At 30.6% G+C, this 144,179-nt stretch overlaps 1 protein-coding gene across 1 annotated transcript; it reads left to right on the forward strand.

Moving 5' to 3' along the window:
* The first annotated feature begins 4,511 nt into the window (after positions 1–4,511).
* LOC131846689 (uncharacterized) lies at positions 4,512–77,081 on the forward strand. The gene is made up of 13 exons (XM_059196043.1): positions 4,512–4,898; positions 42,878–43,270; positions 59,109–59,245; positions 60,806–61,006; positions 63,797–64,033; positions 65,280–65,386; positions 66,788–67,007; positions 68,082–68,231; positions 68,877–69,023; positions 71,177–71,338; positions 74,491–74,705; positions 74,786–75,706; positions 75,791–77,081. Exons 2-13 carry the CDS (start codon positions 42,961–42,963, stop codon positions 76,335–76,337), a joined length of 3,354 nt encoding a protein of 1,117 aa, XP_059052026.1. The 5' UTR covers positions 4,512–4,898; positions 42,878–42,960; the 3' UTR covers positions 76,338–77,081.
* Positions 77,082–144,179: the final 67,098 nt, after the last annotated feature.

Below are 144,179 nucleotides of genomic sequence, written 5' to 3' on the forward strand. Positions count from 1 at the left end.
ATAAGCACAGTAAGCGCTATTATCTATATTTACTAATAATGATACTTAGATATTGCTGAGCTATCTTGTATTAGAATATTCTGCATTATATATAAGAATATAACATATAAACTATGTATATTTTACTGCCTACGCTATAATCTCCGTAAGTCGATTGATAATTCAGAATTAGACAGAATTAATATAATATGCAAGTTAGTAGTTCAATCGTATTGAAACTACAATCGTACTAGAATTACATCCATTTCAATTAAATGTGTATGGAAATTATAGTTGAAATGTATCATTATTACAATTTATATATATTATATTTAAACATTTAAAATATATCTCTATAAAATATAGTAACGGTATAGTTTCTTTGGATTTTTGAAAATTTAATTGGAATGGCAAACAAGCAGAAGGCTCACCGAATGGCCAGTAGTAACCAACGCTATTTGACAGTGATCATTTGACAGCCTCGGTAGTCTAGCAGTTTAGAACTGTTTTATTTCCGATGGTCGCGGGTTACATTCCTCGCAAGATGCAAATATTTGTATTCATGAGTATGTAACATAACACAAATAAGTAAGTATATAACATAAGCTCTGCTTTTCGTAGGCCACGCCGTTACCGGTATATGGCGCCGGGTTAATTGTCCAAGGTTATTTATTTATTTATCGCCTATTTATATGAACGTCACGGACATCGTTCTCACGTGATACCCGTGATACCACTCATATGATGATATTACAGAGGACTAAGATGTCATGCGTCTTATCCTATAATTTCACTGCCTAATCACAACCTATAACCTTAAAAAAGCTACTCGAGGGATCATGTAGGTATGACTGATGTAATCATGCAGATGAATTTTTATAGTCTATATCTGGTAAATGTGTAGATTTAACGGAAAAATTGATCCACTGAGTAGATAGAAATATAACAATAATTCTGTGACAGAATTTAATGATATCCGTGATACGTTTTATTTTCATTTTGTTCTTATAATATGGGTTAAAAGTTGCGACAAACACATTATCTGTTTTCTGTATTTACCAGGCGTTTGCATTGAGAAACTCAAATGGCAGTACGCAGAGCCTTAATGAAAAAACTTTTGTATATTTCAATTAGGGCCCCTTCAAAGGCTGTAATTTTCCGACGTTAACGAGCTAAATTTTATCGAAAATTAATTGCGACATCTTCATTGAAAACTTTTCACTCAACTTTGATACCTACCTAAATTTTCTTTAACAGAACTTTGACAATGCAATGTGTCTGCCGTGAGAGAATGAGACAAGAAACAGAGCGGCCACTGTCTAAAATAAGCTTCATCTTCCCTTTTATTCTGCCCAAAATAATTATTTAATGTATAAATAAAGGATAAAAATAAATGTTTCCAGGTGAATTGCATTGTGGGTTCTACGCAGAAAAATAAATACGCTCTTAAAACACCCGTGAGATTCTGGAGCATAATTAGAAGTTGACTTCGGACAATGAGTGTTGTATATATGTATAAAAAGTGCGTTTAGTTTATATGCAGTCTCGAAATTTAGTACGTATATTTTGGTGATTTGAGTATTATTAAATTTTGGTATTATCTGCGTCTAAACGTGTAATCGTATTAGGTGGTTATGTCAGGTGGCTTCACTATCCGTTTATTCATTTATAAGGAATGTATACACGTCGCTAATTCAAAAATTAATACATAAATGTGCAAGTTGAAATGTAAACTAAAATTCATGTTTCACCTAATTTTAATATACTGTCATCGTGTAGGTAAACGATTTACCTGCGATACGAAATCAGGGGCAATATCAGAGCATTACAGTGAAGAATCTTGGATAGCTTCCTAGAAAGCCTCATGTACAGCGAAACCGGGACTGATTTCTTATAGTGTATCCACCTAGTCGATTTTACCTCCAATGCAGCGTATATTGCCTCTGATAGTACCGTGTGTAGGCTGTTTTTATTCTTTTCAAAGGTAGGAATAAGTTAAATATAAAGGAAATTGACTGTCTGATTTGAAAGAACTGTCCGTTCTAAATATTATTTATAGTCTTAATAGCCGTGCTAGCAGTTTCACCCACGTGAAATATAAAGCCTTTAGTTTATTCTGATGTATAAGCTATATTACTGTAAGGTTTCATCAAAATTAGCTCAGTAATTTTTGTTTGAAAGAGTAACAAACATCCATCCATACTCACAAACTTTCGAGTTTATAATATTAATAATATTGGTTTGTAAATATTTTTACAGTGTCAGTCAGTCATTGTTGAGGTAGTTATTATATTTATATATAAAACATTTTTCTCTGCACCTGTTCCCGCTATTATTCTTTGTTGAGATTCATTTAGCTAGTCAGGTTATCATTATAGTTGTATACTGGTAAATCTGGAAACGACTCTACGAGAATATAAATAAGGCGTAGTTTCGTGCTTATCATGTAGGTGTATATGTTATAAATTTTAGTATCTCCATTCATCCATAATGTAATCCGCACTTACTCTTTTTAATATAAGAAGAGTAAGTGCGGATTTCATTATGAGGAAAGAAGACTCTGTAACTGCTTCATAGATTTTAGATATTCTTTGATTCTTTGAAAGGTTTAGAAAAGTTTGGAGTACCCATGGAATTTGACGAAGCTGGGGCTGGTTACTAGTCTATTAATGTATTGAAAATATGACACTAAACTATTATGAGTAAGTAGCTAGCAGTGGACAAGTTTTTTCTACAATGTCATGGTAGAGTATACCATTATTAAATTATACCCAAGATATTACTGAGTGAATACGAACTACTGCCAAATTGTCATCATGTAAGAAAGTACTTCATAATAAAATTATGTATTTGTTTAAATAACTACGTCGACTAAATTAAACATGGTACAAAAGGCGGGCTTAATGCTAGAATTATTCTCTATCTCTCGACCTATGAAATGAACAGATTCAAGAATTACTTAATTAAATAAGTGTAGACAATATATAAGTTATAAAAAAACACAACTAATCACAAAAAAGCTATAAAAACTTATATACAATTAATTATAATACATATTAATCTAGCCTTTGATTACCAGTTGATGGTTACGTAGATGGAATTACGAAAACGATATTAAGAAAGTTCCATGACTCGTTTTGAGCCAACTTTAATTACAACAAATCGATTAAGTTAGAGATTTGTGTAACGCTATTTGCTCTCGTCGTGAGCAAAGGACAATGTAATTAAGTTTCGCGATACTTATGAAGTGAATGCGGAATGTTGGATTTCGTATTCTGAATTGTATTAATAATAACGCGTTTGCGGTTAGGGAGATATTAATAACAGATGATATTGGAGATAATATACAGAATAATCTATCGCATATCAAGTTACTCATTAGTAGTCACATTCGAGAATACATTCATTATATTTTCAGTTTATACAACACAACTTTCAATATATCTAATAAAAGACAATATTCCAAATGGAAACAATAAAACGAAATTATTTATTTCTAAGAAACGATAGACTTGGATTCAAGTTTCACTTTGAAGATGAAACTGTAATACAAATTCTAATTTATAAAGTAGCAATAAAAAATTGGTAAATAGAATGTATTATAATTATAAGAGTACGTCTATTATTTTATTCATTCAAACATTAATAAAACTAAAATACAATTTCAAGTTTGTTGAATCATTTTATGGGAAATTTATTGTTAAAAAAATTATTAATAAATTTCCGTATGTGGGTACATACCGAAATTTATTAATAACATTTTTTCGGATAATTTTCTCAGCTTTCATTAGCCTATATGTTGATTTAATTAATTCAAATTTTAATATTGAAACATTTCATCTTAATTCTTCCAGCCACTTTTACTCAAAAACACAAAAACTGTTGAACTAACAGCTTTCGTCTCAATATAATTTTATGATAAACTTATATAATTTAACATTTTAGCCACAGTATTAAACTATCGCATTGTACCTTATAAAATGTAAGAGGTTATTTTATCGGAATATAACATCTTAAATTGTAATGTTTTATGTGTAGGTATCTGGAAATAGGTAAGTACTGATCGCTTTCAGAGAGTCAACTTTATGGCATCGGCCAGTCTCTTTACAGTATCATCAACATTAGTACGGTTACTGCGGCCTTTTATTGGCGGACTGTCAATGGTCAGTTCTATAAAATGTACAGTATTTTATTAATATTAAATCTATTGAAGCGTAATTTTGGATAAACTAAATCCCTTAAATTCAAATCATCGTTAGGGATTACAAGTTTAAATCGCTTCAATGTGTATGGGCATGAAAGAACTTGTGCGTCGGCGGGCTGACGGCTGTGTGAGTAAATCACCATTAGTCTCTACATCATTTACAAACCCAAAAATCTTACTCTCTCGCTTACTCTTGCGGGTATGCTGTAAGGGATGTGCGCGCATGTGTGCGATGGCGTATAAGTACAGGTCCGCGAGCCATTTGTGTATGTGTAGGTGAACGATCCAGGCCCGCGTAGCCCCCGCCAGTGTTGAAACGGTCGTAGCATCAGCACCATGTCTACGGCGTAGCGACGTCTTATAGGACAATAGCGACGCGCCGGAAAATTGTGACGTTTTGTTATTTTTTGTTTGATGTGAATAAAAGCGACTCTTTGTGACACTCACTGATAAAGAACACGGTACAATGAGGACGCTTATTGTAAAAGAACTTGGCTGTATTTGGAACATTGAGTAAGAATTTGGACAATTTAGTGTACTGAGGATGTAAACGAACAAGGAAACGTTGCGTTGTAAACCTCAATTATTTTGGATTATTTTGTCAATGTGACATTAGTGTCTGTGAATATAGAATAGTATAATACAAACTTTCTTTTGCGAGGCAATATTCCCATGGAGTACCCTAAATCGATCATTGTTGAGTTGCTGAATTGAGGTAAAGAATTTATAAAATTTAATACTTAAGAAAATATAGGTATCTTTAAGTATTTAAAATTAAATACATATATAACAAATATCATCATTATATTTTCTATTAATATTTTATTCTGAATTAAGGTCGATGTTGAGCTTGTTTTGTTTAATATTTAGTTTGACAGATTGGTAGAATATGTATTTTTAAGCGAATTCTGTAGGTAATTGTAAATTCATTAATAGATTTTTTAAATTTAATAAATGTATTTTTGTTTTTATTTTATTATATTTATCTTTATATATATAGCAATATATTACACATAGCATACATTTTAGCTCTATTGAGATTTGTGCAATTTAATTGCAAATAAAAATATGTGTATGGCTTTTTTTTATTTTATTTAGCCTTTCATCTTCCTTAAAAAGAGCATTGTTAAAATATATGTAGAGAGAATTTTTATATTTTAAGTAAGAAAATTGTTAATATTGTGTAATTTTTCGTAAATTTAATCATTTTGTATGTTTAATCATAAAGTACAGAAATATTGAAATTAACGACAAATGAAGATATGACCTAGCATTAGTAGCAAACTTTCCAAACATCAGAGAATGGAAAATGAATGAATGTAATTATAAATATTTAAGAACTCAATTTTAATCCATTATTTAGTATTCTAATCTGCAAGGTCAATTTTACGTCCATAATTTCTATAAATTCCATCTATACCCATTATATATAAACTTTTTCATTGTGAATAATATGGTTGGGGAGGGGGGGAGGCGAGCTTTGGAGTGAACTATGGAGAGGGCTGCCTTAAACCAATTTCATCCGCAAATGGCCAAAGTGATCCAGAGTGTAATGAGAGACCATAGAACTGGTAAGATGAGGTAGAGATATAGCCGTCTCACCTTGTGAGTTCTTCCACAGCCTATATGTATGGTGATGCATAAGTTACGCCATATACAGATGCAAGTATACCTATTGTATAGAGTACATACAAACGAAACTGCATTTGTATGTGCAGTATGAGATCAATACAAATACAAAATTGAAGAGCAACACAAACATAACAAAATTAATAATGATAACTGCTGTACCAAAAGATAATGCTGTTAAGATGGTTGGGATGTATTTATTATTTTGTTATACTATTATTTTGTTAGCACCATTACAGCGAATCAAAACGTTTTTACAATAAATATATTATACAGTTCAGTAGCATTATTAAATATGACTCAAAAAATATTAATAAGATCCTAATCCAATTTATATAGGAATATATATAGAACCACCATCTTTCAAATAAACTAAAATATGAATTGAATTGAGAATCTTCTTATTTTGAAGTCAATTGATTAATATACGGTGTATGTGTGCAAAAATACACAGTGTCATTGTTTCCTCCAATTTCATACAATTAATATTAATATGTGTTTGAAATAATAACTCTTGAAACTCTTACATAATAGACAGATAGTTCCTTAGAAATGGACGCACAAGAAATTATTGAATTATAATATTATAGATAGTGGGTGTTCGATTCACAGGTTGATTGAAAATCCTTTTGTTCTCCTCATTTCAGAAATTCATAACTGATCGACAAGTTTGATAGCAAAACTTGGGCATTAGATACAATGGACCCAAAACCTTAAAGTGTACTGTACACTTGCAACAATTGAGCCGTTGTTGCGTTGTTTGCAGAAGCAGCGATACTGCGATACCGCGATTGACTGGCTCCATTGTTTGGAACACCGTATAACTCTATTGTGGATGGAAAATGTCATGGCACTATTGCGGATCGTATACGTGTTACGTGCCAGTTGTTACGTTGTTACTGATAGCTCAGAGTTATGTACACATAAAGCTATATTTATAAAAAAATTTATGTGCAGCTTACAAAAACTTAAAAAACTTGTCTAATAAATTTTATAACTTAGTAACATTTGACGGCCTCGGTGGTCTAGCGGTTTAGCGCACCGCTTTACTTCCGATGGTCGCGTGTTCAATTCCTCGCACGGTACATACAGGAGTATGAATGTTTGTATCTGTCTGGGTGTTTTCTATGTATATTAAGTATGTATTTACAAAAAATATCTATATCCCATAACAGCAAGCTCTTCTTACTGACTACGTGGCGCAATATCAATTGTCCAGAGTTATTTATTTCTAAAATACGACATTGCATTGCAATATCCTTCGCGTATAGATTTGAAGATACTGCCTATAGACGATAATGAAATTGATTAATTATTAATTATTTTTATTACAAGATATGTTTCATTTAATAAATATTAAATAATTACTAAATTATACCTTTGCTTGTTATTTCTATAAGATATCTATAGCCTATATATTGATTTAATTGAATTGTTAAAAGATAACAAACAGACGAACACATTTTCATACTTATAATACTACATTATTCACGCGACGTCATCCTTTTTTTATATATAAAATATGTATGTAATTTATTTTCATTCTCTTGTTATATTCTGTCTTTTGGGATCCATTTGGCAGTTTATTTGTAAAATAAAAAAAGGATAGACTAATAGACACACTTTTGCATTTGTAATATTAATATGGAAGGATATATTTTTATATATTTTAATTGTACTGGCTAGTTGTAGTCAGCTAAGCAATGAATGAATTACATAGTAAACAAAAGTAGAGAGAACTTGTTTTCTATAAATTACAAAGGTAGTATTTTTTATTGTTCTTCATTAAAATATATGCTTTATCAGAGAAGATAGAAGGTATATTTTTTGTTAACCTTTTTCAATAAGTCAATATTCCAATTATATTTTATTACGTTGCTCTGTATATTTGCTGCAACTGAAACGTCCGGATCCGAAGTGGCCCATTTCACCCTGCACCGGAAGCTTCACTGTCCCCGTTAAATCAATGGACTTTTAGCTATATTTATAAAAACAGTTTTTTATAGCAAAAATAAATAAAGCTAAATCCTCGTGAATGCACTTTTATAAAACTGAAATATTATTGAAAAATAAAACAATATTTTTTATATCAAGGAAAAAATTGACCTATCAATTATACAACACTTTGTTGGTAGAGTTGTTAGACAAAGATTTAACAACTCGTAACCGCTGTTAGTGTAGTGCTACTAAATATATTTAAAATAAATTACTAACCAGTGGGCCATTGATACCATAATTTACATTTATTATTATTTATTTATTTATTTATTCTTTTGCACACAAAATTGTATACATGGCGGACTTAATGCCTGATTATATATATGGACTGCTTTGACAATCATAATATTTATAGTATTTATAAGTAATGTTGACGTATTTCGACTTTAAAATATCTCAAGTATTCACAGTTATTCAAAATTTTACCCCTAGACACTCGCCATTTCAACTTTTGAGGTATTCGCAATAAACATTAATGTAGCTTTTGTTACCGTCTATCAAATTGCAGGTGAAAATGTTAGAAACGGCTTCCATGACATTTTCATGAGCTTGTACTTTTAGAATTGACAAGTGGAAGAGTAGTACTTACGTCTTAGAACTTTAGAGTGAAATTTGAGTGTCGATTTGTTTATGAGAATCTCCGGAACCAATGTCGTGGTCAGGTAGTACGCTTAACGCTTGAGAGAGTGCTATCATTGTCGACAGAAAATGTTAGCTCGTACTGCCACCGGCCGCTTAGAAAATTGAATTGAATCTCAAGAACTTTGCTTTCGGAATGTCGCTGAACATATTTTTGCACGGAAACTGAATTCACGTTTCTGGATAGTTTTTATTTGAAATACAAATATTTTTCAAACAACGACGACAAAGAACTGTGGTTCTCAATTGATCTGTATTTTATAAATATTATGCAGTATTTTCATAAAATCTGACGTTATTTTAAGAAATTATGTGGCAATCGCTTGTGTTTCCTCTTCTATGTATACTTTATTAATCACAAATTAAATAAAAATATTGATTTTATGAATTATTTTGTTTTGTCTATTTTATATTTTGTATTTTTAAATTTCCATTTATGTATATTACATTTTTGTTCTTATGACAATATAACATTTTTTATGTAGCATGTTTTTTATGTATCACTATAAAAGTATAAATACTACAGCGGGTTGTAATGACCCTCAGGAATGAGGAAACGACTTGAGGAGACGGAAAAATTTTTATTATAACACTAATGAAACTAACTTTTATAGTTCGTTTCTTCATTAAGAATTTTTCGATAAAAAGGTGGCTTTAATTTGCCTTATTTAACTTTTATATAATTATATAGCAAAATGGCATTTCCGCTGTTCTATGCTTAATATATTTATATACTCGAGAGAAATACTTACTCTGTAAGAATCTATGTAAATCCAGGCGCGATTTAGTGTATTTGATTCATGATATTATAATAAAAAAATTGAAATTGAACATCATGATTGAACATCAATTCGACTTTTAAAAATTAATTATAATATCGGTCAGAAACATGTATGCAATTTAATTCAATTAACCTATAAAATTGGCCAGTTGAGTTTTAAAACAAGGTAGGTCATTGGTATATACAAGTGGAATACATGCTGTTTGATGGATACAATATCTGAATCTGTAATTGATTTATATATTAAAATAATAATAGATCTGATATTGTATGATGATTTTATATTTTAAAAATGGAACAAATTGGTATTCGATTTTTAAAACAATAAAATATCTATATCGTTCAGAAACCTACATGAAACTATTTATGAAAATTAATTCAATTAACCAATAAAACTGGCCAGTTGGCTTAAAGAATATATTGAAAAAGGTCGGTTATTGTGTTAATAAAATTACGCACATAGGAAAACGAGCACAGTTATTAATAAAGATATGATTTCCCTCTGTTATGGGCGCGAATACCCATCCGTTACGCAATTAAATCTCGAAACGGCCTGATGTCCATTGAGATTTGCATACAGATATGTGATTATAGCAAAAATGGCGTTATGTTATGGCTATGAGATGTGTGAGAAAAATATTACAACATAATGTCCATATACGGCTGTAATAAAAGAGGGTCGTGTGTATGTACATGAACTTTTTTATTAAACTTTGTATTACAAATACAAAGTTTAATAAAAAAGTTCATACATAGGCATTAATAGCTCCCACAAGAGAATGTTCTGTGTATGAATGATATACAAGTAAATATTACATTATTTATGAAACCATTACAAGTAATAAAACAATGAATAATGTAATTTTTATTTTTGTGCAAAATTTTTTATTTTTCTCAAATCACTTTTTTATTTTAATATTTCTACTTCCTGTATATGTTATTCGTTATCTGGGATTTTTTTTATTTGTTTAAATAATTAATTCATAAATTATAATATTTTTAGTTACTTATTCATGTAGATTATGTTTTATATAGACCGTACCGTTCAACTGACTGACTTAAGTTGAGGAGTCTGCAAAACTATTAACTAATTATTAATCTATATTTTCAAATATATATGTTCATACATATTATATACATTATACTTACACATAGTGTACACATTTATAACATATCGAAAATTCTGTGTCTGGATATTCTATGTCGTCATTATCGTTTCTAACCACAGGATATCATTAAAGTAAGTTAAGTAAGCAAATACTAACTGAACTCAAAATGTATTTCGTCTTTTGTTTTCTTTGAACTCTTATGAAAGAGGAACCAAGCGTACAGCAAAGTTGATGTGAATAAGTTTATTACGGCAAAAGCGTTGAGGCTACGTCTTGAGTTATATACTCAGCTATATGACATCTTCACACCAGACAGAAACTGGATCATATTTTTATGACTGTCATTTCACACTTTCGTATGTTGGATACTTGTATTATCACATACTATGAGTTGTTATGTTACCGATTTACAACTAGAAAAGGAATTGCGTTTTTATTGGTAGCATTTAGTATTTCCTTTTTCATTCTCATTTAGACTGTAATGTAATATTGGTTTCGAAATATATTACATAATTAATTCCAGGTAAGAAATCAATACATGAATTAAAGTTATCCAAGTAAATTTTAAAGGATTTTAAGGATGAATAATCATAATTTTTATGTGTATATGTAACATGTAATAATGATGTACTAAACTTCCGAAAGGGCAAATATCAACGAACGAAATTCATCACGTTAATACTCAGTGTTTGAATATATTGTAGGTTAAATATGTTGCATTATAGATTGATTAATGTTGATTAAATAAATATGGAGATTTTATTCCAAGAATTGTATATTTCCACATTGTAAATAGTTTTACAAAAACATTCTGATAAATACTAATACATCGTGCTATAAATTTTCGAAATTTTTATGTCTACAATTTAGTATGAAACTATCTAGAAAATAAACATTTTTACGCTAGAATGTTTGCCGTCGTTTAAAGGGAGGCATCTTAAAGCTTAAAGCCAGTATTAAATAAACAAGTTTGCTTAGTGTATTAAGTAACTTGCAACTTCAATAATTGCATAACTTTCGCTGTCTAAACAGCTGTCGTAGGTACTTTAACAATGAGTAGATACAGGATAATGTTTCAATTTAAGCGTATAATGAAATTGAAAACTAACAAAACGTATTAATTAAATTTTACTTCTGTTCGCGTGGAAATGAAGTAACAATATGTCATCACAACTTTACAGCTTTTAGATATTGTCGATACGGTTTCCAAGGTATTTATTTTAATAATGAAGAATGCCTCCAAAAACCTTATACCAATAAAACTCGTAGGTATACTAGTAAGCCAAAGTAAAAAAAAATATATTCATATAGATCCTTTGTGTCTCTTATGAAAATATTTCTTTTTATAACGTCCAGTTCGGCTATATCATTTGAAGATAACTGCCAAACAACTGAATTAGTAACTTTTTACGTAATTTTTTTACTCAGTTTTAATCATCAAAAAATAACATAACGCTCAAGTAATGTGTATGTATAACTTATTTAAAATATCAAAAAACCCTTGTTTCAACATATAACGAGTAATAGTCGGCATACATCTACCTGTCATAGCTACCTTGTTGTGCTTATTCCAGTTATCGAAAATTATATATTATAGAAGAGAATAACAGAAGAGAATAAAGAATATTCTCTTATTATTGAGTATGTTTCTTTTCTTATAGAAAAAGAGTGTAGCCTATCATTATCGTATTATTAAGGCGGTTGTTGAAGTTGAATTCCAAGTTTCCATTCACTGCCATTGTTGTTTTTGTCATGTCTGGAAGGAAAGGAAAGTGACATATTAATGTTTAATTCCGTCACTACACAGAAATAATAGACCCCAACAATTGTACAATACCAACCAACTCAACAATAATAACTACCCCCGTCAAGAATAAATTGGGGACTACCCCAACCTAAAAATAATAACTATATTACTGTTATTTATCGATGTCGTGGTGAAAGCAACAATTGAGATGACTACACTTCGCTTGGTATATTTAAATGTGGCATGGAGACATTCTACCACCGATTATAACATTTATTTTGGTTGTTACCACTGTTACCAGAGTCGGAGAGTTAGTCAGAAAAATTTGTTGACATACATAATTTTTAATTTTATTTCTGTCAGACTTGGAAGCCTGTTCCTTATAAGTTGTTTTGCAAACTACTTCTCCACAATGCCCTCAATAAAATACAATATATCACTATATATTTCATATCTATCAATACTGTTTACTTTATCTATTAGATATGCTGTCGATTAGTTTTTACTCATATTTGATGCAGTTTCAAATGTTATGCCATGGAAAATCATAATTATTTATTCCATCGTAATGTTACACTGTCTAAATATCGAATAATTGAGCGCTAGTTGGTTGGATCCGTAGTACATTATTAAATTCGTAATTATAGAGCAGTGGAATAATAATATGCGAGTGTAATTGGGGTAAATTGACCGCATAAATGGCTAATTGCTAACTTAACTTTTGACACCGCCGTACTAATCGCACACTTTATATTGTAGAAGTATTTGTATAATTAGTAGTGCTCGCGACTTTGTACACATATACATTCGTAGATCATTATTTATTATATGATTAATAAATAAATCAATAAAATTGTGTATCGAAAATTTTCACAAAAGTTATTATTTCGCCCTTTTGAGGATATTTTTCTCAACTTTCTTTAGTATATATGTTTACCAATACCAATATATGTTTACCGTTTTTATCAGAAACCTTATTACTTTAAGATAATAGGACAGTTTACACCTTGTTAAGATTTTACAATTTTATTGTATGCAGATTAATTTTCACATGTGGATACTACTACTTTATATCACATTACAAATAATGTAAAAAGTGACAGAAATTTGGTTAATCAAATTTTCATAACCAAATTCAAATATTTTGCTGTTAATACTAAATAAATTATCACTTATTCAATCCAGTATTACTTTTAGGTATATCATCTTCAATATTAATACTGGCCTGTAATAAGAAATGACTATAGTAATTTGAATTTGGAATTTAAATTGCCTGTTATATATTTTGCCATAACTGATGCGATCCGCTGGCTAATTTATCTTGTTACTGTAAAATGTATTCAACAACACTGGAAGCTTAAATTTCTACGATAAGTTGCTTGCTTGATGAAGTATGGTTGTAATGAGTGACGGCATTTACGCTGAGTTTCCTGAGCCGAGGAATTTACAATACTGTAAGCGTCTTTAAAGAGAAAGTAATATATTTGATGGATATGTGTACGCTATCAACATTAATATGAGGTTGACCAGGCTACTACATAATTGAGTTTTCTTGTGTATCGTCCCTATTTTGTCTTAAATGTTGTTTACCACGCGTTGGATTAAAAACAACAATCATTATGATTATCTCTTCTATAGTAACGAAATGAAAATATTTTTATTATTTTCATTTCGTTACTATAGAAGAGATAATCATAATTATTACAGAAGTCAAAGCACTAAAGGACTGATATATAAATAATTATAAATATATATTTACTGGATTAAGGACCGATTTAGGATGTAGTCGTTCGACACAGCTACTGTGTTGACCTTCTACAAAAAGCAAGTGTGCTTAATAGCGTACTTGATCGAGTATTTTATTGAATTTGGGGATTTCTGTGAGTGTGTTATATATCATTGCTCTATGCTTAGTATATTATTATCGCTATACTATCAGATATAGTATATCTAAATGACCAAATGGCGTAGCTCAACATCTGATTTTTATAACATTTGCTTTTTCTAAAATTGTGTATATGTTGAACTTTTTATTAAACTTTTAATAGTAAAATGTACATTTTTTTGTTAGATTTGTTAACAGTCAAATAATTAATATTATACCTACAAGTATGCTAGTTTCCAATAGTAATTATTAAGATCCTCAAAAATTTAGGTACAGCGTTATTTTATTTTTCGTATTTTTCCGTGTTTATATCTATCGAAACATTTGAAAAACAATATCGTATCTAAATACAAAATTCAATTAAAACCGGTAGAGGCATTATAATATACTTAATGTATAAAATATATACCATCATGAACTGTTATTATAAGGTTATATGCTATTATTACTTATTGTATATGTATGTACTTTCCTAATATTAACCAAGCACTACCAACCGTACCTATGCAGTAAAAGCTTGTTAATGAAATATTTTATCCTGCACTTTACTTCTCAAGACATTTTACGAGTTTAGATTGTACAATATGTCCATATACTGTATGTAGAATAAATGCCAAAAAGTTTACACATAACTAACAGCTTAACAGAAAATGACAAATACATACACAGCCTCTCTATTATAAATTGGGATAGTTAGAGACTATCCCAATTTATAAGAGAGAGGAGAGAGGAGACCACTACAAATGTATGTGTGTTTAATTCGGCCATAGGGACCTCTTACTTAAATATACACTTGAAATGCGGAACAATCCTACGATATTTAATTTCCTCTTGGCACTCTGTTAGCATATTCGGTTAATTTTAAAATGACATTTTTAATTCCATAATTAAAGCATTGGGTTGGTAAAGAAAATTATTTTCCTTATAACATTTTAATACTGTTCTCTATAGAGAAAAAGCAGTCAGTTATCTTAATCCTTCATTATTTTTCGAATATTCTGCTTTATGAATTACGTATAATAAAGATTTTATACTAATGATGAAAATCGTCAGCACAAAATAATACGTTTGTACATATTTCATTGAAATTGGGTAAAAATTTATATAAAACTTGTGTCTTGATAATATAGGCCTGTATGAACATTGATAAACTGTCAAAAGTTAAGGATTTTGACACAGTGATGAATTTTACAAAATTTCAAGTTATATTCAAATTATTCATTGAATTTGAAATTGTCACTTATAGAAATAATTTCTGATGTCCCACGAGCTTAGGCACAGATATGGCACAACATGCTATTATCGATAATGTAAAAGTCATGTTATTCAAGTGAATATATTCTATATACATTAACTGAGATGAAACAAAACAATTCAATTATAATATTTGTGATACAGAGTGATTTTGTTTTCGCATATGTATGTAATATCTGAAATTTAACCATTTATATCGGGAAGAAACACTTGACTGAGGAGGAATTTTTAACTCTCGTAAATTGAATAATTACATTCAATTTTTCATTTTGCATCTTAGAGAAATTCAATTTTATGAATAATATCTCTGAGTGTAGGTTTGATCTTTGACCTTTATAGGTAATTTTATCTGTATAAGAGTTTCGTACCTCTTTGTGGCTTTCTTTGTGGGGTTTTATATTCTACTGGGATGGTAATCAGACAAGATAATACCCTGATAATAATAACCAACTGATCGTATAATTAGTAACAATAAGCTATGTATGGTGCAAAGTTTTATATCTTAATTATTTATCTATTAACCTCTTTATTAGGCACCGTAGGTTTTAGATTTTATGTATTATAATATATAATAATTAGATTGAAGATATAGAGATAAGAATATTGTTTCAGAAACATGACTCAGTATTTTTTATGTTACATTCCAATAACATAAAAAATACTTAGGCAAACTTAGGGTAATCGTCACCATCTCACATCATGCCATCATGTGACGGTCGTGATACCGCTCATGCATTGCAATTTTGAAGTATTAATTGTAAGATATAATTATTATTTTCCAATAAATTGTATAGCTTTACTTCTTTTCCTACTGTAAAACACAGTATTATACTTTAAATCAACGAATCGTCTGTAGGAATCATAACAGTCAAAGCCACGGTCAAAACTTTGCATCTGGACTCTATATTAATAGAACAACTGACCGAACAACCCTCAGCGACATGAAAAGACCGGCCCCTTTATAATCAAAACAGTAATCAAACGCTATGAATTGGGGTGGACGCGACTTTATTTGAATTTTAAATACGCGCCCTCGGATTGGTATGAATGGTAATACGATGCCTACACAATAGCATAAAATATTGATTATTCAAAATATCAAGTAAGATTATATATGTTAATAATGAGTAAATGAGTGCTGATGTTTACCTTGGTAAGATTTTATAAAATCCACTATAAGTATAAAATAATGTATATATACTGGACACTCTTCTTTATATTATTGCATACTGACAGTGTTGTAGTACATAAGATTGAGTCCATTGTTACTTTAAACAGAATAACACTGAAATGATATTTTTAAAACTTTAATATATATTTAGGTATATAAATATTAGTTTTATCTTTTTTATCATAAAAATATATTTTTTCCATATGGTATAAAAAGTCATCCGGTATGATGATGTATGATGTCATTCCGGATTTGAGGAATATTAAAACAATAATAACTGAAATGTCCAAGATGTCACAAGGAATATATCGTATCATTATTAAGTAATTAAGTATTACAATTGTTTAATTAAATTTAAGTATTGTAGTCTAAAATTAATATTTAACATGTAACAATATTAACATGTAACAAAAATTAGAATAATGACAATGCATTATTAAAATTTTTGTTACGATAAATAATTAAAATAATTTTAAATATTTTAATGCCAATAGAATCGACTAGAGGTACATAATTTATGTTTCATTTTTGCCATACTATGAACAAAGTCTTCCGGCATAGAGTGCGGGTTGAATAACCAAATGTATGTGTGTAGTAGTATGTATATATATCTTAATTTTATTTATTCATTTGTTTGGTTTAAATGTGGTACAATATAAATGTAGGCTAGCTTCAAAAACAGTGAAACACGTTTAGAAATCACTATCATGCTGAAGACAAAAATATTAAATAAGGCTTAGAATTAAGAATTTGTTTCATAACATCAAAGATATACTATATCTAAAGAAAGTTGTCATATTACGTGAATGTTGACTTTTATAGTCTGTAAAATTTATCACTTTAATCAAGTGCAATCAAAATTTTATTAGCACTTAAGAGTTAGTTTATTGTTACCATTTCTAAGAGACTTAATTATATTTTAAACTGTATAGTTGTTGAAATTCAATGCTCAATTGTAACAATGTCTCAGTTTCATCTAGCGAGTAGCATGAATAGTTGGAAGAAAAGATGAAATCGTGGACTATCTGCGCTACCGATATTCGTTGTATGAGCATGATGTCAGACTGGCTCTTTTTATGTTAATATAATGTTTTTGCCACTGATTAATCCACACAGCCCATCTAGTCCCAAGTAAGCAGAGCTTGTCTAATTACTATAATATAAACACTTGTACATTTTTTTTGTAAATACGTACAAATTAGTATACACCAATACGAAAAATCGTACTAATTCGAACACACGCCCTTCGGAAGTAAAGAGGTGTGCTAAACCGCTAGACTACCGAGGCCGTCAGATTTGAATTGGAAAGGTAAACAAGCTGCCTGTCTACCTTATGGCAAGTAACTGTCGTCCATGCAGTGCATGCGTCCCTTTGTCATGTTATGCCTATATTTAAATTCCGGAAAACTAAATTTCATATCTTTTATATTTCACTGTTCAACTGATATGCAGTTTACAATGCATGCTCCTTGACAGATGGACTTATACAGTTATTCCATGGAATAGTAACGCGTGACCACAGGGACATGATTGTATTTTGGTGTACGTTATCTATATCTTCTTCTTCTTTGTCGATTCCTCAAGTTTGTGATCAAGAATGCTTCTTCCAACCAATATTCTCCAGACATCTCTATCCAGTGCCAAGTGGATCGCAGTCGCAGAATTAGTCTATCGTGGAGTTTCCCTGTCTCTTCTTCTTCACATGGATACAATATATTATTATATATTATATTGTTATGTAGATGATAGTTACCTTTTTCTATGTGTTATTTAAACTAGAATACAAAAAGTTAGTATAACCGTAGGCTATGCACATTTTCTCTCTACGCTAAATAACAAAACGAGGTATTGGATGACAGAAAATTTAATTTAAATTGTATTATTTTATACCTAATAAAAGTATAAAAAGATTTGAAGAATTGACGTTATAAAATATTATCTATAATAAACTGCCTGCTAAAACATTGCATGTAACTGGAACATTAAGGTTATATCATTTTAATAACATATTTTGTAAGTTATTTCAATTAATTAAGTTATCATTTAATTTTCTACTATTATTCTGCGAAAGATGTATATCTCAGTTGTCAAAAATATACTTCTTATATGTAAATATTTTTTTATAATAGAAAATACAAAAACTAAAGTAAAGTAAATGGTATAAAACATTACCTTATTCCTAGAACACGGTAGGTTTGAATGTAACTTTAGCAATATCTTAAATTTATTTGTCAGTTGGTTCATTTATATGTTACATGACGTAGTCGTGGCGATTAAAACAAATTGAGCCCAAAACTTGGTGCCTCAGGACAGGAATAATGTTTAAAGTTATAATGATGTCATTATTATAAATAATGCATCTTGTTGCTAACATGTAGGAAGGTCATATCATGTGCAAATTGACATATTTATAGAAAGTAATAAATCTATTTAAATAATACTCATGACTACTTAAATGTTACTTGTAGCAGTATCATCTACTTTTACGTAGATTTTAATGTTAATTTAGTACTATCGGGGGTATATTACACCGCCATATTTCCGATGGTCGCGGGGTCGATTCCTTACACAACTAATTATAACATGTGCTGCAAAAGTTTTTTTCATCTGCACATAGAATAATACTTAGACAGGACAGGACACAATAATACTTGTTCAGGATTCGAACCCACGGTCACCAAAATATATTGAATCACTTGATCACCGTGGTCGTCTGGTGAAATAGCAGTCCTTATGCATAATTTAAATATACATAACAATAGAAACTGTTAACACTTTTAAGAAACTTGGCGTGAAGATAAACAATAACAAAATTTCCGAAATAGAGGTCCGGGAAAACCTTGCGATATTTTAAGCTCGTTCCTTATCTGCTCTATTCGCTGGCCAAGCAAATTATCTACGTGAAATAGTGTCCATATTAAAAGCACTTACATTGTAGCAGCTTAAGCCGGATTACGTTAACTGTAAGTAGCCCGTACCGTAATACAGTACGAAATAACCGTATTAGAGTGTAATCACTTCAGTTTTAAACTTAACTGCTATTGAGGCAAGTTCTTTTATGACTGCTTCCTCTATAACAATTTAATAGAAAAACTCGCGTGTATTTTAAAACATCGATATTAATTCTATATGACATGTAAGTAAGTGTCATAAGTCGTAGAATGCGGATAATATTAGCGAGATAGCTTTATTAGATTTTAGCAAATAATATGTATCATCAGAACGTAGTCTCTGTTTGCTACATTTACCAACAGATAACCATATGTTTGCCTGCAATCATTGTTGTATATAAAAAAAAACATAATTCTGCCTCTAGCAGCTTGCTCTGCAAGCTGCTATGTTCTAGTTAAAAGCGTGAATATGGCAGTTAAATTATAATATACATGTGTTAAACTCTATTTTCAGCATTGATTCTATCATCTGGGCCGCTGTATGTATATACGCAGGCATAATAACTCTGTCATCAGAAATAGGATTTGTTTCCGGCATCGATAATCTATAATAAGCGTTTACCATTAGATGGGCCATAACCAGGTTTTTACCATACTGGTTGGTATAAAAAATAGAAAATATGTCTATATTTTTAATTATACTATTAATTATTAATTTTTACTTATACTATTCCTGATGATGTTTATAACTTTCTATCATCTAGTATCATTGTAAGGTTATAATATATATATTTAGTTGGTGTGAAAATGTCAATTATTGCAAAACTTTTATGAGGAAAATTATCAAATACAAACTACAGTGAACCCAACTATTTTATTATTAGTGATTTATTAGTGATTTTCTATTAGTATTGCTATAATGAGATACAAATGTTCTACAATTTTCCTTTCTGAAAATACTTAACACAAATAACAAAGGCGGATAATGTAACTCACTGAAGCCACTATCTAAAAAAGATAAGCATATACGTACATAACATCAGTCGACGCACCAACATTATGGCCTGTCTGTGGGACAAGAAATCTCTCCATAATGTTTCCCACATGGGCCCTTATTATAAGAATACACGCGATATACCAAAATGTTTTCCTAAAATGGCCCACCCGTTTCAGTATTGACACAGGCACATAGCTGGATAATGTACTTGCGCCTGTTTCGTTTCAATCCCGAGGGATACCGATGCTTTCTCAAACAGAGATAAGTTTGAAATTAGTTGCCAGTACCTAGGCAGTGCTGTGAAGTAAATGTAAGATAAAAATGTTGCCCTATTTTATTACATATATATATATATATATATATATATATATATATGTATATGTAAATTTAAGCTATAGATAGAACAAATTAAATTCTTACAATTTCATGATAGCTGCGGCAACATCGTAAGCTGTTTAAGCTCTTGCTGTTTAAGTTTGATTGTTATAAAACTTTATCGGATGTTGATTTACATGAAGTAGAGAAACATTTTAATTTATTTATAAAACACAACAATGGAAGTCAGTCAGGTAAGAAAATTGTTTAAGGCACTACTATAATATGCTACGAAAAACAGAAGTTAAAAATTTCAAATTTTTAAGAGATGGTCGGTTGCTCCTTACCAGAGCATTTCTGTATAATAAATTAAGAAAACTGATAGTACTCATATGTGGTCTTTTATATACTAGTAGGTATTCATCATGCTACTTTTTCATATAAGTCATTACTTTTAAGATAGTGGAATTCTTCTCCTACGAAATTTAAGTAGTATAGAAAATGTCAAATCTTTCAAATCGATTTTCTTCCATAATTTACCTATATTTGTTTCTTCAGATGTAGAAGTTCAAATGTTAAAGTGTATAGATAAACACATCGACTGGGGATTTGTGGCTTTATTGTTAAATTTACAAATAACAGATCAGACTGATCAAATGCAGTCCATCTGGCGCTATATAAACATCAAATTGTGTCTGCTATTCGAAGGCACAACACCATGTGACATTGTAAAAACATACAGGGACTCAGCCCCTTTAATCCAGAACGCGGCCATTTCAAATACCCTTTAGTCATTTACATAAGTCCTGTCCATAGCAAGATGGGTTGTAAACTTTAATAAGACCGAATCTGACGCCCTTTCGTTCAAATTTATTGGGCGTATACGGGATTATAATGATTGAAATATCCCTTTTATGACAAATTATGATGGTATCGTATCGTAAACGATTTATTTTGCATATCAATCCTTTAATAGGGTTTTAAATTTACGAGACTGCATGAATAGTATTTTTAAAATAGCGATAAGACTTTTCAAAAACAAGAAAGTTATAATTATTTATTAATACTGCGTGTATGTTTTAGAATCAATTAACATATTTACGTGTTTACCTTCTTATCCCTTACAACAAATATTTGGTTTTGAGAATAGTTGTTTTAATGGATTGTTTCTTGCTTTATATACAAAAAATAATTTGGATGAAATGCTCAGGACGAAATAAAAATGCGTATTTTATTTTTGTTTACTATTTCATGTCTACATGAATATTTGGTGAATGAGTTCAAATATTACTTCATATCCGATAGTTATAATTTTGATAAATCAAGTGAAGAAGTTAAAATAGCTGTTGTTTGTTCTTTATTGGTTTTAAGTGCAAAATAGCAAAGACAGGAGTAATATCTACGAACTGAACTGAAATTGCCGTTGTCGGTTTTATTACCTCCGATATTTCTGTCTGGAGTACAGTACAGCTATACAAAAATGGCTACAATTGGCTAAAAAGCGACGTCACGCCACAAGTTCATCCAATAAATATTCCTAACTGCTGTTTCGTAAGGAAACAAATGCTCCAAAACACAATGATGGCCGCTGAAAACACAATACTGCTGAGAGTAAGTGAAGCGTGTCCAACATATTCTGTTTTGTTGCGAAAATTGTGGCTCTCATGGTTTTATCGATGTTCTGTTTATTCCTTTTTGAATGTTGTTTGTTTAGTAATCGACGTTACGAGGAAATATATTCATGAGATAAATGGTCGTGACCGGAAAATACTAACAGTTATGTCGTGGTACAAAATAATAAGTTTGCCATTATTATCAAAAATGTCCTGTTTGTACTCATCTAAAGAAAGAAAACGAAGGGACTCCGAAAGAAATCTATGAGTGTACTGTTATTACCGTTTAGAAATATATAGGTATACTGTAAAAAATACCTACAAGTCAAATATGTAACAGACTTTGCGATTTAGTTATTGGATCCGATATTAAGACATTTCACTCATATCCTATTTCATGGCGTATAGCTATACTTCACAAGGTGACTTCTCTATTGTATCAGGTTAATCTATAACCTCAAATACTTTTATATAGCTAAAGGCATCACTAACTACAAACTAATAGTGGCAGTAGGGGTAAAGGCCAAGGGGGGAGGCGTAATGTTTACGATGGGGAATAGTAGGCCTATTACTAGCAATGTTTTGTACATTGCTTAAATATATATATAGTAGCGACACCATAATTATCAAAAAGTAATTAGGATTTCTAGTAAAGAAAAGTATATATAAGTATATGAATATAATAAATTGATGACTACATTTCCTAACTGATGATAGAATTGTTTATTTTTCCGCTTGTGAAAATAAGATGAAGCCGATATATAACGGGGCATTGATAAAGCGATCTTCGGCTATCCATAATTCAGACAAAATTATTCTCGATACAACTTATTTCAAGAATATAAATAAACGAATAAACTTGGAGAGCTCAGAGTTCTCTGCCCACGATTCATAGTAACACAGGCTGCTATTTTATATTACTTCTGAATACTGTTATACTGTAACGCTATTTTGTCACTGTTTTACCACTTTGTCTATTGACACTTAGATCTGTTTGTGTAAATGTGGTAAATCGTCTTTTCAGCTGGATTTTTTATACCCGAAAAATAAGTATAATTATTGTTCTCAATAAATTTTATTTTTATTCACAGGAATATTTTATCGGTTAGTATAATATAACTAAATTGATAAGTAATTAAATAGTACAAGCATCTACTAAGAAGAATGGCCAAAAAGTCTGCTATAGTATTATACATGTATAATATGTATTAATTCGTATGAATATTAGCAATTTCTATAGTAAATATAATTTTTATGATGATTGATTGAGTCGTTAAGTCGGATAATACTCTTTCTCATTATATAACTTTAGTAAAAGTACGTCATGAATGCCATTATATGTTCAAGGGTAAAATATTGATTAATTTATAATTAACTTCGACTTATTACTGCGGGATGTTGTCCTTTGTTCATAATGAAATGCAAGTCAGAGTTTACCTATAGTTATATAAGGCGCATTATTCCCATTAATGAATGTTATAAGAATTATGTAATTGATGTAAGAATGTAATTTTTATACTATTACGAACCTCAATACGGAGAGTAGGGTTATTTTTCTTCGGAAAGTCGTGGTCATTTTGCAAACATTCTGTTGTATAGACAGTGAATGCAACAGAGCAGCGTTACTTTGTACTTTATTGATTTTACTCTAGCATGTCCTCTGTGTCTTTTGTTATTTTTATTCTACGCTCAAAACGGAATGATGGTGAAATTTTTTTTGTAATATAATATTTGTGTGTCGTATTTTCATAGTTTGTTGACAATAAATTCAGATATACATTCAATACATGATTGCAACATATTTCTCATTGTTTGATATTAAAATAAGAGAAAAAAATTGTAATAAAATGTAGAATGTGATGAAAAATGAATAGATCACTGCTATTGTACTCAACTTTTTTCATTTGGCATCAATCTGTATTATTAGGTCTGTACTTATTTCTCATATTAACAAATTGGCCCTTTAACTATATTTTCTGTCATTACTTCCATAATTACATTAGACACGTATGCTTTGTATGTCATTGTTATGAGCGATGAAATGATATCCCATTTCTCTCAACTATTTTGGTCATGGTATTAGTGCATAAAAAGCATAAATATCAACAAAAAATAGATGTATAATGTTATAACTTTGTTGTTAGAGAATATTATTTAATAAATTACTAGTGTAGTTGTTAAAGATGCTATTTAGATTTTACTGAATACGTTATACCTTATTAGAACATACAACCTAGAGAAAATACAATTTATAATATTATTCTGGATATATAAAACTTCCGAGAAATTTAAAGTTGGTAAATTTGTTTACAGATCATTAATTTTATATTCTTGATTGTATAGAAAATTTGAAAACATGTTTTTGCAATTTTCGTCTTTGAAACTTTGAAACTAAAAAGAAATATAAATCATTGTAACTAGCTATTAAGAGTTGGGAAGAATAATATCCATTTTACATTGCTGTGTTTTTATATTGAAATCTAAAAGGAAAGAGTTTTTAATACTCCATAAAATATTGAAATAATAAAAACTTCAATTTTATGAGATAAGTCTATTAATTACAAATAATGAATAAAGAAAGATATCCGTAAAAAATCTACGTAATATTGTTGTCTTGTTCTGTCTCATACATGCGATAGTGCTATTAGTTTTAAGATTGAAAATATTAATGAAATATGAATAAAAAATTAACAGAATGAAATACACCTGTAGAATCTCATACTCATTCATCTATGCTGAATTTAAACTTGTAACGAAGCTGACAAAAAAAATATGTTACGATTTCACCAATTTGCTTTTGCCTACTTTCAACTAAAATCAAATTAGGTATCATGTAGAATAATATTCTAGACCCATAATAGAAATAGAAATAGAAATAGAAATAGAAATAATCTTTATTCAAATAAACTCATTACAAGCACTTTTGAATAGTCATATTTTGATTCTACCACTCATTCGGAATGCAGATTCATCACAAGAAGAATGAGCAAGAAACTTGTGTGTTGCTCTTTTTAATAGATGTTTTTTTTATATAAATAATTACAGTGTAACAAGTAAGAGGCATGCGACAATCAACATAGAAATCGCTACGCACTCATTATTAGTGTAATCAGATAACATTGTCAGTGCTATGTATTTTAAATTTTTCTACAAAAACATTATTATCGTTAACGAATTCTTCAATTTTATAGTAAGCTTTTTTGCCAAGGAAGTGTTTTATTTGACATTTAAATCTTTTTTCTGGTAGATTTATAACAGACTCTGGTATTTTATTGTAAAACCTTACGCAATTGCCATAAAACGAATTACTAACTTTAGCCAAACGACATTTAGGTAAAATCAGTTTCTTATTGTTACGTAAGCTTTTATTAGTGCAATCACTAACTCTTTTGAAACTGTCTATATTCTTCCTGGCATACATGATATTTTCATAAATATATTGAGAAGCAACGGTGAGGATATTTGATTCCTTAAAGCACTCTCGCAAAGACTCCCTGGAACCCATGCTATAAATGGAGCGAATGGCCCTCTTTTGTAAAATAAATATTGTATTTATATCAGCTGCTTTGCCCCATAACAAAATACCATACGACATAATGCTATGGAAATTAAAAATTACAGTGTTTAGCCGTTGCCACGTCTGTTAATTGTTTAATTCTTCTTACCGCATAAGCGGCGGAACTAAGTCGACTCGCTAATTTAGTAATATGAGCGCCCCATTGCAACTTGGAATCTAATGTGATACCTAGAAATACAGTATCATCCACAAAATTAATAGGTTTATTGTCCAACGTGATTTTTGAATCTACCGGCCTTACATTGGGGAGAGTAAATTTGATACATTTAGTTTTATTTGCATTTAGTAACATGTTATTAGCCGTAAACCATTTTAAAACATAAGAAAGAGCACCGTTTACTTCGTCCAAATCATCAATATGTCGATTGACTTTGAATACTAATGAAGTATCATCAGCAAACAGAACTATGTCAGCTATCTTTTCTACCATATAAGGAAGATCATTTATGTAAACTAAAAATAAGAAAGGACCTAAAATAGAGCCCTGAGGAACACCCATTTTAATACTAGTTCCCTCAGACTTTACACCATTTATTTCGACAACTTGCATTCTATTATTTAGATAGGATTTCATCATGCTTTGTGCTTCATATCTAATACCGTAATGTTCAAGTTTGAGCAAAAGTGTTTCATGTTCAACGCAATCAAATGCTTTTGAAAGATCACAAAATACACCGACTGCATCCTGAGACCTCTCCCAAGAATCAAATATATATTTAATGAGAGCTACACCGGCATCAGTAGTTGATTTACCGGCCGTGAAACCAAATTGTCGACTGTGAAGCAGTTTATTTACTTTAAAGTGTTGCAGCATTTGATTGAGCATAATTTTTTCAAACACCTTACTCAATACTGGTAAGATAGATATAGGCCTATAATTACCTACCACAGTTTTTTCTCCTGACTTAAAGAGTGGAGTTATTTTGCTATGTTTCATTAAATTGGGAAAAACACCATCAGAAATACATTTATTGAAAATAATGACTAAATATGGAGCAATAACATCTATAGCGGTGTTAATAACTTTAACAGACATGCCCCAATGGTCTTCAGTATTTTTTAAATTTAATTGTTTAAATGTTTTAGTAATTGTGGCAATGTCAATAAATGTAAATTTAAATGTAACCGGACAAGAAACAACATTGTCAATAAGGAATGATTTAGCTGTACTAGGAGAAGAGTCCAAAGAGAATAATTAAGAGATGTATATGCTTGTTGTTTTGAGACAGTATTTGTGTCGAGATTGGGCTACATTAGGGATTTACTAGTAGATGCAGTAGTTTACTCCCTAGAGAGATGGAGGCATTTAGGAAATTTGCATGCCAATACTATCGGGAGTGAATCTAACTAAGAAAGTTTTGGGACCAGCTATAAAGTGCTGCCTTATGCTTTATATAATTATATAGAGAGGTTTACGGCCCTTTGAGAGGTATTATGTACGGTTTAGGTCATAAATGTGATTAGCAATGTAATTATTATTAATTACTGTGTAATCTGTAGATGTAATTGGTTTTATCCCGGTACTAGTATGAGTAGTTTATATAATTAATGTTCCTTATAATTCTATTAAATTATAGCTCTCCGGAATGGCAACGCATTTGAGGTACCACGAACATCATATGATGATCAAATGTTTTTTGTGCTATTCATTTACAGAGGCGTATTACCACTTACTACGTGGGACGTTGGCTTGTTTAGTATTGGAATCAAAATAAAAAAAAATTATGTAGTTACGTACAATAATATGTATTTCATTAGTTAGTTTTCTTAGTACAGGTATGGTAAATTACATTTTCTTAACACTAATGATTGTAATTATCATGAAATGTATCGCTTCGGGTAATGTTCGTTGGTTATTATCTGTTCTGTTATTGTGTATCATTGCTATTCTTGAATATTATGGTCTGTTAAGATCCTAATGTCTCTGCTATATCTCACCCAAAACTCTAACCAAAACACTGCTTGCAAAGTAAAGTTACCATAAAGTAACCATAATATGAAATTAAAACAATAGAAGATAAATACAGACAAGTAAACTAACATATGTAAATTCAAAAATCATTCGAATGCACTATCAAATCCAATATTAAATCTTTATTTATAAACTACTCAATATGATTTATAGACTGCTACTAAAGTAATTCAATTACGATGATCCCCTTCTAAAATCTGGACCGTAATACCATGAAACAGAATAATTAAAATATTTAAACAACCGACAACTATCATGAAAGTCAAGTTTCCAACTCAACTTTCTTTTAACGAGGCAAGATGAATATAATTCAGGAATGTTTTATGCTCGGGTAGCGGGTCTCATCTGTGGCTGCTGTTGAATAATGGACCACATTAATAAACAGGGTCGGTTTGTTTCACGAACTTGAAGTAAGATCGTATAAGAGGATATAATTAATTTGTGTCGTATATAGGCACGACAAGAACTATTATTTAGTGGAAGCAATTGAAGGTAGACCATTGTTGCTAAGCCTATTGTGACGTCGAATTTCAATTATGATATTTGTCAAATTTGTAACCAATTCGTTGCTAACAAATTTAATACGTAATATATTGCAAATAAAACTTATGTTTAGAATCCGAACATCGAGTCTTATTACTCTTTTATTAGACAGATACACATAGGAACATATAAAAGGAAGTCTATTATTGGGATAACAAACAAAGAATCTATACGAGTACGAAATTACGGACTTAATTAATAAAGACATGTTTTAATTAGAATACAAGATGGCGTCAAACAAGTTGAAAACTGGTAAAAATTGAAATTCTGCCAAAAATTATGTACGGCACCGACGATGTGATTCATTAGTACCATTTGTTGTAGTTGTACATAGAGTAGCTTTAACATTATTAATGTCTAAGGATCTAGATTGATTAATGAATCATGAGAAATTGCTCTCGCCAAACTACAATATATCTCTATGAGAATATGTTTATTAAAATTATTACTTTCTACAGGGACTTTGGTAAAATTATAAAGGTAAGGCGATAAGCCTTAAGCCGATATATGATAACATATTTTTATACTGATTTAAGAGGATATTATCTCTGTACTATGAATTGTAAACAATAATTATTGTTAGCATGCTTTTATCTCATTATTTGGGGTAATGTATATTTACGTACATTATTTAGAATAAAGATAATACTTGAACAATACACATGTATGTATAACCTTTTCAGCTTACAGTGTTTCGTTTTATTTTACAATCATTTTTCGTCATAAAATTCTACGTTTCATAAAATGTTAGGGCCCTTGAATTACGAAACTTATCGCTGGCTGCATTCCACAAGAATATTCTCTGTATGTGTAACGTAAAACATTGATAAAATTTAAAGTATCTCGAGTATTCATCGAACGTACGTGCCAATATAAAATAATAAAGCAAATATTCGATGAAGGCTTTTTGTTTTAATACATACCAACAAGTTTTGAGTCGGTGCCAGAAAAGTTTGCCCATTCCTAGAGTCGGCTCAACCGTGCGGCTCTGATAATTCACACTCCAATTTGCTACTGCAGATGGTTGTATGCTCATTCATTATGACCGCAGCGAAATTAGATTAGAGATATTAGTTAAAAACAATATTAACTTCCCTATATTTTAAACTTAAAATTGGTTTTTATTACGATAATGATCATTGTCTGTAGTCTAGATATTTAACAAAGCTTCGATCTGTACTCAATATAAATATAGACTATATAGTTACCACTATTATTTATTTAAAAAAAAATAGTGCTTATTTGTTGTCTAATACCCATAGTGCCAGTTTTGATTAAATTCTAATTGAAGTATCATTTATTCATGCAGGAGAATTTATTCATTTTCGCCAAAGAGTTCTATATATTTAATGATAATAACAGTGGAACATTCATGCAGCACCATCTAGTCCCATACTAAGCAGAGCTTGTGTTATGGATGCTAAATAACTGATATAAACAATCAGTTCTTTATCTAATTTCTTATACCAGTAGGTATACGGTTTTTCAATATCTATCTAATAATTTGAGACTGTTTATTTAGTATTGTAATAACATTGAATAATACAGATATTTTTACCTTTCATGTTGGACCTTACTTCTAAAGGTTTCTTTTCATGTTAGACTTAGCATTTTATTATTAGTGCAAAATGATACCAAGACCGTTTTCAGATTATTACCATAATTAAATATGTCGTATTTTATTATACAAAACCATGCTACTGCATTATTTAAAGAGGTCATGACATGAAATTCTATAAAGTTTACTATTATAGTTGCATGCAGTAGAACTACTTAATCTCTCCCTAGTTTGGAACAAAAGAAATGTTACGAGTGTAAGCCTAAATATGCACAATGCATTTTTGTTATTTTACTAATTCCTTAGGTAGGTATTAATGTAAAAAAGTAAATTAAACAATAATTATTAGTTCATCTGTAATAATAATTGTGAAAAGAGATTTAAAAAAATATATACTCTTTGTTTAATAAGTTGTTGCAATACATAGTAATGTATTTTATTTTATTATTTCGTACAACTATATCCGTTTTTATATTGTATCTAATATGATACATACCAAATTCAATAGTAATGAAATTAGTACGAAATCAATACGGGAAAAAATCATAACGTTCGTAAAATATAATCATAATTTTTTTGCAGAATTGGCTAAAATAACACAACATTTGAACAAAAGAGTAATTTATCAATGATACAAATGGTTCTTTTTAAAAGTAATCGTTGATGTGACATTTTTAACATGCTTTATGTGCCTGCTGTTAGTTACTTATGTGTATGTATATAATAACGTGTATCTATCGAAGTGAAACATATTGTGATCCCAGCTCACCAGTTACGAGAAAGCTTGTAGGTTAGTAGCCATTATTCACAAAAGTGACACATGAAAGCCTAAAGGCTTGCTCTAGATTCGAAAGACTTATAACGATGTAGGTCAATCCTTGTGAGCACTAGGGATTGTTAAGACTCGTATCAATTTCATGGAGTATTGAATATTGTGATAATACAATGAAAGCGACAACTATAATACGTCTAATACTCGGTTAATAATTATAACGTTACTGTTAGTTAAGTTATTCTACATGGCATATATATATTTTCTACATTTCTTTATTTTTAAATTCCAGCTTGTACTTTGACATAGATCAAGGTCAAGATTTTTCAACTTTTTTCTAAACTTTGTACCATAATTTGACGATCTCGATGGTCTAGCGGTCTAGCACACCGCTTTACGTCCGATGGTCGCGGGTTCGATTCCTCGCACGGCACAAACATTTGTATTCATGAGTACGATTGTTTGTGTCGGTCTGGGTGTTTTCTATGTATATTATGTATGTATTTAGGAAAAAAAATATCTATGTATTATATTTGTATCAGTTATCTAGAACCCATAACAGAAGCTTTAGCTAACTTAACTTGGGTCTAGATAGCGCTGTGTGAATTGAGATTATTATTATTTTTTTCCAAAAATTCTCATCTCCCCTCTTAAGGAGAGGAGATGGCAACATTATTACTTTTTTATATTTCATTGCCATCTGTTTTTCGTAGCTTACACTGTGGATACCAGTGCACCACTGATCTGATCCATATGATTTGCTGTATCCTCGTCATATATCCGGTCCATCGCTACTTGAGTTGTCTTATAATTGGCATTATGTCATTGAGTTTTGGATGTATTCTATGTAAGTTTATGTTATAGTTTTATGTTTAATATACTTCTTGTAATGTTGTCCTGGCAGAGAACTAGTTTGTTTAGAGATTTTTTTTTAGCGACTACTTTCCTTCGAAGCGTTGAATCGACGTAGATCTCGCTAGAATGTAGATAATATCTGTTCTATCAATGTTTCCTATTAGGAATAACAGTCGTATATATGATACATCTATACATAAATCGCTACCAGAAGCTTCTAAGCTATATCCGAGCTCTATTTATTGCCTGATGATGCCTCGTTCAAAGGCGAAACACGTGTCGTAATATGGGTGCAGATTCAATAATGGTCGGAATTTGATAACCAATAGAGAAACTCGTAACGCTTCCAGTAGCGGTGGTTAGGTCCGCATTGCATATTTGTGGTCTAAAACATTGTAATGTTAGTGGAAATATACAAAATAATAGAAATACATTAAGTAATAAAATGGACTTACATAAAATAATACTCGATTTAATAAAATATGCACATTGAACAAGTCCAAATAACTACAGATACACGTATATGTATTACTTAAAAAATATAGAATATAATGTTACTAGAATGTTACAAGGCCAATACAATAAATTATATTCAAACTACTGAAATCAATTGCTACTGATTGGACGTTTCACGCTTTTTTGTACTCCAGAATTTTAAAGTAGCTTGATTCATATCCAAATTACAGTGAAATTTTTAATACTGTATTATTAATTATGTTACAGAAATAAAATTGATTCAAATAAAATATTGGGACTTAAAAGTAGATCCAGTGATTTGATTAGGAAATAGAGATTGAGTATTGTGTTCATTAGGATAATATATATTTACATGATAATTTGAATTATATTTTGTAATTAATTGTATGAGATATTTAGTGAAATAAACAGTGCATAAAGAAGTAACAAATTCAATATTTTTTTGTATATCGTTATACGTTTGTGATTAGTATATATTGTCGGAGTTGTTAGAAAACTTCTAATACACATTCGACACATTATTCTACATCACCATTACTGGCTAATGAGCATTATATCTACAATTCTGTGAATAGTTTATGCAATTGAAATGCTAAACAAGCTGACGGATCACGTGATGGCAATCGATAACTGTCTACTATGTACATGAACAGCACTACCGCCAGGTAACCTTCAGGTTATCCTGTGATACTCGTGATACCACTCATGCATTGGTATTCCAGAGAACTAAGATGTCATGCCCATAATCCTGTAATTTTCTTTCTTTTAGAAATAAATCAAAGAGGTCTATAATATACACACACAGACACAATATTCATATAAATTAGTAATTCTACTTTCTGAATTATTTTTAATGCAAATAGGTACTAAATATTCTGTTTATGAAAGGCAACAGTTTTGAAACTCAGAATATACATCTAGGGTCTTCATTAAAACTAAACTTATCACACTTTACAAAAGCCCGGTCGTATACAAAGTGAATATTCAGTATTGTACAGCGAGTTCGTGTTAAATTAATACAATTACCAAGCCTCTTTTAATTTTCTGTGGTGTTTTAGTGAGCCAACTTTGAGGAACCGAAAGTTTTGCCATCTGTTTATAAGTATGGTGACTTCGTTTTATTAAATTCACTATTGTAGTGGTGTTCATTTTGTTTAGTTTATTAGAAACCAACGGCGTTAAAATATGATTATACATTATATGTGTGGTAATAATACAGCTAATATAGGTTTCACTTAATTAACATATACTACATTATATTGGCTTCCGCTAAAACGAAAAATACTAAATTAGAAATTAATATAACAACTGTAATAAATGTCATCATTGTGTTTTTTTTTAATTTATTCGCATCAAGTACCTTGTGTATTTTTCTGAAAAAGGACATGTAGTATTTGTTCAAAGTGTAAGATTAAAACATATATAAAAATATATACATTCATATAAACATTACATTTTAATAAAAATATATAAGATTAATAAGTACCTACTATCGCTACTAAATCTTAGTTCTTAATGTTTTTAAACATTTTCAAGTCTCTAGATTCGATGTCTAGGTTAGCTATAGTTTTTTCAATTCTCATACTAATCCGAAGAAGGTTCGCAATACATATAAGCTGAAATCGACGATTCAAACAGCTATGATGTCCACTAACACTTTCGTGTCAATTACAAGAGTATTACGTAACTCCTTCCATGAGTTCGGTGTATCCTTTGCTTTTGCTCTTATTAAAGTACGATGAGGTACTACGTAAAGGCTATCTGCAAGCCATAGCTTAGATTAAAGTGTGTCAGTTTGAAGTGTGCATCGCGTAGACTCATCCATTTCTCATATAGCTTTTCCAATAATTAATATTTGAGCAAGAATATTAACAAATTCTATATCAAATTCTACATAAAATATCGGCGTCTCGCAACCAGAATGAAATCGTAAAGATGGCGCCTAAATACTGAACATTCGTTATTTTATATTCTATACTATATTTTAAAGATATTATATAAATTATACCTATTTAAGATACTGTAAGTTTAAGTAAAAGTATTTTTAGATATAACACTCATACGTATTCAACGTACGGTTGTACATATCCAACGTAGCAAAATTGACTGTTTTTAATAACATAACTGTAATGAACACATTTAAATATATTATACATATGTAATTTATTATATACCTTAACGTACAAAGGACTATTAACGATAATGGACATTTATTTCATTCAGATTGGGCTTTAATGTATACGTAGGTAGGTAGTATAAATATTTTCCCTTGTAAATGTAACAGGTATTCCGCAGTGTAATGCTGCATCATGGATAGGATGATAAGCAGAAGTAGAGGAGTAGATAATAAGTGTTCTTTAAGTATATTTTATAATAAATATACTACTTATTTGGGTATTTTCCATGTATTTACAAAAAAAAAATATTGAAACATTTCTATCAGTTGACTAGTACATATAATACAAGTTCTACTTATCTTGGGACTAGATTAAGCTGAGTAATTTGTCTTGCGTTTTATATTACTTAAATGCAAAAGCAATCGTATCCGGATTAGAAATAATTGATATGTCTCTAATTTACACTATTATGAATTTTAGTCTAAAATAATATTAACTTATATAAATAAAAAAATAAATTATTGGTACTTAAATTGTCACAAACAATAATTTCTTTCCTTAATTTTGTTTTTATCATATTCTGTATATCAACAACATTATATTCCTATCTACCTAAGTGAAAGCTGAAATATTTTCTAATATTTTTTTAATTCTAAATTGAAATTACTACGACGATACGTCGTCGTAATTTCAGTATATTGGGCCAAATAATTTTAACATTCTAATTAAATATAAACTATAGAAAGTATTTTATGTTAATAAATTTACATTATTTTGCGTATTTTTTAAAAAGCTACTATCGTAATAGCATAATTTATCTCTAATTTTAAATTCATATTCTAGGCCCTATCGTTTCTCTACAGTCTGAAATATTTGCGGTATCTATATAACTCAGTGCGTGTGGTTGTGATTCAAATATAGGATTCGATTTATATTTGTGTAAAGGGGTTGGCATATTATGTAAAATATTTCAACAAACTATGGAAGGAAATGACAAGCCACAACCACAAGACTGCAAAGCGTTAAGCTCACGGAAATGTATTTTCCTTCACGCTGAGTTACGTCAAAATAGACAATAAATTAGTCTTATACGCTGACTCATTGTTTTATCTATAGCATCTTTTTTAAATAAACTGCATATATGACTAATTAAATGAAAATAAGTACTCGACTTTTACACTATAGGAGCAGTTATTAATGTCGTTTTTTTTAATGGATCTAATTTATTATACTTTTAATGTATGGACTGATGATGCTGAATGTTACACACAAAGAAATCTGTATTTACAATCTCTCTTAACTATGACTGTTTCGTGAGTATATTTAAAATGAAGAATGTACATCAAAATTAGTTCTACATCTAAAATAGGTTTATTGACCGTTTGGCATTGAATTAATAGGACGCTGAATGTGTAACGTATACGTTCGCAGCCGTTGCTTAAAAAAAAAGTCATTAACCCAGGTGGCATTTTATTTCTGCAGTTTCTACAGACATTTAACGTCATTATTTAATAATATTTAGAGGAATTGACTGAAATATAGCTTTTAAATGTTAGCGCGAAACACTACTGTCCTATTATTTAATTTCAATTGTTTAACAGTATAAATTAGTGCTCCTACAAATTAACAAATAATATACTACAAATTTATCTAAGATTTACTGTAACTTATGAGCAGTTTGCTCCATTTATTATATCAAAAATGTTACCACACAGTTCAACACTCTTTAGTTAAAATAAATTTTATGCAAGGATTTAGTTTTTCAGTATAAGGCTTCTAGTGAATTTTATACAATGTTACAACCTTCAAGATACAGCTACTCTTATAATCGCTACGTCACCCATTAGTGTAATTACTATTTCTTTGATAAAAATGCTGGCTCGAGGTTTCCGCACCTGCACGAGAGGTTTAATCTCACATTTCTAGTTTTTCATTACTCTCTATAATTACGAATATTCTGATTGACGTATAAAATATGTTTTTGCTTCAGAATTTGATAAATAATATTTGTAATAGTATATTGAATATACTACCTATATAAAAATATCAAAAGAAGCAAGAAAACGAACATATAGAATAAATAAAATTAGAATGATATATCCGTAGGTTGTATCATAGGTTTCTTATTTACTCTGAATAAAGACTCAGAGATATGTATTGTAATTTACTAACATAGTTTTTAAGTTGTTTACTAACATAATATGGATGGATATCTGAATTAAAGAAATTTAAAAAAAATTGTCGTATAAAATTTAAAATATTGTATTTCTATTATTATTTCTTATTATGATATATTTATTTTGAACTGTAAGAAAACTAAACAGATGATATTATCTTTTTTTTTTCAGAATGTCGTTTTTCATTTAATCGCATTTGCGTGGAGCAAATTTTTCTGTTAATCAGTGCTTTTACTTTGTGGAGCTTTTTTCATATTCTTATATTTTGTAATCCAGCATTAAATTATTTGTTAGTGTTGTTAACATCTAGACTATTTTCTAAAAATCTGCAGAAATACTCAAGTAAGCAAGTAGGAAACTAGTAATTACTTAGTGGCACTGTTTTAACATATTTGAGGAATAGCAAAACCGTTCAGTATTCACGTAACACAACGTGGTGACTTATTACCAAGTTAATGTTTAAGCTTTTAGAGGCTGCTAACTATATTCCAAGGAGTCTTGGTATAAATAGAAAAAGTCCATTTGTTTGGCTTTAGACTCGGTAGGTGGAATTTAAATGGCCCAATTATTTTTTTCCGAGGTCGCCTTCATTTGTCACTGTGCTCGGCGGGCACTGTTTGGAACGTTTTTGCTCCTGATCATTATCAACGCTTATTTACTCATTAATTTATCACTGCCCAGCAAATTACCTTGTTCCCTTCAGGAGGATCGATGACTTAATTTGTATTTTTTACGAGGCCTATCGTATCTTTTTAATTTTATTTTTTTTAAGTTTTCGTTTGATGTCCTTTTATGTTTTCTTTAATGCTATACTTTGAAAGGCCTTTATAAAATATCATATTTATAACTGAATAAATAGTATATAATCGAGAGGGAGTTGGATGTATATTCATATTTCGAGATGTCTATCTAAATACATGATACTTGTTATGAAAGTTATTGAATAATTGAAGTTGTTAAATAGAGACATTCATTTTATGCATCCATTGATAGCGGTGTGTGTACTGTGTCTGCGCCTATGTACCCTATAAGAGATGAGACATGAAGATAGTCTCACAATGAATTAAATCATATGCAAATCTGCAGTATTTATTAGGCGAATGATTCGAGCTACGTATACCGGCTAACCGTTGAACTGTTCTATCGGCTTTACGTTTGGACGCAGTATTATCTGCATCGCTCATATAGAATTGCAAATTTAAACCATTTGTAAGCTCTGTGCATTGGGAAACACAAATTCGCTTTCACAATCATTTGCATGTTGCCATGTCACAATTGTGGTTGCTTCCGAAACGGAATTTAGCTGCAAGTGCGATTTTGTTGTCACTCATTATATGCATAGTGCTATACATTACTCACTTAAAATACCTTTTATGGTTTCTATGAAGAAGGATATTATAAGGATTTATCTCGCCAGTAGATTACAATGGCTCTGAGTTAAACATGGTGACTTATTTGGTCTGAGATAAAATGTGTAAATGTAAAATATAAAGTCAATAAATGAATCTGTGAATAATATAAGTCATTAGGACATAAGTCATGTAGGAATTAGGTCTTTAAGTCGTCTATATATATTATTTATTGATTTTAATATATTTGTAAGTTAAGTGAAACCAGAGATGAAATTTGAAATTTCATCGCTGGTTATATTATCAAATTGTTATTATTCGTTCTTTTAAACGTTGTAGTCAAGGATATTAGATGTGTGAGCGATATGTGCTAAAATGTTGAGAGCCTAGAGGTTCACTTTATTATACACTGGAGGCTAAATTAGGACAGTTAATACTAATGTTTATTAGACACCACTCCTTGTTAATTACAAATAATGGGTATTATAAAACCATATTAATCAACGAACCCATATTGGATTTTTTAATCTATGTCAACAATATATCATCTTTTTCGTAATTGCTATTTATTTATAATTTTATCAGAAGAAAAGAATAGGCAGATATAGTAAGAGATACGTTATCTCTCACTATGTGGAAGTGAATTGAGAGGAGACAATTTTGATACTCTAAAGCTCTCTCGTACTCTTTCTCTACTATCAAACAAATAACAGATCTATGATCAAATCTTATTTATTTGATAATAAATCTAATACTTATGTCATTGACTATGTCTGAGGTATATTATTCTGGATGGATATAAAATGTACTTTGTAGTTGCGACAAGCCGTTACTATTAATTTCAACATGATGATATAGTAACATCTATTTGTATACCGTTACGTCAATGCTTCGTTACAAAATTAATGTTCAAGTAATTGAGGAATAATAACGGGATGTAAAATTATGGTTTTTCAATTCACATTTTAAAATTCTATGAAATTTACGTTTATTATCCTTGAATGAATTCAAAGTAAAATACTTAGAATTTTACGCGAATATCACTACAGAGTGAATCTCGATTTAAATTCTTGATACTGCCAAAGGATTGCAATGAAGGAATTTAGGAAATTTACATTTGAACATCTACAGGCGCGCTATTACAAGCGCTCAAGAAAATTTGTATTTCTGTAGCGGTTGACCTAAATGCGGGACTTTATGATTGCACTATTGACAAAATCTACGATTCATATTTATTATGTGTCTATTTACCTGCTATTTGATTTAGTATAATTATCGTATTAAATAAATATTTTACTGGTCTTTACTGACCTTGCACAATATCGTCTGCATGGGTATCGGTCTTACCTATTTCACTGCTAACCACCTTGCTTTGTAAGAGGTGTTATCACGAGCTGAGAGTTTACTGATAATAACGTTATTAAAACAAATATTTTATTTTTTTATATGTTTGCCTTACCTGTTTGCCTGTACAGGTAAAAATTAAAAAAAATATTCAATTGATTTTAAACATTCCTTCACCTATTGATATTTACATATGGCTATGTTCCACTTAGACAGCGTCATGAGATGTAACTACTGAAATAATGTTGATTTATAATAACGTAATGCAAACCATTACGAAGTATAAGTAGCCGACACGTGAATGGTCTGCCGGTCACGAATGCAGCTCACTATAATGAGAATCCTTATCTACTAAAATACGAGGCTTTGGTTACCGTCTATGATAATACCTACTACACATAATTTACTGTACTTAAATTCAAATGTACAGCCTGTTGTTTATTTAGAACTTACCTATTTTGGTTTGAAATTTTTGAGTAACACGGATTTATATATACCATACTGAAAGTCAGAGACGATTATAAAAAAAATATGTGCATAAGTGACAATAGAAATTTTTATTTACAGTTTTTATTGTATCAAATATTGAAAATAATTAAAACTATATATTTACATTGCTACAAAAGTCGGTCGTATCGCTAAACAATATCTTCTGGCTAACCTTTGGGTAAAAAAAGAAAATGGTTCAAAGGTAGATAACGCACTGAACATAAATAAGTGGAATAATATATGTACTAATATAACTACAAGGACCTATATTTAATAGTACAACATATTTTTAGAAATAATGAAGGAAAAAGGGACCGTGAGACAAAAAAAGACAATTAGAACTTAAAGGTAAATAAAATAGGATTAGATCCATATCCAAAGAATAGGATAAGATTCTTTATATAATAGTTTTTCAACCATATTATGTGAATAGTTGTATCTATATAGACTTGTATATACTGTAGTACCACTATATAGCATGGAAAGTGGTTTTAAATATCAAGCAAGAGGAATAATAGAAACAAAGCCAGGTTAGTAAACTTGATAATAGCAGGCTAAATATTATTCCTTTTCTTATAAGAACATGACAAAAATATAATCTATATAATTTCTTATATTGTAGAAATATTGAAACCATCATTTTCCAGACATAGGTACTTAAGATTATGAATAAATGACAAGCAAGTAGGACGATACACTTAGCCTCTCCTGACATCTGCCAAGAACATAAATTGTATTACGCACCTGTAAGTATGTAGATTACTTAGATAAAGAGATTTAATATACGCTTCCTTCGCGAGAACCTGATTTACGACTGGCTCCGGAATATGCACTTTAGTTTGATTTGTGATGTGGAAAGGAGAGATTGCATTTACTTTTAGAATAGAAAGAACTAAATAGATTTTTATAATAACTTAATTATGCTCACGACTGTAATCTAAGATTAAGAGTTTTTAATCTATTACTTTTTTATTATATTATGATAATAATCTAAGATTAAGAGGTTTTCAATACAATTATATAAGAGAGTTGTTAGAAGTATCAATTTTTTGCCGATGTTGTGGTAAATAAACTCTCAAGAATATTTCAGATAATCGAATTCTTTTAATTTGATCAGGTTATATACAAATTTAATATTTAAGGTTCTAAGAACACTAATTAGATAGCAATGCAGTTTATAATACAATAGAAGTTTTTACTTAATTATTACTTATTATTAATTTGTGTAACTAAAATGAGCCGTAGTTCTACCTGATATGGTAAAGGGTAACCATTGCCTTTATACATGAAGATTATACGGTATTATATCATCGGGTGACGCTTGTGATAATTATCGGTCGCCATGGTGCGACTGACGTACCCACGGAAATAACTATATGTAGAACTATATACAGAGTATGCTCATTCAATGAAATTAAATATTCTATAAAATATTAAAATAAATATTTAAAAATTATAATATTCTACTAGCGTACCATCCACTATTTGTAATAGTCATAAATATCTATTAAAAACCATAGCAAGCAAAACCAAATAACGGTGTCAAATCATAATATTACAACTAGAAAAGGTGCTGAAGGTAATTAAGGTAAATGTTGCGAGTTAATTTTTTTAACATTGACTAGGACTAGACCTACTATTCATAATAAAAATGAATTGTAAACAATAAGGCACTAATACTAATTTTATACAATAATCTCTTGTTTTGTATTTTAAAAAACTTATTATTGCCAACAAATACTGTTTTCCAACTGAAATCAGAACAGACAGTTATTACTGAAGTTTATTATCATCGTTCAAGTTGACATTACACAAAAGTCGCATTAGCCTATAGAACTAAAACTTTTGCCTCCATGTTCAACTTTAATATTCATTATTCAGGAAAAGTTTATTGTATTTTCAAATGTATTATTGGTTTCCTTAAGGTGTATTATTTTATACATTTAAATAGTGTGCAATAATATAATCCAAATAGCAATTTCTAATAAATATATGGGTACTAGTGATTAGAGAATGTGGTGAGTTTTTAAACATACTTTTAGATAGAGAAACAATGTCACAGTAAAAAAATGTTAAGTCTACTGTGAAGGTTTGCTCTAAGTCTAAACCTTAATTTATATATGTAAATGCAGTTTCTTATTTAGTGTGTGATACACAAAGTTTAAAGCTATCAAAAAGAGAACACGAACACATATATTAATAGCTTAGATTTATTGAATACATTTAAAAAGTATATTATAATACGAAATATTGAGATATTTATTAGTAATCAATTTTGTATTTTCATTGTGTTTTTATAAGAACCAATAATAGCTTTAATTTTAATTAGAATTAAAACAAACTCTAAAACAGGACCTGACTGCCAGCCTTCTCAACTAATTGGAGAGGCACTCAAGTCAAGAACGATGATAAATTTATTTTAATTGAAAAGATCGTTTTATGGAAATTACAATTTTTGTTAACGAGATTGTTTATATAATTATTAACGCAGAAATTAACTAGTTATATAAACGACATATTAATGTCAAAGTATGAATTTATTAAATTCTATCTAAGCTTAATTGTTACTAATAACAATGAATAAATATGGAAAAATATATTTGTATTCATAATCTAGGTAACAAAGACGGGGAAACGAAACAACAATACCTCTGATTACACTAATTTGAAGTGCCCACAGTATTGAGGATATTATTTTCTATTTCCTACATTTATTTTCAATCGTATTATCATTTTTGCAGCTACTAGCGATATCATATCCATTAAATATATTACTTATTCTCTTGTCTCTTGTCAGCGGAAAATCATATAAAAGAATATTATATTATAATCGTCATAATCAGTAATACGTACAAAAATAACTATGTATTAAAAATACTTTTGTGTTGCAAGAAATAAGACTCAAAATGGAACGAAATAAAAGTAAGAGTACACTTTTACGAATAACGTAGATGTTATCTCGTATCGATTATGGTATTTTCGTCAGTACAAAACACAATGGAGTTTCGTATATTTTACCATAATTTGTGATTTACCCTTTGTAATTTTGATAACTTTGTTGATTGAATTGTGGATTGTAGATTTGATTCATTTATAACTGTGAGTGTTTTAGCAAATTCTAACTTAGCACAATAATTAAGTATGTTTATTAAAAATAAATGTATTTATAATACAATTTTTTTGTTTCGTTTCGCAAACATGTTTTCATAAGCAAGTAGTATAAAATTATGCCTTGATTAGATGTCTACAGAATATTGATTGACTGAAAATTTAAAAATATATATCTTAGTTACTCGTTTACTTTTTACTTAGTTTAAAAATATATATTTTACTACCATTTCAGCATTACCAATTTCCTTTATCTTCACACAATTCGGCAATGAACTGATACTGAATAAATATTGAATCATCTAATTTTAGATCTCTTTGTTACAGGTACCGGACCCATGGATTAACCTGCCAAAAGAAGATGTTGTGACAAATATATTACCCTGCATAATAATTGAGGGCTTACAAAAATGTGTTCCATAAAAAGCTTCGATAATGTAACTAGTAATAGAATCTTTCTGTTCATTATTGTGCTATTATCCCTTAAATTGTGCAGTCCTCAGGACTTGAACGAAGAATTTGTAAACGAGGACAGTGTTGATTCTATACCGGATGTGGATATGGTTGTGTCAGTGAAAAAAGTGAAAACAAGAGACGTTGTGGGTCCATGTAGACTAAGTGAATTACTTTGTGATACAGGGCAGTGTATTTCATTGGATAAGTATTGTAATGGTGATGATGATTGCGGTGATAAGAGCGATGAACCTATATCATGCACACGTAAGTATCTTATATAACGTAATATATTACACGCAATTCACATATAAATATTTTACACTTACATATTGATACTACAGTCGAAGAGGTGACGCTTCCTGTGATTTGCAAATGTAAGAATTTTTAGCTTTTTAACTTTATATTTTCATCTATTCTGTGGCAGAAAATATTCATACAAACGAACAATACATTATATAGCTGTTTTTATTATTTCATAATTATTGCAAAAGATAAACATTGTAATTATATATTGATGATAATTACGTTATTCAACTGTCAATAATATTGACAACTGATTAACGTAATGATCGACAATGAAGTGTTCGGTTCGTAATTAATTAAGTATGACTAGGAAAAAATTTGGATAGTTATAAAAATTAAGGAATTTTCATGGATCTACACTGAATACGTATATCATTATAAGGATATACTACAGTACGCGGCTTTGTATATATACATTACATATAATACCAATATACATATTTGAGAATGTAGCCACAATACAAAGAGTCGACCGGATATTGTATAAGTACATAATATCCTAGTAATCCCTTTTTAACAAGAAAATGGACAGCTCATTCATGTCCGGGAAAGAGTCGTTTTTAGGTCATTGAAACGCATTTTTAATATGTCTCCCCTTCTCTCGGTTGCCTGACATCTGTCACAAAAGAAAAAGGTACTCAGAGGTTAGGTTTGGTAAGGCCATAAAACGATAGTAATTGGCGCCAATATAATTGAAAAATACTTTTTACATAACATTTCTCCGTTGAAATTCTATTAAGTCAAAAAAACTACAATTAGCACATTTCAAATATATCTTATTTTGTTTTCTAAAAATAAAACAATTTAACAACCAACAATTACTAATTCAGTTGTATAACGAATTCTAAAAGTAATAGTAATATTAAAAATTATCGCATTATTTTTTTAGTTGCGACACTATATAAGCATAGACTAAATATAGTAACGCATAGTTACAGTGAAGCAATAATATCAATAGAACATTATAACAATACAAAGTTGAAAGAACGATTGATTTTCTTAGTCTTTATTCGATCAAAGCGCTATTATTAAGCATTTTATTTATGCATTTGTAAAATTTGATACCAACTTATTACGAATAAAAAAACAATAAATACAAATGTGCATGGCAATAGTTCATACACGATATTTTCACTTAATGTTAGACATAGACACCTACATAAGTAAACAAAGTAAATAAATTGGCTTTTAAAAAAATAAACAGTTAACTTTCTTGCAAGTTCTTCTCAACTGAATTTGTGTACTGTACTGGACTGTAAGGAAAAAACATTAATACTAAAAATTTACGTTCATAAGCGGCTAAAATGTCCTACATGAATAAATTTTATTGTACTTGATTTGAATAACCCCCTTTAATATATATTTTATGAGGATTTATATTATATAATATGTATTAGATCTAGTCCAGTGTTGTAATATACAATTTTTATATTATATAGTTTTATATGTCATAAAACTGAGAATGTCCGCTGGTTTGATGGCTTCACCCTCAAGCGGGGCATGGCGGCCCGAGTAGCTGTGTCAGCGGTGGACATAGTTGGCTTCCTTTGCCTTTTATGTAATATTCATCCCCTGAAGTTATGCCGGGGCTCGCCTAAAACATATTATACTAGATGTTTATGGATTTACGTAATCGAGTAAATACCAACTTGCTAGTGAATTCTGTGGTTACTTGATAGTAGATGGAAATTGCATGTCACAAGCCATGTATGTTAAATATATGTAATATATTTAACCAAAGTTTTTTCTATCAGCCTCGGTTCTCTAGCATTTTAACATGTCACTTTACTTCTGATGGTCGCGGGTTCGGGTATGATGATTTGTATTCGTCTAGGTGTTTTCTATATACATTATGTAGGTATTTACAGAAAAATGTATCTGTGTATTTTATTAGTTATCTAGTAACAATAACATTTTGCTTAGTTTGTAACTGGATGGCGCTGTGTATAGTTTTCTGAGATATATGTAATATTATTAAATTTTACTAGAGATAGATTTTAAAAGGTGTAGATTAGGCAGTGATATTACAAGATGCTGAGTCACGCTCCCTAGTACCACAGATATCACCAACTATCTGGTACTCACAATTCCAGTTACCCAAATAAAGTATCAGAATAAATTAATACTAAATACTTAATAGCATTGTCATAAATCCATCTCAAGTAAATATACAGTAAAATATACCTTAACCACGTTTCCATCAGACTCCCTAACCGCTTTTATTTCTCGTAAATACGTCTTTGCCCAGAAAATGTCCGGAACGATAATTGTCTTATACAAAAGACCTCGAGTATGTCCTCACAAAGGGATTGAAAGAACCAGATTACACTCAGTTTCTACAATTTTTCCTCTCTCGAGTAACAGGGCATTATACGGTGAAGACAGCAAATTTGATGACGTAAGTTGTTTTATTATTAGGTATCTAGTTGTTTATGTGATACTATTCTGACACCGTAACCTCTGAATTTTGTTTGTTACTAGCGACCCAAACCGGTTTCGGTTTATTATTTTAATTAAATTACATAAAACCTTAACGAATTATGCACCAAAACCATCTTCAGAAATCACATCATATAGTGTGGTCAATACCAGGATCAATATCCTTGAAGAACTATTAGTACAAATAGTTATTCTGTGTTTCGATTTATTGTTTTGTGTATCATTTACAGTTCCTATATAAATGTAAGTAACGTTTATAGAAAATAGGGCTCCATTTTTACCGTATATAGTTATTGGTGTGCGTGGTAACTATAATTTATATACATACATATGTACAAAATTGTATAAGTATTTATACAATTTTAATTACATATGTATATATGTATATTTAATTTGTAAAGGTGGACCGAAGATCTGGTTAAGATCGCTGGAAAGCATTGGATGCGAGCAACGCAGCACTGATCGTAGTGGAGATTTTTGAGGGAGGCCTTTGTTCAGGATTGGATGTCTTTTGGGCCGAAATGATATCATATAAATTGTTTTTAGATATTACTTTTTGTATATTAAATGATTATGTGTTTTTTTCCTACTTTATGGTCCGAATTTAAAATGCTTAGAGTTTGATTTCTAATTATTTATTCTTATAAACATTTATTTTACTAACATTATGTTATGGTGTATATAATTAATTATTAGAAATTATTTGTGAAAAAATAAACTCGTATAATTCTATTGAAATTGTTTACTGGAGAAAATCACGTGTCAGGTGGTTTAGACGGAATGGAAATTGCTCATTTGTAAGCCATGAGAGAAGGGGAATTTGCTGAGTGGTGTAATCCACGAACATTTTCTAAGAATCGATTGAATGAAATCGAGACATTCCAGGATTTTATCCATTATGGTAATGAAATAACCCAAATAGTGAGTGTTTATCTGTACTGCAGAGATAGTTTTTGCTATTGACATGTTACGTTTATTACACATAGTTACGTTTATTATTTTGACAGCCTTGGTGATGTAGTGGTTGGCGCATCTCCCAATGCTTGCGGGTTCGGTTTCTATTTAAATGTAATATTTTTTTATCTGCATATTATGTACAGGTGTTATATTACGCTATGTTTTATTTATAAACAGATATATTATTCTAGGTGTTTCTATGTATTATTTCTTACTAATATTATAAACATGAAAGTTTGATGGATGTTTGTTTGAAGAAATGAAGAGACCAGAAAAATGTCTGTATAGAACCTAAAAAAATATTATTATAATAAAAAATGCATTACATATTATTCTATTTATTGCCTAACGGACAAAATGTTCTAGACCTACTCACTAAACTCAAACAATATACCTCTTTAATTATTGCTACAACGAGCCATCTCCTTTATCGTTCCCACGTAGGTGGTCATTAACCCAAAATATAGCTGCAATTAACAAAAAAACCCACGTTCCGTTTAATAAGGTGTTAAGTTTACGCTGTTGGTGTTTACAAAATGGACTAGCATTTGTCACGAAGGCTTTGTCGAGATAGAGAATTCTGTCGGGTATTTTTAACCGTTATACTCGTATATTTTTAACCGATTATAATAAAGGATATTCATATTCCCATTGTGATTTTTTGTATATCATACAATATATGTCTAAACTGAACAGATTATAATTTTTTTTAGATATAGGGTACCTGGTAATATACCACTGGGCTTGTTTATGTTATATATTCGTTGTTGTAGTTGTTTTTAACATGCAATATTTGTGTGTACTGTTGAATAAATAAAATAAATATTTACTCGCGTATAGTAACCCTTAAGGAAGATGTAGCAGTAGAAATACCTAATTACAATTGTATTAATGTGTCTGCAGCGCCGCTACTCTAGTTTGCAGATAATTAGTGCAACACTAGCGACTAGCAAGTCTGTTTCTATATACGACAACAAACAAACTTTCTAATACTCGACATTAGCTGGATACTCGTACATATTAGGTACAAAGAGTATTTCCGATTCAGTTTGTAATTCTAATATTTACTCTATATGCTGCTGTTTATTGTGCTACTGGATACGGCAATTTGCTTTTATTTGAATTTTCTGTAATAGTACTTTATTATTGTTGAAGTACATAAATAAATAAAAAATATCTGTTCCTTATATTAGGGTTTAGTCTATCTACTGATACCATGTCCACATCGCCAACGCCGTAGATTTATTCTCTCTTCTAAAATACGTGCTCTTTTTTATATACTCTTGGACAATTCAAATAGCACTAAGTCAGTCCTAAGTTAAGTAGAGCTTTTGTTATGGCTATTAAACTACTGATATAAATATACATATTTATATGTATAGATACTTTTGTTTTGTAAATACATTCACAATATATATATAAATAGAAATACCCTTTAACCTTGAAGTGTTTACACAGTGTCCAAAAATCGGTGGCGGCAGTCAGGTATGTATCTAATAGTCACTTTTAGGGACTGAAAGTGACTATTAGATAAATAAATACCTACCTACCTATACGTGGCCTTGAATTGTAATTGATTTTGGAGCCGTGTATTTTTTGTATTTATTAATGGAGCAACTATGATTATAGCCACTACGTTCACATTTAATTTTACTTGTAAGTACTTCAGGAATATAGATGTTACTACGGTTTGCTTACATTTATTCAGAAGTATTTTATTAAATTCTTTAATGATATTCATTAATGATATTTAATCAATAAAACAATTAAGTCTTCAGTTGACATATAGTACGTATATGAATGTTAATTCGTTTAAAAATATTAAGTACTACGTCTGGCTTTTTTCACTTAATTGGAATGTTAATGAAATAAGAAAGTTTTACTTTACATATGTAAAGCAAAACTTTATTATTTAGTATAATGATTTTTAAAACTTTTTATACAAGTCATAGTCATGTTTTTTACTCGTAGGAATTAATAGTTTTATATTAGTACAGAGCTGTATAGATATTTGTTATACTAGACAACATCTATTATAAAAATCTATGTATTTTCATCATCTTGAAAGTAACACAGTCCACTAATCCGTTACACAATTTAGTTTTATGTTTTTAGTATGATTGGGGAGAAAAAGCACTAGAAAGTGTAAATTTTCTGCGCACGAATTTCTTGTGGCTGTTATTGTATTTCATTTTAAATTCTAATATATACGAAGCTACTTATAAATAATCTTGAATTCATTCAATAAAGTATACAAAGAATTTTATTATTTTCTTGAATAAACTTTGCTATAAGAATGCATATTTATGGTTTGTCTTTCATTTTATATTTACTTTATGTTGAGTATTATTTTTATTATTCCTCGAGTGGAGAAATAAATTGCTAACAAGATTATTCATATCAATCCATCTATTCCTTCGTCTGTCTTAGGAGTGAGTGATGTATTTTTTAGCCACACTGCAGTGATCGTAGGAAAAGGGAATTAAGGAACTCACCCAAATTGCACAAATTATAATATTGATGATCTGCGTCGGCGACTTGAAGTACTTGATGTTTTCAATTGCAATACACCACACTCGCGACACAAATACAGTTTGTTATAACATTTAAGGAGCTCCTTGATTAATTAAAAATTGATGCATGCGGTGGTTGTTTCACTTGTTAGATGGCGGCGAATAAATTGTCCATATTGTGCCGGGGAAAGGGGGGCGGGAAAAAGCAGTGTGGCGGCTTACCAACCTATTATTATTATTTTTTTTTTTTTATGGATTTAGAAGACGCGCGAACATTCTCCCGGCCTTGAGAATACGTAGTATTTTCAATAAGAGTTAGAGAAATAACGGAATGAAATTAAATGATACTATACTAATATTTATATGTTGTTTATTAACTATGGAATTTTTGTTAAGTTGGGTTATTGAGACGGTAAAGAACAAAGTTTTACAACGGGACGTTTGTACGAACCACTACATGTTTTTACTAGCGCGACACGTACTTTGCCGTCTGATCCAGGATATGTTTCAGTAATAACGCCCAAGGGCCAACGTAACGGAGGTACATCATCTTGATGCACTAATACTACAGTACCGGGTTTTACATTCTCATTATTAACAAGCCACTTCTGTCGCACTTGTAAATTATTAAGATATTCTAAACGCCACCTTTTCCAATAGCTTCTAACCATGTGATCAAGTAGCTGTTTACGTTGTCTAATACTTCGAGTACCTTCGGATACGCGTTCAATTGGCAAGTACGAAAGAGGAGATGCCATAATGAAATGCGCAGGAGTTAGTGGTTCTGGAAATGGCTCCTCAGTGAGTACACAAAGAGGCCTTGAGTTTAAAATTGTCTCAATTTGCGTTAATACTGTTAATAGTTCTTCGTACGTGAGTAATTGAGAACCGATAGTACGAAATAGATGATTCTTTATATTTTTGATATTTGATTCCCACGCACCTCCAAAGTGAGGTGCGCGGGAAGGATCATATGCCATTCGATACGATGGCTAAGTACTAAAGTTTGAAGTTGAGCCTTTGCTCCAACAAAATTTGTTCCATTATCGGAATAAAGATATGAAACAGGTCCGCGTCGAGATATGAAGCGTTTAAAAGCAGAAATAAAGATATCGGACGATAGGTCTGTGGCTAACTCAATGTGTACAGCCTTTGTTACTAGACAAATGAATAAACAAATGTATGCCTTTTGAGATCTTTGGCCGCGACGCCTACATAGAGTTATACTTATAGGTCCAGCGTAATCCACACCGGTATGCACAAAAGCTTTCGTTTCACGCACGCGGTACGAAGGTAAATCTGCCATTTTTGGCGCCTTACTAGATGGAGAAGCTTTAAAGCATTTGTTACAAGAGTGAACTCTTTGTTTAATTACACTTCTAGCTGATAAAATCCAATATTTTTGGCGTAACAATGAAGTTAATAATGACGCACCAGTGTGACAGTGCACGTGGTGATAATAATCTATAATCAAATGAGTAATATGATCGTGTTTAGGTAACAATGCAGGATGCTGAGCTTCAAAGGGTAAGTTACTATTAGATAATCTTCCTCCTACTCTTATAAGTCCATTATCATCAATAAATGGATCCAGTTTACGAAATTGAGAAGAAGGTAAATTGTTTTTCTTTAAATCATAAAAAAGCGATTGAAAATATAACTTTTGCACTTCACGAATAAGATACATTTCTGATACATTAATATGGGAAGACATGACGCGGGGGCTACTTGGTATTAATTTTACAAATTTAAGAATATACGAAATAATACGTAATATTTTATTCCAGGAGGAGAACTTCAGCGCCATTTGGTATATTATAGAAGCGGGAGTAGACGTCGTACAGGTAAGTGTTTTATTTTTTATTTCAGGTAACTGTTCACATGCTACAGATTTGAATGGTGATACTGGCCATTCGGCGACGGGTCGCTGTAACCAAGCGGGGCCATGCCACCATAATGAGTGACATATCAACTGGTCAGGTAATAAACCTCTAGACAGGCAATCACTAGGATTCTCTGTCGTATTTACGTAATAGAAATGACAAGGGTCTAGATTTTCTTGACATTTAGCGATGCGGTTACTTACAAAAATGTTCCATCTGTGTGGTGATGAATTAATCCACGAAAGTGCTATTTTTGAATCGGAAAATGCATACGTATTATTAATATTAATGCGGGTACGATACGTTTCTGACACTAATTTTACCAATTTTGACATTAATACAGCGGCACATAATTCCAGCCTAGCAAGAGTTACAATTTTGATGGGCGCGACTTTAGATTTAGCGCATACTAAAGCAACGTGCACAATGCCTGCAGCATCTGTGACGTGTAGGTACACTACGCAACCGTACGCCTTCATACTGGCGTCCGCGAAAGCGACTATATTAGTACTACAACCATTTTCTACCTTTACATGTCTAGGAATTTTTAAAGAAGAGAGATGAGGTAATTGCTGTTTAAAATTAAGAAAATGGTTTTGTATGTCTATTGGTGGTGAGTCATCCCATCCAATCCGTTGGACCCACAGGTCCTTTATTAAAAGTTTAGCAAAAAGGATAACGGGCGCTGCGAATCCCAGAACGTCCCATAAGCGAGCAATAGCGGAAAGGATAGTACGTTTAGTACATTTGTTGTCCAAGGGACATGTTGAAAAAGTAAATTCGTCTTCTAAGGGAAGCCATTTTAACCCGAGTATTTTTAAATTATTATCATTTACAAAATTAATAGCGGCGCGTTTACATTCAGGTACCGTAGATAGTAGTTCTACAGAGTTACTAGCCCATTTAGTAAGATGGAAACCCCCTTTTTTAAATAAGTCAATGAGTTCACGTGTCAACGCCACCCCCTCCTCGAGCGTCGGAACGGAGGTAGCTAAATCATCAGTATACAGTTCATGAGTAGCTATATCTGCTGCTCGCGGATGCACTCCCTTCTCGTCTTCTGCCAACTGCCTGACAGTACGCATGGCTAGGAACGGGCTGCATCTGAGACCGAATGCGACTCGATTAAATTGAAACTCGCGAATGGGTTCTGTAGAATTAAAACGGTACAATATTTTTTGATATTTTCTATGTTCTTGTTTTACCTCAATTCTTAAATACATTTGTTTAATGTCTGCGGTTAGTGCAATGGGAAATAAGCGAAAATTTAATAAGAGAATGAATATATCTGCCTGTAAATTGGGTCCCGTATGTAATACGTCATTTAAGGATATATTATTATGACATTTAGCGCTTGCGTCGAGAACTACGCGTACTTTCGTGGTAGTTTTATCGTTCCTAATGACGGGGTGATGTGGTATGTAATACCCTTTACCGTATTCGTTACTGGTGGGTGGAACCTCAGACAGGTAATCGTTACGGAGATAATCTTGTATGATTTCATTATAACTGACACGAAGACTTGGATCTTTTAATTTACGTTCCAGTGAGAATAATCGGCGAGTAGCTACAGAACGGGAATCACCCAATATAGCTGGATCCCTAGAAAATGGGAGCGCGGTACAATATTTACCTGAGGAATCACGTGACACTGTGTCACAGTATATCTGTTCACACTCTTTTTCTTCCGGACTCATGAATTTATTTGAAGGAATTTCTTCAAGTTCCCAGAATTTGCATAATGTTTTATCTAAGTAATCATTTTCGTTATCATGTTCGGAATATACAAGAAATGTTGAAGAAGCGGGTTTCGTATTGGAGTCAACGACTGAAGGTGTGTCTCCCATTAAAATGTATCCAAATACGGTTTCCAGAGCGGCTGGCGCGGGAGGTGCAATAATTTTACCACCTAATAGTAAATATGGGAATAATTGAGCCCCAATTACAAGCTCAATCTGTCCAGGCGTATGCCAGAGTGGATCAGCAAGCGGTATATTTAATAAATTATCAATAATCGTCATATCTACTAAACCGGAAGGCATGTTATCCGTTATGACATCGACGACAAGCGCATCAATAGTATATGTATATAAATTATCTCTCGAAGAAATACAGAGCGGAACCCAACCGCGAACGGTTTGCGAAGCGGACCCTATACCTTTAATAGTAGAATGCGTGTTAAGTGCAATTGGTTTTAAATTAAGCCGTTTACAACAAGCAGTTGTCACTATATGATTTTGTGACGCGTTATCAATAAGGCATCTAATATTCGATCTTTGTTTATAGTAATTTAGGACAGTTACTTGCGCCGTGCTAAGCAATATTGTATTGTTGTTATTAATAACATGCGCGCGAGCACACAATGATACCTGACTCGCTGGGGTCAGCTGTGCCGCGACTTGAGCGGTTTGTGCCCTCGCCCCCTCCCCCGCCGCCGGCGGTGGCGGCGGCGTCGGGCAATTGCATGAGGTTAGAGCAGGCACGTCAACAGAATTGACGGTTGACGCGGTGACTAATGCGTGCGAGCAGGACGGCGGCGCGGAGGATTTTCGATTATTATTAAATTTATTGTTTACAATATTATTATTATGTAATAATGTGTGATGTTGTTTATTACACATTTTACAATGCTGCGATGAATTACAACGCGATACAGTATGTGACATGCTCAAGCAATTTATACATGCACGTTTATTTTTAATAAAATCGAAACGTTGTTCGGTTGGAAGCGATTTGAAAAAGGAACATTGATATAATTGCAAGTGATCACCACTATTGCACATTGAACAACATTCATTATTGTCGTGGGATAGCAAAGCTTTCGAGTTGTGGACTGTATTATTACGCGGGCTAGCTACGATAGGAAAAACCGTAGGACGGGTGCTGGTACGATCTAATATTTTTACTTGACTTTTAATAAAATCTACAAACTCCGAATAAGTAGGAATATCTTTATCTCTAATTGACATTTCGAATGCGTGTGCTGTTACAGAATCTATTTTTCTTAAGGCAATCGTTAATAATATGAAATCTTTAAGATCACCAATTTTTAATTGTTCTAAGGCTGACACTGCGGCGTTGAAGGATTCGATAAAGGAATTAAGCGAAACAGAATTATTAATAGCGGGTTTAATATTCAATAAAATGGACATATAATGAGAGCCTAATGCTCGTTGGTCTTGGTACTTATCAACTAAACTTTGCCAAATGCTGGCGTAGTTTTCTCCGGCTGGTACTATCCCAGTCGTTAGTCTTAAAGCGGGGCCTGACAATTTACCTATCAGATAATGTATCTTTTGGGAATCGGATAAACTTTTATTATCGTGGATATTAGCTTTAAAACATTCATAGAAGCTTGGCCAGGAATCCAATCGGCCATCAAATGATTTAAGATCAATAGGTGGAAGGGGTATAGTAGACCTGACATCCTGGGTTTGCATACGAGAATTCTGCGACTGCGATTGCATTAACTGTGAGCGAACTCTCTGAATGCGTGTGTAAATATCTTCAAACGCATTAAGTTGGGAATAGTTGGGTACATACGAAGAATCATCATCAATTTTGTATTGATTTATCATATCTAAATTAGCAATAAATTCATCACGAATTACTGACAATGTCTCCGTATCCGCCATGAACGCCTCCGTAGAACGAAGTTCGGGACTAGAAATATTTATCTTTTTTGCGCAATCATGCAGCCTATTTATACGTTGAAAAGTGCAATTAATTTTAGCAACTAAAACAGTGACCTTAGAACTCATTTTTAAAGATGGCGAATAGCTTTATTTAATTATAAATTAATTGAAGGGCTGTTATACTCAATAACTAAATTACCTATGTAAATAATAGGTACACAGGTGCGGCTTGTTACTATGCAATATAGAACATCGATATCTATTCGTATTACACAAATAACACGTTATTTGAGTTAAATAAGTATAGTTTTAAAAATAATGCGAATGTAGACATGAAATAGGTTTGTAAATAATTAAATTATATTTACGCGGTTGTACGAAGTTTGTGTATTTTAAGCGGTTTGATATTACGATGTTTCGTATTAAGCGATTATACGAATAGCAGTAGAAATGTATTATTATAGCGGTAGCGAATAGAAAAAAATAAAATATCACGATCACGTGCAATTAGCGATAGGTTTCAAAATGGCGAATGCCGTGCGCTAGCGACGACAATTGTTTTGAACGCGTTTGTAGGTTTTTAATGCTAATACAATGCGATGAAGGAATATATATATAGAAAAACGCGTTCTGGATCAGTTTTACAGGAATCCGGTTCGATTGGTACCATAAAATGATGTATTTTTTAGCCACACTGCAGTGATCGTAGGAAAAGGGAATTAAGGAACTCACCCAAATTGCACAAATTATAATATTGATGATCTGCGTCGGCGACTTGAAGTACTTGATGTTTTCAATTGCAATACACCACACTCGCGACACAAATACAGTTTGTTATAACATTTAAGGAGCTCCTTGATTAATTAAAAATTGATGCATGCGGTGGTTGTTTCACTTGTTAGATGGCGGTGCATCATAATTGTCCATATTGTGCCGGGGAAAGGGGGGCGGGAAAAAGCAGTGTGGCGGCTTACCAACCTATTATTATTATTTTTTTTTTTTTATGGATTTAGAAGACGCGCGAACAGTGAGAAAAATATGTATTTTTTTGCTATTATAATATCGTGTAGTATAACGTTACTTATTTTACCCATTCCATAACACAAAACAATATTCATATTCATCAATGTCGATACTAATGCTATATATATAAACATATTATAGGTATATGCCCTAACAATGTTATCGATAATTTAAAAAAATACTAAAAGCTACTTAGTATAAATACAAACACTGCAAGCGATATTTTAACTACAAGTAGCTCTTGCAGGTAGCAGCAACTACTTTCTCGTGTACATAACCAGAAAAATACTATACAAAGTCTACGTGCGTACCTCTGTACCACCTGTTCTGCCCCAAACAATTTGCTTTTCAAACCGTCAGTATAAGATATTACGGGTGTAGTTATATATTATGTAACGATTGGTTAAAAACATTATTTTTTAACAACTAATTCTAATACTTTATTTTTTAATAACTAACTCTCGCAATCGGCAGTATCCCCGCTGGAATCTATAATAAGTGGTCTCGGACAGTGTGGTTACAGAGCAGCTACCTCCCGCGTATACTTAGTTTGTGGAATGAACTCCCTGTCGAGATTTTCTCACAATACTACAGCATGCGGTTTCTCAAGAAGGGTATATTAAGGTTTCTTAAAGATCGGCAACACGAACGTGATACCCTGGTGTTTCAGGCGTCCACTACGCTACGCTAGGCTACGATAACCATTTACCATCAGATGGGACGCTTGATTGCCATCGTAATATAAAAAATCAACAAAATAATAAGCAAATAACTAGTAGGGAGTGATTGTAATTGATGCCCAAGATACTAGCAGCGTGTATGACGAATTTGGCATAAGACCTTTGGTCAAATTTGTTTTCATATTTACTTTATAAATAAGCTATTTAAATATACCAATATTTATTTTATTATTTTACCTACAATATTAAAATATCCAATCTGTTTAGATAGCTTTTTTTATTCATGTAAACGTTATTGTTTAATGTCAAAAAGCACTATTTTTCCAGGTATTTCTATCTATTTCAAACAAACCTTTCACGTAATAATACGGTACATTTCATCTCAGACACCTATTAGCATCACTCAACCAACCTCACCAACTTAGTTTTGAACAATTACGATCACATTCTGAGAAAACTTCAGCGAGTCGTAATGGCGTCCTCACTAAGATGCCTCAATTACGTTCGCTTAAACAAATACTTTTGTTCGTGCCGTTTACTCTCCTCGTTTTCATACTATCTATTTAAATCTACTATTACATCATTCTGTTTTAGTATGAATTTGGGCAAACGTTCTAACTGAATCTGGCACAGTAGAATTACCACATACTCATAGTGTAAATGTTATTTCCAAATAGATTTTTACAGTTTTATATTTAGGTGATTATTATAAAATGAAACAAGCCTTTATTGTTGTATTTATTATTACATATAGTAATTATGAATAAAATTTTATAAATGTTACTAGAGCTATATTTTCAATTTGTGGTCAAATTAGGGCTATATCTATATTGATAAACGAAATAGATACAGCTTAACCTCCCACATAAATCTTCTAAAGATTTCCTTTCTGGCCTATCTTTTGTTTTGCAAGTCCCCACTGGATTGGTCCAGACGATAATTAAGATAATTATGAACTTTAGTATGTTCTAAACATACAAACTTTCATAATTATCTTTGTTTGCTGAATCGCGAAACCGGCTGGATAGATTTGGTTGAAATTTGTTACCAACATTTTTTTATCTATATTTATTAGTCTTTTAACTGAGCCAATTCTAAGAGTATTTGCTTTGAGAAGAAGTTATTATTTTACATATTCAATGTTTCTTTTTTACATATGCTTCCTTTATTTAAACCACAATAATCACATTGTATTCAACAAACACAAAGTAATCAAATCATAAGTATGAGTTTAAAATACAATAATCCGATATAAAAATGTGATATATTTTAACGACGAAACAAAGGCTCACAATTAAAGTAAAGAATAATATTTTACGGTGGATGAACACTTGTCTTATGCTATGTAATACGCTGACAGGACAGACAAAAGGCTTTTTTAAAAAGGTTGTGAAAATATGGCCGCTCTCCATTGTGCCCGCTTTATTCACATCTTTTTCCTTCTCATTTCCTTATTTTTGTGTTGAAAGGATTAACAATAGTACAGGTAGGATGTCGGTATTTATCATGACTTCTGTAATAATGTATACATAAACTTGCGTTTCTATCTTATATCTTTCTATCACTATTCTTTACATTTTGTACACATGGTCAGCATGTATACAAAATGTAAAGAATAGAAAATACCTCCGCTGGGATAACTCTACCTTTATATTGTATTTATAAGCGTTACATAAACTTACTTCATATATTATGTGAAATGTAGTACTTAAGAAATTAGTATTACAGTATTAAACGGATAAGATGGTAGAATTTAATAAGGACATAATTTAAATTCGTTATAAGTATTAGAGAAACAAGCTATTTGATGTAAAAAGTAATATTTTATTGTCTAGCAAACAACCGTTACTAAGTTGTCATAATTATGTCTTCTGAATTATTCCGATAATAAATAAGAGTAACTTGAATTTAGTATACTACACACTATAAATTCTATGTTTATATTAAAATAGAATGAATAACTGAGCATTCTTGGACTCACAGGAAGCAACGTCGCTCTCTTAAGTACATGCTGTAGTATTGAAAAGTAATATATATTTATTTAAATATGTATGTATGTATGTAGTTATATTAATATATATACATACTTTTAAGCTGTACTTCTAATTGTTTTGTCTTTATATTTAAGTCTTAGTTAATACTACACTGAATAAATACATACGAAATATTTGTTATATATCAATTTGACAAATGATAAATAAAGATTACTTTAATAACTGTCTAACTTTACACGAATGTTTTGTTGTAAAAGGTATATCAGTCACACAGATATACATATTCACCACAAAATAAGTAGATGTCTGAAAATAAAATTTGAAATTTGCATACTAAATTGATCACGTTACCGCACAATAGGTAGGAATATATATACTTCCTATTATATCTTCTATTTCCTATTATATATATATATATATAATAGGAAATAGAAGCAATTTTATTTAAATAAACTTAAGAAAAGTCACATTATATTGTTCTACCGCTCATTCAGAATGTAGACTCATCACAAGAAGAATGAGCAAGAAACTTGTGTGTTGCATTTGCGTGAATATTATAAAAATTGTAATGCATATTCGGGAATATTATTGAATTTCATCAGTATTATCATTATTATTTGCGTCGGTATACCTTAATTTACTAGATTTTATTTATAGCTATGGTATTTATTTCAGCATGCAATAGAACGTACATGGGTGACGTGGGTCGCACGTATGAATTGGAAGTGCGTAGACCTCGTGAAGATCACCTCCCCTTCGTGTGCCATCTTAATTTTACGGCCCCTGGAGGAAATTACGGGGATATTATACAAGTATGTCTACCAAAATTTCCAATTAATCTTTTAAATTAATGTTTTTTGTTTTTTACGAGTTTATTCAATTTCTTTCCGAACATGCCTGCAAACGTAATTTCCGTTACTGTGGATTTTGCTTCACATTTAAACATATTTCATTGAACATACTGCTTTATCTTTGCATGATCGCAGGTTTCATATCTTCATAAAATATATTATACATGCATAATATTTTTGTGCATGAGTATTCCTGTACCTATATATAATCTGTTTGTACAATATTATACATATTTATAAAACAAAAAACGTTTGATCATTACCACTGCCGTAGTTTACTACCCCTACATAATTCGGGACTAATAATAGTAAGTGCTAATTATAACTAAGTGCATTATTTTTTATTTTCATTATTGGGTTCTTTAAGTCAACTATTCTAAGACTAAGACTGTTTAAATTATGAAGATAATGAAGCTATTTACTGGAGCGTAGACATGGGGGATGATGTCACAAATAAGACAATGTAGAATGTTCTAAATATTATATACATCAAAGGGGTTAATATAGCATCAAATTATACAAAAATACTTCTGTCTTCATGTGCTTGCTATATTCCATTAGTCAGTGAAGTCCATTTTCTCGTTGTCCAGATACGATACATTTGTTCAACGTGTTTTTTTCCTATTAAGTAATGTGAATATATTTGATGGATTACTTCTACGTATTAGCCGGGGGTACTTTTATCGACAGAAAAAGGTTCTTTCATTATTCATTACAGATACGATATAGAACATTAAAATATATTAATCCATTATTTTTCATTGGAGAAATGATTTTTGAAAGGACATAATTGTAATATCTCTTATTACGTGGTAGTTTGAAAAGATAAAATTTTTCTTTTATAGTTCATTACGTTTCATATAATATTAAAATATCAAAAAGTACAAAGCAAAAGAACAAAAAGAAAATCATCGCACAAACATCTCATTATAAAGTTACGCTTGGATGCACTACCTTTGTTCGAATCAACTATCATAGTGGATCTTTAACTGAGGTGCCTGTAAAGAGCTTTGAATTAAAATAATTATATATTTGTTTCATTGTAGAGAATTCCGGAATCATAATGTACGTATTTCATTGTTATTATTAATCTGTTTGAACGTATCATTGGAAAAAGGTGATTATTGAATATTGGTTTATATTTCCATATGAAACAAATTTCTGATTTCATTTTATCGAAAATAATACTCGTCTAATTTATAAAAACAAAATTCAGGAATGAATTTTCTATTAATATTTTGCGATGTAATTTTAATATGAAATATTAATTACTCTTTTGAGTTTAATCAGTGACTTGTTGTTTTGATTTCAGTAGAAAATATATGTTATATGTAATAAAATTATTAATTATAATTTGATTGATTGGTTGATTTAATTTTTTAAACATTAGAGCTTGCATAACACTAGCTGTTTGTGTACATATATTTAGACTGGACATATTTTTTTACTTTCCAGCTTTAGGTTACATTATGAATGGTAAATTAATATTATTATGTGATAATGTGTATGTTATTGTTTCAGTTGACTTTCGACACGTTTACAGTGGGTAAATTTGTGTCGTTCACGTCAGATGGTTGTCCGGATGGACACATGACTATAGTTGAGAGAAGTCCATCGCCCCCCACTGGGCAATGGTGTGGGTCCGCGTGGGGTTATACTGTATATTTTAGTGAATCCGACTCTATTAATATGACGCTCAGATTAGATAGATTGAGTCAACAGGTGAGTGTTAAATTTTGTTGATATTACAATAACTGTAGTTCGATATTATAAATTTTATCCACCCTTTTTAACGACTCGATTTACTTAAGGATTGTATGATGTATAATAATATTATGTAATAATTTATGTGAAGAGTTTTTTAAGGCTGCTAATTGTAAAATACGTATATTATAAAAGAAACAGTAATAATCGAACAAAGGTAAAAGATTTTTATAATGCATATATTTATATGAAAAAATACAGGATACTTATAAAAAACCGGATTATGCTTAATCTTGTTACATATATTTTAAGTAAAGTTCACATGATGGAGGAATGAATGAATTTCTACCCTGAAGTGATTAACAATTTGCGTATTTATTCGAATATATGAAAATAATAGTTCTGTGTTGAACTCAACAGAATGTAGGGATAATTTTCACTGTGCATTTAATTTCAGTCATCAGCCTTGGCGGCTAGAAACCTTATTAAGGGGGTCTTCCTATGTGACGGCCTGTTTTTTAGGGATATTTTAGGATTTTTTTTCTACGACCAGTAAATATTTAGAGCTTCAAGTTTTTTATCATTTATTAACACATATTTGGACAGTATAAATATAAAATTTCAGCTAAAAATATTCAGTCAAACTAGAGTTACAGCGCTCTGAACACCCCCGCCTCGAAAAAAAGAGCTCCCACTTCCTCCACGATTCCGGCTGATCGGCTTATCTGAAAAAAAAAAAAAAACGGCGTTTTAATTTGTAGGCTTAAAAGCACGGAATGACCTATAATCAAATGAATATAAAAAAAATTGGATTTTTGATAGACATTTGAAATAAAAGTTGCAAATTAGGCGTTTTTTTTTTTTGTTTTTTGCTATAAAAAAATTGAAGTTTTGAAAATTTTCGATTGATAATAGTTCATTCCATGCGTTAACATATATTGAGTGTGCCCTGTAAATTTCAAGTAATTCGGTCCAGCCGTTTCTGAGATACAATGGAGGAATGTTTGAAAAACACAGTTTTGAGAAAAACGCGTTTAAAGTTTCAAGTCCGTTAAAAACTATTAAAATATCAACTTACTCTCAATCGGCGATGCCTGGTCCATAGATTATTCCTTCCTCTTCCTCGTGAAACTCTTTTAAAGCAGATTGTTCAGCTCTTGAGTCAATCCTGGCTTGTTTAACGACATCACTTACGCGCCGCTCAGAGCGTAAGATTCGCTTTTCATCCCGTTTCTCAACATACGCTTGGGCTTCACGACCAACAGGGCATCCCATAATCGACATAACTTTTAAAATACCTTGAAAACCTTCATTAAAGATAATAACTGCTAAGTAGCTAGCAATTTCAACAACTTTGGGACCAGAATGAAGATGTTTAGGAGCGAAAGTCCAAATCAAAGAATTCAAAGATTCGTTATTGTTTTGTGTCTCTGCTCCTAAACAACGAATTAATAATTCGTCTTTCGATAAATCTTCGAAAACCGGTTTGATAGCTTCTTGGACTTGCGGAATTAGAGGTGGTTTATCGTGATGAAATTGGTCCAGTTCATTATTAGCTTCAGCCTTACGCCATTTACACCAACTGTCTTCGCCTTCTGGACAAAATTGATGCTGAGGGTTTTCATCAGAAGAACATTTGTGATAGTACGTTGCCCAAACTTCCTTTCTCATATCTTCAAGCGAATTATGAAAAAAAATAATTTGTAGCTGTTGCTCTCTTCGAAGTTCAACCAAGACTAAAATAACTTCGGTAAAATATTATAACAATAGAAATTTCTGTTTAAGTCTGTAGAAACGTGTCTAAACTTGTATAAACAAATATATTAATAAAAGGGAGGCCAGGTATAAAGCCGACGGTACACAATAGGCCCGGTCTCTAACTGCCAACTCACCGCTCCGAACCGCTCTTTCTTTTACCTGCTGTATCTTTAAAACGACTTCGAATTTTCTAAAATCGCTTTACTACCGTATTCTAGACATGTTAAGGGAGCAATTTATGAAAAAAAAAAAATCGATTTTTTCAACCCATCACATAGGAAGACCCCCTTAACATTGTACTATTCCTTTGTTCTATATAGTTAATTTACCAACGTGTCAGCACAAAATAACGAATCTTAATTTCCCTCATCCGTGACTTGTTAACATCGGAGTCTGACATGTTTAATTAGGAGTTTTTGCACACAGCAAAGTTAATCTGTATAAATGAACAACGATATATTTATCTTCATTAAGAGTCACTTACTAAGCATCCCTTTGTGTTCTGACGTGACGTAACTAACTACATGTTTTCGCCTGTGACTTGACTAATATTTCACATCACCCCGCTTTTAACGGGTCGGTGCCTTTCCTTTATCTTCTGTTAGCAGCCGTATTATGTGCACCAAGGGTTGAACTTTCGATCAATTAATTAAGCGACGATTACGGACACCCTCTTGGGACCCTGGATAAGGTGCAATTACAATAATGGATGTTATTATCGAACGGTTCCATACTTTGACAAAAGGAAATTGTCTTTAGACATTTTACAACTTTTCGATAATTTTATTTTTTTTACTCTGAAGACGAGTATGGCTGTAGCTAAATTAAAATGCAATATTTAATTACTTGTTATTTTGTTGCACTAAGCTGTATTGCGTTATTTAAACAAAATAGCATTGCATATACAATGCAAATAAACGATTATTTCCCTGAATATCTTTAATATCAGAAAAACTTATATTATAATTCACCAGCAGCCATTCATTCATTGCGCATATATTGAAGTGAGATGGAAGTAATATTTTGACTGACAGCCCTATTTTGTTGTAGGGTGTGGGATACAATTTCGACTTCAAGTTGGCTTACAAGTTTCTAAGACGGAGTGAAGCGCGGTTGCGGTATGGAAACGCGACAGTGGGGGCGTGGAGGGGAGAAAGGGTACCAGGGACATACTGCGACCGCATACTGAGTGACTGTGATCTACGCGCGTGTCGAATCCAGTCACCTAACTTCCCTGGTGTCTATCCGAGGAATGCCACATGTACATACCGTATTGAACATACTAAGGTAATAAATTATATTCTTGTTACATATTAAATTTACGACCAGTCTCACCTTTTTAGTTGAAAATTATTGTATAATAACTAATTATATTATACCTTCGTTAGGAATAATTCTGTTGATATATGATAACCGCAAGAAAAACCGTTCAGCATTTATTTACAATATCGCGACCATATGTATGTACATGTAGATAGCGGCGGAGTTTTTATTTCTAATAAGTACATGGATGTAACATACTGTTTTTAGCACACTAACCGCGATATTCTCTATTTATATTCTCCTTCTATAATACCTAGTCCTTGATTAAATTTCATGTATGTAGCAAGCCCATTTAATATGGTCATACAAGGATAAAATATTATATTCTGAGAATTTCCATAAATAATACTACATTATTTAAGGATATTCTCAGAATTAACGTTGAAGTGAGATTGTCAGTGACCCATCTCTATTCACATTTGGTGATCACTGGACTGATGCAATGGACACACAACTAACTACTACATGTATGTCAATTTACATGATAATTGATTGAATCTTGTAGGCGTTCCGAGGTTACAAACTCAACATAGTTACAAGCATCGTGGTTAGGGATTGACCGGACACAGCAGAGGATCTTAACAATTACTATGAACAGTGGTGCACCATCCCATACAACGGATTTTTGCTTGCAACAAACATAATATAGATGACAGTATTGTATGGGGTGGGGTATCTGTATGTAATATTATTCTATCTGTGCTATGAGTAAATAATAGGAACCTACACGTTTTCTCACTCTTTTTTATACTCGCCATCGTTACTAATACCACAAAATACGTAATAGCATCTAGACTTTATTAAATATATCTAGGTACAAGCTAGACGAAAATAGTAACAGTGAATATACTGTTATATAATGTATAAAATAGTAGTACAACCGTATTTATAGTATAGTTATTAATGTATGTCATTCCAATTAATTTGTTTGATTGTAATTTAATCTTTAAATTTGTCATAATGCTGTTACTAGCAAATGACGTAACAATTAATTTTGAAACAGGAGATGTTTGTTTCACGAGATTAATGCGGTTGTCGTGGCTGTTCCAATTCATATTTAATTTGAATTTCACACTAAACTCCACGCTAGATTCGCCTACAATGTAAATAATTCATATACGCAAATGTAGTATGTGTGTTCGTTAGATGGTTAAACGAAAAGCAGTGTAAAGGTTTTGGGATAAGGTTCATTTTATTATATTTTTTGCAGATACCATCCGACAAACATGTTTTACTAATAGTAAGACAGACGAATAGCCACAAAATACATATCAAAGACCAAATAGTGAAGTACGATAGAAGTCAACGTGTATTGAAGTAAGTCTATCTAGATACTTTAGATAAATATCAGCTAGTTTTAAATATATTTATATCGTAGATATATTTTTTATATACTGAAAGTGGCAAACATGCTGATGGCAGACATAATAGTAAGTGGTAACCAGTGTTTATATAGATGAATAGCTCTATGGACATCGCGTTATCATGCGACACCCGTGATACATCACGCATGCATTGCCATTCTGGGGCACGAATGTCTCACCGATGTCATGTCTCATTTTCACTGCACTATCCTTTAACTGAAAACACTGCATACAAATTAAGTAGCTTTCTTAGAATATATCAATAATTATTTAGAAATAAAGAAAATAACATTCATTCTATGTTTTTGGTTTATATTCAAAATGTGGTAAATGCATTTCGAAGTAGAGATATTTATTCGTAAAGTTACAGTAAAATATTTACAATGGAGTGTCGAATAGATAGACGATAAAATAAATATTAGGTGCACATTTTTTCCTGTATTTGTTAACAGGAAAATATACCGGTCGAAAATATTTTTATAAGTTCTCAATAATTACAGTTTCCGATAAAAATAAGTAACATTTTATTTAACGGTTGTTTACGGAAATGCTAATACTGCAATAGATTTATTTTTATTTGAAATGAATGTGTTTAAAAGCTCTATAAAAATGCTGGTGTTATTTTTCTTCAGGAGCAGTTTTTATATTTATATACGGTAAAAGTAATACAGTTTTTTCCGTCATATACAGTACATACATATATAGCACCAATAACATGATGCCAATATAGTGAGGCCCGTGACACTGCTCAGTCATGCCTCCATACCTTGTAATTTCACACTTAATCTACGGTTAGATATACTTACTAATTACATATAATACGGAAAACTCTAGCACCTTTTCCGTAATATATTCTATAAACAGGTAGCCAACTTGTTTTACTATTATTAGTGTATTATAAAAAAAAACCAAATTGATAGTATCTTTATAGTGGGCAATTCACTGCAATTTAATTACATTAAAATACTCGGTAAGTCTGTACAGTAACATGTCCATAGGTACCTTCAAGGCAGTAAGCAGCTTGCATGCTTACTGTGTTCCGGTTTTAATCGTGTGATATAGCAGTAAAATTATTGGGTACTCCAGAATTCTATTTCAGTAGGGTTAATTCAGGTCTTGGTCGGATATGGATTTCCTTGGCCTAATAACACTTGGAGGAATTCTATAGATTTCAGTTGGTAAGAATCAGGTGGTCCCTATGGACTTTAAAGCAATGGGGCATTATGATGAATTTTCTGATAAAAAAAAATATGATACTTACATATATGGACATAAAATGTAAATAATACTGGCCGTTGACAACTTGTGATAAGAGATTTAAGATATTTTTTGTTTATAAGAAAAACTATTTTAGGATATGGGACCAATGCAACGTAGTACAGGATTATTTAACAGTTTGGGACGGTGCTACGCGAGATTCACCGGTATTAGTACGACTCTGTGGTGGAGATGCTGTACCAGATATTATTAGCCGCGGTTCCAATATGCTTTTGGAGTTCCATACGTCACCGTACGACAATCCCTTCCACCCAGTCCCTTTGAGCTACCTCCCTGGTTTTGAACTAGAAGTACAGGTTAGTGTTATAATTATTATACATATAAGTAATTAAATATGACTGCAAACATTTTTAGTTTGAAATTGCCTTTTCGAGCTAATGAGACCAGCGTGATATATTTTCCTTTTACGTATTTTGTTTAATGTGCTGAAATTAAATGGGATTCTCTACTGCCAAATGATAAAGTATTGGGTGTACTTACACCTAGTACTTTTGTAAATAAATGTACGAACACCTCTATTTTATGATGTCTCGTGAATAAACTTGCGGTATTTTTCTTCAAATGCACGCTGAAACAAAAAACGGTAGTTTCCAAATATATTATAGGTTAGTGTTGCTTGTATTATGTTTATGATTTTCTATTCTTCTATTCAAGCCATTAATCGTATATTAGTAATATAATACTAAAGTTTTCCTTGTCAATAATTGTATTGAAGTGATTTATTTACAGAAGCAATGTTGTTGCACAAGAATTGTGTCCTTATTCAGATTTAAAACATTATTCCTATTTAGCCAAATTAAAATATTATATTTTCTGACTAAAGCATACAGGGAGACATCAATATTTTTTTATATTACTTTACTAGCTACACACCTCGATTTCGCACGAGTGTGCATGTATGATATATATATATAAATAAATAATATATATAAACCTTCCTCTTGAATTACTCTATCTATTATAAAAACGCTTCAAAATTCATTGCATAGTTTTAAAGATTTAAGCATACATAAGGACAGACAGCGGCAGCGACTTTGTTTTATACTATGCAATAATAATAATGATAACTCTTACAAATAATGCGTTATTTTAAATACAAGTACAATATTTTATATTATTTATAACACAAAGACTATCTGCTTTATTTTATTGCAAGAATTATCCATGTCTTTTGTATGTAATTTTTTTTTTATTGTATAAAAGTGGTAAAACTTTTAAGTATTATTTGAAAAATATATAGAAAAAGATTGATAAGCAAGCAGAAATTACAGTCACTTACTCCAGTCCTATAATTTGTTTAAAGCAATTCGTGATTCACGGAACCGTTTTACTAGCACGAACTTGTTTTAAGTAAAATACATGTTCTCCAGGTGCTGTATGTAGACAAAGACTCCCATTCGTACGTGCGTCCTGATGGCCGATGTCGTTTTGTTTTGCGCTCCTCTGACAAAACTAGTGGGGTTTTGAGGAATCCACGACACTCATTGCCACCAAACACGTCATGTGTATATTATTTCCAGGTATAGTCATTGCCTCTATAATTTACTTCTCTCTACGTAACAGGAAAGATAAACAATCCTATGTATCGCATATGGGAAGTACAGATCTGAAAATATAAAAAAAATGCACAGATGAATTTTTAATACTATTAGAATATTATATTTAATTATTTGGATGTTTTATTACTTATAGTTCAATTCTTTTTTTATAATAGGCTTACTACCCAAAAATTCGTAATAATAAGTTTTGAAGTTCAGTAATAATTTATATTTATTAATAAGATAAGTTTTATATTGTAAAACTTGGTATTAGATGAAATTTTCAGTGGTAAAAGATTAACAGTTAATTAACCGTTTTTAAGTAATGGTCTAAGATATTTTGATATGCTACTCATAATACTAGATAAGAAAATATTATAGTTCTTAAGAGTCAGGGAGTTGTGGGACTACTAACTAAGAGAGAACACTAAGTTTTCAGACTTGAACTCAGCATAATACAGTTTAAACTGACACTTCAGCTAAAACGAAAGTGTAGACAGTTTTGTTTTCTAAAATACATCGATTCCAAACAATATATTAAAGTTGTCCACCTGCTCTATTGTAAGCAACAAATACAAAGTTAGCAGGTAAATTCGAGCGCCACTATAAATGATTTGTGGTTTGCAGGGTCGTCCAAATGAAATAGTGTGGGTCTCGTTCGTGAAATATCATTCGGCGGGTACGGAACCGGCTGGATTTGATCAGCAGAAGGACTGCTCATCTCAACTCACCATATGGGACGGGGCCGCACCTGACGCGGACCTCGACAGGAAGGTTTGATATTAAATTTTGAGACTTTAGTTTTACGAGCGCTTCGAAGTTTGGTTTATAATCTATACTAATAATATATTTAAAGAGTTAAAGTTTGTAATTTTGTAAGTTCGGTTTAATCTAAGGTAGTTAATTAAGGTCTGATTTAAAAAAATACTTTAGTGTTGGATAGTCTATTTATTGAGGTAGTTTATGGAGTACATAACGTCACGCTACAATCAATAGAAATGTAAAAGAAAAATGGGACGCAGAGTTACGCAGGTCAGTCAGCGTTTTCGCTAATAAAGTAGCAATTATCCAAAAAAATTATTACCAATGCCCAATGCCCAAAGTCCACCAACCCCAATCATCCTGAAGGCGCTGTTTCCTGTGGACGTACCGAATATAGGCGGATCAATATAGCTAAGAAAATATTTCAATTTAAATTCAATTTAGCGAAGCTCTATATAAGTTTGTGAGAATTACGAAATTAAATATATATCTCGAACATTATGAATATTTAAATTATTACGCCGTAGTGTTGTATGTGTTTATATACCAGTTGTATAAATATTTCAAAGTATTAGCATGCAAGTATACAAAAAAAATTAATATTTTCTATATAACTGATCAACTATTTCACGACAATTATATTCAATAGCTTCATTTATATTGACAATATAAATGAAGCTGTTGGCGCATATAAATGTCCATAATATGCATCCTCATTTTGGTTATTACAACAATATCTGAAGATAATGTCATATATAATTATGAGCACTTAAACAACACTATAGACATACAAAGTACCAAATAATATATTAATAATATTGTTGGCACGTGGCAATATACATATACTTAGTGCATCGCGGCACTTAAATTCCATTCAGATTTGAGCTTCTCTCTGAGTCTCAGTCACGTTCAATTTTCATAAAATTCAAAACTGTTACTATTTATTACAAGGCATTGGGGGGCCATTTGCATAAAATTTTACACTGAGCGATTTCAAACGACAAAAATTTCAGCGAGCTTACAGTGTAATGAAATGAGGATTAACTTGCATCAGTGGGGAGTAAAACTTACCCCATTTCAAAGACTGAGGAAGTAAAGTACAACTGTTTGAATCAATGTGTTTCTTTTGTTAACGTATCGAGTATAGCTATTTAAATGACATTTTTTTTATTGTTTACATTAATTAAATTTCACTTACGGAATCAAATATTATTAAATGATAATAATTAATTGAAGTATAATCAAAGTTGTGATTTTTTCATATCTTTTAACATATTTATTTATTTACATTTTTACAGTGCAAACGATATTAATTTTTATGAATATACGTAATGTAAAAAAAAATTCTAATATATGTACTAGGTATTTAAATACAGTAATAATAACATTTTATTCCATAACCCTATGCAATAATAAAATGTACGGGCAAGTTGTTTCCCTTGGATAACAACTAATATGTTTAACCTTATTACAAGATACAAATACAGAAGCGATATAAAATTGGGTGGCATTCTGGGTGCTTTTATTCGTGCCATTTCACTTTGCCAACTACCCGTCTACCTCAACCTCCCACTTGACGGCGGCAGCCAAACATTAATTTTCTTTAATGTGCCTGAGCACTCGGTAAGAGTTTTCGACCGACTGCAGTGCGGTGTTTCGTTTCATTCATTCGGAATTCCTTAGTTTGCATTATGAATAGATGAGCGGTCATGCTATTCTTGGCCTTTTAAATCTAGCCGTATTTGAATAATGTCGTATTTATACAAATTTACTTTATTCTAGGTTTAATTATTCTAATGGTTCGTTACGGTATATAGAATCAAATATCAACTGTCTCTATATAATTATTTGTCCAACTACCAATATACACAGTATATGTGTATATTGTGTATAGTATATACCTAGTATTATGTTAAATTGATGTACGCTTTGGTCTTTAGTATAATGTACGCTAATTATAAAATTAACGTTATATTTATTATCATGTGATTTATTCTTTGTTATCTTTTATAATCTGTGTCACGAATATTGTATAGATTTAAGTACTTGGTAAGTAGTTACTTCTAGTACCTACTGAAAATTCCATTGTCAATTACCAAAACTATCATATTTTATTCAGGGTTATGTGTATATTTCCTTTTTTTCATATATACCTTTTCTTTTAGTTGGATATGAGTGATAAAAAATCACTACTCGGATCATTTTGCCGCGAAGAGTCACCAAGATTATGCGACCACGCTCTATTATCGAATGCAACACGAGCAACCAGACCATGTGCACCATCAGAAAGTTATATCACTACCGGGCCAGCTCTCACTATTTTACAGGTAAGTTAACGCATATATACAAAGAAGTCATTTCATTACGGCTTGAGGAATATTCTGTTAAGTTGAGTGGTCTATATGAGTCTGCAATGGTAAGTGGTAACAGTTGCCTGTATATATATATATATATATATATATATATATATATATATATATATATATATAGCTAATAGCAACGTATGAGAGTTGTTGTACCTTAATATTAATAATTAATTAATACCTCTCATCCTGTACTTTCATTGTCTTTTTTCCTCCGACAACCGAAGTAAAATATACAGAGCAAGATGCTTGGCGCCTAAAGTAGGTGAGACCAGGGTACCTACATAGGCTACTTTTTACAGTCTACCTCTACCTCAGAATATTTTTAAGGTAAATAAATATACGAGGTAATTTTATATTTGTATGAAAATACAATACAAAAGATTATAAAGCTAGGAATTTATGTGTATTGTATATTAATTAAAATGTCTGTGACTGGGTAAAGTCCTCTAGCTTGTGAGTTTAACTTATTTATTAACAGTAATTGTTGTTATAATAACTCTTAAAGACAAGAGTCATTAAGTTTATTACTTATTGTCATTTATTAATTATTATTATTAATATTTCAAATAGTGCCCTCTCTCTCTCTCCCCCTTTTATATATATATATTTTTGGTGCCACTGAAAACCAGCTGTTCACCTAGGACATAATTAAAGCTGAGTGAAGCCATTTCAGTGCATTTTTGGATGTAAAAATTGATTATTTTGTGTTTATTTTTAATTATCTATAAGTTTAATTATATGTACATTTTATTTGCTCTTTTTTTTTTGTTTGTTGTTTATATTGTATTTTTTACATTGCACTGAATAAAATATTTTTCTTTCTTTCTTTCTTTCTTCTATTGAAAATCATGGTATTATAAGGCCATATTTATTGTGGCTATCACTAAAGTGAGAAGAGACCAGAAAATAATGATTAATATTACAGTGTGCGCTGTAGTTTTTGTAGCCCACATAGAGTTAATTAATGTTGACAAGCAGTAAACTACTCCATCTGTTAGCTTTTTACGTATGCATCAAGCGAGACGACGTGGCCACGTTAGGTGCATGGAATTTCAGTGCAATATCTAATACAAAGATGTGAATTTTCTAGAAACGAAACAAAATTTTTAGCAAACTTACATAGACTTTCTACGGCATCGTCACATGACAATGTAATGTTTAAGATACTTTTCACGTATATAAGCAACGTTTACCATTTACTACCAGGGGGGGAGGGGGCTATAAAATAGCTTGCAATTCCTGTTATACATAAAAAAAATATTTCACAATAAGTATAAAAATGTGTCGTCGTACGTTGTCGTGTAGTGACGGAACAAGAATGCGAATGTTAACTTGTATTCAAAATGTCATAAGAGCTGAATATGGGACCAAAATAAAATAAAACCCTATATCCAGCGTAGTAATGGTAGGTTAATATCCTCCACTTACGGGACGAGACGTCCATGTCCGGTCGTTAATGGGTTACAAATGGACCCCTTGGAAAGCATATGATACTCACTTCAGCTAGTACGCCTAGTATTAAATTTCGAGCTCCCATTTCAGAACTATTTATTAAGAAAGAAAAAGGTCATACTTTTTATTTCTGATAACGTTGAGCTAACGGTACCTAAAACTATTCAAAATTAACTTTTTAATCGATAGCATCAGTAGTTCCTAACATAATGTCTTGTAATGTGTCTTAATTCTTTTATACGTCCAAGTAGTCCCTAATCTAATGTGAAATAAAGTTTTGTGATTATTGTATAGAACGAATATTCAATTTTATGACTGTATCTATTTCTATCGATGATCTAGCGGAGCACACCGCTGATCGTAGATTGGATTCCTTGCACGGCACAATCGTTTGTAGTTACTAAAAAAAACAATGTATGTATTTGTACCAGTTATATTATAGTACCGATAATAAAAGCTCCGCTTAGTTTTGAACTATATGGCGCTGTGAAAATGGTCTTGAAATATAAAAAAATATTTGGATTTTAACTGTAAAAATTATATTTACAAATCCGTGCTATATGTATCACATACAAGGCTCCATCTAGATATTATTTATAGCCGTGTTGGATACACTCGAAACTTTTCTGCCCGGTGAAACATTCATCGTGCCCCGGATAGATAAGTCACGCGCACAGTTGCATTTGCCATAGTGAATAATGCAAGAGACACGTGCGAAAGCCACTCTGTCCTTATGTGATGGAACGCTTTAGTGTTGTAACATAACGGAGTGGTAGTGGATGAAATACTCCTATATATCAAAGTTATACTTGGCTTAACTTCAAACAGCAAAAATAATAATACAACATAGAAATGTGTACAAAAATATACGATAATAAATCAGTTGAAGATACGAAAGATATTATATTACTAATCAACTCTGACTCAAACTTGCCTTGAAAAAATCATGCATTTAGACCAATAAAGTTCACTTATTGCTATATCACAACTAATTAAGAAATGTACAGGAATTTTGATATTTTTTTTACTTTATATGCTTAAAGAAATAGCATACATTATTTCTCTCTCTATTACTGCTTTTGTTAATTCATTTATACTCGTATGTGTTATCTCAGAACTACTTTATTAATCAATATTAATTTCTTCAGAAAAGGTAGGATGGGAGAGGCTTGTAGCTATTCTAACTGAATTTTAAGTTATCTAACTCCATATCCTCTTGTGTATTAAATGTTATACGACTGTACCTGTACTAGTATTTAAAGTATCAAATTGATTTATTATATAGTTATTTATATACAAAGTGATTTGTACATTTTATGTTATGAATATTAAATATATATATTTTATTATAGTTTTATCAAATTTTGATTACTAAAATTTTAATGTAATAATACTTTATTTATGCATTGTATAACGAGATATTATTTAAAAGAGGTGCATTCATCCATCCTAGTGACTAGTACGGTAGTAACACCAAATATAGAGACCACATTATTAATATAATCATGGTAAATATCTCGTTTATATATGTAATGTGTACAATTGTAAACAACCGCAATTTATTTCAAAACAAAGTAATAATAATATACTATTTATATAATAATTATATATTATATGTTCTATACTAGTCAGTTATATTTAAGAATTTTTTTTTTCGATAGGAACTTCGTCAAGGTTCAGCGCTATATCCAGTATCTTTTCTACTTCGCTATGAATTCGTCGATGTAAGCGAGCAAGGGCAGCCATTAGTCGATTCTCAATCAGCCTGCGATCGAGTTTTCAAATCTGCTCAAACTTACTCCGGGAGATTTCAAGCCCCCAGAGCAATATTCTATTACGGACGAGGCGGTGCACAAAATGTTACTTGTATCTTAAGGTATTAATAACTTTTCCTTTATGAATTTTCTGCGTTCAATAATGGTAATACAGGATATTGAGTCATTCTTTTTTCTGCAGATTTGAAGCAAAGCAAGGAGAGAGAATTCAATTAACTTTCACAAATACTTATTTTGGGAATAAGTATTGTAATACACACAAAGATCCGCGAACTGGCCGATGGGAATGTGATAGGCCTTCAAAAAGGACCATAGGAGGTGAAGGGCTTGCTGAAATAATTATTACTGAAATTCCTTGGGATGGAGTGCCAATAAGGAGAGATTGTCTTTGTACGAATCGATCAGAACCAATAAATATACACACTTTAACTGCACCAGTCGTTGAAGTTAACTTCACAGTAACTATGATGAATATTACTGAAGATTATGATGATTTTGCTTTTGAAGGCGAGTACAAATTTATTCCAACAGGGCCTAGTGATGAGACAGTCTGTTCCTCTGGTTGGGGTGAAAGGCGACTTAGAGGCAGTAGTGGTGAAATCAGACTTTTTGACAAAAGACAAATTTCTATTGCCCCAGAGATTGTTGGTGATAGAAACGTTATATCAGAAAGCGTTCGAGCTGAAGTTGCATGTGTTCATAGACCTTGGCTTATAGAGCCAGGAGGTGATGAAGTTGACCCAATACAAGGTCGATATCTGTACGTAAAAATTCCGGGATATGATGTGACGTCAACGTCGCCTTTTTGCCCTACTCCTAATAGATTATTTATATACGAAGCTAGAGATACCTCGCGAGTACGTGAAATTTGTCCTGATAGTACAAACTTCATAGAATTGTTTTCACCTGGATGGAAATCATCTCAAGCACCTGTAGAATCATCTTTGAAGCCCCATGCTAGGAGCTATGTTATAGATTTTTTGCAACATGAACAAGCTGATTATTCAATTAAATGGATAGAACTAATGAAAAAACCTGTATTTGAGCCCGATCCGGAATCAAATCTCCTACCGTCATCAATATCTCTTGAATGTCGTTACAGGTATGTATATTTTGATATAATATATTATAACAGTTAAGACATTTTATGCATAATTTTTACTTAATTTATGTTTTTCTTTTGTAGCTGTCCTGAATTAAATGCTTGCATACCTTTGGCATTATGGTGTGATGGAAGTGCTCATTGTCCATCTGGCTTTGATGAAGATGATTCTAACTGCTCATTTAGGATATCTCTCCCGCCACCTTACGTAGCAGCGGCTGCGGGTGTTGGTCTTCTTATTTGCGCTGTGATAGTAGCTTTATGTGCATGCCGAAGACGACGAAGAAAAGACAAAGAATTTAAGGCTAGATTAGATGGTGCATTACCTCCAGAAGAAAGACCTTTTGATAGAGCTAAAGCCAATGGTATACCTGAAGCTTCACAGCAATACGCCACAGTACAAAAGTACGCAACTATAGATAAGTACAGCTTAAGTCAAAAATATAGCGCTGGTCTGAATGATGCGAGATACTATGATGAGGTGGCACAAAGAGATAAACTCGCAGATACTAGATATGCTAGTTTAGGTCGAGCGGGTCGAGGTACACGGCATGAAAATTCTAGAGGCAACGGTTCTCGTAGAGCCATGCCCGATTTGGGTTACCCTGATCTTAAAGATGGTTTCTGTTGACCCACTCCAGATCTTATAGAAACAACTGTATAGCAATTTGTGTAATTCGGGATATTTCCGAATAAAAAATTACATGTTTATGTTTAACATTAGAGTGAAGACTGAATTTGGCAAAAGTGCCTGCATAACATTTTTGGTCAAATCCGTAGAAACTGACGAACTTAAAAATGAGTATTAAAACACAAACTAAAATATTTTTTCTTCATATTTAACTTATTTATTGTATAGTCAGTACATAGATGCAAAATAGGAACACACATAAATTGAATTGATGATAAGTTGTAGATTCCGTTAAAAGTAGAAATTTCTCGAAGGTTATCCCCTCAACTAACATATCTTAATGTACATAATTGCTTGACAATACGATTTTAAGATAAATTGTAAATCTAAAAGTGTGTTAGTGAAATGAGTGATTAGTGTACTCTGTATACTTTAATATGGAATCTGATATAAGTTTGTGGTCGTAAGAAAAATGACTCCATTGTGTAAATTCTTGATTCACTGCGTAACGGTATACATAATGTATGTGAATAATATTATTAACCTATGTACTATAAATATTATAGATATAAGAAGAAAATGTGATATAGGTTGTAAAATAGTAGATAAGATTCACGAACTGTATAACTAAAGTTAGATAAAATAATTTTCCTTTTGTGTATAAAGAACTAATGCTAACGGTGTATCTATTAATTGTGACTGTACATAAATTATCGAATAAGATTTTTAAAGTCTGTAATTATTTCCAGGTAAACGGAAAATTAAAGTCATTTCTAAAAATAATCGTACGCCTTTATTGCTTTCCCTAATGAATGTTTACCATATAAATATGTTTGTTACACGCATATTAAAATTTACACGGGATTAAATTTGTACAGATTTTAATACAATGGAGAATAATTTAACGCTCGTGTAGATATATTAGAGACTCCATTTATCAGTATCATGCAATAATTTATTTATGCTTACATATTCTCAACTTGACAGATTACAATAAGTAAATTTCAAAAAGTGTCATGCCGGAAGAAAGTCCGTAAGTATACAGTTAGTGTACAGTTTAATACTTTTGAAGATATCGTATATGGTAACGAGTGTTTTGACGTGTGTATGACCGGTCTCTTTAGACACAATTTCGTCAACTACTTTACGCCCCTTCAGATCGATTATTGAAGAAAAAATGTTCCTGTGTAAAATTAAATTAAATTTGTAATGAAGATAGATTATATCTCGAGGATATAATCTATCTTCACGTCAAATTTTATTACGATTCTTTCAGGTGTCTAGTTGTTAAAAGCTAACAAACATGCTGACAAACTTACTTTCACTTTGGTACTAGTATATACCCGTAAAATTGTTGTTATTTTTAATGTTGAAATATTCTAATTATAATAGCAAAAAACAGTTTAGGTAAAAATAATAACAAAAAATCTAAATATTACCCAAGCTCACTATATATAGTGAACTACTGTGTGGTTTTATATCATATATTTATCGTATTTCTTATCGCGACCGGTTGTGAAAATATAATTTCACAATTACATTATCTTTTATGGAATTTAGAATGGTAAAGACCACTTGTTTGGATGATGGAAACTAGACGCGGTCGCTTAGAGATATGAACTAAAATATGGATAACACATGACACTTTGACATCTACTATATTCCTTATGCATTGGTGTACTTGAGAATTGAAATGTTAAACAGAGGCATAAAATTTTAATTGTTCTAGATTCTGGATACAGTGTCCAGTGACTCATAGTCATAGCTAATGTTACAGCAAAAAGCAAAGCAGCATTTGAGTATTTTTTATAACATAAGAACTTGCGGTACGTTTGGTAAGTGACGTCTACTATATTCCTTATTCACCCTAGGTATGGAAAGAATTTAAGAAAGGTATAGGGACAGTAGGTATGTGGAACCAAGAGTCAACATTTGTAACGCGATAACAACAACGGCCTGTGTTCTGAAGAGTTCGCAAGTATTTCGAGTTCGAACAAATCCATTCGTATATCATCGTGTATAATACATGGTCATAGACCATAATATGGGTATAGGCGAGGCGGAGTTCTGACGCAGTAGTCATATTTGTACAACGTCTAGAATACGCGACTAGACATTATAATAGTCTTTAAATTAAAGTCTTAACGAGTGCAAGCAGAACATTTTTTTTATATAACATATCGTCATAGTCGTAGAATACTGTCGGATCTGACAAATATTAAACTTTACAGGGCAGCCATTTCAAATATCAGTGTTGGTTTTTTTGACATAACTTTTTTAATTCTAAATGTATAATTATGAAAATTGGCATACAATTAAAAAATAGGGATTGTGTTAAAATGAAATAAAAATTACAACTTATAATTATACGGTTTTCCAGAAAAATCACATGCTTCATTTTACGTCGGAGTCAACACAGTCGCATAGTATTATCCGACATTGTTCGTCGGAAAGTTTCGTGTCGAAGAATGACGCATGTGACTTTCCGATTATGTTCTATGGACTGACTGAGTAATATTTTGGCGGATGTGTTATTTATCATATTCTATTTTGACCATAAGTAAGTAGGTAGGTAAGTGGTTGGTATGTAAATAGGTAGGTTGGGGTAGGTAAGGTATCTTAAATAAAACACAGACTATTTAGTCTGGTCATTGGACTATTTTTAATCAATATAATAAACATTAAGCTTAAATTATGTAATTATCAATAGCATTATTATTAAGAAAACTATAATGTTGAAGCCATTTGGCCTGATTACTTCTTTTTTGGTTAATAACTAATCTAAAACTTAATCACTAATTATTTATTAGGAAAACTCTAATATCACAATAATTTTTATTAGTATTTAAATAGTGTTGTAACGATATTAATTAAAATGAATAATAATGTTAAAAATCATAAATTCTGAAATCAAAATAGTAGCAATTAAGTAACTAGAAATATTAATAAATAATCACAAAGTATATAACAATTCTATTGCATTATTATTCAGTTAGATTATTTGCCATCCTCATCAGATACGTTTCGTCCATTAGGTAAACTTCTCAAATAGTTATGGTATTTTACAGGTATTATTAAGGAATCGTAAAGACTAATAAGATCCTTATATTTATCATTACTGATAGGAATTGGCCCCGAATAAGCTTTTTATATGATTGGAGTATTTTAATTTCTAGTCTCCTTTCAAAGTAGTATGGTCATGTAACCATCAGATAAAGCATATTTGTACCGGATTTTATTGCTCTGAGTCCTATCAACACAAACTTCTTTTATGCCTGTCCAATTTACTTTATTGTTAGCTGTTCTTTAAAATCAAACACTAACGACTGATTTACGTCTATGACTTCATAAGAATCACCTGTTACTTTATCCCAACATACAATTTCCATTCATCCAGTGTCTAAATTGTTTTATGCTCGGCAGCTCTTTCTATCACACTGTGAACAGAATCCCCTTTGTTTTGCGTGTGGCATTTTTCGAGGAATCTATGTGTTATAGTTATATCACATTCTTTAGCTACATGAGTATACATATTAAATACTATTCGATTTCAATTCTGGCCAGCGCAATTGTCTGACCAGAATTGAAACTCTTTTACACCCTTCAATACAAACTTATTTATGAAGTCATAAACGCAACTGGCTACTACATTGGCCCCACGTTTGATAACACTTTCATCCCATATATTGCAATGACAGTTTTGGCTTGTATACAATACACTCATTTACCCATGAGGACGCGACAAAACCTTTTAGAAATCAAATGTAGCACAAACGATGCGTCCGGTAGAAATAATCGCGTCATTTTTATCATTATGTTTTAAGGTTCTAGATACTTTTTTTTGCTATTTAAATGGTTTGCGAAATATTCTCTAAGGTCTTCAGACGGATTTTGTGTTTCTTTAAAACTATGACACTGATCACAAGTATTTAGGTAGATGGAAACTCAAATTAAATTAAGTATTAACTATGTCTCTGTACTATCTAAGCCTAGAAGCTGTATTTAAATAATTATTTATTAAGTTCAAGCCATTCTTTGTATAAATTGAACATCCGAGCGATGCTCAAGTCATCATCTAAATCTTTTGGACGCTGCTCTATTATAATGAGGCTACACTGATACAAATGAGTATAGACCGACTTTACCATATGATATGGTAAAGTCGGTCTATCGTCGTCAACAATCCGATTATGATTTTTATGTTTTTGGGATTATCGGTTGAGGGAAAGGTGACAGATCTGATATCAAGGTAGAGGTATTTAAAAGGGTTAAGGGTGAGCTTATATATGTATTTATGTATAATTGCTTATATTTGTTTGAGCTTGTATTTTGTATTAGTGGGACAAGACACCATGCTGGTTTTCTGACGTATATAAATATATATGAGGATGCATTTTGATACACGGTCATAAGAAGGATCTTTTCCAAGAACACAAGTAGGTGATTGGCATGTTTGGGTTCATAATATTTTGATTTTAAAATTCTGTTTGTTCCGTGTACGTCATCTGAAAAGACGTCCTCATAAATATCATTCATCTTTTCTATAATGTCGCATACTCCTGGGGGTAGTGGTGAAAAGCATTCTGAAAATATATGTAAAAAACATAAGTATATATTATTAATATAGCAGGTACATTTACTAAAAATCGTAAGACTATTCAGAATAAAATGATCAGAAAGTATAAAAAGTATAAAATTTACTGCTTTTTATTTTTACAGGCAAATTACTACTCAGGTTAGATTATTATTTTTATAGAAAAATATATTAAATATGTACGAATAATCATTTTTTTCAGTAGAAAAAAGTTGGAAGTGAATTTAGTTCTAAGAACAAAGTGGGATTGTCAGATACGACCGTTAGATAAAAAAGCGTGTCCACATATATATATCACGCGTCACTATCATGTCCATAGAAAACTGTAGTATAGTTGCATACAACTTGAAAAGTCAAATTGTCAAATAATATAACACAAACTCAACAGAATATTGTATTACTAACACTAATCAAATTATTTTATTGTAAATTAAATTTTAATTTAATTTATAATTTTCCGTAGAAAAACGACGGATAGTCAGAACCGACGGTTTAATTATTTACTTTGTAAAAATTGAATAAACACAAGAATTAAATGATACCAAACTGTTAATACATAATTAATTAACTTACCTGAAGTCCCTGGTACACAGTTCTCCTCATTAATGCACTCTTTACTAGTATAATTTGTAATTTGCGCATTTTTGCTTGTTTCTTTCACAAGTTTTAACATAAGATTTGAACGTTCAGTTTTTATTGTGGTATAACTTTTAACATAGTATAAAAAACTAGGCAATAAATAATGAATGAATAGGCAAACAAAGATATAACTAGTGTAATTTTTTAAGAAAAATTTAAACCGCTGCCACTCGTCATCGAGTTCAACGAATAGTGGCGGTTATTGAAATCCGTCGGGTGCGGGAGGGGGCGGTGGGTAATCCCAGCGCGTCGTACAAAGACGGATATACACTACCGTCATTTTACTATGAGCGCCATTCAAATCCGACAGTTTACCCACTGATTAACTTGAAATCTAAAATACATATAATTTTTTATTTTATGTAGTCATAATATTTAGATAATGTAGTATCCAAATATAGTAAAAAGTGAATTTCGTATTTTTTTCAAATCCGACTTTATTCTACGATCATGACGATATATAATATTGGAATAGCAAACAAGCAATTGAGTTGATAGTTCATGATAAGTGGTAACCGTTGCTTATATACATAATTATATATATATATACCATTACGAAGAACAGGTTATCATATAATAGCCATCACGGTTATCATATGACAACGCTTATACGTTGTGATTCCAGTTCATTAAGGAATTAGATGTCTTATCCTGTAATTTCACAGCTTTTTGTCAACCTAAACCCGAAACACAGCTTACTAAATAAGCTGCTTGGCGGCTGTAATAGGCTAGACTAAGGTACCAACTTGTCATGCATAGAATATTTAGTATTAAGTATGATCTGCATTTTTCTCTACTTTAAAAGTAGGTAAATTACGAAGTAGATAAAAAAGGGAGTAGGTATAATGCAAAGAAGAAACTCGGCTCGCGACACTGAAATATTTTATTTTGCTTAAAAGAAATGGGGTCAATTCGCAGGCTCGTTATGCGGTGGGATACGAAAGCAATATACATTTGCATACTTTTTCATTAATTTAAATTTGGGAATACTGTTATGATATCGTTGTGTCAGTGGCAGGACTCGTAAGTATAGAATACCGAGTTGTCCTGGTAGATATCAAGCAAGTGAATCAACTATCAGGTATTAAGTAAGGAGATTAAGAGTTATTTCATTATAAATCATAATAATAATAAATGACCCGAAGAACAATAATTATATTGAAAGACAATTATCACAGTGCCATCTAGTTCCAAGCTAAGCGAGCTTGTGTTATTGGTTTTAGACAACATACACAAATACTTATTTTTTGTTGTTGTTATAAATACATAGACAGCACCCAGACCGATACAAACAATCATACTCATGAATACAAATGTTTGAACTGTGCGAGGAATCGAATCCACGACCATCGAAAGTAAAGCGGTTTGCTAAACCGCTATACCACTGAGACCGTCATCGTTTATTAGATTTATTGCCTAATGGCAATATTATAATATAATAAACACAGTATTAACATTACCCCTAATTTTCTGTACATTCGAATTTACACCATCATAGAAAGAGCCTACAGCTAGATATGTCTCTGCAATAGTAAACAATGGATATCTCAAGGAGCCATTTTTATTTATAGACAAAATAGTATAATGCTATGTATATAAAAAATCTGGGATAATTATGAGTATGTCGGAGTATTTGTAAAAACAAACAAATTATAATTACATTTTATACCACTAAAGGATAATGGGAGTGAAAATCAGTGTTTATGAGGGCTCACAGGATAGAAAACATACGTGCAGCTAACATTTTAAATAAAACACATTTATGAAAAATAAGCTAATATACATCTATTATAAAATGTGTATATTTTATATATATTTACATCATATTGTATTAAAAGTTGTGGTTTTATGAACGAAGAATGCTATCAGAAAAATAATTAATTAAGTACGAGTATAATAATTAAAACTACCGTTTTATTATTTTATTAGCCAGTACTTGTTTGTGAAACAAATTATTAACACGACACCGTTTTAATTTGTGTCATTTTACAGCACTTGTTTGCAACTTGAGACTAATTAAATTTTTCTCTTGAATTAGTTTATCGTTTAAGTACTCGTAAGTTCCGTCGCAAGGTACGCAACTAATTTGTGTTTGTCTCGTCTTATAATGAGATTATAGGCCCCGACTATATTAGCCAGTCCACTTGGAAGCGTAACGAGCTATGCGCAAACTAAATTATCTGATGAACTAATTAAAGCTCGAATGAAAATGGGACTCGTGAATAATAGCAACACGGTATGCAGTAGTGTCACCTGAATAAAATTAAATGTGTTCGAATAAGACTTAATTCACTACAATATAACGACTATCTGTAGGATAATAAGAAGTTATATTATGTTTTAAATAATAGGAGTGAAGGGAAAGTTGATACAATTTTTCTTTGTTTTCATTATTCTTCCTTATGAACAGAATGCTTTAAGTATAATGTATTTATCCAATTTATGTATATATGTAAGTTGTTTTAAATTCATAAACAGAAATTGATATTATTTCTTAATCTTACTGATTATATAGAAGATAATGATGTTATTCTGAGAATTCATAACAAGAATAAGTACAGAAGTGGTTGTTTGAAAATTTAGACAAACGAACGGCTTCCGGTAAAAACCCCGAAGTCTATTAAGCGAGTGAATCGACCATTGCAAGTTCGAATCGATAGATACGCTTCACAAATGATATACCTAAACTGTATATTTAATGTAGTGTAATCTATGCTTACATTTAGTGACTGATAATGATATGGTGATGTCATAGGCCAACAGTGTGTATAGGCTTGCCGTGTGGAAGATGAGGGGATAAGGATGCCTTGATGATGAGTCTGTTAGCGCATCGTCGTAAATTTTTGTTTTCTAAAGATACTATGCATGCAGGTATTTTTATGAAATTGGAATGAATACAAGCTGACGGCCTACCTGATGGTAAGTGGTAATCGTCAGAATGTACATGACCAGCACATCGCTTATCGTGTTACTGCATCGTCGTGAATACATCACTACGGTTTCTAGAAATGACAGCATAAGTATCTTTTACCTAATTGGAATGGACACAAGCTTACAGTCCACCTGATGGTAAATGGTAATCGTCAAAACATACGTGAACAACACCACGGACATCGAATTATCATGTGACGGTTGTTATATAACTTTAGATGTACGAGTACATACATAAATCTATACCCTTTAAATAGTAAATAGAAGATTGTTAGTAATGGAAGTCGCCCAAATCGTCGTGTTTTGTTTAAAGGATGGAAATAAGGTAGTGAAAATACAAGTTATGGAAATATGACATCTTAGTCCTTGGGAATATCTTAGTTTCTTAGTTCATATGTGGCACTCAAAGTTGCTTGGGGGCTGGGCGGCCCACATTACTAACAATCCCTTCCCTTCTATTTACTATTTAGAGTGGTATAGACTTTGTGTACATTTATTTAAGTTGTCATCGATCATAATTTGCCAAGTTATAAACTACTACAACCATGCATACTACAAAAGCTTAAACATCTATTTACTGATCATAGTTAATACCAATTCTACGAGATAAATTCTTCAACAGCAGTAGTCTAGTGCCCATAATTTATTAATTTTTCATGATATCCGCGGTCGCTTCTTTTTAGCTCGGGGGATAAATTAAAAAGGCCCTTCTTCTCGATACGGTCTACATAGCGAGCACAGTGCAGAATTTAGAAACCACAATTGGAAATCAAAAACTAAGATAACTCTAGATTACATTTTTTTTATAACTTAGCTTTTATGCTCTTAGTTTTAAATTGTAGAATACAAAACATTACTTCAAAAATTTAACTAAGGATTTTTTAATGTGTGCATATATATAGCATGCAATAATGTAAGTAGTACCACGGATAAGATAATATTATATTGTAGTACTAACACTGTGATTAATTAATTAACGGAAAGTCCTTAGGCATTTTAGAAATTAAGGTATTAGTATAATAGTATGGATATTATTATGTTAATGGATATGTAAAAAACTTTTGTAAATTGCCAGTAAAATAAAAATTCCAATTATATCTAGATCCAAGCCATTCAGTATAACCACCTGCACTTATAGTGAAATATTTTAGCACGAGTAGCATAGCGCTATGTCGTACATGCTGTCAGAATTTCCATATCTAAATGGAAAACGGCCCAGTACAATCAATTTTGTCCCCACATTCCATTTGAAAAGTGCACCTGAGATAGGAATATTGATTTTTTTATTTTCAGTTCAGTTGGAATTGAAAATGGAATCGTTGGGTAATTATTATAGTGTATTGGGTGAAACAATAAATTTTAGGGAACATTTCTAGTTGTAATACCAAAACGTCCCTGTAGAAGAATGAAAAAATTAAGTTGATATTTAAAAATTGTTGCACTGGCTAATTAGAAATATATTTTTTATTTTATATATATATTTAAATTTATAGTTCGTTTTAGTACATTTTGTTTTCAATTCGCGGTCTTGGCAATCGTTGATATATATGTATATGTATTAGACCGTTTTCTAAGTATTTTTTCTGTATTTAATTTATAAAATAAAACTGCAACAAAAATAAGTCGAATTTAATACTGATAACATTTTAGTAGTTTCTTCTAATAGATAGACGGACGATACACCATGAAGGTATTATCAAATTGTTTGTACAAATTCTTAAAAACTTTGTATTAGCACAATAAACTGATTAAATCATATTACGTAATACATTGAATTTATATATGCATTAATAGAAAACACCTAAATCAATACAAACAATCTCATGAATATAATTTTTTCCAGAGTGCAAAGAATCGAATCTGCGACCATCATAAGTCGGTGCATTAAGCAACTAAATCACCGACGCTATCAATAATTTTTGCATCTAGAAATATGGAAGCTTTAATTTGTTGTGTATATAAAATAACTTATATAACATAAACAATACATAACTTATATACATAAAATATAATATAATATTCTGTAATATGAAAAAAAACACAGAGTTCTTTCCGACTGATAACTGTATTGTATACGACTTAATCAACTAAGTGCTTTTATTTACGTATTGATTGACATCCGCTCCACCGATATCCCATTCAGGCATTGGATTATTCACTGGAATAATTATCCCATAAATCATCCATGTACTTGAATTATTTATTTTAAATTGTAATAAGAATAATACTTCTTTACTTAACGAAACTTATATACTATATGTATAAAGTAACTCAGTTTCTAAATTAAAACAATTTCAAATACATCTACGCATATATTTTGAGAAAATTTTCTTCTTTGAAACAATCAATTTAATGTCAAAGTGCTTTTATATCAAAATACATTTTCCATTAATGCTACCCAACAATGAAGACGTAATGTACTCATTAAATTCCATTTATAAATCGAAGTAGCTAATCTGTCAAATGGCACGCAAGAGGGGTCCAAATCCTATAAATCTTTCACTAACTATAGACCATTCATTAAAATTTCTTCCAACGTGCGTGCGATAAACCAGTAGGAATACCTTCCACGCCGAAAACTTCGACTTATCTCTCGCACGTAGAAGGTCGTTACGTTAAAATTATGGCTGTGGTTAAACACATGCTACATTTAGTCGAAAGTTCATGCTACCCCAAGTAACTTCCTCGTAACCGTTAACGGTACGCGGAGGAGCAAAAACTCTTCAATGATGCTTGTAAATTGATACCACAGTCCCTCTGGTATTATTTGCTAAGAGTAGATAGGTGTGTACTATATTTTTAACAGTGAACTTGTTATTAAAAAGTTAAATATTTAATGTATTTTAGATATATTATAATAACATAATCCTATAGATTTTAACTTTATTTTTTTAATCATGAAATTATTAACTGAATTTTACGATTAGAAAAACCACCCAGCATATAAATTGATTCTATTTTTAATAAAAGTTAACCTGAAAACACAATTTTTTTACATGTTTTCTATTATTTTTATATATATTAAGAATAACCTTCTCTTTTCTGAAATAAATTTATGCTTCTATTTCTGCAAGAACGATCTCTTTTTATGTAATGTGTCAAATACTTAACATTTTTAAATGCCTCTGTCGCTTGTGTTTAAGTAGGTGTAGGTACTTACATAGAAATTAAATAAGACCAATACCTTGGAAGTAAACCATGTCTAATTACAGCGTAACTCTAGAAACCATAATACAATGAAACCATAATAATTATTATAGGCGTTCGCCATGTGAGTTAAGCGGAAATTAACAGACCACATTGCATTCCATAATGCTTGTAATTAATGAAACAATACAACAACCTGAATTCATTTAACGGTAACATCAAAGAGAAATATTGTGCATTTGGATGAATGATACATTGAATTTGGCATTTATTTAAATAGCTGATTTTAAAGCTTGTTTTCATTTAGGTAATTATATGAAAATTATTATAAATCAACATAATTTATATAGTTTTAATAAAAGTTCAATATAATGTGATAATACTACATTAATATTGTTATATACCTAATATTATTTCTTAATTTAGAATTGAATTTTGATAACATTCACATCCGATTTTGTTTTAAATTAAATAGAAATAAAATTAGACATAACAAAACATTATCGCATGTGTCCTAGAATAAAACATTGCTATACAATTCAAAATTAATTAAAACAAATTGAATAATAATTATACAAAATTTATCGTCGAATTAGTGACAGGTGTTTGGTCCCCGGCGCGACGTTGTAATTGAAAAGTAATTTCATTTTCTTAGTCTTTGCCGAAAGCGGGAAATGTTTTTCTAGTGCCCTGTTTAATATTCACAAAACATTTCGTGAATGAAACCGAGCGAGATTTTTTTGTATAATTTGTCGATACACAAATAGCGTAGGATGGATTTTTTTGTTTTTAAAATAATATTAACATATATTCCGCCAGCGTTAGTATACGTTGACGTTGGAAAATGATAGTATAAGAATGAAGTCAGTTCGATAATCTCTGGATAAAAATCTGGAAGGATTACCAATTTTATTTATACTAGGATGGTGGCAAATAGGCATTTCACAATTAATTACTTCTTAATGATATAGAGTTACAGATAGAATAACAGTGGTTAAAATTGTCTTTGTACCATAAAACAAAATTGTCACTATCATTATCACAGGATCTGGAATCCAAGTGTCCCACAGTTACAACTCTACGAAGTATAACCAAAGTCCCAAAGTCTTACAGGTATTTTGTTACTTTGAATTCACTTCTCATGTTAGCAGGATTTGGAAGACTTTAGTGCAACCTGTGTGCCAAACTTCGTATAAAATAAAAGCAAAGAATCATTAAAAATTAAATAAAACCCCAACTTCAATGGAATGAAATAAAACTACATTCGTAGAAATTTATATTGCGAGACTGTCTGTATGTTTTATTTTGTTAATACCTTATACATGCACAGCATGTGTTATTTTTAATAGTTTAGCCGATAGCAATGAGTACGTCATATCTTTACAATCTATGAGCATGTCATATCTTTTTTTTATACAAAGATATTGTAAATAACAGGAGTATAATAAACGTCGTTAATACATAGATTCTGTCGTCAAATAAAAATTCGTCTAGCTGTTTTGTTGTAGGAAACGACATTTGCGTATATATGTATATATTAGCATCGATGGATTACAATCTTTTTTGTTTAAGTTTGGAGGTTATTTCTAATATTTTAGTTTGCTTTTGAACATAACATGTAAGCCAACTGTTTACGGCAATAATGAATAGGGTGGACACCTGTCTATTCTATGAATACCTATTTACATAGAAGTCTTAGGTAGCACTTTAAAGTGATAATGATACAAAAAATATGCAGATGTCTGTGGACAAATTGGAATAAATATCTTGAAATCTACAGAGTTGAAATCCCAGTGGTTTGTTGTAACAGTACATTGTATACCGACTGAAGAAAGTGACAGAATTCCAGCGATTGTGTTGATTTCTAGGAATTGGAAATCGTTCTTTCTCGAGATCAATGGTAGAAAGTGCTTTGATTTACTCTTATTCATTATCTTGTGTTATGAACAGTTTAATAAAACGTTATGCAATAACAGCGGGGTGGTGATAGTGTGATAGTGTAAATATATTAATTTTACTTTAGCCCGTAAACCATTTTTCAAGATAAATAAAAAAATGGAATTTCTATCACAGAGGTAAAATAAAGATTATGAATATTTTTAAATGCTTAATAATTTCGGCTTAGTATTTTAATTTATTTCTACAGTCAAATTAACGCTATCTTACCTATTACCTTTAAAAGATGCTTATTTTGCTTGATGCTTTAAAAAACGATAGAATTCAGATTATGTACATATGCGAGTTATAACAATTATTTTTCTTCATTGTACAGAACCAATTGTTTGAATGAAATAAACTCAAGTCTACTAAGAATAAAAACAATGACACCCCTACAATTCACAAGATCTTCGATAATAAAAGTACAAACGTTCAGACAAGATTTTACACTTAGCTTACTTTGCACCCTCTTAACTAGGTGATTACTTAAATCCACCTAGTATCACAGTTTCAATTACGTATAAACATTAGCCCTTCTAAAGAAAGAGGGGACGTACCCCCGTTGGCCCCGGTGGGAATTATAATTATCTATGCCACCCCAATTACTTCTTACCGATCCTTTTCACTCTCAATTTTCGTCATTTTAGGATTCAATGCAAGCGAGGGAAATTCGAGATTTTGTGTTTTCCATTTATATTTATGTTTGCCATTTATTTACAGTACTAGCGTTCTCTTGTATTTGTCTACATGTTTATCATTGTATAGATGTACAAAATAAACAATAAATATATAAAATAATAAGAAATGGTCTCATATTGGATCATATAGCCACACATATGGCATGTATGTTCTTCGAAACTATCAATAATATTTATTGTTAAGTAGACGTCACTTCAGCCCTAATTTGATTTGAATAGTAAGATTACAATTAAATACTGTCGTATTGTAATCGTATTGTATACAACAGTTACGTATTATACTCCACCCCAATAGTATCTGTTAAAATTCTTTACGCGCCCTCATAACCGCTTTCGAAAACCATGAAATTCTCCCCACGTCCATTTGCGAAATGTCAAATGTGCGAGAGCTCCTCGATGCAAGAGGGTCCTGAAGGCTCGGTACTTGACAGCTCTAACCAGTAATCCGTTAAAACCGTAGGGTCACTTTCCAATTACATAATTGTCTACTCGAGTGCGTCGCTGAGACGGAAATGTCAAAGAAATACGCGTATGCGTCTAAGGAAAAAAAGGAAAGTGCGAGCCGGATTCGCACTGTATGGATTTAGAACAAATATTATCATGTGTAAAATATCAATAGTATTTTAACTATTCCAGAGCTTTGTATCTTATGTCTATGTGTTATTGATAAAGAGAGTGGGATACTTATAGGACTTCATACTATTTGAACAAAGTAATCAAATCACAACATAAGATTTCGCTACTATATTAATTATTGGTTCAAATAGAATAGGTAAGTATACCTACTTAGATAAGTACGGTATATATCAACCATTAGATACCACGGGTTCCTAAGGTATACCTTATTGTATACAATACAAACATTTATTGTAAACGTTGATACACTGTTCACATTTTGAACTTTACCTCTAAGAATATACGAACGAAGTCTAGTTTATCGACACCTACTCTCTATAGACAGTTGAAATATCGGTAAGGGTGCTCTAAAATATTGAAGTCTTAAAAGCAAAGAATGGTTTTCTTAGTCTTATTTGAAAGTGGTGCAACACCTTGATTTATTGGCCTTGAATACCCGCACCGTCCGACCAACTTTACTAATTAAGAGAAAGATTAATTTCCCTTTTCGCTTAAACAATTTCCTTTAAAAGTTACAACAGTTGGGGGCTCTTTTTTGGGTAATTCAAATAAAATTTTTTACTTGACAATTTTTTAATTAAACTTTTTAAAATGAATTTTATGATCTATGGCGAGATGATGGCGGCTTATATTTTTATACGCTAAACAATAAGTTAAGTGATAGTATGGAGTTAATTGTGTGTATATAATTTATTATGAAACTTTTATCCGTTAATTTGAAAAAAGAACCAGCCATTTACAGTTCAAACGTAAAATATATGATTATTGTACGTAGCCATACTAATTATATTCAAAACTATTTTTCAACTTCTCATAAAAATAGCAATTATAGGGTATTTGATATATTTTACAAAACTTACACATAAACGCTCAGGCTTTGATCCCTAATTCTACAATGGGGTATCACGCCATAAACTCATTTACCGCGACCCCCTAATCTTAGCTTCCACTGTATTTAGTTTCTCATTTATGAACCAATGTTAGCGTGTAACTTGCCTGACATTAATATAAGCTTAGCGATTTAATGAACCGCATGGCTCCCTTCGACGTAGTTGTATGGTTCTGATTGCTTTAGTTTAATGTTTGAATAGTTTCAAAATACAACCTGAAGGTTTTTATGTTTATAATTGCAGTAATTGTTATCTCTAAAATCAACTTAGCCCAAAAATAACTCGCCTTTTATATTATTTAGAATTGTTCAAATTTATTATCGTAATAACAATAAAATCAACAGTACGTTGTTTCACTTTTTCAAGTCACGTTTTAAATATTTTCATTCTAAGGATATATTTAAAGAACTAGCTATGTTTTCAATTTCATAATCATGTTATACGGAATAATAGGTTGTAATCATTTTCTTTGTGAACTGATCTAAATGAAACATAAAGTAAATCTTATAAGAATCTCATTACAATATAACTGTGAATACCTATCTCAAATAGATTCAGGCATTTTTGTGATTAGCATGCACAAAGCACAGGAATGCATACAAAAGGTCTAAAACAGAAAGAAATTTTTTGTTCGTGTATAATTTATTTTTTATATATATTGGACATAGCCCGTTTATAAATTTATTATATTATGTATGATTAATGAACTAAAACAACGGTCCAGTGATGCATTCCACATTGGTAGAATACAAATAAATTTATCACTGAATGGTATTATATCCGTGGAACTATATAGATGTAATAAATGACATCATTTTTCTGACGGGGAAGTTTTAACGGATACTGTTTTGTTTGAGTGGGATGTTTTTACGGTTCTGTTCGCGGTTATGCAATATTTTCAACGTGTTTTGAGCACGACATTTGAGTTTTGTGATAGTAAAACTATGCTCAGAATAAAATAAATTTAATAGTTCCCTGTCATTCGTTTATAGCTATGAGTACTACAAAAGTTTTATAAATGATAATAGTAGATATTAATATTATAGATATAAAGGTAGACGAAATTTTTCTATTAATAAAAATTAAAAATAGGTCAATAGTAGATAATGTTCGGCTACAAATTTATGTTGCACATTGAGATTATTTTGTGTTTATTTTAGTTTTAAATATGTTATTGTCAACCGATTGTAAAAAGGTAAGATACTCTGTTAAACAGTTCATTTTTTTTATATTTGCTTCATATTCTTTATGTCCATAAAGTCCTATCTAAAGAGCAACATTGGTATTTTTTTATTTAATATACATAGATTACATACACTCTAATCTATGTATATTAAATAATAAAAATGTATGTATGTAGTGTATTTTCATCATGATTATTTTTCCTATATAAATCTATATACGTACCTGTTTCTTAACAATTTAATGTTATCTATAACTTTATTGATTGTAATAAATGAAACCATATTTAAAATGTCCTTTTTTAATACCGACTTACATTGCTTTATTTTTATACTTACTCGAAAAAACTCATGATTTATCGTAACGTGGCTATTTTTTAAGAATATACTCAGTAAAAAGCTTCATAAAACTACAGCTTCTAGACGAAAATATTGCATTGTATAAAAACTTCAATACACTTCATACTTTGAAATTCATATGAAGCAAGAATAAAGTTTTTATCCTTTACTCAGGGACCTTTCTTATTTCTATTTCAACCATGTTTCTATAAAAAGCCTTCAGCCAACAAGTTATGACTGAGAGCAACTTCTGAGTATTTTTATTTCCTTTTTTGAAATTATTATTTGCGAATGCTGTGTTGTTCTCTGGAGAATTTACTCAACTTACTTGTTCGATGCCTTTCTGCTGCTGTACATTGGAATGTTGCTGCTTTATTTCACGAACGGTTCCTTTTATGGTACACAATCACGTAGTACAATCGGTTATTGTGTTTTGAACAAGTGGAACTATAATTAGTTCGTAGAATTCTATTTGGATCAGATCAGGAAACTTAAGTGGCAATGGGCCGGCCAAATAGCTCGAGAAGGTAACCAATAACAGCTTTAGTATGGTATACATATGTGTGAGGAATGCAGGTAGAATAAATGTATCTATTTAACAGCTGTTTCTCTAATAGTATATATTTTGATTGTTTATGTTTCTATTTATTAAATATGATTTGAAGATAACATAATAAATATGATAAAACAAAGAAATCATGATTATGATTTAGTAATAATATAACTGTAATTAACTGTGCATCGCCCTTTAAAGAGCCAAACATTATTATTCTAACAAGTAGTAACGCGAAAATTTTAAAATACTAGTAATATTATAAGAATTATTTGGAATTTAATTGGTTGAAGTTGTTCAACGATATAAAATTAATCAGTTACACAAACAACATAAAATTGGCGAAAAAACAATTTTCAGGTTCTAGTGAAACATAAAGAATATTTTCACCAAAGGGTAATGAATGAAGACTCCTTAGAAAGCAATAACGCCGGAGAGTCGAGCGTCTGGTTCACAAAAGAAGCACTCCACTACATTTACACAACAATTCACTAGACTTAGCTAGTACAAACTAAGCGACACTCAAACAATACCTTCGCTCTAGAATCTTTAGTGATTTTCAATAAGCTTTTAGATTGAGTGCTGTTCACAAAAGCACAATATGTTAAATTTTTGTTCATTTATACATTAAATAAATAATTAAATATGTTTGCGTATAATTTGTCTCTATTAAAAGGAGAAAGCGAATGTGACAAAATAAAAATAGGCTTCAACTGTCTGTCTTTTATCTTGAAGTTTTGTTATGTAAATATTAAGTCTATACCCCATAGAAATTATTAATTGTTAATCGAGCAGTGTAAAATATTTACTTTTACAATTAAAAGAAACAGGAAAATATTTCATTGCTTAAAATATACCAAGATGTTTTAAATGCATATGAGGTAGAGTGACAATTTAAGAAATGTTGAATAATGTGGTCCTATCGATCTAAGGATCCTTTATGGGTAATATTTTTCATGTGTGGGTTTTAATGTATAATACATTAAAACCTACACATAAAAAACATTCCCTTAATTTGTTCAGCTGTCGAGCAAAATAGAAGAAAAGTTTGGCTTTTAACTATCCTTCTGTTATATACAACAAAATTAAACTTGTATTACGAGAACCCGCTTTCATATTCTATCTCGTAGATTTGACATTTCTGTTCTGGCAATATCGAGCTACACAAATGGAATACAGATCAACCTACAGAGGGCTCCGCCCTGATGGAGTTTTGATGTCATCCAAAACGGCCAATACAAAGAACAGGACGTATTGAATGACCCTTTTCCTAACGCACTCAGGTAAGACTTTTGTTTATAAATTTTCCATAGTTCTTGTAATATGGAGGTTGGTTGCTTGGAAGTGTTGATGTCAATATTTAATTATGTATTAAACACCAAAATTTAAACAGTGCTTCGATCTGAAAATATATTATGTTAATATATAAAATACTTACAAAATTATGATGAAATTTGTCACCCAAGTCTGTCCCTATCGTAGCTAATAAATACTTCATGAAATTGGCCTACAAAATAATAAAAACATTTTTTTTAAGATAAGGATACCAGTGTAAATGGGCAAAAACATCAAATTATATCACTAATATAATATTATATAAAAAATGTTATTTCATACCAACAAACGTATCTATATAACGATTTGCCAAGAATTACTTTTACATTATTGCTATGTTACTTCAAATTCTAAGTACCAAGGTACTGTATGTATATCGTGTTACAGTTTACAATTACCCCATAACTTAGTATGCCATCGCTATAAACAATTTAATACAATATTATATTTATTAACATTCACTATCATGACTGTAGTCGCTTTGGTGACCAGCCAGTGTTATAATATTTATACACATGTGCTAACCCTTGTAATATTTCTGTCAACATTCGACATCCTTCAGGCATTCCATCGGTGTTACGTCTCCGCAATACTTTATTTAAGTTCAGTCTACTTTCCATCCATATTACTACTCCGCATTGAGTGCACGTAGTAATAAGCCATGTACCAAACTATAAACTAAGATTACTAATGTGCTACCAATCATGCCACCTGTGTACGTACATACTATAGAAACAAAGAAGTAAAGTAGCGACATCTCATATTATCATACATTACGCAACAGAGGTGAGGTATATATATGAGGTGAGACTCTTTTTGTTACAGTTATTTTATTTCTAAATCTATTAATGTTGTAATCCTAATTGCTACATAAGTTTGTGGATGTTACTACGACGTGCGTAACAAACATGCGTTAACAATACGGTGGCAAATCTCTTTTATAACAATAAACACTCACAATATATATTTTTTTGTAAAATAAGTATGTACTTAAAATTAATATATAAAAGAATAAATCAAATAGGCCACAATATTATATTGTGATTAAAGTTACAATGACTGTAATTTCGTTTCGGACTGACAATGTCGGTCTTTTATTAATGTTAAAAAAATAGGTTTTTAGCTATGAGGAATATACGAAAAGGTACTAAATATGGCTAAATGATATGATAAATCTAAAACTCGGGGTTATCAGGTAGGTTTAAAATGATCTTGATTGAAAAATATTAAAAGAGATGGTCACACATTATCAATGTACCTAGACAACTTTACATAAGATGTGAATCATATTTAATTTTTTTATTAAAATTTCTACACTATAATAAAGAAGTTCATATAATACAATACACACATAATAATGACATTTAAATAACAAATACTCCGCAATTAATTAAAAAGTTAAGTATCAAAAAAAAGTTCTGCACATTCGTAAATAAAAAAGTTAAGATCTATAGCTTACACATTTTTGAATTATGTTCATTTGATTTGTTCTGCCTATTGTCTATTTAATCCCTCTGAACTTACATTTTCCGATAAACTACCTATTTTAAGGCTCCGCATTGAAGCGACATACAATATACCTAAACAAGGTTCTGGGCATGGCGGCAATGAGGCACTGCTATTCATTAACCTATTTAGCAATTAGGTGCGAACACTCGTGAGCAGCCACAACTAGTAAATAGAGTTCATTCGGTATGCACAAGCGCCTGATGCGTTTATAATGTTATATCTCTGTTCTTTTTCTAGATAAATGACGTACATTATACTACTTTTTTTAAACATTTATATAAATCATCAATCAAATAATATGATTAAAAGATTACGACACAGCGAGGTTTTTTTTTATTATTAATAATGGGATTGCGCTTGCTCTTACCTCATCTGATGGTAAATGATGGGAAGACCTAGGATGTAGCGCGCTTATCCAGAAGATATCTATTCACCATAGACTTGAAGAATCCGGGGTTGTATTTCTCCGGGAACACACAAAAAACACAACACAAGGGCTGGAAGTGTGTTCCACTCTTTGGCAGCACCAATTAACCGCAAAGCTCGGCGCTCAACAGAGTCCAGGGCAGCCAGCTGATATTTGGCAGATCCATCCTACAAGTGGCTACAATACTCCATGCACGATCGAACTTGAGCTTGGTATAGATTAAATTGGTATAGGTTGCTAAATAAGTAAATCATTCGTCATGGTCACAGTTGCAAACAAATATTTTAGATAAATTATATTTTTACTTTTTAAATTATTAAAAACATCCTTCAATAAATATTAGATTTATATATTTTAGTATTAAATAACGAAGTTATTAAACTAGAATGTATTTAGACAGAGAAAGAGAGAGACATTTTTACTAGATATCTGTACAAATAGGTCTTTGTCTCGACCATTTCAGGCAGAAAGCAGTACTTCTTTGTAAGCTGTATTTCGGTTGGAGGGTTAGATATGATAGTGAAATTACAGAGTACGGACGCATAACATCTCAGTACTATGGAATTGTAATGTATGAGTGGAACTATGGTCTTAAAATGCAGCGATGTCTGTAGTAATTCAATGAATTAAACTCTTTATTGATTTTTCACAGAAAAAATAGTTACATACATATATTTTTAAAAAGATATATAACAATTTTACAAGACAAGAGATATAATCATTTTCATGTTTTAAATGTGCCGCTTCCAAACAGATGAGTTATTTGCTTATTTGGATTTTGAACAGAGTAGCCAATCTTAAAATATTCAGCCTCGTAACGTGATGTCATAAATCTATAAAAATCTCGAATAGCTCAATTTGGCACTCTATTCTCGTCACCATCGTATTTTTCATAAATCGATTCAGGGTACAAATTTATACAAATGTTTTCGTTGACATAATAAAAACTCTTCTACTTGTATAAGAATCCTCCCTAGTATCTCTAGTCTCTGCATTCTAGTTACATAAAAAATACAGTAGACTCAGAGTTGCTCTAACTTATATATTTCTTTGTCACATACCTTCAGCTATAGAAAGGCAGAGGTAATGTATGTATAAGTATATAATTTATTCTCTGATTATGGCAAACAAAGGTAAAATATTGTTATTTCATTATTTCCAACTCACAGTTCCCTTTATTACAGAAACGCACACTGTCATACGTAGGAGGAAAGACTCAAACCTGCCCGAGGATATATTTTCCAATTTCATTCTTCATACCTATTGATAATAAAACTGTACAATATCTTTGCGTCTGTTTTTATTTTGAATCCGGAAAAATTTCGATTTAAGTCACCCAAATTGTTACAGTCGAAAAAACGTTAAAACTGTTTATATTAATGACAAAGTTTATTTCGCAGTAAAAATATACAGTAATAAATAAAAGCGGGAAATTCTTCAAACCAACATAAACACACGGATGAATACGTAAAACAATAACAGCAAACTTTTATTTTAATAATCCTTTATTTTTATAAACGGTAAAATAATAGAATTACATATTTATTCTGATACATAGAGATCCAGCGAGAACATTCTCGCTTATTATGCTTAGTGGTTTATTGCCTTGACTCAAATCAAAAGTCATGACTCTCCGGTGATGAAAACACCCACATCCACTCTAATTAATGAGAGACACGGCTCACCACAACGAGAACATTTCACAATAATAAATAACCTATGACAATTCACAAAATGCCATCAAGTCCCAAGCACAGTTGAGCTTATGTTATGGCTACTAGACAACAAATATAAATACTTACATACATTTTTTTAATATATACATAATATATAGAATACACCCAAACCAATATAAACAATCATACTCATGAATACAAATGTCCATACGAAGAATCAAACCCGCCTCAATCGGAAGCAAAAGGGTGTGCTAAAACGTCTAGACCACTGAAACCGTCATGTCACAATGCCATTAACGACCCCATCTGGTATAATAATCGTAAAGATTTATTATATAGGATGAATTTCTACCATTCACTCTTCATTGTTATTCATAGAAATTACACTGACAATCACGCAATCGATGATGTTGACACCCGTGATTAAATATACGAGGACATATTAATGTACTTACATACCCACCCAAGTATGTAATGTACTAGGTGACATCAAAGGAAGCTCCCGGTTACATTTGTTATGCTAATAAACGTAATGCGTAGTTAGAAGGAACTAGGAGCGGAGTGTAATATATTCATGTACATATTGCTTCTAAATAATGTTCCCGTTCTATTAAACAGCATCTGTATTGCTTACTGGCTTAAACCAGTGACTTCGTACGTATGGTATTACGTTAAGAGCTATCTTTTCAATTTTATTATAACGATTCTACAATTCCTTTGGTTTATGTAATAGAAATGACGATGCAAAAACTACTACTTATCCCTTCGTGTGTTAATATTTAATAATAACGTCCAACGGAATTAGGATAAATTTTGCATAGAATATATTGTTAAATATGTGTCAACATATATATATACTTAGAAAAGAGAGTTATTATGTGAGGCCTATAATACTTCTGTTGCATTGCCATTCGAACACTTAAGGTGACATACCTGTTATCTCATAAATTTACTGCTTGTATAATGCCCATTGATAAGTGTTATAGCACCCATCAATCGAAACACAGCTTACAAAGTAAGCTGTTTGGCAATCTTCATGAAGCGAACGTTTCTGATGTACCTGAAATGTGAGAGCTATGGAGGGTTTTATGAGGAAACATACGGAGTTAAGAGAAAATGCGAGATTATATGATTATAAAATTTAAAAATAATATAAAAATCTATCAATGAGTTAGCTTCGCTCCATATTATAACAACTCACGAGATTTAAGTTTAATTCTTTTTATTCTGAAAGTTTTTAGATATCATTTTATTTCGTGGTTATGATAGTATTTCAAATGTAGTTATAGCAAAAATCGTAGGGTGTTATAGCGGGAAATGGTTTCAAAGTGTACTCAGCCGTTTATTTAATAGGCTACTAAGTGTCACTTAAATTTAAATTGACTAATATATCAAAGACATTACGAGTTTTAATGCCATTTTATGGTAAATAACGTGCTTCTATTTACTTTTTAGACGCATCGCCCGTTTTGAAGTAGATACCCGGTATTATATTAATGTTTGTGTACCCCTTGATAATGAGAATAGAGTATTTATTCAACGATATATAAATGAAAATACTTACATGTATACACTAAGGAATACGAATAACTAGTGAAAATGATAGTTTCTAAATATAATAGGAATTAAAATAATTCATGTGAAAATAATTAATATAGATAAAACTTTTTGTAATTAATATTTTAAAGTTTCTAATGCCATTTTATGGTAAATAATAGACGCATCGCCCGTTTTGAAGTAGATACCCGGTATTATATTAATCTTTGTGTAATAATGAGAATAGAGTATTTATTCAACGATATATAAATGAAAATACTTACATGTATACACTAAGGAATACGAATAACTAGTGAAAATGATAGTTTCTAAATATAATAGGAATTAAAATAATTCATGTGAAAAGTTAATTAATATAGATAAAACTTTTTGTAATTAATATTTTATTCTGTTACGGAATTATTTGGTTGATAACAAATAATGTTATAGTAAAATGTTCTATATAGTATTCAATTTAAAAAAATATAAGTTTCAAAGTTTGATGATTAATATAATAATTGCTAAATTTTAAAACATATTTGGTGTGTTTTTTTCTTGAATATATATTTCTAAACGAATATTTAAATTATTTCCAAAAATATGCTAGTATATGCACATGAAGTGCAAAATATTTTCTTATTTGATGTGATTTCAATGAAACATTTACTTATATTTAAACACCTACTTATTTTTACCGAGGTTGATTGTAAAAAATCGTCTGTATGACTAACTCTGTCTAAGATATATCGGCTGCCAAGCTTGCATCGTAAGATATGTTTTGGTAGTAGGGTGCAATTAGGCAGTGAAGGCCTCTGGAATAGCAATACATGAGTTACCACTCACTCACGGGTGGCACATGATAACGTGACATCCGTAGTGCTGTTCATATAGGCGACGGTTAGCGCTTACAATCACGAAGACGTCAACTTGTGCGTCTTCCAAATACATAAAAATATATAATATATTCAACAGTTATTATGTAAGTTGCTATGAGACTGAATAAACTTAAAGCTATTCCGCAATTGATATTCCTTTGCATACTACGAGTGCTTATATAAAGGCTACCTTTGTGATCATGTCGTCCATTGTAACACACAATGGCATTACAGAGCGACTCTAAATTCCATAAAATGAAATTGAAGGTGGCCATTCAAGTAATAGGGATGTTTTGGTCTGTTATACAGACGAAACCTCACTCGAGATCACGTAACGTTTTCATAGCACTGGAAAATTCCAAATATATTACCTGCGACCGTTGCATTGTTGAGAACAGCGAATCTGTGGAGTTTGATCATTTAAACTATGTAAAGTATATGAACCATGGATGCCTATGCCCCTTGTAAGTTATTACTAAACGACCTTTTAATACTTGATTTTACAAAGAGTATTAACTTCCCATGCATGAATATCAATTTACGAGTCTAAATAATTATGACGTGTAATAAATTTATTTATCTTAATATAGGATTACGTTATTTAAAAACAAACAAACTATATTTCATAATTGTAACTTGTAATTTTTTTGAATAAATCAACAAAATTAACCTCTTTGTAACAGAAACTGAACGATTTTTGATTATTTTTTTAAGGGATTAATTGGAAAAAAAAAATTTATTTGACTGTTTTGTTTGAAACGATTGGCTCCGAAGTTATTGCAGTGCATCACAATGTCTTATGTATAAATTAAACGTCATTTATAGGTACAACTAAAAAAATCTATTCAAAATTAACTCCTAAATAAGTAAATACATGTTTCCAGCATTAACGTGATTTATGTCTCACATTAACTTTTATTATCTTGTTTAGCTATTATACTTTTTTGTACTAGTTGCATTTGTATCATCATTTTTATTTCTTTATTATTTTTTATTTTGGAAATAGTCAATAAATGTTATTTTGTTCTGTTCTAAAAATTATAAAAGTGATTACTCCACGGAACTTCAGTGCCACGGAAGACGGGCGCACGTGTGTCCGTCGCGGAATTTCCTCGTTGCATTTACCGCTGATGACAAGCGCGCACTGTGGTGCTGCAAGATCATATTTTGTTGCTGAACTAAATTGTATTAAAATATAAAGTATATAGTATAGTTACTATATTTATTTTTAATCTGTGATTACATTAGATTTTTATTAAAGAAAATATTAACATGATATGAAATGATAATTACGTGAAACATCTTCGTAAAAGATTTTTCTTGACGTCTTTCATAAGATTTCATATTTAACTTTTACTTTTACGCGTTCCTTATAGATGTGTGTTATATCGGTTTTCAGTACTTTTTATGTAATTGAATTCGTAAACAATCTGATGTTAAGCGATAACCACCAATCTAATGAACAGCACCACGGACATCACGTTATTATGTGTTATGCGTAATACTACTCATGCGTTGTCAATCCAGAGGACTAAGATGCTTCTTACCCTGTAATTTCACTGCCTAATCTAATGCTACAACAGAAACACAGTTTACAAATTAAGCTGCATGGCAGCTAAGATTATTTATTGAGACTGAGGACGAGCGCACCGTCTACGTTACCGTTACGTTAATGTTATATTGTACATGCAATATGTAATATATTTGTAATTATTTACTATTATTATTATTACAAAAAAAAATTGATGAATTTTTGATTAAGGCGATATCATAAAGCGTATTAGGCGCTGTGCTAAAGTGAAATGTAAATTAATGAACAATTCTAATATCTTAAGAACCCACTGACGCGATGACGTCCTGATATAAGAGCAATACTAATTCAATAACAAAAAAGAAATGTATGCGCAGGTAAAGTTATGGAACTTTAGTGAACATAGAATATGAAAGTAAAATTTTTGAAACATATCCGCAATACACTGTATAACAGAATATGAATCATTTATAGCTAACCCAGCGCTGTTTCAAAATCTAACTTGATCATTCTTCGAGTCTGTGTTTTATTGCATTTACACGTTTCAAAAATCCATTCGGCATTGGTGAACGAACAGTGTCACTGCAAAATAGAACTTCATAATAACAAGTGGAACGTAGCCTCGGCAATATGCTGACGTTACTAACGTACGGAACACTCGAAATTCGATTTTCAGCGTGGCTCCGAAATGGTGAAATAAGTAGTGCGGTTTGCTCGACACCGATTGGTAAACCGCTTTCATTCTTTTGTCTCGTTTTGTTCTCATTTCTATGAAGTGATTAAATGTTTATACGGAAAAATTATGCACGAATATTTTAATATACAAAGTCTGCGTACAGAGATACTATAGGTGACAGAACCTACTTTTGCCGCCAATATGCTTTGTTTTTGATGGATGAGATAATATGGTATTGAAATTACTCAGTCCGAAGGAATGACACCTCAATCAGCAATAGTGATTAGTCAACGAAGTGATATCTGTGGTGCCATTCATATATTCATATAGGAGAGGGTTATTATCTAACAGTTTACGTCAGATTCTTTGCCATTCCGATTTTCATAAAAAAGTACTTTACTTGTATACGTTTATAATTATGTAAATATCAGTCAGTTAGTTTTGGCATCACATCTACTCGTAAGATAAAAACTTGTTTGAAATGAACGAAATTCTAGAATAATTTAAAGAATTTTTTTTAAATAATTTAAAGAATTTATTTAAACCAAAAATAAAGTTATAACAATAACATGTTAAACGTAAAGAACTACATTAGTTTACAAAAACTGTGTTGCAGTTATTTGCGCCCATCTCCAGAGCATTGTATATGAATATATATACTATGAACTGCATGGCTGAATTTTTTTAATAATTAGATGAACTATACTAATTTCCATAATTTACCGTATATTATTATAATTTATTATGAAAATTTCTGTATGATATTTGAATTATAAAATATATTATGACAAAGAAAAAGAAGAAATGAAAAGTGACAAAGATAAATTTTATAGTACACTGAAAAATATTTATAACAGCAAAAATATATCTAGATTAGATCTCATATTGAAAAATCTATTCCGTGGAGTAGAAAATTAAGCAAATATTTTATTGCGAATTCAGATTTACTATGAAAGCAAGAAAACTATTTATCAAAGGCGACTGATACATCTTCGCTTCGGTTTCAATATTCAAACATTGGTAGACAACATTCTATCGAGAGATCTATATACGAATTTTTCTCTTATTTACGTAGAAATCGTTTCCGAATGTCCCGACAACCATGGCTGCACACCGCCATAAATATCCCCTCCGGAAGTATGACAAACAATTGTACAGTTGAACAAAAAACATCGTATCTACAAAATGCTTCGGCAAATATTTGCGCTAGGAACTGTGCAAATATAGATGAGTACACAATGAGCTTGTGTATGGAATTTTATAAGTTTAGGAAAATGATTGAACTTTATTGTTTTCATTTTCTTTTTTATCACTTTTCGTACTATATAGAAATAGAATTTAATTTAACACTGTGTAATACATACGCTAGCAAGATGACATAAATTTATTTGAAATGTTTTTTTAGCACTATTATGTAGTTCCAACCCTGATCAACTTTCTGTTGTTAACTTACTATTTTAAGAAAGAAAGAAAGAATTTTATTAAATTACTTTAAATTCGATTTTAGAAATATTTATAATAAGCAATTAATTAATTTAGACTTCTAGCATTAATTTTATTCTTGTTTTCGTGATCTTATTGATCAAATATTATTTATATAAATTAATAATCTTAAAGTAAGATAATGTCGATTTTTTTGTTTAAAATATTGCTAATATTATAAATAATATTTCCTTAAATAAAAAAATAATTTCTTGATACAAAATATTTTCTCTCATGTGTCTCAACTAATCTCATTACTTTGTTATAATATGGTAAAGAAACACGCATCTCTCAGTTTCAGTCAATAAACATATACCTAATTTACCGAAAGTAAAGATGTAATATTTAATATAATTTATGAGAGAGATTGATTACCAAGTTTTAATAAAGTTGCTCTACTAACTTCGGGAAAATCATATTAGAATACTACTCTACTGTAAGATGTATGTACAGTAATTACTTTGTTTATGTGTTACAAAAATACAAACAAACGATTAGAAAAAGTACCTTTTTTAAATTGGTTGTAAATTGAAACAGTAAACCAACATTTTGTTGTGTCAGTGAGCAAGCTCAAGCAAGTGTCATCTCGCCACAACTTCAGTAAATGTGATCAGTGTATGCGAATTGCACACGAGGCACGTCCGGGCCGCAGCGTCACAGCTCCTGTCTAGAGACGCCCCGGGAATTCAGTAGGGACACCATCTATAGTGGGAAAATAATTACTATTATCTTTTATTTTTCATTTGCTATGTTACTCAGTCAGAAGGATATAACATGTTATATGTCTGACAGATATCGCATTAGCGATAAGATTCTCTTTTGTGCTTAGATTTGTTTTTAATGTTTTAATTTTGTGCATATCCTTTCTATGTCGATTCAATAAATAAAAATGTTTCTAATTTCTAATTTAATTTCTAATTTCTAATTTTGTTTATTCACTTTTGTTAATTTTACTATTTATAAACTATATAAAACAAAACAAATATTTTTGAGGGTATATAGTTAAAAATCATTACCTCCCGTGCTAGTTAGATAACTGTGTTACGGCAAGGTAAGAATCTCGCACTATATGAATAGGGCTCATTTTTAAATGGCATATCAAACGGTTTTTATAATACAATGGGATCGTCAGCCGGCAACATTCTTTTGAATGTAATAATAACTTATTACAGTATATGTTAACGATACAGATAATTTAAGTATTTTTTTTTAATGAATTTATGTTAAAGAAAAGAAAACCTAAAGATAAAATTTCTAATTCATGCTCCATATATCAAGATAAGTATTTATCCTATATATTTATATTAGTATAAAGTAATTATATATAGATAAAATATTATATTAGTATAGATTAAACTATACTAAGTCAACATTATATTATAATATATTACATATATTATAATATATTGTAAATGTATGTATATATATGTATGTATGATAGTTATTGTATTGTAATGTTGTTCTATTATGTAACTGCAATAACTTCCTCAGTGCCGGTATAGTCAAGTTTCAGTAAAAAATCTTGAAGTGTCCTTCTACAGTCATATTTATTTCTATTGTTTAACAATACTTTTTTATTAATGCGATTATAAAGTAATGGTCCAAGAAAATTAAAAAAGCTTTGTGCAAAAGTAGTTTTACATGTGGGTACTTTGTATACTTTGTGTGTTAATCTTTTAGAGTTATCCAAGTTAATTGGGTGAGAGTGTTGTTTTATAACAATTCTTTTTATATATAGCTGGCGCACTGTTAGCACCGTAAGCTCACGGTATAACTCTGTTGTGGGGTATCTAAATGGCTTAAATTTTAGAACTTTAAGGATAGATCGTTGGGCGTGTTCCAATTTGATCAGAATGGTTTTCTTTGCTCCTCCCCAAGCTGAAATTCCATAAGTAATAATAGACTGACATAAAGATAAATAGACTATTTTACTAGTTTTATCGTCTCTTAATAAACTAATTTTCTTGAATATTGGTATGAGTTTACGAATTCGACACTTTAATGAGTCAATATGTTGTTTCCAGTTTAAAGTTTTGTCGATTATAATACCCAGATATTTAATATTATCTGTAGGAGAGAGAACAATGTTTAATTTGGTAAACCTAAAAAACTGTAAAAAAATATGTCTCTTTCTCTTTTCCTAGCTAAGAACAGAATACCGAATAAAAGAATAACGAAAACAGACTACTATAGTAGGACAGAAGATAGTTTTCATAATTTTTTTGTTAACTCTTTACTCTGTTCTAATTAACATCTCATCTCTTGCTGATGTTTCCTCATTCTGTTTTACTCTATCACTAGTTCTTTATCACGGATAGAATGCTAAGGCGCCCAGTTCCCAACGTTAGTTAGGCATCCTTCATTTTACCAGCATATTTTCGGCAATGTTGTGAATCGCCTGATGCACTCATAAATCTAAAATTAACAAATACAATTATTTTAAAAAAAAGAAAGCATACTTAATTAGAAAAAGATTTTGTTAGGGTTTTATAATACGTTACTATACAAAATACATACTTATCGAAGAAATCGACAATATTGAGATTTGCTCTAAAAGGTACTCTAAAAAAACGACACATGTACTAACAATAAAAAATGTTAGAATATAATAGAACTATTACATAACTATTTTTAAAGCAAACGTTTGATCTAAAATTTAGAAATTAAAAAATATCCTAATAAAAAATATAGAATTGGTATCCCTACACCGTTCAGTACATGTCCATTACAAATCATCTCGAGTGCCACCACGTGTGGGAATTGATTGTGCGCGCTAATATGGTGTTATTATCTACCGCTCTTACTTGGCAAGTGCAATAATAGACTTTATTGCAAAGTAATTAAGGGTATTCAAATAAAAATATTCACAACGCTATTGTATAAAAATAATACATAATTGTGTATTCTCTTTTTTATATTTCATATTGTAAGACTATTAAAATATTAATAATATTATGAGTTATCTTCATTACATAGTATAAAATAAAGTCACTGTCGCTGTCTGTTCGTATGTAGGCTTAAATATTTAAAATTACTCAATGAATTTCGAAGCGGTTCTTTTAAGATTTCCTTTAATAGATAGCCCCGCGAAGCCGGAGCGAGTCGCTAGTTAAGATATAAATATATAAACTTATTCGGTCTTATTACAAAAAATCTGTTAAAACTCGGACGAAACGTGGTCTAAATGGTCGTGGTTTAAACCATTCCTAAAGTTAATACTTGGAATAAACCTAACATTATTACGAATCCAGATCTAACAGGGGGCTACTTAGTACTACAGTTAAATCGTTCATTATGTATTCCATACAGAAATCAGTCACTCATGTCTGTCACCGTACAATTACGTTCCATTTTACCAGAAAACTGAAAAGATCAAAAATAATATTAGTTCAAAGAAAAATGTATAAACTAAAAATAAATTTATTTCTATTTATCTATGTCTTCATTATAATTATTTCATTAATATATAATATTTATTAATGTACTATTAGGCTGAAAATCAGTTTTAAATTATAAGTAGGAGTCCTATACGGAGAAAAGGAACGGCGAGATATTTTTATTGGATCGTTCGAATGATGACTATTTCAAAGTCAAATGAGTGAAAAAATAACAATTAACGTCTTTTATATGTTTTTATTGTCGTAAAATTTGCTTTAAATATTTTTAGTTAATATATTTTTAATTTAGTTAAAATATTTTTCCAAAAACTACACTAATATAGAATTTTTAAAATGGAGTTTGTATTTTTGCATTTAGACCACTGTTAAACTAGGGGCATCGCATACTTTAGACCATAGACGAATCACGATTTAGAGATAAACTTCATTTTGTAATAAGGAATACATTGGTGAATGGTTTATTACTAGTGCTAAACCAGATTTAACTTTTTGTAATAAGGCCGATTATGTTTGTGATTGATTAATTACAAACATATATAATTACACAAATATTCAGTGCAGAAACCTAACCATCGTTACTGGAAGCGGCTACTAAACTGCGACAACCGAACAGCAACACTAGTTTTCCAAACGATATCCGAACATTAATCACTGTCTGATGATACCTTGTTCAGAAGCGCAACACCTATCGCTATATGGGTAACAATATGGTAGTAGAATCAATACCGATAGGAATTTGATCACCAATAGAGGAGGTCATAACACTTCCAGTGGTAGTGGTAATGGTAAATATTCAGATTTCCACACTGAATATTTATAGTCGTATATTTGCTAATGGTAGCGGAATTAATCAAAGTAATATAAATTTTTAGTATCATCAATAATGAAATGGATTTGCTCTAAATACCTCTTAATTAAATGAAATATTAAATTATTACATATGTATTCCGCTATTCATATACATATATGCTCATGTTTAATGGTATAAATAGCATATATCATCAAAATTTATTCGCAATGAGATGAATAATTTAATATTTTAATGATAAAGAATAAATATCAAAAGATTTTATTACTAGGAACCGTTCCAAGCAGAATCATTCACCAAAGTTTAATTAACAATAAATAAATAGTATAAGAATAAATGGAGAATAAACTGGGTCATTTTTAGATATAAATATTTAATATTTTTTTGCTATTTTACATAAAGAAAAAATATATTATATTATCGGTATATGTAGGTTTGTAATAGCATTTCGATGTTTAGATGTTCATATATTAATTGTTAAATTATGTTTTAAGACGAAACATGAAAAAACAATGAAAGTTACAAAAAATTTAATATTTTTAGGATTTATTACTTAATTACAACTCTATTAAAACAAGTGTACTAAAGTCCTAAACATGATTATTATATTTTATTTCAATTTTGGATAACATGAGGGAGAATATGTAGAAAACAAATAACAGAAACACGGACCAATTCCCACGTATTAAGAGCAGTCCAATAAATAAGTAAAAGTAACGACGCTATTACATAGAGGGTTTTATTTTATTCAGACACCTCAAGTATTCTTGAGTGGGTAAGCAGGAAGGTATACCGTGCTCGTGACGTCATTAAATATAAAACAGATCTTTGTGCAGAAGGTTATGTATAACATAAATTTATATAATTTACTGCTGCCTATAGTTATAGGAACTTAAATAGGGTTTTTTTACGTATTTGGAATAAACATAACGGTCCATCTGATGTACGTAAGACGCTCATGCATTGTCATTCTGGAGGACTATGATGTTATGTCTTTCTATCCTATCTTTTCTGATTGCCTTCATTCTAAATGTGTTCATTATATTCATGAACACATAACTTTACTTAAAAAATCCTACTATAACTACTATTTGATTATATGTTACTGTTAACCCGCCCTTCCAAAGTACGAAATAATAAGTCGAGTTTTAGTGATATGTTTATAAACGTACAGATAGATTGACAGACAGACAAATTATGTGTAAAAAAAGATAAATTATTATAAAATGATTGCTATGGCGTCTCTTTTACTATTAAATATACATTACATTAGATAAAATAATGTTCTATAATTCTTTCGCTAACCACCTTGGTTTTGACTACTGAATATGCCGACATATCGTCACGCCCATCAGGATATGCATTGTACTACTGACATCACAGAATTAATGCATTGTGAAGTATATTTAATCATCTATGATGACCATTTCCTATGACCGTCTCGGTGGTCGCGAGTTCGATTCCTCACACGGCACAAATTTATGTTCATAAGTAGAAATTTTTGTATCGGTCTGGGTATTTTCTATATATAACATGTATTTACGAAAAACATATCTATCTATTTATTTGAGTTATTAACTTTGGTCTAGATGACGCTGTATGAATAGTCCTAAGATTATTATTATTATTATATGAATTAAAAAACTACTTCTCTATTAAAAACATGCTGTGCAAAATGTTGTGTAGGATAGAAAGTACTCTTTAAGTAACCTTTGAAGCTACAGGAAAACGTTATTAGTAAACTCTTTAACAATCAAATTATTCAAAACAATTTTCTGAATAATTAACTTCGTAATTTCCCCTTTCAATGTCCATATTTTGAATCAGTACCAAAGTGACTGTAAGTGACGCTATGAAATTCTATTTCTATTTCGTTTCATCGAAATCTCTATCGGTTATTTAACTAAATATAAATATACTAGCTATTGCTCGCGGCTTCGCTCGCATTAATTTATACCCTTAGGGGTGGAATTTATTAAAATCCTTTCTTAAGGGATGCCTACGTCATAGTAGCTTTATGTATGCAAAGTCTCAGCCCGATCGTTTAAAATTGACAAAGTTTCATATAAACTTTTATCCCCTATTTTTTATCCATGGGGGTAGAATTAATCAAAATCCTTTCTTATCGGATGCTTACATCATAACATCTATCTGCGTGCCAAATTTCAATTTGGGCTGTACGTTGATAGATCACTCTGTCAGTCACCTTTGAGTTATATATATTTAGTTTATATTTTATTAATTATAATAAAGTAATTAATTAAACAGATGCTATTTGAAAAACGAATGTATTGTACGCTCGACAGAGGACTTAGGACACCGTTCTCTGTGTGGACCTCTGTATCACATACACGTCGGCTTGCTTAAGCTATGTTTTGGTTTGAATAGAATATGTATGGTATAAATACAAGTTATAGAGGTCACCTTAGTCGAAATGGCAACGCCTTTGCTACGGGTGTCTTATAACAACTAAATGACCATGATGCTGTTCTGTACATTGTACACGGTTGCTAACTTTCATCAAGCGATTTGTATCAAATGGTACCGATGGCAAATAAACTGTATTTGCCATACTTTTTTTCTTATGTATTACAAATCGACGGCGTAGCAATTTATATTTATATCAATGTATGTGATAATATTAAAGCAAATAAAAGGTTTCTCTTAATTGATATATGTATAGTGTATTATATTACTTTGCGCTAAAACAAAAACACAACGGTAACAACAACTGAATAACCGAAATAACTGAAATTGGATGCTATACATTCTAGATAGATTGCTTAATAATAACGTACATTATGAAAAGAGTTTTAAATTAAGTAGGTACGTACGATAAATATTCAAATAAATTAAAAAAGCCCAAGGGGTTACAGTGATGTTTGATCTGTACCATATTGACTGGTGAAACTACCCATTAAAATAACTTAATGATGTACAAAAGTATTCTGAAAATAAATATTTTATCGTCTGTATCCTATATTCTCCCGAGGTTATTTACGAAATTATGAAAATGGGAAATATGTATTGCTTATTGCTCTGTGCACACAACAATAAAGAACACGGCATCGGTATATAGTAGTAATATCCGTAATCTTTGTACATATCTTAGTAGAGCAGGGATACTTAAAATCGCAGAAGCCACTACTAGATGCTACTTACAACTCTATTAGATAAACGGTAGCCTATATCCGTCCTCGTGATAAAATGTCTATTTTTTACCACCAACCAAAGGAGGTCAGAGAGACGCACATTTATAATACTAGTATGGCAATTCAAATATAGATTGAAACTTCCATCCGATTAGTTATACGATATCAGATTATATACATGTATAATTGGTCTTTGTGGATTCGTAATCCGGATCATCACAATATCGGCCCCGTACGATATTCCATATGACTGAACACAGATTGTGGAGAATGCATTGCAATACCCTCACTAAACCGCTTGTATTGGACCCCAATACAATAGTATGAAATTGAAAACAGTCGATATTATTCTATATTTGTTACAAATTAATCGTACTTAGGTATAACATCATATTCATCAGTTATTATCTTAGGTCAGTTCCGAGTATGTACTTAAATATTAGTAGCTATGTGTATAACACATACCTACTAATATTATAAAACAGAATGTGTGTCTGTTTATATATTTGTTACCTTTACAGAACTAAACGGTTAAAGATATCTTAATGAATTTCGATATGGAGCTAGAGTGCTTCACGAGGATACATATAGATTATTTTTTACCTAGAAAAACCTGACGTAGGCATTGGTTACAGCTAATGTTGTACCAAAATAAAAATAATTGGATTTGTCTCCCATTACATGTGTGGAGGTTTTTGAGATTTTAATCTAGGTATATTTTAAGCTAGGTAATTGAAGCGAAAGTTACATTTATAGGAAAAGATTTTTTAAAGTAACTAATTAGGTCTTATTTTGTATGTTTGTAAGTATTTATTAAATCTCAGATAACTAAAGAACTAATTAGTATTAATAATAGTAACCTAATTTCTTTTAAGACCTTTTTAATGTTTTATAATTTCTTTACATGACTTCAATTCTCCCATTTTCCTATAATCTAGCTTTAATAGTCATAAATATTGTTATAAATAGTATTACATTCATGATATAGTAAATACTTTTAACAACTTCAATTTATACCAGATGCAGTGAAAAGAAAATTAAATTAAAAACGAAATAAATTCAAACTTACGATTTGAGAGTTTCCAGTTAATCGAATAAAGTATCTTCCATTATAAGGCAAGAAATTTCCCACGAAAATAAACAGTTAATGTCGGGAGGTACATAAAAAATCCATTCGAGTTTCCCAAGTTCAGAGAAGTTAAATTTAAAATCAACTGCCGACATCCCTCCACGGAAATCAAATTATATTAGCCACCGTGAAAAATGGGAAAAACATTTTTTTTCCCTTTTGATCTTGCAAAATAAGTCGCCCCCTATTTTTTCGGCAAACATCAATTTCTTTAATGACTTGTTTAGAAAATGCTTTTAGCTAATCATTAAAGCTCTATTCATACGCAAAAATTACTTAATCGAGATCATGTTCCGTTATTACTACTTACATTTTTGAAAAATTGTTTCAGATAAACATTTTTTCAATCAACCTATGTATATGCGAGTATAATAATTAGAAAGATTTTGCATGATATCGCTGAAGAAGTCTTAACATAATATCTGAAATTAAACTATCTGAATACTAAACTTCATATTTTTGTTCAACAGTATCTATATATATATAATTGTATATACAGAGTCGTCATAATATTCGCTACATATATTTCAACTACGCTTTGTGTATCTACCGATAAATAAATCTAATATCATACACAATGAATATGTATAATTAAACGTGTAATATAGGAGGCTGTATAGTTTATATTATTTTAAAATACAGCTAAAGGCTAGGCTAAAGTTATCGTGCGCTCGTAGTTTGAGTTGTTACCGATTTGCATTCTTTAAAGTATGGTATTCATTTAATTTTCCAGGTCGCCGCAACCACGCGACTGCGGTTAAACTATTAAATAAAATTTACCTAAATGATTCTTACAACAAGCCAGTGGTAGGCATTTTGTTACTGATGTAGGTTACCATGCTAGTATTATAGACGTAAAAGAATATTACTTTGTTTGTTATCGTAACTATCATCATGTAATTTGAGTAACATGTAATATTTTTCATTTGTCACCAGGACATAAGATAACATGTAGAAAGTCGCAAGTAAAATCCAGTTAGAATGTATACGGATGCCTTTGTATGGCCACATAACATAAGAAATAAAAGTATTATAACATTGAAAACTTCGTGATTGAAATCCAACATATAAATATAAGTAGACTACTTTTCAAACATTGTATATTATTATATTAACATTGTAAATACAACGAAATCTGAGATTATTTTCGAAGCCATCTGGTAAGCAACTAAGGTCTTGAAGTAGCTATGTAATAAAACAATATCAAATATTTATTATGCCTATGTCGGTCTTAGTAAGGAGTTTGTAAATAAGTATTTGATTACATGTTAGTATATATACGCATTTATATGTTTTCAATTTGTACATAGGTCTATGAACTTCAAATCGGAGTCGATTCTAAATTCTATTATTTTATCCACGTAGTCGTTTTTTTATCTTATTTCTGTCGCCAAGCAACATGTTTGCAAAGTTGTTTTCCGCTTTAAAGGATTATATATGTTAGTGAAATTACAGAGTATGAAGATATTATAATTTAGTACTCAAAAATGAGTACTGGTACCGCGTAGACCCGCGTACTACGCAGTTTAAAAATGCAAAGTAGTTTAATTCACAAGATACAATACGTAAAGTACGTGAGCCTTATCATTTTAAGTTTATATAAACGTATAATAAGATGCGACCGCTCTTCTTCCATTAATTTCACACTTGTGCTATAACATGATATTAAAAGAAACCATATTTGTTTTACTAATGTAAAAAAATTATAACGATTCTTATGGTATAGTGTTGTATTAGCGAAATTGATGCTTTCCAACAGATCAGCCAACAAGTTGTTTGCCATTCATTCGTCTTGTTGATCGTCGATTTTATTTTCTTTCATTCAGTTTATATGACCTTCTCATGTATTAAGTTCTTGTTGTATAAATATACATATACATCTATTTTCAATGAAAAATATACAATTGTGTGAATTGTGGTAATGTCCTCTAATATGTTATAGTCTTTCTGTGAATCGATACATTTAATTACTATTAGCAGAAAAAACGTGATAAAGTAGAAACAACCCAAAAAATTCACAATTTTTCGACACTTATATGGTTGGTGGCATAATGGAAGATTTAATCAGATTGGAAATGTTTAACATAAAAATAACAAATGTACGGCTGTAACACAACTCTGCAATTATTAAATGAAGTCGTGAGTTATTATAACATTGGTTTACCATTCACGTCCCACGTCAAGGGAATAGCGACGAAGAAAGTCAATGTTTTTGATATTAAGTAGGTATAGATTTATTTCTCAGTGATAGGAATGCAAAATATTTTTTTATGAATTACTTATGCATATAATAAAAAAATACCAATAGTTTTAATAACTTATTTTTATTTTACACGAGATTTTTAATAGAAAAATATTTTGTATTGTTTCGAATTCACCGGAAGACCGAATCGTGGTGATGAAATTACCATACATGCTTTTAAACATATAAAATTAATATATATACGATAATCATGAGATAGATTGCATAAAAAAAGAAGGTATCGAGTATCCCTCAATTCCCCAACAAATATCAAATAATTCATGCTTATTTGAGTTACTGCCAAATTTTTAAGTACATATTTAATAAAGATGTTTATTTTGTATGATAACCTCAACTAAAATTTATATTATATGTCCAGTGGTGGTCTTAATATTTGGTAGACAATATACTTATGAAAAAAGAATTATTTTTATATTAATTCATAGTCTTTTGGAGTCATAACATAACATTACTACTTACAAGTAGATAGTACTCCAGTCTTTCAAGTAGTTTGATAATCTAAAGTAGATTATCAAGTTACAATAGTATATATAGGGTCCTTCATAGTCTTGGAATTGATATCGGTAACTCAATAAACAGTAATTTAAATTCAACTATGACCTCTATTAGTAGCAAAATAAATTTTCTTACATTAGATAGAGTTTACTTACTTGTCTGAAATTATATTACTTGATTATAATTCACTGCAACGAAATTTTACACTATTATAATACTTAATAATCTACAATTACATTGCAGTAAAAATGCAATGACAAGTAAATTACTTCGCAAACCCACAGGAAATAAGAAAATATTAAATAGAACAAGAGACATTACTTTATGCCTATGTACATATGTCCCACCTCGTTACATCGTTCCTTAAAATGTATATTTTGTAATACAATAAAGTATATAATAGGCAACTTGAGCGATTCCATTATGCAAGCAACGTGCAACCAAGCCTGACATTATACTTGCATGCAAATGTGCTACTGTTCCTCGCTGCTTCTAAAGCCTCTACTTCCATCTATAGATTTATCTGTATTTATTACAAATCTTGTAAAAATGATTTTAAAATACCATAAGAATAATAACAACTAGCAATCAAGCTGATTGCAAGAGGGCACTGAAAATACTACAATCTATAAAACCTACTCTTTTCATTTCATTCTGAAAAACTGAAAGAGATAAAAGTAATATTTTATGACTTACAATTTAAAAGCAATATTTGACTGATAATATAATGTGATAGCAGTAGTTTATATGCCATATTTACATATATGCCTGCATGATTATTTAGGTTAAAAATTGATTATGGATTCGCTCTTTAAATTATTTTTCCCTGTTAATTCCCTATTAACTAAGAAGTAATATATAATAGCATCGTTATTTAGATTAACTACTTCTACCACTATTTAGATTCACTACACATGTATTGTAAAATGATAATGTATGTACTCATATTACTGGTATATTGAATATAATATATACAATATTCATAACTCTTTTTCTCATCAACTATTCGTATTTCAGACAAATTGTATATAGATAGTTGCTTCTTTTCGTAACGACTGGCTCCTTACAGAAGCGACAGACACGTTCCACAATTCATATTTTACCTCCAAAATTATCATCGGTCAGCCGGGGCTGATCTTTATAGCTCACAGTCGTATACATATTTAATACCGTTATTTTCGACATTGAAGTTATAGTTTGGACTGGCGCATTCGGCTGAGCCCTCAACTCTATTTAGGGACCAGAATTGAAATTAAAGAAAACATCGTAACTTTATAAACACCTTAGAGTTGCCAAGATTCATGTCTTAAAATACCAGGACATTTCACTAAACTCATGTCACATCACTTCCAAAAGACAAAAACGACAGCTCTGGAATTATGAATTAAGTTACATAAACTGTTTATGACAAGTCCACATACTAACAGAGTCGGAAAATTGGAAGACCGTGATATAGTAATTTTTTTTCTAAAATGAGTTGGAAATGACAGCCATAATGTGTACGCAATGAACTTAGAAATGCAAAATGAATGGTTAACTATGGGGAGTTCTGTACTACATTAGCTCCAAAATGGCGTACTCTAATATATTACTAGCATCTAGCTTTATTAAAATTCTATCTTAAAGCCTTCCAAATGACCCTCCCAGATCAAAGTAATTTAGTAAGATGGGAGAATGCCTCTAAAAAATCTTGCTTGCTTGTGATGAGACTATTAGTAAAGCAAGGCTTATAAGGCTTCATAGGGTACTTCAAATTATACGTGAAGCTGTAAGTCTTTCAACCTAGCTGTTAAAAGACTTACAGCTTCAGTCTAAAAAGGATTGATCACAAACAAAACTCAAATTATTTATTTAGAAAAGTAGGTTCAACTCGAAATTTTTGCCAGTCCTATGTATTGCACCTGACTCGACTATTTTAATGGACACGTCTAAATATATCATTATAAAATCTCAGAGAATGATGGTGTTTTATAATCCATACCAAAATATATTCCAATAATAAAAAAAAACTAAACGTGTAATACTGGTAGACTTCACTGTACCAAGGGAAACAAATATACAAAAAGACAATAAAAATAAGTAAATACTATAAACTAATAAACGAACAACGTAAAATGTCTATGTGGTTAATTTTTATGCGGTCGAAGAGGGAGCGAGAGGTTTACCAGCGAAATTTATCTACAACTTTCTAAAAAAGATCTTGTATAAAACTGAAGTGGGTTCTATACTAGAACTTGTATCTAAAGTTCCATCAGCAGACTCCTACCAGATTTGGTTGACAAAGAGGAGAAACGCGATTGGTCAAGGTGAGTGTTGACGTATCAACGGACACCACATATAAATTTGTTAAAGAAATGTTATGCATATTCTCAACCTTATATGTACGTACACATTATACGAAATAAGATAATTATGAGTTCAATGATGTAATTTAGCTTGTAACTTTTTATTTTATTTATCATGGATACCGCCAGAAGATTTCTCTTTGCTTGTAGAGTTTCTTTTGATAAAGCGGAAATTCTTCAAAATATGAATCTTGAAACAAAGGCCAAAAATAACAAGGTATAAAAAAGGAATATAAAAAAAATATATAAAGTACAAGTTGGCCAAGCAGCCAGTGACAGTCGTCTTATAAAACCTTTAAAAAAGGAACAACACAATCTAGAACAGAACTACGAGTACGTAAAGAAATGCAAATTCGTAGACCGCGGTTCTATATATGATCTGCCTCGAAATTAATGTACCATGAAATTACGTATTTACCTACTTACCTAGTCAGTAAGAAAATTGGTTTCTAGATCCGGTTGTCCATTCGTAAATCTGAATAAATTTAGATCTAAAATACGAAGACAAGTGCAATGTACTGACTGTGTGTTCTATATATTCGTAGAAGAATATATTTCATAACATGAAAAAAAAAAGCAGTAAAAACCATGATATTCATATTTTAATAGGATATGTTACCTGTTATTAAAAATATTGATAACTACCCTATTGATTATTACAGTGACCATGTCTTTAATACTCCCGCTTGAACGAAGGTTTTCATTAATTATATTATTTATTGCTCCATTAAATTTAAATAATTATCATATTTAATTAAAGTAAATCAGTGATAATCTTATCGAAATATGGTGACAAAATTTAAAACTGCTTATTGAAATATGTTTTAGATATAGGTAATAGGTTTTATAAAATTAGCATGACTGTGAGAGTAATATGAACATATTATTTCTTAATATTAGATTTATACTCGATTTACTTCTATGTTATTAGATTTCTCTTTTCGTTTCTTTTGGTATTAAACTATCTGTATCATATAAAAGAACGAATATCTAATAATTTATAATTATTAAACAGTATCTATTAAGTTCACTATATCACGCGGACGAGGACGCAGGCTCAACTAATACACAATAAAGTCGACAGTCCTAACCTAATAATTACCTATATTTGTGGTAACAATTTTGCACTCAACTACGTTTAGATGATTTATTAAAAATTGAACACAATTAATATTTACACATCGTCGACCAAATGACTAAAGTTTTCTGCTGTCAATTTTTTTCTCTCTTGGTACCGCTGAAAAATTAGCAGTCATCAAAGGTTCCGAGCAGGGATCATAAATTTTGGGGTGGTACTTCGTCGTGATTCTATTCGCATTCCCCTTAGAACACGGGGCGACCAAGGCGATAAATTATACCCATCAATAATACCCAGCCAACGCTGTGTCAACAACATTCTATACAGATGATATTTGTAGGTACTTTGGTTGTACCAGTCTCTGTTGTACAATAAAGGCGAACCTACAACTCGCATTTCGGGAATTAGGTGATGCATAATAAATAACTTTAGTTGGTTGGGTATCTGTGGGATGCTCAAACATTCAGGTATTTTAACGCAACTTAATTGTAGTGCAACATAATATCACATGAGTTTTTTTATGTAACTATTCCAGTTACAAACTAACTGACGGCTCACCTAAATGGGAAAGTGCCAATTGTCATCGATACACAACAAATAGCACCAAATATGTAAATCATATCGCCATGTAATACCCGTAATACTCCTGATCTGGTAATTTCATTAGCATATCTTAAACCTTTAAACCTAATCAGCTTGCAAAGTATATTACTTGCTGACAGAAAAGACGCGTAACTTAATTTTCAGGTACCTACAAGTAATCAAAGTCCATATTGTCAAGACATGAAGCATCTTAAAAGGGTAATCAACATCAATGCGCATAAAATGTGCACCGCATTGAAGGTTGAAATACGAGATACTGAATAACAATGGAATTCCAGGGGAATAATCATTGAAGTAAGAAAACTTTGACAGAACTCTTCCGTTGATCAAATAATTTATTTAAATACATTTAGGACTCAAGCTCCTTAAATAAGGGTCCAAAACAAGACAACAACCTGTCTAAACTTATTTAAAACTGGCACATTCAGAACGATAAATACCTACAAAAATAAAAATAATGCCGTAACTTATTTGTAAATTAATTCTTTTTTGTGTTATGGAGATTTTTCTCTCAAGTAAGTTAATTATATAAGATTTTGTTGCTTATTTTATACTAAAGTATTTAGATATCAAAATTAAAAATCATTACCTATTAGAATACCTTATATTATTACTTGAATTATAAAAACCAGTTCATGAAAAGGGTATGTCTGGATGAAGCTTCATTTTACTGAGAACTTATTTTATTTATCTCAGAAGTAAAATTCGGTAAATCAGGAAGTTGGAAATAATGAATATAAATAAAATATATACATCAATATGTTACTTGTTCTAAATATATTTAACTCACACAGTTTTCTAACAATCTAAGAATTCACCTTCGAGACTTTTTGAAAATTTAAATCCTAGTTTTAATTTTTGTTCCTTAAACAATTTCGATCTAAGATAACATGTTTCTAGTAACCGATCGGAATCGGAACATCAATTACCTTTCCCCACCCACTTGCCAAAGTTAGCTAAAATCCAGAACCTTTTCCCAACAAAAGAAACCTCAGGGAATACCTATATATGTTTAACGAGAAAACTGGTCATGGATCGGTTTGAAATTTCAAGAGTGTGTACCCCTTTCAGGGTTCAATCGGAATAACCACAAAACATTCCGATCCTATTTCCGATTCTCGTCACACTACCCGCATCACGTAGGGAGTTCCGCGTAAAGGTACTTTGGCGTGCATTCCCAAACTTAATACATTTGAAACACACACGTGTTCAGAAACAGTATGGGTACCTATAGTAATAGTATTGTAATGATATATTTTTATGTATATTTGGATATATGCTACATATACGTTCAGTAGTATACAAATACATATAATATGCGGAAGTTATGATTAATCGGTATTAAGATTTTAGTAAAACTTAAATAAAACAACAAATTTGTTCAATTACTGATTCAGTATTTTGCATATCATTCAATTTTCGAAAAATATACAACAAATCACTAGAGGTAAACCGTGAAAAGTTATCTGCGTGGGTCATCAGTCTCACCTATTTCAGTCACAATGGCGCTTACTTTGTAACCAGTGTTCCTATATATAGTCTTCGTACAGAGGTCAAGACATCATAATCCTCTGGAATGGAAAACATGAGTGGCATCACGGGTAACATGACAATGTGTGCTGTTTCTATCTCCAAAGCTGTTCATGTATATAGGCGACGGTTACCGCTTAGAACTAGTGTGCCATCAGCTTGTTTGGCATTCCAAATACATAAAACAAACTTTCGCATTTTATATGTAAGGAGTAAGGATTATTAACACCATACACGTACGCGTTATCTATATAATTTGAAAGAAATCGGTACATTTGTTCGTATTCCGTATCACGTAGAATCAATTTAAGATCTCCTGCTGCGGGTCAACGGATATTTATGTCGATAACTTCGATTTATTGAGATTACTTGACGTTCGCAGCCTCTTATATTTATAAACACTATCATGTATAGCGATTTGTTCCTTTCAGCTCAGAATTCAAGTGCCTTTATTAACTAGTCAATAATTACATACGTTAAAAAATATTACTTATAGATGATATATTTACGTTACAATTAAATATTATAAAGCTTATAAATATATACATATTCAGTGACAGATATGCATATAATAGTAGTGGTGAATTCACCACAAAACCATTTTTTTTATATAAATAAACCGGATGCCTTGTGTTATAGTATAAATAACGTTAAATAAGGTAGATATATTCAGAGGTTAAAGATTGGAGAGATACTCGTAATATTCGAATGTAATCTTAACTAATGTAGATTTTGTTATTAGGAAAGTTAATTTCAAAACCACTTCATCAATTTGAGAAATGCTTTGACAGTCTGAAAGCTATATTCTCAGAAAAGCTAAACTCCAGAGTTGCATCCGCTATATATGTTGTTAAACAAAATTCTCAAAGTTATAAGCACCCGAACAAGTCGAAGTTGGCTACTAGTAATGAAACAAAATTGACGCTCCGATCTTTTGAATAATAAAATCTATAAAGAAAGTTCAATTTAAAATTGACACTGATTTTATTCGCCTCTACATAAAATAAGTTTATTAGTTTGTGTTACTAATAATAACTAACTTTTTTATTATTTAGCTTCGAACCTACAGTAGTGATTGAAATGATTAAACTCCAAAACATAAAAATAACTATTTTCATAAACATATTTATTTACCTAAACTAGATAGCTATTATGCAAGTGACATTTTATTCGTAAAAAGTGACTGTAAAGGACACATTCGATATTGAAATACTCTCAATGTTTTGATTTATTGCACAACTTTCTTATGCTCCGAAAGAAGAATAGACTAATGGTTGTTGTCCGTTATTTTTTTTTATTATCACGTGATTATTCCCTTATTCTCTGTATATATGTACTTGGGTCCAATATAGCAAAGGGCAATCGTTCTAATCTAATATATATCGTTATTGGTGTTTCTATCGTAATAGATGTTCTCTTCATCAAATGAACTCGCGACCTTTCAAAATTATTTCTGTCGGTGTAGTACAAGCTACAACGCTTACAAAGTTCTTCTAAATAATATCTGGATTTTTTTATTTTAAAAGTAATTTTTATTTACTTTAATGCATATTTTAACGGCCTTGGTAGTCTAGCGCTTTAACGTATCGCCTTACTTCCAATGGTTGCGGATTCAATTCCTGGCACGGTACAAACATTTATATTCATGAGTATGCGTGCTACTATCGGTCTGGGTACTTTCTATATACACATGTTATGTATCAATAAAAAAAAACTATGGATAAAAAAACTACTGATATAAATATATCAGTAGTCTAGTACCCATAACACAAGTTCTGCATAGCTTGGAACTACTATAAATTGCGCTGTGTGAAATGTCCTGAGACATTATTATTATTACTATTGTAGAACAAGCTCTGTTTTGTTTGAGACTTGTTGGTGGTTATTATTATTTTATGAGCATGTAAAAATAAAACATCTTAATAAAAGAATACTAATACAACACTAAGTAATGTAATCGATCCCAAGTGTTGCGTGTACGTACACGTATCCCCTGCATAATGCATCTTGTTACCACGTCTGTCGATGTCTGCCGCTTCCCCATACAAGTGCTAAGTGTATTAGTTCTGCATCCAGACCATTGTGATTTTTCCCATAAATAACATTTTCTGAGGGCGGTAGGGGATGTCCGGAAGATTTAGTATACTTTGTGAGTAAGTACACAAGTATTTTGTAGAACAAAATATAGCGTTGTGTGTGTGATTTATTATATTTAGCAAGGTGTTTATTGTTATTCTTTTCTGATGAAATTCTTAACAAGTTGTTTTAGATACCTCGGTATTTTCTTCTAATATAATTACCATATTTATTACATACCTAATGTAATTAAATATAATTATTAAAATATATGTATATAAAAATTTGATACGTACGTACGTTGATATGCATCGAATTTATTCAAATAAACAAGTAATCGTAATTTTTATAATTTACGGAAAACATACTTAATCAAATACAAACTTTTTGCTTTCAATTTTCTTAAGTAGGCATGTTTTACTTCTGTTATTTATATCTCAGAGGGATATTATATTATTAAATATTGGTTTATACGAGTATCTGCCCTCTAGGGTTGTAAATAAAGAATAGAAAGGAAAATTGGTTTCACTACATTATTCCTAAGATATACAATATAGCAATATTTTGTAATGTGTCAAAAATATAATTTTGTAAATTGATATTGCTATCGTATATCGTATTGATCCGATATATTCTATAATCCAATATTCCTCTAATTGATTGTAGAATCACACCAGAAGTATTTAAGGTTACTTTGAAATTTTTAAAAAAATGTTTTAACAATATTCTTACCGTTGATTTTACTTATAATATAATAGGTACCTACAAATTCTTATGGGAAATTAAGAAAAGAATCGAATCTATTTGCATTGAGATTACTGTGGCATGTGCGTTTATTACATTTTACTATGACTAAGACGATGATGAAGCCAGAAAGTAGGCACTGAAATTATTAGTTAGATGACAGCTGGACTTATTTTCAACCAACTCTAAGGAGAATATTTTAAATTTAACAGTATCTTTTATTTAATAACGGCGCCGATATATGTTTTCTGAAATCTACTTGTGTATCATATCCATGAGTTCCAAATTAATGTTGTTTAAATTAAAACTGTTTTTTTATAATGCTCTTACTATGAACATCTCAAAATGAGCACCAAAAATAACAGTAGTAATAGTAACAACTATTATTTAAATAAATATTTACATCAATAATTTTAATACTATCCAATCAATTAAAAAAACTATTAGTTGTAATTTAAAACTGTCACCTGTCATCTATCACTTTCCTGAAATGGGTCTCGGGCGCAGTCACGTTTCGTGAACCTTGTATTAATATTTATAAAAATCTAAACACCTGCGGCTGTCCCGCGAACGTAACAACCAGACAAGCGAATACCATTAGTTATTTTGTTTGCAAAAAATATTCAACGCTTCAAACTCTGAAAGGGAACAAATGCTCTTAGCAATGTGGTGCGGTAATGTACGCCGGCCCCTTGAATTTTTCATTCCCTTGTGGCTCGACAACTAAGCATTACCAAAATTGCGTCATATTTCTTCTCTAGCACATTCTACCTCGGGAAATAGTTAGGAGAATTGCCACATTAAGAACTCTTTGATGCCGTATATCTACTGTTATAATGATTATTTCGCACGCATAGAAATTCCATTTAATAATGAAATCAAGTAGGTAATCTTTAAACTAACACAATTATTATGAAACATTTTTTTTAAATAACAATTTTGAATATAGAATTGAATATAAAAATATTATAAAGGTTTTATATTATAAATTTGGATTGATTCTTTATTATAAAAATAAAACGCTATCGCACATATTGCTCTCTTGCTAAAAGAAAATAAAATATAACATCAGCGCTTATAGAGTTATCGTAATAAAGGTAAAGTTTTCTATTTCTGTCAATTTTGCAGTATAACTAAAATACTGAATAATAAAATACTACTAACAACGTTTCTGTAGCATAACACTAAAACATTATTATTCTTGAATCTACGAATAATAGTCTCTTTATTAGAAGCAAATAATATTATTTACTTTGTAAACAAAATATTTTTTTTATCTCTGTGAAATTGTCAACAAACATTTGAATTGAACTGTATTTAAACGAAGAATCTCATTTTACTTTTACAACAATCGAATTTATTTGGTGACCAGCTATATATTATATGAAAAGGATACATATAACAAAAAATACATGATAAGTATAATCCTATTGTGCGCCACAGAAAGTTTTTCCAAGCTATGTTTTTCCTTATCATTTTGTGAAGGCTTAGCACTCATCATTATATTCCGATTTGGAAATGAGAACAACAAAGAATACTCAATGAAATTATAAGGAAAAATACTCTATCTACGCAGATGTTATTATTCTATTTATTTTTACACCTGAATTGTTTGATACGAGCTACTGAAGTATTGTTTTTATTCAATAGCGGATTCAATCTGTAGTTACATGAATGTAAGTAAGAAAAATCTATATGGGTAATTGGTACATCCATAATTTATAATTTAATGAATATTAATATTAAAATCGTAGTTATTGAAATAAGAAAGCGAATGGAATGATTGCAGTAATTAATTAATGATATTGGATTAGATTTCGTTTATAATAATTTGTTACCTATATCCGTTAATAATCTGTGACCATTTATGTGACTATAATTATCTAATTATATCAAACTAAGTATTCTATAAAATCGTTTTCACATAAGTAAATTTCTTTAGAACATATAATCAATCTGCTCAGAAATAGTTTTTAATACAGCATAAGACATTTTTGTAAAGAAAGATGTGAAGTGCCATAAGACTACATATGCTATTTTTTTATCTAAAAAACGCATACTTCGCTAGTAATAAATATATTTCAAATTATTTGAGCAGTCAATAGGCATTAATACCATCTATGTATTATTTTTGTTCCAGCTGTTTGCTTACTTGTTATATTCTGTTTAAAAAGATGATATATGATAGTAAAATTACTGTCGATGACACGTGTGGTAAAACCTACCACTTTCATAATCGTCGCTTACTGTCAAGCAGACAGTATTTTGTACGTTATATAAAAAAAATTATTTGTCCTTTTTCATTTTTGAGACATTAGTAACTCCCCTAATTCTATCCAATACCACAAGATTTCGACCCCACATACATATGCTTATAACGATAAAATGCGGCCCACCGAACCGCGTCAAGTTCACGCGTCACTTGAATTGTTAAAGCCCAACGAGTTGGCTCGTATTTTCAAGTAATTTATTAGCACTGCTTTTCATTAACATATTTTTTATGGCATTTCTGTGTGATCAATCTTTTGATCTAAACGTTTGTCGAATCGCGATCTTACAGAAAAAATCTCTTTCAATAAAGATAAATTAAACAGGGTAAAAAGCGTTCCTAAATTTGGGTTTTATCTTACGAAACAGGGATGTTCTTTCTTAATTTATTAAAAGTAAACTGGGACGAAGTAAATATGATTAAAATCTGGTAATCGTTGAGTCTTGGATATTTATAAAATACAGCTGACCGATCAATTATTTTTTGTATTATTGTACTTAATCCGGATTAGTTATTTGGTATAGTTAGCTTGTATTACATATATATATATATTTGTTATATTTGAATCTATCCTGCGGAATGACAATGCATGAGTGATACCATAAGTAACAAGACCTTAGATTATTATCACATGTTTATCAAGCTTCAAAGATTCATTTTGATTAAATTGTAATGGTAAACCTAAGCAACAAGTCCATGTAACGTTCAGTGCAAACGTAGCCTATACATGAACAGAACTACGTACTGATATCATGTGACACCTGTACTACTCATACATTGTCATTCCAGGGGAATAAGATATCCTGCCTCCGTACCCTGTAAATTCATTGCTTTATATCACCTTTCAACCGAAATCCATCTCACAGATTAAACTGTGTGGTGGCTGAAATAAATGAGACAAAGGTTAATCCGACTTTTGTTACTCTTAATACAATAATAACATTCTATTCTAAGCCATTTTCTTATTAATATTAATACAAGTAAGCATTAAGCCGTACAAGTAAGTAAACTAATTTCCTAATATCGTAGCACTTCTACCTCAGCTTTATTCACATTCTCCATCCAGCTGAGTGCGTTACCTAATAAATAACGGGTCATCAATAAGTGAGAGCCTCTCGGTTGCGTCGAAAACAGCCTCCATTCGTCAATATACACAAATGTTAGCTATATCCGCATTTTTTTATTTATTCTCCTCTCAACTTAAGATGAGATTCATGGCCGATATCTTGAATAATATTACCACTTACTGGATATATCGATAGACAATAAATGTATACGTAGATAAATACTTATCTTAGATTAAGGAATTCGTAATCTAAGGTACTTATACACAATAGCACTTATACAAGAAGTTTGATGGTATTCATGGTAAAAGAAAATAAAAGTTAGTATTCTTAATTAAATAGGTAATGTTTATCGACTTGTTGATACCTACTGTAATCCACGATTAAATTTCAAAGTTATTGTGATGTCTTTTTGCTTATTAATTATCTTTAATTTAATTTATTAAACGGTTGGACTGTTACTCATGAAAATAATCGTGTTTATTTTCGTTTTGAACGAAATTGCAAGAAAGCAACAGAGATAGAAATGTAACAGTAAGTTTATAGCTTACTGTAAATTAGTAACATACTGAGAAATAAAAATAAAGATAAGACATGCCAATTTCATTAAATGATTACAATATTTTGAATAACTATGTTCTTTTGTCTAATAAGATTTACGTCACTGCTATACATAGTTAACTCGATTTGTGTACTGCAGATTGAATAATTAAAACAGGGCTTCGAACGCATACGAACAATCCTGTTCTTCAAAAATGTACCTAATAGTCATATACATAGATCAAGGAATGCAGTAATTAGTGTTGGGGAGTAGTAGCCTTATTGCTAGTAAAATATATGTACTAGTCCTAATCCAGTCGATTTCCACCCGATCAGACGGTAACCATCACTTTTCATAACTCGATACGGTGCAATTTTTTGTGAATTCGTCACGTCTAACTGATATGATAGATTTTATTCTAAAATCATATTTATTATTATTCCACTCGTATATACTGTTAGTGCAGACGAGAGCAACATTAGTCCGTCATTGGTGACATATATGTCAGTAAGACCGGATGCTCAAAAAACAATATTGATTTTATACACCCGCCGTCGATTTACGTCGTGATTTAGAGTACCTGCCTTATTCAGCGGTACCTCTAGTGGTCAAAGCATATTGTTATTTATTAAGCATTTCGGAGATTTACCACTAACCCGGTATGTTTTTACATGATTTAACTCTCTGTACTCTCTGTACTTTCACTGAAACTTTTGTGAGTTTATTATACGGTAATCTGATAGTATTACAGAAATTATATTACTTATTTATAAAATTATAAATTTTGTTATACCACTAATTTTCAATGGGAACAGACCCGTCTATAGGTTCCTTTACCGGAAGTTTTCACATGACGATACCGGATCGCTATGGTCATCACACAGTGAAACTGGCGAAAGATCTCGCCTCAGGTCAAATAAAACTAAAACTGTAAGCTGTACCGGATCTGAATGACTCTGAATTTTCAAGTAAAATATTTACACATATTATTTTGGGAAGGATATATCTACAAGATAGTTTGTAGAGAATAACCATTGACAATAAATATAAAACAAACTCGCTCTCAAGTCTGTTTTCTTGTTTTATTCAAATATTAAGTAACTATATATAAATAGCATTCGTGTGATAAATACCTACTTATGTTTAGGGATCTGCTGTAACGGATAACGTAGAAATTGGCTAGAGAGAAACGAATTTCATTGCTGGCAAAATGCTGAGGTAATTTCATGGAACATTTACCCCCGTCCAAGGGTAGTGTTTACAGAGCGACCTCTTCTGAAATACGCTTTAAAGCTGGCAAGCTACAATTTTTGTTATAATTCAACATCGCTGGTTGAAAATGTTGCAGCATGAGAGTATTTGTTACTTATAGAAACAGCTGGTTCAAATAAACATCATTTGGTGTATGTACATACACTGGCGTGTCATTAGTTGGGAAATACTATAGGTAATAAGTTTAAAGTAATAAGTTAAATTTCTTCTAATATTATTAGATGACCAGTTGTAACATTTGATATTTGTTTTGGACGTCATAGTAAAGCATGTCATTCTTTCTTTATTGACATGTGAATACAGCTTATTTTCTATTAGTATTATTAGTATGTTATGTATATTAGAATACATCTAAGATAAAAATAATATTAAAATAAAATATAATTTCAACTGTGTTAAAATCAGTGCTAATTAAATTAGAGTAACACCAGGCTTACTCCTCAATAAAAAAATAATTATCCATTATGAGTGAGCGTGAATACTACTTACGTAATATTCGAATTCATTTTATTTTATTATTTTATTGACCTTGGTTAACGGCTATTTAAAAATGTAATTAGTTTGCTAATTAATTTAGTTTAATAAATATAGGGTTTATAAATATGTACGTCTAAACATATTTATTAAGATAAATTCGTTTAATATAATTATAAATTTGAAATAAGAATCGAACCCAATACTGCTACCTGATATCATGATATATAGAATCTAGTACCCTATCACCGTGACATTACAGGTAAATCAACAAATTTTTCATATACTACTAAATAAACAGTTTATATTATATTATTGTGACAAGGTACAAAGCGATTTCCTTAGTGCGAACGACTATACGAGAGCGAGATCATCAGGATGACTCTGTCTCTCTAGTTACATATATGCGGAAATGGTCCGTTTCCGCAGTTTCTAAAGACGTTTGGATAGGTAAGGGAGAATATCGCTGTGAGCCTTTGTTAGGTGAATTTGAGAGAGGGTAACGTTCCACAATTGCGGAATAGTTCGACAATTTCTCATCCCCCCATTGAAATACTTGTCTTTAGTTAGTGTTCGAGCAAATGATGGTTATAAAATGAAACCACAGCTATGTCTGTTAGGGTTATTACATTATTAAATATGTATGTAACATCAAAGCTATATATTTTTATTGATTTATGAACCTATTGATGCAGTTTTTATATCCATATAAAGTTTTATAATGCGTTGTATAAGTTTGAAATAGAAACTTACGAATTAATAGTAAAATTTTATTAACAATTCTAAAAAATTTAGGTATGTGTATACGTATATTATAACATACTACAAGTACTTAGGTACATATTTGAAAATATATCAAAATGATATATCAAGAAAAAATACTTGAAAAAAATATTGTATCCATATACCATGAATAATTTTTTACATTGCTATATTTTTTAAATTACGACATTCTGTACACGATCAAGAGTGCTGATAAAAATAGTTAAATACCATTATCCACCGCCATACAAACTATGATACAAGTAAGTTAATTACACTCCAAAATACTTGTATGTCACATATTTTTATAATTTATTATTACAAAAAAACAAATAAATACATATCACATAGATATAAACAATGAACTGAATGCTGATTATATTCCCAACACTAACTATATTGCAAATATGTAAGAAACAAAATAATTACTTGCAATAATGCACCACAAGACTGATCACTGAATAATGGCCGTCAAACTTTATACATTCATCTTGTTCTAATGAAACCAATCGGTTTCAGTTTAAACGAGTTTAATTACAGTTTTGAGCGGCTGATGTTATCGAATGGCTGCGACTGGCAGTTTTGTTTAGAAAAAAAAATTGCCCAGTCTACATACCGGGCTAGTTGGGTTTCATTTTCAACTTCGTTGAATAAAATGATCTCAGTATACATATATAGGCCTCGGTGATCTAGCGGTTTAGCACACTGCTTTACTTCTAATGGTCGCGGGTTCGACTCCTCGCAGGGTGAAAACATTTGTATTCATTAGTATGATTGTTTGTATCGATCTGGGTGTATACAGAAATAAATAAGTATTTAAATCGGTTGTATAGTTGATAAAACAAAAGCTCTGCTTACCATGGGACTAAATGGCGCTGTATTAATTGTCCAGGGTTATTTATTATTGTTATATATTATGATTCTATATTGTCACCAATCTTGTGCCATTGTACTGACAATGAACTAAATTACTTATTTAGAATAATTTTCCTATCGATTTGGAGTCACATTAATTTTGATAATATTCTAAAGCAAATATTAAATTATTTACACTGTCAGGGAGCAAAATTTATAGTAGAAAAGCATAATTATTTTGTTCGAAATAAATAATAATTTATAGTAATTTTGGAAGAAATAGATATAGGCATAGTAATACCACAGATAATATAATATTACATAGTAATACTACTGGGTGCATTTTATTACTATTTTTAAAAAACAAAAAGTCATTTATTTCGAATAGTCTATACATAAATAAATACTTCATAGTATATAATAATAACAAGAACAATGATACAGAGAAAACGACGAGCTTCCTTATCGCACTTTTAGCGATCTCTTCCTATGTTATTAATAACACACATATTGTAACGACAACTCAAACTTAAGTATGAAATAATATTTTCTTCATATTAATATAGGTAGTTCTCCTAAAAGAGATACAAAATAAAAAAAATGTATGTATATAACGTTTATAAAATAAACTAGCTGACCCGCGAAAACATAACAAACCATCCATACTTACAAACTTTCGCGTTAATAACATTAGTAAAAAGGATAAACTATTTATTAGACAGTAGGCACCGCTTATATAATATCTTCATTGAAAGCCATATAATTTATTATAATTTAATTAAATTTTGAATTTACTAAATATAAAATTGAGTTTCTGAACTAATATTTGTAATGAATTTCATTGTTACTTCCCCAACCAAAGGTATTAATCTGAATACAAATAACTTAGAAATATCTCGAGAAACGGACGTTGGTATTGGTCTCGAATGAAATTATAAATTAACTGAATTTGATATTGTTTTTCAGCCGCACATTAATTTCTTCAAGGCTTTACTGTTTCAATTTATTCTATATTTTTGTAGTGAATTTGTAAGGCAAATACATTTTTTTTATTTTAGAAATGTTTAAGTATTTGCTATTTTCATGATGCTTATTATTAATTTAAATAGTTGTCAAATTTTTACGTAGACGTATAAATTTCAAAATTATACGTATAAATAGAAATATAAACTTATAAATTTTTTACTTTGTACGATTTTAGGATATTAATAACTCAACAAATTGAAACCATGAAAAAAAATTTTTTTAATGCTATTAAAGTTAAACATAAAAGGAATGTTCAAAATATATTTAATTTAATTTCTATAATCTTTAAGGATGAGCTCAAAATTACATCTAATTAAGGTTATTATTGCATTAGAAAAGCCGAAAAAAATACAAGAGCAATAAATAACACAGCTTTGATAATTTAATTTATGTACGTATGTAAATATTGTTACATTATTTAACATGAGAATTTTATTTTAGCAAGAATATTAAATGTTTCATTTCTTCCTACAACGACTTGTCTTATCGCAGCGTTGAGATTTGTGAACCGCGCTGTTTTACAACTGGGATTAATCATACTCAACATTCACGACTGCTATTTGTAGCACTAGGAAACCATACTGTCTCATAATATATTCTGGAATAAATTGTGATTTATTTTTATAACATTCTTTACATTTTATAAATAACACACTGTCACGTTTGTCTATCCTGGATAGCAAAGACATTGTGATTTGTCATGATGAACACAACACTTGATATGCCCAAACTCGCTGGGTATATTTGAAATACTACGTGAAAGGGAGCAAGCCGTGGCCCATGTATGTATAAAACAAAGTCGCTGTCTGTCCCTATGTATGCTTAAACTACGTAGTAGATTTTGAAGCGGTGTTTTTTAATAGATAGAGTGATTCTAGAGGAAGGTTTATATGTATAATACATGTACACTCGGGCGAAGCCGGGGCGAGTAGCTAGTGTTACATAAGTACTATAGATGTCATTGTTCAAATATAGCGTTTAGTACAAACGTATTAAATAAAATACCTACGTACGAATAGATCATGCGAATTATACTGCGGTACTAGGATCTAATAATATTACAAACTAAAAAACGTATTTAGATGTTCATAGTCATGCATAAATGGTGCATACATTTTAATTAAGTTTGTACACACTGATCATAACTGTAGTTTGTGCTATATATTACCGACAACATTATTAAATTACACAGACATGAGACCTCAGACCTTGAAGTGGCAATGTAAGATGATGTGTCATCTATAGTACCTACTGCTTATGTATATACCATTATAAAAAACAATAACTACAAACAATATTATCTAGGTATAATAATATATATTATATATTAAAACGCAACACAAAGTTGTTCACGCACGTGGAAATGTTAATATCTTTAAAGTCTAATAAAAGTAATTCTTGGGAAATGCGATATAAAACTTAATATCCCGAGTCTCTCAAAATATACTTGTTACTTGTTACCAAGTACTCGCAACAATGGGACTGAGAGCTGACAAAGTGCGCGTCTACTAATTGAGTAATTCCTTTAAGACATTCGTTATGATTATCAACTAGGACAGGCTCCCAGGGGTGAAACTTTACAAAGCACCTACTTAGCACTTCTGAATACATATACACCTACATACAATAGAATGATTCTCCTTATGTTGGATAGGAAATAGTATTATTATAGCACACATTCAAAGATGAATATGCATTTTCAATGCACATATTTAAGAATTATGGTTTACAAATATACTTGTACCTGATTTTAGGTAATAAGTAAATTATATACTATCTAATTTATATTTGTGATTCACAGATTGATAAAAAAAAAATCAATAGGAAAGTCGGCGATAGTTCTAATCATAATACATTTATTTATGTTACACTTATATTTTACATCATCTATTTTTACTACATAAGATTTAATATTATACTCAGCGAATCAAAATTTAATATTGATATACTAACAGTATATCAATATTTGAGTTCACCAACGTGCAAATCACCAAATGAAATTGTCATTTCATTGCACAGTAATTGAAACTCGATGTTTTACGTGATTAATTTTTTTAAATTTCTTAATAAATATACAGTGCAGCAAAGTACTGATGAAAATAACCGATTCAGATGTGTTGACATTTTATATTCTTTTAACTGCAACAAAGTGATATATTTTCGTACACATCGCGGTTTCGTAATCGCGGTAACAAAATATGATGTACTCGTAATACACCTATATAAAAAATAACTTCCTTAACATACTTTTCTATCTGCTTCGATGTATTAAATAGGAATGTATACATATTACTTACCAATATTACCTAAGTATTCCAGCTTTATGAAGTTTGTTTATTTACTATTATATTTATTATCGAATAAGTAACTATAAAAAAATCAACGTCAAAGCCATAAACTATCAACATTAGTAGGTAGTTACGTTACAATTTACCTCCATTTTCCGTAGTTGGTCGCTAGTTGCAAACTTGTTTCGTAACTTCCAGTTGCCAACACAATGACATAAGGGGAATCGCTTTGAGTCTCCTTCCGTTTTCTGCGTAACTGTTATTAGACTGACGCTGTGCTCAATTTCTATGTCATTTTACAGGATGGTGGGAAGTTTGTGGTGCTATGTGGTATATTAAATGATTAAATCAATAGGAGTTAAGCAAAATATTTATATTTTTTAATATATTAGTTTATGACAACTATACGCTGTTTGAAGCAATATTAGATCTGCATCTCATTTCAGTATTGTCAAAAGTCTCCATGACAAATTCCATCAGAACCATTAAACTAGACATGGTTTTCTAAATAAGATACTCAAATGTGTGAAACTCACTGGACGATGCTGCAATATCAGTTGAAGAGCTTCGGGAAATGGTAAATTGGTGATCCATAATGATTGATGATTGTTACCCATAGAAATGAGTGAAGTGAAAATGTGGGTAAAATATAGTATTGTGTTAAGTAAATATAGTATGTTTGTTGACTTTCCTTACCCACCAAAAAAGGTAATTGGATTTACTGAGGTACACTTTGTACGGAATCGTACATCTATGTCACCTAATTTAGTCGCCCCACCAACTTGCTTTGTACGTTGTGCATTGGTTGAATGATTATGGATGTGTCATTATTAATCAATATTAGATATCTTATTGAAATTACACCTTAGTCGTCTAAAACTGCAACACGCAATATACATGTTACTTTTTAATTTAAAATTTTTCACTCAATTCACGTGGCTAGTAGATATATATATTTCAGTGTAGCTTTTAGTTTCTAGATTATTCAAAAGACTATAACTTCGTTCATAGTTTAATTAAATAACAAGATAGGATTTTTGTTAAAAAAATAATATTATAGATTTCAAAGCTATTGAGTCCAGTTGGAATATCGATAGTGATGCCATCGACAAGCATCCAACAAATAAAGTTGGCACACGTTCTGGACGATTGCGGTTCGGCGCCACTTCTCGCGCGTCTTGGCAGCGCATGCTGTAAGACGGTTGCATTGTCACTCTTTGGTTCTAAAGTGAAGTCACCTTATTATTCTTTATTATATCGATATAAATAAATTATTGAGTATACACCTCCTTTAAGAATGTCTTTCTATATAATCAGTACCTTAAGTCCATATTGTTTCACTGAATTTAGTTATTATTATATTTCTAGTAATATATAAAATTTTAGACTTTGTTTAATGCAGTGATTCCTTGAGTCGTTGAATTGACACTAGATAACATAATTGTTGATGAGTATAGATAATGGGCATGTGATGCAATCTAATAGGTAGAAAGACAAGATAACATTTTAAATTGCACTCGGAGTAATATCGCCGAACACCGCCACTCATATGCTACATATATATTGAAATTATAATTAAATTTAAAGGCTATAGGTCAGTAATATATATGTACATATATCTAACCTAATTAAAAGTACATAATTTCATGACTTTGATGCATGTCTCATAATCATGAAACATATCACGTGGTTAGCATCCTGATGATTAATTGAGTTGTCATTTCCACGGTAGGTACATGTCGACACAGTTGTTACACATATTGCAATTAAGGAAATACTAGATAAATTTGCTTTAATCTTAATGATGTACCCTATTTAAACAGTCTTGAGATATAAGAGATAAAATTCTTTTTGAAACTAGATAAGAAATTCATTACTGCAATATATTTTTATCTCAAAGGTTGATTTAGTAAGCATCATTCTCGTAGATGGAGAGGATAATCTTATTTTATTGTTTGATTTGTGTAAATACATGAAGTAATATTACAGAATTATAAATTATAACTTATATATAAGTAAAATATTAGTTTTTAAAATAAGTTTTCTTCCTTCCAAAGATAAGATCAGATATAATATTGGTAAGGATAAGTACTGGTAAAATATAAAAAATACTTAAAAAGTATAGATATGTATACTTGTAGGTGTGTGCAGAGGTCAAACTGAAAATTTATTTTATCATAAAATATAATTATATAGTAAGTTAGTTTTTTTTTACCTATTTATACCAAACAGTTAGTAAAAAATTGCTTTAATAGTATTGGAATTTTATTTATTATTAAATAAAAAGTATTTTTTTTATAATACATATTATTTATTGACAAATCTTGTATATTCCATACATTAAGAGACGTGATTTTTTATGGTATGCAATTGATATCGATAAAGGTCGACAATATACAAACACTACTATTATTTGTGTGTAGTATTAGCACTGTATCCAATTCGTTATCAGCTCCGACATGGATTTGTCGACGTCTTGCTAGTACAAATGGTAAAATTTCAATATTTGGCCGCAGCCTGTTTGTGTTTGCAAAGAAGGAAACATTTTCGTCACTTAATATTTGTAAGTAAAATTGAACAACTGCGATATACGCTTATGAAGAAAGTATGTTGATGTAAAAGTTTCATTAGACTTTCCATGGACATATAAAGTTTACCACAGATTGGCTTTGTACAAAGTCTCTGTTCCAAAGTAGCTTATTTGTAAGTTGTGTTTTGGTTGGAATTAGATTATGATGTGAAATTACGGAGTACGAAGACATGTCATCTAGTTATACGAAATAGCAACACATGAGGGATACTACGGGAGTCACAGTACCAATAAAATATACATTCTATCCATTAGATAACGAAACAGATGAAAATACCTGAAACTGTGAATGTCAATCATGAATCCATATTATAGAGATACTGTAACGTTCTACACTGTCGCGACAGTCTGGCCAAGCAAATTTTCATATCGTGAATTCGTGAATCATTTGGTCGGACTGGAATGCTGTTTGCGTCGCTGTCGGTAAATCACCGCACATCAGAAAGTTTTATCGCGCGCGATAAAATTCATGCGAGAAGACTACGCTTCACAATGTTCAGTTCAAATCTGTATGTACGAATGCAATAGACATCGTATATTATTTGGTAGAAGATTATTTTAGACATATTAGAGACTAGCTGAGCCCGCGACTCAGCACATGTGGTATACCGTATAATAATAGTAAATAATAATAGATTTTAAGTAAGTTTTAAATGTCTTTTGAATATGGTTCATAAGTTTTCTGTTTGTGAACCCAATGGAATACAATAAATATAAATTTAAGCTTAATACAATATATCAGTGAAAACTATACCCAAATGGGTTAAGCTGTTTCTGCCGTAACGCACAAACTGACAAAAATTCTGTTAGTTATCTTTTTGGTTTTTACGTTGGACAATTACCGCAATAGTTATAAGGGGATTGTTAGTAATGTGGATTGATAACCCCATTGCTAGCAATGTACCATGTCAATCGACCTCCACGCGGTTCATATAAAACCGTCGTGTTAAATTCCTGATAAATTTGTCACGATGGGCTAACTGACCTGACCTCATGCTCATCTTATCATCCTCCACTGGTGCCCCGCCAGCGTAAACCGTTAGCGCAGGCATTGTGCACCATTCCATTGAATATATCCATAAAAAAAAAATTACCGCAATAGTTATATCGGAGAATAACATAATGCTTTCAGCGTAGACGAGAAGTTTTCATCCCAATAACGCAACACGATTCATATAAAATCTGTATTTAATTGTAGGTACCTAATTGACTGGCTAATGATACTAATGCGGATGAGGGTGAGGCAATTGAAATAAGGAACATCCATTTATTTACATTAACATTTCATTGTTACATTCCTTTTGAATATATACCTTATTAATAAGAAAATGAGCAAAAACGGATAAACCATTCGAACACGTTGAAATTAAATTCGCAAATATTGCCCATCAGTTTCATTAACAAACAGAACAGGACATTAATCTCAGCTATATGAAATAACCAGTTGCCGTATTACCTATGTAATTGCCTTTGGGCGTTTCGTGTACACATGGTACGTTAGTATTATTGGAATTAATAGCAGGTTTATATTATTTTTAATATACCTGTTATTAAATACTGCTTAATTAATTCGAAATTTAAAATTAACCCAGGTCATTTTGATGTAACGGAAATATTACACAATCCTTTTGGTAAATACGATATAGAGATACAAAATATATTTGAACGCACCTATATTGATATATTATCAAATTTGGCCACAGGATAATACTACATAAAAAATACTGATTATATATATATGGAGATTAGATATATTATATTTTAGCGAGGCTGGCTATAAAACCTCTGTGGGCATCTCCATTTCACTTTTCAGCCGCCAAGCAACTTGCTTCATACACTGTGTATAAGTTAAAAGTTTTTGTTACATAAAAACCATTTGTCATTTTAATTCTTTTGGATATATTTGCATATAATAAAGCAGGTAGATAAAGTGTAGAGTTAGATAAAGAACGCGTACAATTCACTTCCACGTATTGTCGCACTGCTAAACAGATTTATAGCGACTGTGATGAAACGAAACAAAGATTGGTGTTTCGGCACGAACCATTTGTTGGAGTACACTCAACTACCTGCAGAATTGAAGTTCACTACGAACAAAGCCCTATTTACTCTGTGTATTAGTAGCAATTTTTCTTTCGACCTTTAAAACGAAAAGGTTTTAATTGGACTGTTGGAGGTTGTTATTCAGGATATATATTTTATATAATATTTTGGCTTTGATGAGTAACTATCAAAAGAGGCACACCTACGTTCACTAGCTTTTATTGAGGATTGTTGCCGTATTTGGGTTGAGGTCGGAAACTTTCAGTACATTATATATTTATTTACAAAATGTATCTAAGTATTAACATTAGTTGTCTAATACCTATAACAGAAGTTCTGTGGACTCACTGTAACAATTTATCTTAGTTTTTAACAAATATTTTGTTACCTAAATACAATTGTGACGATTCTAATATCCTCTCATCTATTTATTCTCCTTTTAATCACATACTAATATTATAAAGATAGAAATACTCTTTTTCCTGGAACAAAATATTTAATTATCCAAATAAAAATGCCTTCAATAATTTATTTCCTTCTATTCCTGTAAAGATGCCCCTCGAAAAGAGAAAATTAATATAGTTTAAAATAAGATTACAATTTGTATTGTTTATTCCGCGTAAGTATTTGGCTGTACGGATCGCGATAACAAAATTACATGTTGGTATATAAATAAAATATTGAACCAATAATAATATGCAACAATTTCTTGGATCCATCGTATTTCACCGTTCAAATTCAATTACAAGCCGTGTCAATTATAAACATTATTTGTCTTATGTATAAACAATATCATAATTATATTGAATAAACGGAACATTCTTTATAATGTACTAAATTATAAAAGTTATATTTAAGTATTACGAAATATTTGTGTTACTTGCGGTTTAGATCGCATGTGATGGCGCCTGAAAGTTCAATTATAAATTTATTCGAAGACGTTACTACTATACATTTTTCACCAGCAAAGAAAATGCTTCTGCACCTTTAAGCTAGTGAAAGCCATTTTATTTTCACTTCATATGTTTTTAAAAAAATACTTTTATATGTCATGATTTTGATATAAAATTAGTAGGCACCTACGTTAAATTAAAGCAAACATAGAATATGACTGACGGTTTGAAACTACATAGAATTAAAAATACGGAAGCATTTTTGTAAATGTTATATAGTCGATGAAAATAGAAAATAAGAACGATATGGCCTAAACAAAAAAGTCGTGAATTCAAATCTGGCTAATACTAAAAGAACTTTAATGTTCAAAGAAAATAAATTCATTATTTATAAATAGATAAACAGGTCAGAGTTAAAGTTACAGAAACAGGGGGTGAATGTAAGAAATTACTAAATATTTTTCCAAATTTAATTTATTGACAGTCAATTTTACAGGTATAAGTATCAAGTGTTTTTAATATAATATTAGAAGTGAAATCTCAATTATATTACTATTTTTACTGTTTACCATCAGATGGGCTATATGCTTGTTTGCTACCTTCGTGATATAAAAAATATGATACTAGTCATATAAAAACTGTTATACTGAAAGCAAATTATAACAATAAGTGATGATATGTTGCCAACGAATGTTGTGTGAAACAATAACATCATATACGTGAGCTTTATATACAATAAAGGACTATAAAAAGAAAGCTCACGTATAATAGTCCAGATTTTAAGATAATTTTTTGCGTGTGACCGTGAGATAAAAGAAGGTGCTAGTAAAATGTAACAAAGACGTAGCCTTTGTGTTGCTTTTTTTAGATTTTCTTTTTACTTATACCACAGATAATATAATATTACATCTTATACTCATATTTACCTACAAAAGTACACATTTATCATTTACGTTACATTAATATTATAGAAGACAATAAAAAATCACTTATTAATGAACAAAAATGAAAATAATTTACATTACTTACATTTTCGTCCGTTAATAAGTAAGCCTATAATTTATTATCTATACATATAAATAAAATTGGAGTGTCTGTTTGTAATATTGAAATAACCGTTTTTTACTACATGCATATGAATATAAATACGGTACATACACCAAAATAACATTTTTTTTTAATTTTTGTCTGTCAGTTTGTTACGGCTAATCTCTGAAATGGCTAGACCGATTTTGACGGGACTTTTATTGGTAGGCAGCTGATGTAATAAGGAGTAACTTAGGCTACTTTTATTTTAGAAAAATAAAGTTAAATTCCACGCAGACGAAGTCGTGGGAACAGCTAGTGATATATAAAAGATTTATACAATTTCTTCCATTAATAAATATTATAATTTTACGGACCGGCTAATTATCGGAATATTTTAATACAATATCAATATCGATATACTATATATTTTGAGACTATATTCAAGATTCTGATTAAAAATTCTATCACTTACTTTTATATTTTTAATTACTTAAGAATAAAGTAATAACATGTTACTATAGTTTAAAATACATTCAGTAATATGTAAAAATATGGTAGGATATCGTTTTGATAATACCTTTATGACTAAAACAGATACCCTAACATATTATTATCATAAATCAGAAAAAATATATAATAACAGAATGTTCTTTTTATTCTGATTTTATTAATTATTACAATAATATGTTACATGATGTCAGTAAAAAATGGTCTAATAGAATTACTTTATAGAAACCAGTTTCCGATATGTCACGACAGTACACGGCTTATAAAAGCAAAGGTCCGGGTAGAATTGTAAAAGTAAACGCGACAAATATCGATAATATTAGTTTTACGCCGACAAATCGAGTACCGGAAACTTTGTCAATCACTTTATCGAATCAGGATTTGTATCGCTGAAAATAATAATCTTTATACTTTGTAAGAAGTGTTCACTAAATTTATATTTTATTCTTATTTCATATGCATTATATATGAGATTGATAGTCATTGAATTAAATAAATAAATAAGAAACAATCCAACATTTTACTGCTAATATACAATTATTATAAACGTTTTTTCTCTTATATAGAAAAATATATATTTTTATTTAAATGGTATCCATTTACTACATTACTGTGTAGTAATTATATATTATTATTACTACATAGTAATGTAGTATTCGATATTCTAAAAAAACACACAATTATTAAACAAAGATAATTTTGAATTGTAACACAGTAACTCTATTATTTATGATCCGTCTTTCAGTCTATCAAATATGAAATTGTAAAATACATTGTAGAAAAGCAGGTTTAGGTAGAAGTTATAAGCTAACCTAATTGCTTCTTAGAACCAATATCAGTAGCTCTAATCGGGCAGGGAGTCGGTGGCCTCAAGAAATATAGATAAAGTGGGTCATAGTTAACTACATTGTCCCCCGGGATTAATAGTATCATAGCTTCCCCAAATTCCTTTACCTGATAGTACTTGTGGCTGTAGATTGGTGCTTCGTGTTTGTATAGAGGTAAATAAGCCAGGATAATGGAATCGTAAACTTTGACATTCGATGTTTATCAACTATTAAGACATACAATACATGTTTAAAATGATGTTACTTATGTTGAACTAGTACAAAATCTATATTTGCAACTTCAATAAATTAATATTATGGGTTAGAAATTGAATTGTATTGAAACAATTTTCTCAATATTATTAATATATTTTTTACGGTTTTTACACGAATAATTTTAAAATAAATAAAGGTATTTCTCTATCTCTACTTTTTGACTAAATTAAATTAGCCGTAGTTTAGATAAAATACCAATGATGAATGTTATATGGAACCGAATGAATATTCATTGGCACATAATTTTTTGTTACTATTTTTAATTGTATTTTCAAGATGTTCGGCTTTTGGATTTGAAGAACAGGTAAGAACTGAGAGTTTTGGTGTCACTTATAATAGGAATTCGTTTCATCGTATCACGATCATTCAATTATGAATATTAGAAATATTAATATCGAGATACAGATGTGTTCTTTTTTCAGAATTAATATTATTCATATTAATCAAAGGATGATTAATATGATTAAATAAATAATCTAAAATACTGAAAGCTTTAATATTTCTTCTAAATAGATTTTTAGCCATAAGAAACTTAGTTTAACCAAAATTGACATCCCCTTTACTATATAATATCTACAGAACAATAATTCTTTCTTATCGTAATTGTTGTTGTTTTAAAACTTTTCTATGGACAATTATTGCAATGAAAAGCAATTTATTTCTCTTAACGCTTTCATTAAATAAAAGCAAGAAAATAAACCCCGAATTTCCCTTTTAGTTTTTCTTTCGAGTTTCAGACCATAAGCTCTTCGCAGTCAATTTAACATTAGTTATTTATTACGTCCTTACCGTGCACTTAAACTGTATTCGTCCTAGCACCTGGAATGTTGGTTTCCGATAAATATTTTTATCCAAGATTTAATGATAAGTGAACTATATTTTGACATAACAACCAAGTAAAACATCGTATAA

The sequence above is a fragment of the Achroia grisella genome, unplaced genomic scaffold (genome assembly GCF_030625045.1).
Source record: "Achroia grisella isolate CSIRO2021 unplaced genomic scaffold, CSIRO_AGI_Agris_v1 utg109, whole genome shotgun sequence".
In the NCBI taxonomy this organism is placed as follows: Eukaryota; Metazoa; Arthropoda; class Insecta; order Lepidoptera; family Pyralidae; genus Achroia; species Achroia grisella.

Bases quoted from the DNA above. Each gene is read 5' to 3' on its own strand.
- LOC131846689 (XM_059196043.1), top strand. From the start codon at position 42,961: ATGTGTTCCATAAAAAGCTTCGATAATGTAACTAGTAATAGAATCTTT. The intron at 61,007-63,796 runs GTGAGTGTTAAA...ATTTTGTTGTAG, and splicing joins TAGATAGATTGAGTCAACAG to GGTGTGGGATACAATTTCGA. The intron at 75,707-75,790 runs GTATGTATATTT...TTTCTTTTGTAG, and splicing joins TCTCTTGAATGTCGTTACAG to CTGTCCTGAATTAAATGCTT.